Here is a 144,179-nt window from a genome sequence, read left to right as displayed (position 1 = left end):
CAGGTTTTTTTCTATTCATTTATGCATTTTCTCCCAGTTTAGTGTAGTCAATTTGTCTTCCGCTGCGGGGGGATCACTGAGGTGGTGCGGTCGAGGTGGGTACACTGCTGCTCACGCCTCCTACGACCCGCGTGCAGCCCTCAGCGGAACCCTTTTTCACCCGTGCACTCTGTACAGGTGCCTCTCTATCTGTCAGTCAGGGTCCTTGCACAGCGTTTGAAGACCCCACCCACGTAGTCCGGTCATCCCACTCTAGCAGAAACGTGCCTGCTGCAGGCACTGCCAGTTATACCCGCTAGATGGCGCCCAGTTTCAACACGAGTTTCGAACCGAGGGGTTCAGAATCTGTGCTAGTGGAACGGAACACGGTTCTCTGGTGGCACAGCGGACTATTGTGCTAACCCATCACCACTGTGTCTGGGTTCAAATCTCAGTGGTCTTCTTGGCCGGCCGGGCATCTACACAGACATGATCGACTATGTCTGAAGAGGGGTGGCTGAAGCTCTGTGATAAATTGGAGCCCCGTCCAGGGTCTTCCTGTCTTGCACCAAGTGGTTCCTGGTAAAGATGCCAGCAGGGGTGTCTTGTAATCGTCAGGGGCCGCCAGATTGCATAGGAGAATTGTATGTTTACAAAAAATTGATGGGGGCAGAAAAAAGTTGGGGAAAAACCACTAAATTAAACATTGCCTGATTTTGTGTGAACACAGTAATAATTTATAATCGCCCCTTCAGTCAGCCTGTAGGATTGTGCAGCTTAGTCTGCAGTTTTCTGACTGATCACAGATCAGCATCTCACTCACTCACTTTCCTAACCGCTTATCCAATTAGGGTCTCGGGGGGTGCTGGAGCCTATCCCAGCTTTTCAATGGGCGCAAGGCACGCAGTAACACCCTGGATGGGGCGCCAGTCCATCGCAGGGCAGACACACATACACACACACATACCCATTCTCCTATAGGGCAATTCAGTGTCTCCAATTAGGAAACCCACGCAGACACTGGGAGACACGGGGAGAACATGCAAACTCCGCACAGATCGAACCCAGGACCTTCTTGCCGTGAGGCGACAGTGCTACCCAGCAAGCCGCTGCCGCCAGATCAGCATCTGTAAAACACGTAGTCATTTCAGGTCCCCATATAAACTAATCCAGTCCAATCGGAACATGGGTACAGAGATATTTTAGATAGGTTGGATAGTGTTTAAAAATAGAAGATGTTTCATTGCTGTAAGAATGTTTTTTTTTAATCTAATACACTGTAATGTTGCTCTTCTGCCAGGTATGATGATTAATACATATGTAGATTATTTAAATAACTAATAGCTTTAATCTATGCGCATTAACGTCCATTAACGTCTTTTAACTCGTGAGAGTATTTAAGATCATATGCAAACAATCAGTGTGGACGAAATATAAGTCTGATATAGGCGTATAACAACTGAATGTAAAATCGGAAAGTCCAAAACAACATGCACTAGTGTTTCACTGTTGTATTTATTACTAACATTTTGAAAGCAAACTGTTCTGTTATCTACTGTTGTGCTCAACAGGCACCGTTTTATTGGTATGTCCCAGATGTTTGGAAATCTGGAAATCTCTTATCTTCTTTGGTGTTCTACAACCTCCATCCTTTCTAGACTGCTTATGTGATGTGCTGTAAAGGGTTTAAAGAGACGTTCACTTTCACACCCCGCCCGCTATGAGGTAGCCTGTACTGATGCTGATGAGGAAGGAACAGGGTTTGTTTTCTTTTTCTGTCTAGAAATTTGCTATATGATGTATTGTATTGTATTGTATGCAGTTGGTAGCACAGTATAAAAGCACAAAACACATGTTCATCAAACGGTTTTACCCTTATTCCTTATTCCTAATGATCTTGCTGCTCTAGGCATTTAGAATCTTTGATTACATGTGTTAGACATGACACTATTAATAAACCTATATTTCCAAATCATCATGTGTGAAGTTTTATATAAAAAGATAAAGAAATACATTTATTTTTACCTCATTTTTGCCAGCCACCTTTTGATTATTGTTCATTACCTCCATTACCCATTGAGCTACCACAACCGTTCACCTCTTTGCCTCTGCATCAGCAACTCCTAGTTTGTGGTGAATTTCAAGGTGACTTCTCACATTATGGAGGAATCCATAGAGCATTATGTGATTCTCTGTACATGTTTGGGCTTTCTGTTAGAATTTGCCTTCACACGTGTCACGTGTCAGCGCTCGACCGGGAAGGATGTCTGGCAAGTTGCCAGTGCACACTTACGAGAACTGGATATATCCTAAAATTAGAAAAACAAGGGGGAATCATTTGCATATCTATCATATATACATTGACATTTTCAGCATTTACCAGATGACTTACAGTACTTTGACAGTACAGTATACTGTACATTGTTTAAGCAATTGAGGGTTAAGTGTTGCTCGAGGGCCCAACAGTGACAACCTGGCAGTGGTGGGGCTTGACCAGTGAGCGCAGTTCCTTAAACACTAGGCTACACCTGTCCTATCATATGCCTGAGCAAATTAATCTGAGAACTGGTCTAGTCTGGCTTGCTTACTCCTTTAATGCTTCCTAAAAAATGTAAACAAGGCAGACTTGTCAGAGTAAAACTGAATTCTGCTGCAATATTGGGAATGATTAGTAACACCAAAGTCCAACCCTACATACAGTATATGGTAATTTCTCATCTCTATCCAATTTATAATAAATCATGTTTTTGGCACATGGGAGGAGGTGAAGGTGAGGAACAAACCTGGGATTCCAGAGCTGTACAACAGCGCCAGTACACACCATCGCTGCTGGGGACCCCGATGACATCCAAGAAAGGGTGTATATTCACCTGACACACACTCCCTCTGACGTGTGCGCAGTCCACCAATCCCTTCTTATTCACCCATACTTGGTCGGCCTCGCGTATGAAAAGCCACGCCCCCATCACCGCGCTCCTTCACTTTCTGTACAGGTGCCCTGGGCAACAAAGGTCCTTACACAGCGTTGATGACCCCCTGTTGATTAGTCTGGTGTTTCCCACCCAGCAGACTGGAATCCAATTTTGTCTGCTGCAGGAGGGCGCCCAGACGATTGGTTGCAGAGCCGAGATTCGAACCCGGAAACTCAGAATCTCTGCACTGGTGTGCTAGTGGATCATGCCGCTGCGCCACCTGTGCGCCCACCATCGATTCAAGTTAAGCCAAATTTTCTCCTGACAAATTAATGGTATATTTACATTTACATTTTCAGCATTTAGCAGACACTTTTATCCAAAGCGACTTACAGTACTGTGACGCTATCACTATACAATCTAAGCAATTGAGGGTTAAGGGCCTTGCTCAAGGGCCCAACAGCAACTTGGCAGTGGTGAGGTTGGACAAGCACCTTAATCACTAGGCTACAGCTGCCCTATATATATATATATTTATTTATTTAAGGTTTATTGACTAAGAATTCCTGTTTATGGTCATGTGACATTAAAGGATCCATGACAAATGAAAGCCAGCTCAGCACTGCTGAGATTCAAACCTGGACCGTTGCGCCACTCTAGCGCTGCTGAATATTGATCCGTTCCCATTTCCTTGTTGCATGTAATAGATGTGCCAGTGTACAGATTTGAATCTTTGGCCAGCGACTGTACAGCGCAAGCTCTCATCATGGACGTGGGGTTGAATTCTTATTTAACATCTCTTCCTGTGTCAAAGCCAAGGGAGTCCTGGCAACTTCGCATGCATCGCTGTGTCCTGCTTTGATCCTGTAGGGGGATTATGGGTAAATGTTAAAGTATTGACTGCTTCATGACCTTCTGCCTGCCTTGGCAAGCAGAACGTTCGCGTTCTCTTCTTTCTTTTTTTCTTCCAGTATACACTTTATTCATTTATTCATCTTTAGTAAACACTTTATTCTGATTTGGGACGGGTAGGGTCTGGCGGCACACAGAAAAAGTCCAGGGCATTGCATTCATTCACACACCTCATCCCACTAAGGGGGCACTGTAGGGTACAGTAGCTAATCCAACATTCACTTACCAGATTCCTTAGAAATAGTCACTGAAGGCAAAGTTTGAACCAGATTAACATCAAGAGGGAAATTGGGCACTGCCATGCAATGCAATACACTTCAGATGCCAATCCTTCAGACATGATTGACTGAAGGGGGTATGGCAGAATCCCTGCGATGTTTGGCACCTTGTCCTGTGTATTCCTCCCATCTGCCTAATGTTTCCCAGTAAAACTGGTCCTGCCTAAACCCTGGCTATGATAAATTAATTGATAATAATGGTCAGAGTCATGGTTCCAGGGTCTACATGGAAAGACCTCTATGTAGGACAACACATGGTCACCCATGCACTTACTTATTTATATATTTAAGGGCAGTTAAGAGCAGCCAATAAACCTTGTGCATGTGTTTGAAAGGTTGAAGAGTACCCCACATGAACATAGAGAGAATATAAAAACTACAATCACTGGTCATCAAGGTATATTAAGGTAAGTGTACTGCATATACTAAAGTATTTAAACAGCAATTCAAGTGCTAGATGTATCATCTTTCTGCTTCCCATAATACAAATATGCAAGGCTACAGCGCAGGATGAGTACAAATTCACATTTAAGCCTATTCTTTCTTTATATTATTGAACATAATATAAGGCCACCCTGCAAGACTGGCCTTTTCATCTGTGCTCGCCTGGCCAGGCTTCCAATAGACACAGCTGGCTGTGTCTGAGGGAGGGAGATTGATGGGGTTCATCATTGCCGCTGCAATTGTAGCCTCTGCTGGCTGGTTGCCGTACCTGCACGACAGATGGACGATTAATTGACACCAATGCGTGACTTATGGTATGCGTCTGATCGTCTTTGGTCAGGGTGAGGGTCTGCCAATGAGGGCAAAGTTACACTTCATTCACTGGGAAGAACTGCATTACACTAAGGTGGCACAGAAGTAAATTAAGCTAGCCCATTATCATTGGGATCCAGGGATCCAGACATGATTAGCTATGTCTAGGTAAGGGGGGATGATGGATTGGTGTAGATGTTGCCCTAGAAGAAAGAATACCCTGTTTCTGAGTATCTATTTACTCAATAAACCTAAGTCAACCTTCAAGATGCCAACAGAGCAGGTGCTCTTCTCTTGCATAGATGTCTTTAAGCCTCAGTCTAAAGCTTGCTTGACTGCAAACAGTGTCAACCAAGTTAATCCAGTGCAGATGGAATGCTTTTATTTGTCATATACACCGTCAAGGCATAACATTATGACCACTGACAGGTGAAGTGAATAGCACTGATCATCTCTTCATCATGGCACCTGTTAGTGGGTGGGATATATTCGGCAGCAAGTGAACATTTTATCCTCAGAGTTGGTGTGTTAGAAGCAGGAAAAATGGGCGAGCGTGAGGATCTGAGCGAGTTTGACAAGGGCCAAATTGTGATGACTAGACGTCTGGGTCAGTATCTATAAAAAGTGGTCCAAGAAAGATGTGGTAAACCGGTAACAGGGTAACGGGAGGCCAGGGCTCAGTGATGCACGTTGGGAGCGAAGGCTGGCCCGTGTGGTCCGATCCAACAGACGAGCTCCTGCAGCTCAAATTGCTGAAGAGGTTAATGCTGGTTCTGATAGACAGGTGTCAGAATACACAGTGCATCACAGGTTGTTGGGTATTGGGCAAGAAAAAGGGGACCAATACAAGGTGGTCATAATGTTATGCCTTATCGGTGTATACATTCACACGTGTACAGAAATTCTTTCCCCACATATCCTGTCTTCTTTAGAAGTAAGGATAAGCCATTGTACAGGCACCTGGAGCCGGGAGTGTTAAGGGCTTTGCTCAATGGCCGGGATTCAAACCCTCAACTTTCTTGTTGGTAACTCACAGTTCTACACATTTTCCCACCAAATATTCATGCTTTTTATAAGGATTCATGAACTTTTACAGCACCAAGTTAATGTAAACGACTGTGTAAATATTTTAAACCCAACAGATTGTCAGTTTTTGTACAAAGAAGTATTAAAAAACAAGACTGCAGTAGACTGCACATCCCTTACCAGTGTATGTAAACCTTCGACTTCAGCAGCAGCGTCTGGATTCATTACAACTGTACTGTATCGACACAGCAGTACCGCGGTAATACCGTGGAGAGCCACTAGAGAGCAGTGTTCCCTGGCTCGGTTGCTGCTCGGCTGTTTTACCTAGTAACAGATACAGGTCATAGGTCTCTGCAGGTCCACTCATCAGCAGAGCTTCTCTCAACTTAAAGGAACCAGAACTCAATGTGTTTCAGCAAAATCTGATCAGATATTCAGATAGAACACGTTATAGAGGACATTATGTGCACATGATGAAAGTGTGGTGTGTTAGATGGTGGAAAAAATGAAGTAAATTAATGTGCATAGTGGTTCGAGCTGTTTTGCAGTCTGTGTGTTTGCTAATCCTTATGCATTGCAACACTAAAAGAATGAACATTAGTTAATTAAACATTTTTAATGAATCTAAAATCACATATGTGCATCTTTGCAGAATGCCACAGCATGTGGAGACAGGGTTTCTTGGTCAGTGTTCCACAGTAGTCGTATTTTGTGCCTGTATGTGCAAATGTATGTGCACTAGGTTTGCATATTTGAAAGGTCTAATGTAAGTTATATTGCTTTTTTATATTTTAGTCTGAATGCTGCCTATTTTAAAGGGTGTAATGACTATAAAATACAGGTGGCACAATTGCAATGACAATGTTTTTTACAGACATACTGGCAGATGGCTGTCTTTAAACCTAATGTATATGGGCTAAATGAACACATAAAATGCTCACACATGATCAGCCATTGTATGGCGCCCCTGGAGCAGAGAGGGTTAAGGTCCTTGCTCAAGGGCCCAACAGTGGCTGCATGGCAGAGCTAGGATTCAAACTCTCAACCTTTTAGTTGATAGCCCAAAGCTCTACCTACTAGGCTACCACCGTCCCATTACTATTACCATGGTAGTTTATTTGAAAACTGCTACTAAATTTACGGATATAACATAACTATATATTCTTGTACCTACAAGTTACAGACATTTATAGGTGCATGGAGCAGATTCTTGTAATATATATTTGTTAAGGGGGCCCCCAATTTTTTTTTGCACTGGGCTCCTAGTTATGCCACTGCCCAGTCCATAGCAACCATGCTGCTGTTGTAGACTGGCGGTCAAGGAACTGGACCAGTCGGTGGCTAAGTGGGTAGCACACTGTCGCCTCACAGCAAGAAGGTCCTGGGTTCGATCCCCGGGTGGGGCGGTCCGGGTGCTTTCTGTGTGGAGTTTGCATGTTCTCCGGGTGCTCCGGGTTTCCTCCCACAGTCCAAAGACATGCAAGTGAGGTGAACTGGGGACGCTGAATTGTCCATGACTGTGTTTGATATAACCTTGTGTAATGAGTACCTACCGTTTCCTGTTCCTGTCATGAATGTAACCAAAGTGTAAAACATGACGTTAAAATCCTAATAAATAAACAAACAAACTGGACCAGTAATCAAAGGGTCGCTGGTTCAAGCCCCACCACTGCCAGGTTACCACTGGTTGGGCCCTTGAGCAAGGCCCTTAAGGCTCAATTGCTTAGACAGTATACTGTCACAGTACTGTTGGATAAAAGCGTCTGCTAAATGCCATAAATGTAAACGATGTGCGGCACCCACTCCACACATCATCCACACATTATGTGTTTTAATTATGCATAAACAAAGATAGGGGTACAATTTGCGTATTAAAGGAGCACTGTTTTGGTTGCCAGTTATTTTAGAATTTCAGAATATATATCTCTGTATCTTTAATACAGTAAATGGACTCTGCATACATGCATACTCACATGAACGCTGTGTAGTTATTTTAGCTGCAGAGGCAATAACTCTTAAGTGAAGAGTATGTAACTATCTTACTTTACTGGCTGGGACTCTGAGTGAATCAGGCTTAGTGGATTCAGTGGTGTCAGCGCTTCTTATTAGCCCAGTCCCATCCATGCCAGCCACGCTTTCCTCAAGCCACACCAGCACTAACGAGTCAACTTTGTGGATCTGTCATGTAGGAGCCAAGAACTAACCCAGGACTTCGAGTTGTTTCCTAATTTGCACGTTTTTTGTGCGTGTGTGGACGGGTGTGTATATGTGGATGTGTGTGTGCATGTGTGTATGTGTGTGCGTGTGTGTTTTCGCACTGTAAGGAGCGCAGTGGAGGAGAGCCCCGCTTGTCGGGCGCGCCGCTCCCCCGGCCGGTTTGCTGGAAATGCGGAGCTCTGATCCGCCTCAGATGATGGGCGAGCGAAGCACCAGACCAGGTATGCGCTTTACATGCATCGCAAAAAAATGGAAATGCGTTAGGATGCTGAGCTCTGGTTGAGAGATTGTGTGTGTTTTTTTTCTTGATGTGTTTTTTTTTTTTTTTCTTTTTTGCATGGGAGCGGTAGTGCGTTTTCAGCGATAAACACGCACATGCACTAGCGCGCACACGCACACGCACGTCCGTCCAGCCATAGGCGCATCTGCAAAAAAAAAAAAGAAAAAAGAAAAAAAGAAATCGTGTCAGAACGGTGGTGAGGAGCAAGAGGGAAAGCAAGTCGGGAGAAGGGAGGAACGCTGGGGGTTAGGTGGAGCAAGATCGGCTGTGCGTGTGCGCGGTGCGGCTGATGGAGACGCGCTCCTGCTCCTAGGCCGGACGCGTGTTTATTCCGCGCTGCCGCGGACCAGCCACCAGTATGCGCGATCGCCATCTGGAATTGGGACTGGCCGGAGCCCAGCTCAAAATGTCTTTCCCCTTTCATCACATCCAGACTGCCTTATTAGGTAGGTGTGAGTTTTTTCCATAGATAGATAGCGGCCTATTTTCTGTACAACCCAGCATACTGCGGTACGCCTGCCTGGCAGCCCAGTGCGCTCCTTCAGCTACTGTAGGTCACATGCGCACCTTTGCAGCGCGCTATTGCCGGAAAAGGGACCGCGTGTTTCCCCATGCAGCGCTGCGGGTAACGCAGGCAGGGTTTTGCACATTTCAAGTCAATCGTGGTGGCTGTGATCTGCATAGGAGGATGCTTTGCAAAGTTGCTCCCCGATGCTGCCATGGTGACAGTCGATCCATCGCCCTTATGGCTTGCTTTCTCAAATCTACCTGTCATGATCTGCTCCTGACATGTTGTGTATTCATATTCATCTGACGTGTACCGGGTTTTACCTATGTGCACCTTTGCGTGTGTCAAAATGACTGCCCGGGTAGCTGTTGCCATGCTGCCAAGTAGACTTTTGCATATTAAAGGTATAGAGCTATTTCTAGAACCATCAGGTGATCAGTGTAAAGTTGCACATTACCATATTTCACGTTTCCCCACCCTGTCGCATTTTTTAAACTTCATGGCAGGTCTGGTGTATTTGCAGTTAGCTAGGCAGGTGTTTTTTAAATCGTTATTCAGTTCCTGGAGTACCCCTGTTTTGCACGTTTTGGTGCATTCCCTGTTATCAGATTATCAGCACACCTGATTCAACCAGGCAGCTAATAAACAAACTGAAGAAAACAACCATACACTTTATGAAAATATGGACACTACTGAGATGCAAAGTGATTATTAATGATATTTACATCAGTGCCCTAGAACCGCCACATCAGGTTGCATACGGATCCCTGAGGTAGTGATGTTTTATGGTGGGTCCTGAACAGGGCTGGTCGAAATATCATATGGCTCCATGCCTTTACTTGCCACTGGGGTTGGATCTTTAGCTATACACTTACCCATTTAGTTTGTATCTTTCTATGTATGAAGGTACATCTCACGGTTGGACTACTGCAACTCCCTCCTGGCAGGTGCTCCAATGTCCAACACTAAACCCTTGCAGCTCATTCAAAATGCAGCTGCTCTGCCTGGTTTATAACCAACCTAAACACTGCAACATCACCCCACTGCTGCGTTCTCTCCACTGGCTTCCTGTAGCGGCACGCATTCAGTTTAAAACACTGATGCTCGCCTACAAAGCCAAAAATGGACCAGCCCCAAGGTACCTTCGTGGTCTAATCAAACCCCGCTCTGTACCACGCAACCTCCGAGCCACTAGTCTCACTCGACTTGATCCTCCACCCAGGACTAGAGGAAGACGAGCATCAAGGTTCTTCTCTGTACTGGCACCCAAATGGTGGAACGAACTTCCTCTGTCTGTCCGAACATCTGAGTCTCTCGCTATCTTTAAAAAACGATTAAAAACCTTCATCACCTTTTTACTAAGCACTTAAGCTGACTTGTACTTACTTACTAACACACTTTTCCATTAAAAAAAACAAACAAACAAAAAAACAAACACTTTGGTTCTAACAGGTTTTAGCAGATGTGTTCTTGGACTGTTGTCTACTGAAACTAGAGTAATGAAATGTTTACTATGGAAGCACTACTGAAAGTCGCTCTGGATAAGAGCGTCTGCCAAATGCCGGAAATGTAAATGTAAATGTAATGTATGAAGGTACATATATATCATATAACACACAACAGTGCATTATGCACCCCACACTGTTTATAATTCTTGACCAGTGCATCATTAAAACTTTGTTGGTTCCTTGATCCAGTATCAGACATGATATATTAACCATTACATATTTACACAAAAAATACACAGAAAACCAGTTGTTTGCTTAATTTTCATGTTTTATTACTGCTTTATCACATAAAGATAAAAAGAGACTGTATATCTGGCAGTCTAGTGTGGAGCGCTATAGGGAAAAGAGGTGAAGAGGTGTGTGTGAATACATTATAAGCTTAAATAATTCATCGTCTTTTAACATATATATTGACATGAGTTGATAAAAAGGAAACAATCCTGATCCTGAGAGAGGGATAGAGGGAGTGTCAATGGCGTCATTGGGTCATTCGGTTAAAACTAGGCAAAGTTGACCTTCATGGCAAAAATTTTAATATTTTTGTTCCCTGGAATCACTGGGCGTGATGCAGTAACACACCCCAGACAAGACATCAATCCATCCCCTCCCTCAGACATAGCCAATTATGTTTGTATATAGACGCCTGACCTGGCAAAAGCACCATTGGGAATTTGAACCCTGGATCTCAGCAGTAGTGGACTGGCATGATTTACTGCTGTCATCTAAAGCCAACTGTGTTAACTAATGTTGTCTGTTTTATTGATGTAAAAAATATATTGGCAACATAATACCTCTGGGTACATGCATGAGTTGGAATTGCAGCTCTATACATATACATTTGGTGTGAGTGATGCTATGAATTTGGCCCCCTATTCTGGGTGTATTCCTGCCTTGTGCAGGCACTGGACTGTATGCATTTAAATGATGTGAATTTAAGGTATTGCCTTTAGTGCAGTTAATGACACTTACAACCAATACAAATGAACATAAAGATAAAAAGCCTCCAAAAAGCCCATTTTGGTGAGAGACTGTACATCTGGCAATCTAGTGTGGAGCGCTATAGGGAAAAGAGTGGTTGAAAGAGGTGAAGAGGTGTGTGTGAATACATTATAAGATTAAATAATTCATCTTAAGAATATTGAAGGATATTTCCTCAGGGTAGACCAATTTCTGTCTCCTAAAACATGCCAGTAGGTACACTAGCTGCTTTTAATGCGGTAACACACCCCAGACAAGACGCCAATCCATCCCGGGGCCCCTGCCATCCCCTCCCTCAGACATAGCCAATTATGTCTGTATGTATGTATGCATATAAGGAGAGTCAATGGCGTCGTTGGGTCATTGGGTTAAAAATTTGACCTTTACGGCAAAAATTTTAATACTTTTGTTACCTGGCATTGCTGTAAATCACATTCTAAGCAGTTGGCAGTGTTAATGCCACACAGCTCCAAGGCCCTTGATTCAAGTTGCTGCACAGCTTCGGCACCCCAGGGTCTTTCCTCAGGGTAGACCAATTTCTGTCTCCTAAAACATGCCTGTAGGTACACTAGCTGCTTTTAATTGCCCCTGTGTGTGAGTGCCCTGAGTGCCCTCCTTGTTCATGATGTATTTTCACCCTGCACCCGGTGTTATCAGGACAGAATAAGGATAAAGCAGCTACAGAAGATGACTGATATGATATATATGAATGTACATACACACTTTTAGATAATTCAGCTGTGTATGACTGATAATAATAGTAAAATGAAGTCGTTCAGTAAAGTTAACTAAGCTTGGGTTGTGCTTTGGATTAGTTTCATCCATAAAACCATGGGGGTTATACTGTTTTATTTCAGTGTACTGCTGTTGCACTCTTATACTCCGTTGAAACGAGGCAGCAGCACCCCCTTTTCTACCTAGCAACACCAATGTGATATCATTGACAGCTGCTGTCATGGTCATATCACACTTAGGCTATAGCTGTCTCTCCCCTCAGACTGTTAGCATTAAAGAGAAAACACTCCAACCAGGATGGGGTCCCGTCAGCCTGCTGTAGCATCTCATCAAGCACCGAGGCTAAACGTTCAGGCATCGCTGTGCAGCGAAATTTTTTTGTTCACTGCATTTTTGACACTGAAATGCATAACGTAGGTCATGCACCCGTTATCGGAATTGGCTGATCGTTTAATGTGCCACTAAAATGATGCATATTGATTCATTTTTTCAAAAGTAGGAGCTGCTTTTTTTCTGGTCAGAATCCTGGTGCATCCAGTGTCCAGAAACAAACTTAATGTAATGCCCCAGCTTTTATTCTTATCAAAAATAATTTGTTTTATTTGGTTTACAAATAACTGCCTGTTAAAATGCACATTGACTACGAAAGTCCTGACTATGACCTTTAAAGCTCCTTGGTTTTGGCTGTGCATGTCTTGCTGATCTCCTAAAACAATGTAGCCCATCAGCTGTTGCGTCCTTCAGTTCACGCCCAGAATTATATTCACGCCAGAGAATATTTGAAAAGCAGGGTCTATTATTTAACATAAGTCTAGACCTCTTATATTGTATTTCCAGTCTAGCCGTATCCAATTACCCACTTACCTCCAGTGCTGCAGATCCCTACCCTGACCTAGTAGGGCTGTACCTAACACACGGCCGATTCAAAATGTGCACATTTCCCACATAAATCACTAGCATATAGGGAGAGTCACGCACTGCTCTATATTATTCATCATCTCAGTGCAGGTGCCTTTAATCAACCAGCAGAGGCCGATATTGCAGCAATAATGAGGAATCCCTTTGACCCTCCCTCCCGACAGACACAGTGGCTATCGTGTTTATGTATCCACCCAGCCGGTCGATAGAACAGCAGAGATTGACCCACATGCCATAAAATTTCTTGTCAAAATATACACCATTTACTTTCATATTATTAATATTGTTAATTTATTTTAATGCATATTTAATTAGTGTTGTGTATTCTTTTATTTTAAAATAGGTTTGCTTCAAATTGGTTACTTATAGCGCAAAATAATAGGTGCTAAAATGAAAAATAATTTTATTTCAGTTCATTTTTATCACTTCATCTTGCTTAGGGTTGCGACTGATCTGTTTCCGCCGGGAAACACTGGGCACAAGGCAGGACTCGGTCATTTCTTGACCCACTCCCCTACCCTCAAACAAAGCCAATCAGTCTGTGTAAATGCTCAGCCAGCATTTACTAGCTGTGAGCTAGTATAATAGACAGCTGCACCACCCGACCTTCTCCAATGGGAAAGCGCCCAGTCCATCACAGTGCAAAATTGATGCATATGTTTGACTTAGTTGTTGATTATGTGAACTTTAGATTAGCATTTGCCAGAATGCACATAACTCATACATATATACTTGTAGTTTGGTCTGGCATTCAGATTACGGTTGTATTGTCTTTATTCTTGTCACTTCATACTGTATATAACCTGCAATATAACAGCTGCAGTATGTAACTTTTGGGGAGATTTGAATTTGGGAGACATTCCTGGTCAAAACAGTGACTTACTAATTTAAGTAAGTTGTATGGAGCAGATTTATCCGATGTAGAAATGTAATACACATTCAAGTAGTGCCTAATCTGGAGCTGGAGCTTTAATCTGTGATGACCTTTTAATTTCTTTTAATTAAAGTGGCAAATTAATAAGGTTTTGGGCCACTACGAACCACCAGAACCGCTTCAATACACATCGGTGTATTAAAGTATCAGGAAATGCAGGGATGCTAATTTACATTTACATTTTTAGAGCGTCCAATTTTTACCCGATTGCGTTATGCCTCCTCTGTACTGGTGCTGACCCCTGCCCCGATTGAGGAGAGCGAACTGACACGTGAGCAGTAGCCGACTGCATCTTTTCACCTGCACGAGGCGAGTTCATATGTGGATCAGCTTCGTGTACGGAGAGCCACACCCTGATCACATTAAACGCCATCAGTCAGCCAGCAGAGGTCGTAATTGAATCAGTTATGAGGTCACAGCTCCGGCTTACCCACCCTGTATGAACAACAAGCCAGTCGTTGTTCATATAGCCGCCCACCCAGGTAGCCTAGTGGTAGCCTAGTGGGTAGGGCTTTGGCCTAGCAACTGAAAGGTTGACAGTTTGATTCCCAGCTCTGCCATGCAGCCACTGTTGGGCCCTTGAGCAAACCCTTAACCCTCTGCTGCTGGGGCGCCGCACAGATGTACTGCACATCTGTATATGTATACATTACAAATAAAGGCATTCTAGTAGTGTGTAAATGGGGCATCGTTTTGGAAGAGACCACTCCCATCAGAATAAAAATGTTCCATTATATCGATCGGGTGATCAGTCAAAATAACTGTATTGATTCGTGGTAACCCTTCGCTCCACCCTGCCAGTGAATTGCCCCTCCTTACTATAGGGCTTTAGGGATAAGCACTGTTCTGTTCATTCTCATCAGATATATCTTCAGTTTCAGAGTCTTACAATCTCCAAAAATCTCCAAAATCAAGGTCGAATAAGCTGTTCGGCATCACTATAGGTGCTGTACATTATTCTACAATTACTGACTGTAGTCCATCTGTTTCTCTACATACTTTTTTAGCCTGCTTTCACCCTGTTCTTTAATGGTCAGGACGCCCACAGGACCACCACAGAGCAGGTATTATTTAGGTGGTGGATCATTCTCAGCACTGCACTGACACTGACATGGTGGTGGTGTGTTAGTGTGTGTTGTGCTGGTATGAGTGGATCAGGCACAGCAGCGCTGCTGGAGTTTTTAAATACCGTGTCCACTCACTGTCCACTCTATTAGACACTCCTACCTATTTGGTCCACCTTGTAGATGTAAAGTCAGAGACGAGACGATCCCTCATCAATTGCTGCTGTTTGAGTTGGTCATCATCTAGACCTTCATCGGTGGTCACAGGATGCTGCCCACGGGGCGCTGTTGGCTGGATATTTTTGGATGGTGGACTATTCTCAGTCCAGCAGGGAGAGTGAGGTGTTTAAAAACTCTTATCCACTCATACCAGAACAACACACACTAACACACCACCACCGTGTCAGTGTCAGTGCAGTGCTGAGAATGATCCACCACCTAAATAATGTGGTGGTCCATTGAAGAACAGGGTGAAAAGGGGGCTAACAAAACATGCAGAGAAACAGATGGACTACAGTCAGTAATTGTAGAACTACTGTACAAAGTGCTTCTATATGGTAAGTGGAGCTGATAAAATGGACAGTGGTTTTAATGTTATGGCTGTAAATTCCGTACCGAAAACCCTTCTATTTCCTTAAAAACACCTCCAGTAAACCAGAGAACAGAAAATGAACAGAGGTCAAACAGAGGTCATGTGCGTAGGCTTGCGTGTGTGTGTGTGTATGCGCAATGTGCAGACATTATGCTGGTAAGTCCTAGCTGAAGCTCCCAGCATAGCTTCCGGTATTTCACTCCACACTGCAATTTCAGCCTCGCTGCACAACAGTCATCAAATCATCTAGGAGGATAGCTCGGGAAAAAAAGGCAACACACAGTCCGATAAAGACCCATAAACACACACACACACACACACACACACACACACACACACACATGGAAAGTGAACGTACAAAGCAAGGTCATTGTAATTAGCAGTGTACCGATAGAGTTCAAGGTTATCCTAAGGTCATTGCTGGGATCAAAAGTTAAACCTGGTGTAAACAGGATTCGGGTGGGGTCTTGTTATCAGAGGAAACCATGGAAACAGCCAGGACCGAATCCGAGTCCAAATTTGCAAATGACCTGTTGTTTTGCTTTGCTGGGTGTCGAAGACTACTGATGCTAACATTGCTGAGCACTTGGGTGCACTTTTTAATATGTTCTTTTTTTATTTTTATGCTTTAGTCCTGTACCGAGAGGTGATTTTTCTCTCCTATTTACTTATTTGTCAGTGTCTAAGAGCATAGCTAACAATTTCACATCCAGGTTAGGTGCTTTTTGCTCAATTCTGTGACCTTTGAAGATGCGTCATTTGCTCTTTAGAGTCGGCTAGGACTTGGAAATGGATTTATATGGTTTTATCGGTTTGTTTACATTTCATCGCAGACAGGAAACTGAGATATTTCATGTTTCATTCCATTTATTAAAAAACATCCGTTCCCGCATTTTACACCTGCAACATTGCTATTCCTTTTCACCACACTTAAAAGACGTTTTGGCACCGAAGATACCAAGTGATCGGGGGGCGTAACTACTGGGAGGGGGCCGGGGGGGCAGGTGCACTGGGGCCCATGGTGTGGGGTGGCCCTCCACGACATAAACTCAATCCCCCGATGCACTGCCCCCCCATTGGCTGCACTATAATATTGTAGCGGAGATATGTGAGTGACATTCGGCTCAGCCAATCAGAATGCAGCACCCGGTTTATACTTGTGCGTTCGGATGTTCTGAATTTAGTTTTGTATATGAGACTCGCAGTTTGGCCCCAGCATTGAACCCAATAGGTGTGTATATACTGTATATATATATATTAGGGCTGTCGAAGTTAACGCGATAATAACGCATTAACGCGATTTCAATTTAACGCGATTAAAAATAATAGTGCCGTTAACGCAAATTCTAGTTAATGTTGAGACTTGACTGGTAGAACTACAACGCTCGGTTACATTATGTTAACATTATGTTAAAACAAACGTTTTAATGTCGGACTTGCAACCGTTTTTCATTTGCGGTTTGTTAACATAATGTAACCGAGCGTTGTAGTGATGCACTTATAAAGAAATAAATACCACTAATCTACAATGTTTGCTGATGGAGAAATTCTAAACTACAATCTGACATTTACTGCCTAGTATGTGAGTGAATAAAACTCCCTTACAGTTTTCTCTTGTCCCAGCAGTTTTTAACATCAGTACATTTAGCATAAAATGTGTTCACCATTTTAATTGTAACATTTCACATAAAAATCCTTGTTTTCTATAACATTTACACAGATTTTTTTTAATGCGATTAATCGCGATTAACTATATGAAATTCTGAGATTAATCGCGATTAAAAATTGTAATAGTTTGACAGCCCTAATATATATATATATATATATATACACCTATTGGGTTCAATGCTTGGGCCAAACGGCGAGGGGAGCCCCGTCAAATTTCATATATATATGAAATTTGAGGGGGCCCAAAACATTTTTTTTGCACTGGGGCCCATGAGCTCCTAGTTACCCCACTGCAAGTGATTTAGTGTTTCAGCTTTTATTTTGTCCCATTCTTCCTGTAAACACGTCTTAAGATGTGTAACAGTACGGGTCGTCGTTGTTGCATTTTCCGTTTTAGAATTCTCCACACATTCTATATTGGGGACAGGTCAGGACTGCAGGCAGGCCAGTCCAGTACCTGTACCCTGTGTGTAGCATGTGGTTTTGCATCGTCTTGTTGAAAAATGAATGGACGTCCTTGGAAAAGATGACGTCTTGAAGGCAGCATGTTGCTCTAAGATCTTCGTGTACTTTTCTGCATTAATGCTGCATCACAGAAGTGTAAATGACCTTTGCCAAGGGCACTGACACAGCCCCATACCGTGACAGACCCTGGCTTTTGGACTTGTTACTGATAACAGTGTGGAAAATGCTGATTCATCTGACCACAATACACATTTCCACTGTGTGATGGTCCATCCTAGATGCCTCCGAGCCCAGAGAAGTCGACGCCGCTTCTGGACATGGTTAACATAAGGCTTCTTTTTTGCACTGTAGAGTTTTAAGTGGCATTTGTGCATGTAACTCTGTATTGTAGTGCTTGACAAAGGTTTGCCAAAGTAATCCCTCACCCATGGGGTTATATCAGCTAATGTTGAGTGGCGGTTCTTGATGCAGTGCCGTCAGACCCAAACTGATCAGTGTCATGGTGAGTCTGTTGTCCCTGAAACAGTAGACACAAGTCAGAAATGCACTCCAGAGGGGGCACAAATTAATATCAGGGGATTGCACACTCGTAGGGACACTTAGGGACAGTGGTAGTCTAGTGGGTAGAGCCATAAATAAGAAAGCAAATGATTTTGGGTATTCCAGATGTTTTAATGATAATTGGTGATATTATTGTGATTTTATACATAGTGCTATTATTCTATTGTTTTTCTTTCTTTTTTCAGTGATGGCCCCTGCTGAGCAGACGTGTTCCCGCCTACACCTGCACTGCTCCTAGGCCACACGCTCACACACACAAGCAAACATACAGGCACACACCTGTATCAGGTTAACCTCCATACACACATACACGAGTCTGCGCTATGTACAGCGTGGAGGATCTGCTGATCTCTCATGGATACAAACTACCCAGGAGCGGCCCTGCCTCGTCCTCCACCGCACCCTTCGACAATCGCAACAATGAATGTCGGCGCGACAACGTGGAGAACCGTCAGCCGGGTGCTGGCGGGGCCCTGAACGGTTTCGGGACAGCCGAGGGAGGAGGGGAGGGGCGGACAGAACCGGGCACGGGCGCATACAGACTGGGTCAGGGGGTAAAAGCCTATCCTGAGAACAACAACAACTACAACGAGGGACATGAACGGATCCACAGGAGGCTGGAAGTTCCTGTTGGGTTTTTGGGGGACCTGCAGCCTCTGGGAGACTCACTTGCTACTGATAGTGGGTGAGTAGGGCAGGATGATGTCTAGTAATGACGACTAGGGTTGACCAGGGGGTTGTTTTTTTGTGAAATGAGAGGGGCAAAACTTTGACCATTAATCATTTTGCAGCCATGTTGTCTAAAAGGTCCATAAAACACTACCCCAAAATCATTACCACTTAGAAATAGCTATTACAGGCTGGTCTCTTATAGGGAGATTGACTACAGTGTCAGGTTTCCTGCATTTAGAGATGATAATGATTCAGAATGTGGTTTGGTCCAGCCATGGTGCTTTAGAAATGAATTTATAAACCTTTTACAGTTGATATGGCTGGACAGTTGACTATTAGCTTGAGCATTAGTATGGAGTTGTTTCCTTCTTTGCAGTTATAACAGCCATTATTCTTGCAGGAAGTTTTAAAAGTGTCAGGCACTGATGTTGGACCTGGCTACAAATCATGGGGTCAGTTGTTCCAAGGGGGTTCAGAGAGGGTGAGGTCAGGGCTCTGTGTAGTCCTTTCATAATACATTTTATACACACGTTAGAAATGTGTGTAGCACCGCTCAGGTGGCGCAGCGGTAAAAACACACGCTGGAACCAGAGCTGGACCTCGAATACATCGTATCGAATCTCAGCTCTGCCTTGCCGGCCGAGGCTGAGCGGCCACATGAACAACGATTGGCCTGTTGTTCAGATGGGCGGGACTAAGCCGGATATGGGGTCTCTCTCTGTCAGACTGGTGCGGTTGCGACCTCTGCTGGCTGATTAGGAAAGAGTGCTCTTAGGGTGTGTCTCTCCGTACACAACGCTAGGTGGCACAACACTCGTCAATGTGTGGGTGATAAGATGCACACGGCTTGCTGCCTACTAGTCGGAGGGGGCGTGGGTTAGCTTGATCTCCTCGGTCAGAGCAGGGATCGGCATAGGCGGAGAGGAAGCATGATGCAATTGGGCAATTGGACACGCTAAAAGGGAGAAAAAAAAAGAAAAAAAGAAATGGGTGTGGCTAAACACCTAATCGAAGAAATATGAGGGATACCCAAATACCCTTGGCTACATAGTGTATTTTAATAATCCCTTGTGATAGTGAGCTCCTCCTAGACAGTAAAAAAGGGGGTACTTACTTTTTACAACACATATGTCAAACTCAAGGCCCGCGAGAGCTTTAAAGACGTATGATTGTCTTAAAATACACTGTAAAATCGTACATAAACTGCATCTCCCACAATGCATGCCGATTTTGTGACCCGCAAAGTGACCGCATCCCGCCACTAGACGGCAGTGTTTCCACATCAGTGTTTAACTGGGGCGGTTTTCCAACAAGTGAGGTTGAGAAATATTTACAAAAAATCCCAAAATGTACAAAAACCGGTACGTCTCTTTCGTTATGAGGCCGTGTCTGTGGTAAAGGAGTATGATATAAATGTAGTCATAAATATACAGTATAAATTTGGCATTTTGACACCAAACATAGAATTTAGCCTCCAAGAAAAACAACAAATTGTCCAAGACTTAAAAGGCAGACTGCAATCACAGCAGGATACGTTACAATCAGGCCTTTGAGGGCCACCATAATGCAGATGACACTCTGTGACACTCCTGTTTTATAAGATTAATATGACAAATATGCAATAACAAAAACAAAACAAGCCAGTTACTTTCAAATTAAGGTGAGCAACACCTTGAAATTGGACAATGCATCAAAGTATACTCAATTGACACTAATGGAGGCTAATGCTCCCTGGTTCTTTTAATACCAATGCCTTAAACCTGCTAATATGTTTGTTGTTGTTTGTTGTTATCTGCAGTTAGTGTTTAGCAGAAGAAAAAATCATATACACCAATCAGGAATAACATCATGACCACCTTCTTAATATTGTGTTGGTCCCCCTATTGCTGCCAAAACAGCCCTGACCCATCGAAGCGTGGAGTCTGACACCTTTCTATCAGAACCAGCATGAACTTCTTCAGCAATTTGAGCTACAGGAGCTCGTCTGTTAGATCGGACCACACGGGCCAGCCTTCGCTCCCTACGTGCATCAATGAGCCCTGGCACTCTTTTATTTTAGTGTCACAATATTAATGCATTATTTTTATTCTCAGGTTTTACGACGCCCCCAGTCTGACCTTTTCGGAACACCCGGATGAGCGAGAGTTGTCCTTCTGGAGAAGAAGAGGACAAGACTTCAGTGCCCTGTTGGATTTCGGTGACCCTAGGGAGCTCCGCTTGTCCGGGGGTCCTTGGAGAGGCCCTGTGCTGGCTGCTGAGGACTTAAGGACCGAAAGACCGTTGACACGATGGGAGGAAGCACCATGGATACGAGAGCCCTTAGACTCTGGCCCAGAGACTTTACGAGTAACAGGGGAAAGGAAGTGCCAAAGCCTAGGCACAGAGGAATGGCGTCCCGCGGTGGGTCTGGGTCGCCAGTTGTCCGACGGGGAATCTGAACGCTGGTCTCAGGAACAGCAGCACCGACAACGGCCAGCAGAGGGCAACGTCCCGGCAGCGGTCAGGATGAAATCTCAGTCACTGCCCCGTGTTCTCTCTCCAGAGGATCCGCAGTACGGAGAACTTCCCCAAGCAGGAGCCTCGAGCCAGGCTTCTAATCAGAGAACGAGCTCTGTCCCGTATGGTCGATATCAGAGCGAATGGCCAGTAGGGGAAAGATGGAGTGGTCAGAATCAAGGTTCTGTTGCACTTGTTCCAAAGCCACGTTTTAGTCGTCCCATAAAGCCCCCATCTTATGAGACTCACCAGCAGAACAGAGGGAGTTGGGAAACCCTTTCCTCTGAACCAGTGTCCAAACCCAGAGACCGTTCGATTTGCTATTCTCAGAGCTTTGAACCATTACAAGACAGGTCCGGGTGTTATTCTCAGAGCGCAGAACCCTTACGAGATCGCTCCATATGCTTTTCACAGAGTGCAGATCCAATCAGAGATCGAATGGTGAGCCATTCCCAAAGTGCCGAACCACTAAGAGATCGATTTATCAGTCATTCGCAGAGTGCAGACCTGTTAAGAGATCGCTTTTTAAGCCACTCTTACAGCGCCGACCTGTTGAGGGACAGATCACTTTGTTATAGCTCGGAACTACTCAGAGACAGGTCTATATGTTACTCGCAGAGCGCAGAACTACTGAGACCAGAGGCATACAGGGCAGATCTGTTTTATCAAGAACTGACTGGTACAGAGCCCCCAGGTTACATTCCACCTCCCTCTTATAGGAGATTTCTGCCTCCCAGGAGTGGACAGATATACCGCGCTGACTCGGCCCTTGTCCGGTGGAAAAGAGAACCAGTCAGTGCTGAGATGGGTGAGTGGTTTTCCAGAACGGCAGGAATGTCATGGTCAGAACGTCAGGAAGACAGGAGCATGGCGGTTGTCCCAAGAAGACCGGGGCATTTTGGTACAATTTTACCAAATCGTCCAGTGCAGTATGTCCCATTGGAAGATGCACGCATCAGGCACATCTCAGGGGGGCCCAGTGGAAACTCGCTTACGGACGCGGACAAGATCCGACACGTGAACAAAGAGCTTCCCTGCACTGCAGCTTTAGGACAATCCACACATGACAGTGCCTTCTTCCTAACGCAAATGCCGACCACTGACACTCAGAAACCAGCTCCTGGCGAGCATGAGAACACTATCCGATGGAACAAGGCGATAAATAAAGGCAGTGAATGTGTAGCACCCGATCAGAGCTTCTCCAAGTTTCCTACGACTCTTCAGACAAGACCCTTACAACCAGGTTTCAAAGCTGACCGCGGTTCAGACCAGCCGGGTAGGGTAGAAAGAATTCCAGACCCAAGCCAAGTTAAGGTAGAGAAGGTAACAGAGCAGGTTAAGGTGGACAGAAGTGCAGAACAGCTTAAAGCAGACAAAACGACAGACCTAGTGAAGCCAGATCGAATTGCTGAGCAAGTCAAAGTGGAGCGACTTACAGAAGTTAAACCAGATAGATTCACAGACAGACAGATTAAGACAGACAGAATTTTAGACCAAACAAAAATAGATAAAGTTCCAGACCAGAGTAAAATAGATCGATATTCTGAAAAACAAATCAAATTAGAGATTAAACCAGAGAAGAATCAAGATAAGACCTTCAAATCTGATAAAATTCTGGACAAGCTTAGCAAATCAGACAAAGTATCTGAGAAGCCAGTGAAGGTGGACAAAATTCCAGAAAAGCTGAAGGCAGACAAGATGTCAGAAAAACCGAGTAAATCTGAGAAGTTCACCGACAAACTAATCAAGTCAGAAAAGCAGACAAAAGCAGAAATAAGTATAGAGCAGATCAAGTCTGAGAAAGTCACTGACAAGCAGACGAAATCAGACAAATGCATTGAAAAAGGTTCCTCAGAGAGTGTTTCCACAGCGAAGCCAGAACAAGCACATGAGCCTGAGAAAAAGAGTGTGAAAAAGAAATTAAGTGAGACTATTTTCTGCCTGGTGTCTGTCCCTCTTTCACAATCTAGCGGAAAGTTGAGAGATCAAAACAACAATGAAGAAAACGAACCAGAATCCCCTCGAATTCCACCTCCTCCACCTCCGAGCTCCTCAAGCGAAAACAGCAACACCCTGGGTTCCCTGCCAAACCAAAGCCTCAAAAGCACATCCACCACTTCCACTGATTTGGAGCTACAGGCGCTCACGCTCGGCAGTGCGTCCAGTAGCATAGTCAGTCGAAGAGCTCATCGCAGAAGAAACTCTCGCACTAAAATAATTAAGCCAAACCCCCACGATGAGCTGAGACGATACTCCGGGGCTTGGCCAGGAGACCAGTATCGTGACCAAGAAACCCAAACTAGCCCTGAACTAGCAAAGAGTGCTCAACATCCAGGTCCTGATAGAATCGAAGCACAAATCCTACCTGCTGTCCCAGAAGTAGAGGCCTCTGTGGAAAGTGGGTCAGGAGCTTCAGGTGTTGTTGGGCCTACAGGATCTACAGGAGGTACGGGTGCTCCAGCAGCCACTGGAGGTTCAGGGGCTACGGAAAAACCAGGGCCTACAGCAACTCCAGCTGCTTCGGCGGCCGCTGGAGCATCCGATCCTGGTACTCCCTATGGGTATCCCATGAAAGGTCAGAAAAGCCTAAAACCATCCAGCAACAGCGCCTTTTCACGGACAGGCACCTTCAAGAGCACAGGTTCACACAGACCTCCGTTACACCCTCCTCCACACCCACCACCCCCGCCTCCAAACCAGCCACCGTCGCAACCTCCGCCTCCACCCCCCACACAGCCCTTACCTAAGTCTCCTCCTTCAGACCAGACCGAGGATGCAATGCCAGCTGGAGGCCCAAACCCTGAGACATTCAGTCAGTTCCTGTTGAAGCCAGTTGCCAAAAGGTCATGGGATGCTATTGAGGAACTGGAGTCTATTAATAAGGAATTGCAGGAGCAGGCAAATAAGCGGCCTAGTGTGGACCAGTGTATTGAAGATCTCAATGAGGCTTATAAAGATATAATGGAACTCAGCACTGCCAGCAATAACCTCTCCCAACTCCCCAACCGCTCCTCCATGCAAATCCCTGACCGAATTAAAGCTAGAATGTCCAGCGATCCACTGGGGATGCCTGCGACGACACTTCGGCCCAGCCTGGTGCCAGGCAGTGACCCGGAATACAGGGAGGTTAAGAGTGCCTTTTCCCGACCATCAACTGGGAAGAGTGTTAGCTTCAGTAAACAGCTAAGGGAGGAAATTTGTCCTGCACCACCTCCATCAGAAACAGGATTTAGAGATTACAAAACAGTAATGGCGCAGATAAATCAGCGTAAGGCCTGCAGATCAGTTAAACTCGAATTCATGGCTCCTAGGGAAAGTCTACTAAAAAACGATAGTTTTAATATACTTACAGCTTCCACATCCTCCATGCCAGCTGAACTTCCCTGGGCAGACAGACAGCCCATGCAGGATGCCTCAACCCTAACAAGCCCCCCGGACTATGAGCACATCTGTCAAACTCTTCAAATGTCCCGTGATTCCGGAGCCATCAGTCGAGGCGCTTCTGGAAAATCTAAACCAGGTAGTGCGATCAGCATTGATAATCTACAGCACGTGGCCAAACCCAGTGGGTCCGCAGTCGATTCAGAGCAGCCGTGTTGCTCCTCATCGCTGGATGATGAAAGCCAGGTCAAGCCGGAGCCAATGCCTTTATTCAAGGATGACAGAAGCTCTGGTTTTAGAAGGGTAACAAGTCAAAGTAGCAAAATCCTTGCAAACAGGAGTGGGCTATGTGGCATTGCAAGTGGCAAGGCAATCGGAGACAAAGCAGGCATAGAGATAAACCCTGAGGTACCAGCTGACTGGCAGATGCAGCTGTCATTAGCCGAGAAGCACATTGCTACACTCATTACGGCGGACGGGTCCAAAGATGGGTCAGCTGAGGATGAAATTAACATCATGAGAACGAAAGAAGCCCTCGATGCTGAGACAGAAAATCAACCAAACGAGACACTGGAGGAAGACAATCCTGTGTCTGTTAAGGAAAAGGTAGCGCAGAAGCAAGAAGCTGAACCAGCACAAGTGCGCCAACTGTCAACTGTAGATGTATCTGATACACAGTCAGAGCTGGAAAACATTCAGCAAGACTCTGAGCTGAAGGAAAAAGACGTACAAGAGGTACAAATTAATGAAAGTGAGGAAACACAGGAGACTAAGAAGGAACCGGTTGTAATTTTAAGGTCCAGCAAGGCTGCAATTTGGACACATTCAGGCCTAGATTCAGGGCTTCTACCAGAATTTCCTCCAGATCACCTACCCCTGTCTGTGTTAGCTTATCCAAATCGTAGGTTATCTTTAGAGTTAGACAGCAACAAAAATATCTGGGAAGGAGCAAGCTGGAGTCTAGGAAGGGGTCTGTCAAGAGAGAGGCGATCTCTTGACGCCGAAAGGCAAGACTTAGGTGAAGATCGGTGGAGCTTAGATAGCGACAGACAACAATCCAGTGGTGAAAAGAGGGGGCTGGGCGGTTGGCGTGGGTGTGGGATCGATCGACGGGGTTCGGATGATTCAGATTGGGACATAGACAACCAAGACGTTAGTGAGAAAGGAAGTAACCAAGGACGTGATCAAAGTGATGATCAATGCAGCAATGCTTCTAACAAAGACTTCCAGAGGGACAAACATAACATTGTACTTAAGGAACATATTCAGGGTGCCGAAGGGAGTCCGGGAATGACGGAGGTGCAGGGCTCGGAGAGAAGGAGTCGTGCACTTCCTCAGCTTATTGACGTCCTGCACGATCGGTTCATAGCCCCACCCGGACACGGTTCAGAAGAGAGACTTGCCCGTATGAGGGAGGTGGACACTGTTTCTCGTATGAGACGCCTTAGCCTCCGTAGCACAGACTCATGGGACGGACTATATGGGGTGGCCTTCGTCTCTACAGCCGAAGAACTGGTAAGGGATGATAAACCGTCCCTTCCTTCATCCCTGGAACTTCCAAACACGTCGGAGAAGGTGAAGACAGAAAGCAGAGAGACGTGTACAGATAGCAGTAAACCTAGTGAGACAAAAGATGACCAGATGATCCTCACAGGTACTTTTTAAAAAAATGTATCATACTATACACTGATCAGCCATAACATTTTACTACTACTTCCCATATAGGAGCACTTTGTGGTTCTACAAGTACTGACTGTAGTCCATCTATTTCTCTACATACTTTTTTAGCTTGCTTTCACCCTGTGCTTCAATAGTCAGGATCCCCACAGGACCACCACAGAGCAGGTATTATTTGGGTGGTGGATCATTCTCAGCACTGCACTGACACTGACATGGTGGTGGTGTGTTAGTGTGGGTTGTGCTGGTATGAGTGGATCACACAGCAGTGCTCCTGGAGTTTTTAAATACGTGTCCACTCCTACCTAGTTGGTCCACCTTGTAGATGTAAAGTCAGAGACGATCGCTCATCTATTGCTGCTGTTTGAGTCGGTCATCTTCTAGACCTTCATCGGTGGTCACAGGACGCTGCCCACGGGGCGCTCTTGGCTGGATATACTTTTGCTTGGTGGACTATTCTCAGTCCAGCAGTGACGGTGACCAGCACAACACACACTAACACACCACCATGTCAGTGTCACTGCAGTGCTGAGAATGATCCACCAAATAAATAATACCTGCTCTGTAGTGGTCCTGGGAGAGTCCTGACCATTAAAGAACAGCATGAAAGGGGGCTAACAAAGCATGCAGAGTAACAGATGGACTACAGTCAGTGATAGTAGAACTACAAATTGATTCTATATGGTAAGTGGAGCTGATAAAATGGAAAGTGAGTGTAGAAACAAGGAGGTGGTTTTTAAAATGCTTTAATGCTGTAACAGTGGGTAAAAAATTATGAATTAAGTAGAGCCTAATTTGTCGGGCGTGGGGCAGTGCCATGGACCTTATCCGTTGATTTTTTTGGGAAGATAGATACATAAAAAACCCTGTGTTCTTAAACAGGAAGAGCATCTAAAACACCTTACAGTGAATAAAAGAACCCGTGTTACTGTGTAGCACTGGGTTACCCAGCTTTGCCAATAGGTTGCCTTAAGTTGCAATTGATTGTAACAGTAAAAAAGTAATATTTAAACAATAGAAGACAAATAATCTCCCTAACAGCAGTCTTCTTGTATTTCAGAGTCGCAGGAGCCCAGCCAGGTGGAGAAGTCGTAGCTGAACCCCAGAAATCAAACGTCAAGGGGTCTAAGGGACATCCATCGCTACTAAGAGCCAGCTTCCAACACTGTGACCTGGCTGTCTGCTAAATAAATGCCTTCATTTCATATACCACTCACAAAAATACTGACACACACACACACAGTAATGACATAATGCATATGCAGACCAGACATATTAACATGTAACCAAACCTACATGCATTCATCCTCATGTATGCACATTCTGACATGCATTCACGCACTCCTGCATCAAATACAAATGCACACACACGCATACACATAAAAAAATGGCCTTCTCCGACAAGAGCATTGTGTATCAACTCCACCCCACCTGCTGGATTTCTTAATGTTGCTGCTCCACTGCCAGAAGGAGGCAAGTCCCAACCGCTCCTGTGTACCCAATTTTACAATTTCAAGAGTTTTCAAGAGAGAGTCTGTGCACTTCTGTGGCCCAATCTTCCCAAAAGATAAATGTAATATATATATTACAATACAATCGATTTTTATTTTGTAATATAACAGCGTATTGCTATATATCTCATTTTCAAATGGGCTAAAAGGGTATAATTCAACCAAAATAAATTCATTATAACTTTTAACGATAGCTTTTATTTAATCTTAGCCACTTTAGTATTTGGTTGAAGTATCCCTTTCTATGATTCAACGATCAGCTTTATTCTAGTTTATCCCAAACATAATTCACCCTGTATTCATTTATGTCCCATGTTTTTATCTAGTCCAAGCAATTCTTTCAAATGTAGGCCTTGTCCACTCTTTTGTATCCACTCTGGCATCTTTCAGAGTTTTAAAAACATTTCCAAAGTAAGACGATCCCAAACATCATCCCAAACTTCATACACACTACATAGTGTAACAAATTAGAACCCCATGTGTGTCCTGTATTATAGCTGTATGCAGTTTGGGATGCAGCGCAACTGTTTGTTTTTAGATAAATAACTAAGCTATCTAGGAAGAGCTGCTTTTAAATGCCAATTTAGCCGCTCAGGTAGCGCACCAGAGTTGGGGTCTGGAATACATCGTATCGAATCTCGGCTCTGCCTTTCCGACTGGGCTGGGCGGAAAGTCTGATCATAGGTCCTCATAACTGGTGCGACTGCGGCCCCTGCTGGCTGACTGATGGCGCCCGCACGGGGCTGAGGAATAATGCTGATGGGGGTGTGGCCCTCCGTACACAGTGCTCGTCAGTGTATGAACTCGACTCGTGCGGGTGAAAAATGCAGTCTGTACTGACTACGTGCCGGAGGGGGCGTATGTCAGTTGAGAGGCGTCCTCAGTCAGCGGTGAAGGGTCGAATCAGTATAGAGGACGCAATCAGGGTAATTGGACACGACTAGATTAGGGGGGGGGGAATAGAAAAAAAAGCCAATTTAAGTGTAGAACTCTTATTAGAAGACTAATTTAATAGTGTATATATGTGTATGAGACTGGAGAATGGACAAGGCCTTAGCAACCCCATAACACAAAAGCCTCCTTCTTTGCCCAACCTTAAATCCGTAAAAACTTACTATGGGCGTTAGTCGTAGCAGCGTGTTTCCTTTCCTCCCAGTACATGGTGAACCGTGTTCTCTGTTCTCTGTGGTCCGGTGTGATTCATCATGTCAGTCCAGAGATTAACGTTCGTCAGTGTTTCTACGTGATCAGTTTTAATTCTTAACAATTACGGCAGACTTTTATAGACTGTTTGCATTTGTAGTTTTAAGGATTGTCTGAGCTGTTCCAAATCAAGAGTTCTATCTCAGATGGGCATTTGTAGCAAATGAACGTCAGCGGCTAAATAACTGTTTTGCTTTACTAGTTAACCAATTGAATTTGTTTTTTTTTGCTTTTGATTTGAATTCCCTATTTTTTAGTTCCCTATTTACAGAATTTTTACAATACAATACATTGTATCATATTGTCTTTAAATGTACATGTTATAATGATAAACATTACATGTATTGTAGATGAAATAGAGGTCTGGCTAGGAGAGAATTTTGCTAAATATTTGATGAATCGACATTGCACCTTGTGAATAGGAAGCTCTAGGATTAACATTATTTTGTTCTATAGAAAGAGAGTAAAAGTGATGGTGTAGCCTTTTTGCCAACACCGATAATGGATAATGGCATGCCTATATGAAGAAAATATGTGGCCACAATCTTTATACGTCCACTTTAAATATATGAATGTAAACTCATTCGCTCAGATTTGAAAATATTCAGGCAATTTCGAATTTAAAACAGGGTCCAGATGTGAACACAATTAATCCGCTAATTTAACATGGTGTGTTTATGCCATTAGACAACAAGAGGAAGCAATAAATGCTAATGGTATTTGTGTTAAAAATAATCAAACGAACAAACGTATACAGATTTTAGTTAGCGAGTAGCTATCATGTTTCAGACATCAGCAAATATCCTAAAACCACTTGATTTTGCTAGTAGTGGTAGAAAAAACAGTTTAAAGGTGGAGTTACAGAATCGTATTTCTGATGGGCTGATATGGCTGCAGGTTTTCATACCAATCATGACCGAGCTACACCCGCCTTTACTTGTTTAACTAGTTAGTCCTGGTGCTGAAGCTGATAGTTAAGTTTATCATGCAGACATCCCAAGTCTCCCGGAAGTTCCGGGAGTCTCCCTCATACACATAGCGGCTCCCTGATGCCCGCAAGTCAGATAAAATCTCCCGGGATCTAGAACGAGCGGCCAAGAGCGACACAAACAAGTACTCAGGCGACACCGCGTATTAAATCCGTTATCTGATATACAATCTAGCGCACTGTGTAGGGAACATAAATCAATCGTCTAATATACTGTCTAGTGCACTAAGTAGGGAACATAAATTCATATCTAAAATACTATCTAGTGCACTATGTAAGGAACCTAAATCCGTTAACTAATACGCTACCTAAAGCATTATGTAAGAAACATAAGTCTATTATCTAGTACACTCTCTAGTGCACTAAGTAAGGAACATAAATTCTTTTCTAATATACAATCTAGTGCACTATGTAGGGAACATAAATCTATTATCTTTCACACTATCTAGTGCACTATGTAGTACACATTAATGTGTTTGTGACTCGAAGAGTTAGCTTAGTAGCTGAGTTAGCAGCTCCTAAAAGTTCTGTTATCACCCATACATATCCTTTGGTGTGTGCGAGAGGTTTTTTAGCTTTTTTTTTTTTTTGGGGGGGGGATGTCTGATCATGTGATGCTCCTGCCTGGTTAGTATCGAAAACTCTGAGCCATACCAGTCCTTTCTGAAAATGATGTATGGTTTATGGTATGGTGTGTTAGCTCAGGGTTGGGCAGTAAAAGAATAAAAACGTATCTAGAATACAAAATTCATGATACATTTTAAAAATGCAGTGGCAGTATTTAGAATATGTTATTATTTTAGAGCAGCTCTTTTCCCCACAGCACTCGAACAGGGTAGATATTTGAACAGTAGTACAATAGAGCTACTTCAGAACTGATTGTTTTGATTACAGGTTGGAGGTTTGATGTTTTATATGTAGGGATGTAACGATGCACCACAAGACAGTTAATAACCGATTCAAAAATTCCACGATTCAAATCGATTTGACATGTAAAATGAATCGATATTCACTTTAAACAGCAGAAGGCACAGGCGCTATACACCTCGCCTGGTTGACGTCACTGGCGCTATACGCCTGGTTGCCAGATTCGGGTTTTTTCCCCAGCCAAATTAGGCTTAATTCAAAATTGTTTTGCGTAGTCTGTACCTACCTCAGAAATAAAAGGGCATTCATTATTTAGATAAATAAATAAATAAAAGATTTTTTATTTTATTTTTTATAATTTTCCCCTCATTTTCTCCCCTAATCTAGTCGAGTCCAATTACCCTGATTGCGTCCTCTATACTGATTCGACCCTTCACCGCTGACTGAGGACGCCTCTCAACTGACATACGCCCCCTCCGGCACGTACAGTCAGTACAGACCGCATTTTTCACCCGCACGAGTCGAGTTTATACACCGACGGGCACTGTGCATGGAGGGCCGCACCCCCATCAGCATTATTCCTCAGCCCTGTGCAGGCGCCATCAGTCAGCCAGCAGGTGCCGCAGTCGCACCAGTTATGAGGACCTATGATCCGACTTTTTACCCTCTAACCCTGAACAACAGCCAATCGTTGTTCATGCAGCCGCCCAGCCCAGTCGGAAGGCAGAGCTGAGATTCGATACGATGTATTCGAGACCCCAACTCTGGTGCGCTAGCGTACTTTACCGCTGCGCCACCTGAGCAGCATTTATTTTCGTTTTAATAATAAAAGGAAACTGTCATAATTTGTCTTCAATTTCAGTTTTAAAAATCGGGAAAAAATCGTATGAACCCAGTATCGTGAATCGCATCGCATCGTGGGTAGAGTGTATCGTTACATTCCTATTTATATGTATTCCATTTATTTGGTAAAGCAGGTGGCCCAGTTTAACAAGTGTCTGCTTGGGTCGTCTTTAGGTCCTCTGGTTTTCTCTATTTCCCAAAAACAAGGGGTGGATTGGCTAATTACCCCTTGGTGTAATTTTGTAATTTGGTGTAATCCCTTTTTCTCCCAATCTAGTCATTTCCAATTTCTGTGATTGCACCACCTCTGTCCTGACCAAGGACTATCACACACTAGCACGCACTGCGACAGCGACATGCGTCTAGTCGTCTGCCGCTTCTTTTCACCTACCAGAGTTGGGAGAGATGAATTTCCATATTTCAGATAAAGAAGCGCACTTAGGTTCTTCACGCAGGCGCTTCGACCAGCCAGTAGAGGTCGCATGTGCAGCAGCAATAAGGAACCTAATTTCTTCAACAGCCAGATATGATTGAACCCCAGGCCTCAAGTGGTGCTGGGCTCGTGCATTAGACTGCTGTGCCACCCAAGTGTCCTGCATGTAGTGTTTCTGAGTGGAGACAGACCCACTGCAAACCTGATCAGCATAAAGTGGTGTTTCAGTAAATAATGCTGATTCTTTACCACTTACATTTTTAGGTGTTGAGTTGCAAAATGCATTAATTAATATATCTTTAGAGGAATGCAGGGGTCTCGTCTCACTTTTTCAAAATGTATTCTGAATATGTTAATTATTTTTTAAGTATACAAATCAATCATACAAAGTATACAAAATATTCTGCCCAACCCAGAGCATATAATAGCTAGAGCAATATAGTCCAACATGAAGCTCATGGTGGTTGTATAGTACGAACAGGATAAGGTCATGTGTAAAAGTTTCATCTGTCTAACAAGAAAGCGTTTCATAATTAGTGTGCATGTGTGCGTGCATGAATGTCCGCTTGCTTCCTCATCATCGCTCTCCGTGCCGTCCACGTGTATCGAAAAAAAGAGAAATCGCATTTCACGGAGTATTTATTTTTGCAACATTGAAATTGTTACCGGGCCGGATGATGTAGAAAATAATAAAAAAAAACAACTTATTTTTAAAATATTTTAACAGATATTTTGTATTTACCATATTTTATTCCTTTGCTCTTGGAGTAGTTGGCGGTTTCATATTGCTGTATAGTGCAGGATACGATGCATAATATCGTAGTGCTTTAAAAAGAGGATGGGGATCACTTAGCTGAGCTAAAGAAAATCTCTCTTGCTTTGATCTTAGGATTGACTTTGCTTTTCTTGATGTGGATTTCATCTGCTCCAAATATGTTATACATTGCTGCATTTAAGCGCACCTTAAAGATGACCAAAGTACTTCAAATGCTATACCTAAATACAGTTTTTAATGCATTTTCTCCCTTTTATTGCGTCATGCTTCCTCTCCACCAATGCCGAACCCCGCCCTGATTGAGGAGATCGAAGCTAACCTAAACCCCCTTCGACATGTGGGCAGCAGCCGTATGCATTTTGTCACCTACACTTTGACGAGTGCAGTGCAGATCAGCACTGTGTATGGAGAGACACAACCTTACAGCACTCTTTCCCCCGTCTCTGTGCAAGCAGAGGTCGTAATTGCATTAGTTATGAGAGAGTCCCTATCTGGCTTAATATCCCACCCCTATATGAACAACAGGCCAATCATTGTTCATGTGGCCGGCAGGCAGAGCTGAGACTCGATACGACGTATTCGAGATCCCAGCTCCGGTGTTCCAGCGTGTCTTTTTACCGCTGCACCACCTGAGCGGTCATAAATACAGTTTCAGACAAGCCTGGTCAAATCCTCAAAGTAAAAATAAGTTAATACATCCTCACAAATGACCTGTAGTGCATAATCTTTTATCTATTAGCAGTAATTTGTGTATATCTTTCTATTAAGTAAATTATTACTATGTTATTTATTGACAAATGAATCCTGGTCAGTCTGATGCTGCCCATTAACAATGTGCACAGGGCAGTAACACATCAGTAAGACATCAGCTGTCACAGAGCACTATACATTTAACCAATCACTAACTCTCACCTGGAGACAATTTAGAACAACCGATCCACCTCTTGTTATGCTTGTTAGTGGTGGAGAGCATGCAAAACTCCATACAACAGGTAACCAGTGGCGAGAATTAATCCAAGGTCTTTAGGACCCATGTTGCTTTGCCAGCTGCATTACTGTACCACCCTTTGATTACTTCCAAACGTAATGAATAATAAATGAGTGGCTTCGCCCTGGGACTTTGGTTCAATCTCGCCTCCAGTTACTGTCTGCTGGAGTTTTTAAATACCGTGTCCACTCACTGTCCACTCTATTAGACACTCCTACCTAGTTGGAAAACCTTGTTGATGCAAAGTCAGAGACGATCGCTCATCCATTGCTGCTGTTTGAGTCGGTCATCATCTAGACCTTCATCACTGGTCACAGGACACTGCCCACGGGGCGCTGTTGGCTGGATATATTTTTGGTTGGTGGACTATTCTCAGTCCAGCAGTGACAGTGAGGTGTTTAAAAATCTCATCAGCATTGCTGTGTCTGATCCTACTTTGAAGTGGTCCTGACCATTGAAGAACAGCATGAAAGAGGGCTAACAAAGCATGTAGAGAAACAGATGGACCACAGTCAGTAATTGTAGAACTACAAAGTGCTTCTATATGGTAAGTGGTTTTAATATTATGACTGATCAGTGTATTTATTCATTTATAGCATTGTGAGTACTTTGGTCCATCACAGCACATCTGCTCATACTTGCCAGTATTACAATTACATTCAGTGGATCGACCGTTTAGCAAAATCTTGCAACCTTGACACTCGGATGGACCAGTTATCCAGGCGCAGATACAACCTAGTCCTAGATCCTAATCCCACAGGGATATACATTTCGCCCGAGGCTAGATCAGTAGCCTACAGTGTACTGTACATAACATCTCTGCAGCATTACTCGCATTAGTTGAGTTTCTTATAAGCTTAATGTGGCCTTATTTTATTTCAGCATTTGTACATTTGATTCTGTATTATATATAATCTCTATGTCTATAGTTCATACCAATCTTTTGAAAACTACCTTGTCATGCAACCAAAATGTTTTTCTTTGCAAGTATTAGAAACTAAAGTCTAGCTAAAAGGAATACGTGTAGCACATGGACTGATACTGTTCTCACCCCTCATTCAGCAGGCCCATAACTGTTATTTTTTCATGACGTTTCATGAACGATGTAGCATAATCGCCATTGTAGCACTCGGAGAATGCGCATTGTGGGAAAAGTAGATGAAATTCATCTTTCTTATTTTCTTTTTTTTTGGAAACTTGTTTCTTGATGAAGTTCATAACAGTAATGCAGTGTATACCTTTAAAGCATAAACTGCTATTTACATTTTGCTACATGCTGTAGAGTGCCAGAAGTGATATGATTTACATTTTGATGCAAAGTTATCTTTGAGGTATACGAGTCATGATTCATTTATCAACACATAACTGAATTTTGGTTCCATGTTTGTAAATGGTTAGGCTTTGAAATGTAAATATGTTAAATAAGCTAAAAAATGAAATTTAATAAACATTTTCTACAATTTAACTGTCGTTAGATGTTTTCATTTGTTGAACTGTTGACTTGTTGAACATCTCATTTGAAAAGCATGGCCAATAATATGATGTTGACCCCACCTAGAATGTTTTTGTACAATATTTTGGAGTGTCTCAGCTATGAACTCAGCTCTGCCATCCCGCCGGGTTGGGCGGCTACGTGGACAGCGATTGCCTGTAGTTCATACAGGGTGGGCAGCCAGATACGGACCTCATACTGCATATACTGTTGCAATTACGACCTCTGCTGGCTGACTGATGGTGCCTGCACAGGGCTGAGGAGTAATGCTGATGGGGGTGTGGCCCTCCGTACACAGTGCCCGTCGGTGTATGAACTCGTGCAGGTGAAAAATGCAGTCTGACTGTACGTGCCGGAGGGGGCGTATGTCAGTTGAGAGGCGTCCTCAGTCAGCGGTGAAGGGTCGATTCAGTATAGAGGATGCAATCAGGGTAATTGGACACGACTAGATTAGGGGAGAAAATTGGGGAAAAAAATAAAAAAATAAAATAAAATATTTAATCTCACCTAAAATTGCATTTTTCTTAGCTGACTAAGGATATGATGTTGTTTTCATTTTTAATATTTAATTTAACTTTTTGACTAAACCGTACAAGTGTTAAAATTAGTAGTTTATTTATTTAGTTATTTATTAATTAATTAATTAATTAATTTAATTGTTTTCAGTACTAGTTTCATTATGGCCCATATTCAGTGTATTACGCAGAACGCACAGCTGAGAGCGCGCGAGCAGCAGGTGCTGGATTGTGATTGGTCAGGTGTCTGAGCGGAGGTTTTAAAAAGACCATTAAGCTCGTTAATTAGCAGCACTCGCTTTCTAACCGTCGTCGTGTCGTCTTCTCTCACTCTATTAACCTGAGGGGAAAAAACATTACAATTTAATAAACAATAATGTGGCTTTACATTACAACTTATTTAAAAATGTATTCAACACAGCATGACGTTTAAACTTGGAAGGTAAGTAATGTTATATATTAAAAAAACTGTATTACCTCTTTTACGTCAGTAGGCCGCACCACAGCCTGTTTATTTATTTGTTTATTTATTGAAATTATTTGTTTAGTTTCTTTAGTAATACGTATATGCAGATATAAAAGCATAGCAGGTTGTAGCAAATAAAAAGCATATTAAAAACTGGGAAGAAAAAGTAAATAAACAACACTCCTCAGGAAAAAACGACATGTTACATGTGCTCTTATTCGTTTTAAAGCTTTTATTAACATTACCAAGGCTTTATGTTTAAGTTATTTTATTTAGCTTTCAAGTCTTTTTTATTTGGTTTATTATCTAAATAAGGTAGACTAAATGTCGTGTTGAGGTTTAAACTTATTTAAAATGATGGCTCAGGTCCCCTTTTCCCCCTTATGGATAAATACATAGTAATTAATTGTCTATTTATTAACGTAATTATACATTAGAGATTTGTAACAAATGTATTTAGTTGAATACTGTGAATCCTGATGTGATCAGTTTTGACCACCAGGGGACGCAGTAGAGTAGCTTTTGTGTCATTCGAGGGAATTCTATACTGGGACAAAATCTGAAATATTATATATTTAAAACCATAAATGTCAGTCTTAGGTGCTTGTTTTATTAGTACATCAGTTGAAAGAAGACCCCCCCCCCCCCCAACATGTCATATCTGTCTATTACAACAAAACACATTTTAACAGAATGCCCCAAATACACCAAGGAAAGACAACAGGTACATGTCGAAAACCATAAAAGAAAACATATTTAATCTACCTTGCAGTCATAAAAATGAAAATGTAAAATAGACCAAAATATAAAGAAGATAAATTAAACAGAGAGTAACATAATAAATTTTTTTGCCATTAAAAGACATGGCGTAAACATGACAAAAAAATACAATAAAACAAATATTAGTACATGGGTAATTATGTAACATACAACAAGGCTTGTGTTAGGCAAACTGAAATTATTTGTACATTTACAAAATAAAAAAAAAGAAAGAAAACTAAGGGATACACAGTGGAAGCGTTTAAGGGTCTTTTATAAATCCTGTTTTTTTATTCTATAATAATAAAAGTTTATACAATAAAACTAATTGTTAAATCTTTTTTGGTAAACTTAAATAATCAAATCATCGAATGCATTTGTGTTTATTGATGATGTCTCTGCATTAATAATATACACCCAAAACATTGTAAGTAGCAAACATGGATAATAGTTTAATTCAACCACCCAAACACATATAAACAGCAATTTCTAGAAACCAGAGAAAGATTCCCTACATACACTCCTATATACACAGACGGCTCAAAAACAGACAGACATCAGCAGCAATGGTATCTGGTAAACAACTAAAAGGAATAACCCTCCTCAAACAAAGCTCAATGTTCACAGCAGAAGCCCAAGCACTACTCCTAGCATTAGAGTATACAGAATCAATTCAACAATGAAGAACACTCATACGCACAGACTCAAAATCCTGTCTACAGACACTCCAAGCTCTAGAAACCAACCACCCAACAATCACAGAAATTCTGCAGAAAGTATACACAGTTACAATATCATCTTATGCTGGATACCAGGACACTGCGGGCTCCTGGGCAACGAGAGAGCAGATCTTATCAGCAAAAACCGTAAAAGAACTCTTTACCAACACAAAAGCAACTACACTCCTAAAATTCCTGTCATTAACAAAACTGAAGCAACACACATAAATGAACATACATAGACAACAGACATAACTTCTCTAAGTCAAATGTAATAAATAAATAAAAGACAGATGAACATGCCATGAACATGGCCCAAAGGGCAGACATGGCGTTAAAAACTAAACACTAAACTAATAGTTTAATTCAACAAGTCACAGAATTAAAATAGCTATTTATAAAACCTGGAAAAAATCTGTTTATAATCTTAAATTGCTATGAAATTAATGTAGAACTGTAAGATGAACTTAAACACTAAGCAAAACTAGTTCGACATTTGTAAAGGAGTTGGAAGCTAGCAGTTCTAACTAAACATACTAAACATGAATTGTGATGGAGTAGGTATATTAAAACATAAAAAGATAAACAGTGGTTTGCCTGTATAGTGGCACGTGGGGGTGATTGTAATGCATAATAGTTCAACTAGAAATATTTAAAAAGAATGCATTAAACATGTATTAATGCCGGCACGGTGGCAAAGTGGATAGCACTTGTCGCCTCACAGCAGGAAGGTCCTGGGTTCGATCCCCAGGTGGGGCGGTCCGGGTCCTTTCTGTGTGGAGTTTGCATGTTCTCCCCGTGTCTGCGTGCGTTTACTCCGGGTGCTCCGGTTTCTTGCACATGCAAGGAGAAACAAAATTGCCCAAGACTGTGTTCGATATAACCTTGAGAACTGATGAACCTTGTGTAATGAGTAACTACCGTTTCCTGTCATGAATGTAATCAAAAAGTTTAAAACATGATGTGAAAATCCTAATAAACAAACTGAGCTTAATTTCTTCATTTTTTTTTACCAGAATATTAACTTATCTTGTCCAGCTTACTTAAATATTTAGAAACAATAGACAGAAAAAACAGTGTGCTCCTTTCTCTCTTCCCACTTATGTTATGATAAACATTTGTATTGGCGAGTGATTTTAGGGATATTTGTGGTTTTGTACTGTGCGCGCGCACGTGCATGTGCGTCTGTGAACGAGACCACAGTGATTTGGCTCACGTTCCAGCAAGAGATCCACAGCTGTCACAAAAACCCAGAGTCATATTCATCATGGCTGCCATTCAGCTTGGCCAGACTGACCCCGGCCGCTATGTGCTCTGAAACCTGATGCCAAAGCCAATTGCCCTGAGACAAAGCAGTATGTACTTCCAGAAGAATGAAAGTGTGAGATTGTAACACAAAGCCTCGAGTAGGACAAAGCCCGTGCGAAGTTGAACTCATTTAGTAAACATTATGAAGCTGTACGTCAGCAACTGTACACTTGTTTCCAATTTATTAGGAAACGTGTGTCCACCACTGTGATCATTCAGTTTGCTTAGTCATGTATCGGCACCACAGTGCATGTAATCCCATCGAGCTTTCGGAAGTGACTGACTGTGGCGTAGTTGCTGGTGACAGGTATGCCAGTAACTGCTGATCTGGAGTTGCAAATAATTGTGGTATGAAATACACAAAACATCTAGTGGGAAGCAGTCTTGCCAGCCAGGAAAACCTTCTGAATGAAAGAGGTTAGTGAAGAATGCCTGGACTGCTTGTACTGAAGGCAACTGTGATTAAAATAACCATTCCTTTACAACCACTGTATGCAGAAAAGCCTCTCAGAACACACAACAAACCATGGGCAGATGGCCTAACACAGCAGCCCACAAGAGGATTCACAGTTCAGGAATATGAGGGTCCAGTATGCAGTCTGATCAAAACTGGACATTTAGGGACCAAAAAGATCCCTGGTCTGATAAATCTCAATATTAATTAGGCCTAAAAAGCATAAATCCATAGGGCAGATGGGCCTTGTGTGTGTAAATAGTCAGTACCAGTCAAGCATAATTTGAATGCTACAGTGTTGTTGCTGACCATATGCATTCTATTATCACCATGATTTAATGTCAGGATGTAATGGCTACATCAGCATGAAAATGTGCCATGTCATCTTAACCTGGTTCCATTAACTCGGTTCCGTGTACCTTAGCGGCCAGATTTAAACCCAGTAGTACGGTTTTGGGACGTGGTAGAACAGGGCATTGACCATATGAACCTGAAGCTGACAAATTCACTGCAGTTTTGTGGCTTATCTGTATTTGTTGCTTATCTAGGGTGACCATATTTCGGTTTATAAAGAAAGAGGACGCCTGGTTCGGGGAAGGAAGGGGGGGAGGGGGGTGTTTCATGTCGTTGGTGACACCATGGCAATGTGTACGAGGTTTAAACAGTTGACAAATGAGTCAATAACCATCCAGCTGTGTTACTGAACTTTAATAAATGTGCAGCTGTTCTTTAACAAGGGCCCTTATGGTCAGATAATCGTATTCCTTCACATTCAGCGTTAAGCCCTAAACAATACTAACAACAAATTAAAAAACAGTTGGCACCTATAAATAAAAATCCTTTTATTTTTTAGTTTCTTTGATGTATTGCACAGTCGTATCAGTCGACTTATTAGGAGTGTTTTTAACTTTAATTTGATTCACTTTAATTACTTGCTCCCATCATTAGAAACCCAGCAGTAAGGTGTGTCTTCCACAAAATGCACCAACATCACGGTGTTGACAAGAGCCTCTGTGTTAGTACGTGCATGTGAAAATCAGACTTATTTTATCTAACCAGATGCACTCCTAAAAAGACCTAAAAACAAACCAGTGCAAAAACATACACACAGAATAGCGAGTGCAGACTAGAAAAGCCGAACCCCGGACATCTTTGGTGAAAAAAGAGGACGTGTCCGGAAGAAAAGAGGCTGTATGGTCACCCCAGCTTCCTAATTAAAGAATGAATTGATGGTTTCTGACTTTCTGTGCAACAATGTTAATGATCTGAGTAGGGCTGCACGATATTTAGTTTCAGCATCGTCATCGCAATGTGTGCATGCGCGATAGTCGCATCGCAGGACGTGCGATGTCACTTAATGCAAATGAAATCAAAAACGTCACGCTACAACTTTTTTGCTGCTCGACACAAAACGAAAATTCACACTGTTCTCATTTTCCATGACGTATCTGCCAGTGTGTTCAAAAACCTAGTGAGCTGCCTCGCTGTACTACCTACATATGCAGCTGCCTCAGTAGAGAGGATCCTAATAAGTCATAAACTTTTATGAGGCAGGTTATTGGAACGCGCTACTTAGGGATTCCATCGGGTTTCGCGTTTAGCATCCTGCCATTAAAACCAATGGAATGAGGTGGGACGGCGCTAACTTGTCAACATAACATCTCGATTCGTGTACAGAAAACTGTCACATTTGCTGACAAGCCCAAACTTGCAAATAAAAACACTCGCTAAAAATCAATAATTTATTTACGTTTGAAAATAACTTTGTCCGCACCGTCAGCCATGTTTATTTTTCTGTGAGAGCAGAGATGCCGCAATGAATTCTGGGATTGCCTTCATCACTAAGGACGCTTCCGATTCTCACTCGTTCTGCCTCAGTAGTGAGCTTAGTGTACAGGTGTATTAGCTGCTCTTTTGTTTGTATAGTTTTTTTTTAATAATGTTTACTACTTGAAGAGGTTTTGATCCTGTTAATTCCCTCATGTGATATTGAAGCTTTCTTAGTTTAATGCTCAGTTTCAACCGAGTACAAAGATGTAGCTTGTCATAATCTTTTGTATCCCTTGTAGGCAAGGACGGATTAAGGATAGTCTGGGCCCCTGGGCAATGAGTTGCCCAGGGCCCCCTCCAAAAACATAAATAGATTAATACATTAAACCAGTGTTTCTCAACCTTTGCTCAGTCACGGCACCCTTTAAAAGTGTTCAAAATATTGAGTTGCCCCAGTCTACAATGTATTGAAAGGCACTTAGTCTCTGCGTCCCTCCTCGCACCACGCCCCCCTCCCCTTGGTGAACCAGCTCTCGGTCGCATGTGATAGGTGCTGCCTCTGCCACACCCCCTCCCCCTCGGTGGAACAACGCTCATTCAGGCACACACCCCCTCCCCTTGTAGAGTCAGCGCATCCGGTAGCTTGCCTGCCAATTTATAGGTCCCTAGAATATCAAGGACCCATGGTGAACGACTTCTGTAGAAGTCTAGAGGCCCCAAAGGCATGGCTAGGGCCCCCTAACCTCGAGGGCCCCTGGGCACTGGCCCGGTCAGTAATCCAGCCATGCTTGTAGGCACCACCCTTTTTACAGATGAGCCCCTTATTTAGAGTAAGATACATGCATTATTAATATTATTAATAATGTGGTGAAAATTCCTGCATTTTTTTTATATCGCAATATATATCGCAGGAAAAAAAAAATCGCGATGTCAGTTTTTTCCAATATCGTGCAGCCCTAGACCCGAGTTGCTGCATGATCCATCACTTATCCTGAATCCCTGCAATAACCCCAATAATCCCTACAAATAACTCAAATGTATCAAATAGTTTTTGCTCATAGGAAAAAGCCAAAACTAAAGTATATACAGTACATTTATTATTTCAGCTGTGTGTTACTGGGAATTGAAATGACTTGTACCATTACTGAGGAATTTTGCTTTATTGCCCACCCTTGTCCCAACACTACAGCACGACCAGTGCTACTGGACAGCTGATTCAGTCTCCCTCTTTTCTCTGGCTATTTATGGCAGATTCCCCTTTCGCTGTGTTCCTCTCTCAGGCCCATACATGGAGTCTGCTGGATGAGGTTACCTCTCCCGTGTGTTGCATGCACACGGGACTCGATCTTCCCGGCCCATCACCCACCTCTGCCTCTCCGTAGTAGTTTGATGTGTCATTCTGGAACTCCAGCGCTGGTACCTTAGAGAGAAATTTAGAACATTTGCAGTTGCAGCTTCTCTTATATCAACAGAAATGTTTTTACTGGCACTGAACATTTGCGGAGCTTCATGACAGGATAATTTTGATGACCCCCCTGGGATATATATACATTTTTTTTACAGACAAATTTGTCACACATTTTCCTTTGTTAAATGCTTTTGACTTCAAGATTTAAAGCTTTTCTGTTTGCTGGACTGACATGAAGTCTGGATAGTTTGAAAAGCCGACCTGCACCGGCCTCCAGAATCAGATCATCAACACAGGTGCCTGTCGTCTTATATTCTAGATTTAACACTTGTTATTGGCTAGAATTAACTTATTTTATGAATGTGTAGAATGCAGCCTGTTTAGTCTGGCTCAGTCAGTACTTTTGAGGCATTTAACAGCTTTTCTGCCACATATGTGTCAGTGGGCTTTGACCTGACAGTGACCACTTTCTTTCTGCTAGTTCTGTTTGTCCATGTCCATGCTACTAAACATTTTCTTTATAAGTCTATATTCTTTTTAGCTTGCATAATAATTAATTGCCATCAATTTTTTTCTTCCTTACTTGTGGTTATACTGTTATTAGAGGCTGGATGGGCCACTTATCATTAGTTATTAACCAGTGGTCAGTGAAATGATACACGTATGGTGAAAATAATCAGATTGTTTGGTTGGAACTGCTTGTTATATGCGTGTTATAACTGTATATTATATTACTTAATATTTAGGGTGGCACGGTGGCCAAGTGGGTAGCACTGTCGCCTCACAGCAAGAAGGTCCTGGGTTCGATCCCCAGGTGGGGCGCTCCGGGTCCTTTCTGTGTGGAGTTTGCATGTTCTCCCGTGTCTGTGTGGGTTCACTCCGGGTGCTCTGGTTTCCTTTCACAGTCCAAAAACATGCAAGTGAGGTGAATTGGAGACACTAAATTGTCCAAGACTGTGTTTGGTATAACCTTGTGAACTGATGAACCTTGTGTGACTACTGTTTCCTGTAACCAAATGTGTAAAACATGACGTTAAAATCCTAATAAACAAACAAACAAACCCTTAATATTTAAACCTATTACTGTACAACATTGAAGAGTTCCCATTACTTGGTTAAACACTACAAACATTTAATTGGTGATGGCAATGCAATTTGATTACAATAATAAAGTCACTGATAATATAGCTGAGCTGGTGTTGGCCAATACAAAGCTGTAATTATGTAACTGTGACAGTCTGTTGTGAAATGTACTAGCAAACATAAGGTTCATTATTAATGCTTTTTCAGTATTACATTAAATATACCATAATACTTTATAATACTAAAGGTCTTTAAACTATGAACTATTTGCATCTGTTGTCTAATGATGTTTAACAAAGCTCCCATAGAAAGTTTATTGTGACCCTGCTTTGTATTTTAGTTCCTATCATGTTTTTGTATCATGTCCTGGACTTTTTATTAATTCTTAAAAGCAGATGGCAATTTTTACCCTCATCATTGTATATTTAATGTTTATTAATTGACTCAGTATTAAAAGAAATTGGGGGCTGCACGGTGTGGGTAGCACTGTCGGCTCACAGCAAGAAGGTCCTGGGTTCGATCCGCAAGTGGGGGCGGTCCAGGTCCTTTCTGTGTGGAGTTTGCATGTTCTCCCCATGTCCGCGTGGGTTCCCTCTGGGATCTCCGGTTTCCTCCCACAGTCCAAAGACATGCAAGTGAGGTGAATTGGACAAACTAAATTGTCCAAGACTGTGTTTGGTATAACCTTGTGAACTGATGAACCTTGTGTAACTACTGTTTCCTGTCATGAATGTAACCACAGTGTAAAAAATCCTAATAAACAAACAAACTTTAAAAGAAATTGTAGTTATTTTATATTTGTATGACCGACATTAGCACAGACTTCTTAATTTGAATGTGATCCCCATTCTAATGCTTGTCTGTGTTTGTTTTTGACATTTTGTGACATTTGTGTTTGGATGCATCATAAATACAAATGTTAGGACAGGCTGTTCCTCAAAGCTTGATCACAGCAGTGCAGCAGTGTAACTTGAGCTGGTTGGTGCCTTATTGCTGGCATGTCTATGCTTGGCAGCCTCAGTCTGTTTACGTTTGAGATTCCTCATGGTCGAAAGACTAACAGTGTCATCAGGTCAATAGACTAAATGCACAATAGACTAAATCTGAAGACGTGCTGGAGTAAATTTAATGTACATTTGTTTGAAGATTTGAATTTTAATCAGACAATAAGACTAGCCTTTATGTTGGGCTGTTGGTGTTTATTGTTGCCAACTAGTTCTAGTTTGACCTTTACTTCAAGGTTCAAGTGTTAAACCACTCCCATGACTGCTAATTCTGTCATCAGATCTCGCTAGAAACAGTTTGTTAATGAATGAATGGTGTGAGGTAAACTTCATGTGATGGTTTTAGCCATTACTTTAGCTATGCGTCTGAGTTTCTCCTCTGTGGTAACTGTTGGCCAGGCACCAGCATTGCAGCTGTTAAATTAGTTGCACCTGCCTGCTTTGTCAAAATAAACTGACAACGTCTTGTGTAGAACCTTATGGACCCGTGAGTAGTTCTTTCTACAGACATTACAACACAATCTGCAATGCAACTGAAGTGCTACATTTATTTATTTTAATAGCTTTATTTGTGTATAAAAGTTCGACCAACTTGAATAGTATGAATTAGAAAAGAATGTGGTAATTCTTTAGCCATTTGCTGTGTGCCTGACTTACTGATAGTACTCATACTCCTATGGTAGATGTGCTGGTATGACATTGGTCCAGTTGAGTTACTGCTAATAAGTATAAAGTTTTTCTAACCTGATCAATATAAACAAAACTGTCATGTGACCTTTGCTCGGCCGTTGCATGTACCAGCTACCAGCCTTATCAAACACCCATGAGAGTTTTTGGAAGATTGTCACATACAAACAAATACACTTCGTTTTAGGTAATATCTTTGGAAAGACTAGGTTTCTACAGGGGTTGGACAAAATAACTGAAACACCTGGTTTTAGACCACAATAATTTATTAGTATGGTGTAGGGCCTCCTTTTGCGGCCAATACAGCGTCAATTCGTCTTGGAAATGACATATACAAGTCCTGCACAGTGGTCAGAGGGATTTTAAGCCATTCTTCTTGCAGGATAGTGGCCAGGTCACTACGTGATGCTGGTGGAGGAAAACGTTTCCTGACTCGCTTCTCCAAAACACCCCAAAGTGGCTCAATAATATTTAGATCTGGTGACTGTGCAGGCCATGGGAGATGTTCAACTTCACTTTCATGTTCATCAAACCAATCTTTCACCAGTCTTGCTGTGTGTATTGGTGCATTGTCATCCTGATACACGGCACCGCCATTGGATGCACATGGTCCTCCAGAATGGTTCGGTAGTCTCGGTAGTCCTTGGCAGTGACGCGCCCATCTAGCACAAGTATTGGGCCAAGGGAATGCCATGATATGGCAGCCCAAACCATCACTGATCCACCCCCATGCTTCACTCTGGGCATGCAACAGTCTGGGTGGTACGCTTCTTTGGGGCTTCTCCACACCGTAACTCTCCCGGATGTGGGGAAAACAGTAAAGGTGGACTCATCAGAGAACAATACATGTTTCACATTGTCCACAGCCCAAGATTTGCGCTCCTTGCACCATTGAAACCGACGTTTGGCATTGGCACGAGTGACCAAAGGTTTGGCTATAGCAGCCCGGCCGTGTATATTGACCCTGTGGAGCTCCCGACGGACAGTTCTGGTGGAAACAGGAGAGTTGAGGTGCACATTTAATTCTGCCGTGATTTGGGCAGCCGTGGTTTTATGTTTTTTGGATACAATCCGGGTTAGCACTCGAACATCCCTTTCAGACAGCTTCCTCTTGCGTCCACAGTTAATCCTGTTGGATGTGGTTTGTCCTTCTTGGTGGTATGCTGACATTACCCTGGATATCGTGGCTCTTGATACATCACAAAGACTTGCTGTCTTGGTCACAGATGCGCCAGCAAGACGTGCACCAACAATTTGTCCTCTTTTGAACTCTGGTATGTCACCCATAATGTTGTGTGCATTGCAATATTTTGAGCAAAACTGTGCTCTTACCCTGCTAATTGAACCTTCACACTCTGCTCTTACTGGTGCAATGTGCAATTAATGAAGATTGGCCACCAGACTGGTCCAATTTAGCCATGAAACCTCCCACACTAAAATGACAGGTGTTTCAGTTATTTTGTCCAACCCCTGTATCTATCCAGTGCTGTTTTAGATCTTCTATCTAGGCAAAGGTTCATTAACACTCTTGTGGTGGCCTTGTGGAATTGCACACACTTCCTGAGTGTGGGTTTCCTCTGGATACTTCCAGGTTCCAATCACACTTACAGTTGCCACCATGTGTGATGTAGTATGTAAGTGTATGAAAATGTTTTGCCTTTTGATGGATTCTCGTCCTGTGCAGGGTGTATTTTTGCACCTATTGTTTCTGGGCGGCACCAAACCCACCACAAACCTTATCAGGAGGAAAAGGCTAGTGGAAATAAATATGCGGTCACAATACCGAAATATTCAACCCCACACACCTTGAAAGGTATTGTGGTGATGTAGAGTTGAATAAAAATATACAAGATTTCTCATTTAACAAAGAGGAGGTGGCACGTTGGCTTAGTTGGTAGCACTGTTGCCTTACAGCAAGAAGGTCTTTGGTTCGATTCCCAGGCGGAGCGGTCCGGGTCCTGTCTGTGTTGGGTTTGCATGTTCTCCCCGTGTCTGCATGGCTTTCCTCCGGGAGTTCCGTTTTCCTCCCACAGTCTAAAAACATGCAAGTGAGGTGAACTGGAGATACTTGATTGTCCATGACTGTGTTTGACATTAAAGACTTGAACTGATGAATCTTGTGTAACAAGTAATAACCTGTAAAGTCATGAATGTAGTCAAAAGTGAGTAAATACTGATGTTAAAATCCTAATAAATAATATAATATAATAATATAATAAATAATATAAATAAATAACAAAGAGGACATTCATTAAAACAAATAAGCAATTTTTAATTTAAATGAAAAACATCTAGTTCTCTGAACAAATGTTCATATCCACTGTTTCAACCCCTGGGCCTTCCACTCTTTTGCCTTAATGACCTCTACTAAGCCTTTTTGGTGCCAACAAGCTTCTGATGCCTCTGTTTTCGCATCTTTTCATGCAAGCTCTCAGCTTATTGAGGTTTGATGGCTTTTGTAAGCACAGCACAGCTCTTTGAGACTGGACTGTCTCACTGTGGTGCCTGCAGTTCAGGACAAGTTAAACAGACTGTACTATGCCTTTTCTCTACACTGTGACCTAATAAAGGCAAAGAGAGGAGGCAGAGATCTGGAGTCTTCATGCTCAGTCGGAATGTAAAATAGCCTTCAGCAGTAAGCTGGGTGAATTTAGGATTTTGTTATGGGTAGCTGTATAAAAAATCAATGCCATATCGCACATATACGAAGCCCCAGGTTATCCATCTTTGAGGCTTTGGTTGCTGAAAAAAGTGGCGTCTCATCACAATTATTTTTTTCTCTTAAGGAGTATTTTTAAATGTTAAGTACTAGGCACATTTTATCTTTCTTTTAACTAATAACAGCCTCAGTTTATTGTATTAATGTTTTATTGAAGAAAAAGAATGGCAGTAGTGTGGAACAGCAGAACTAAACATTTACAAATGCTAACTAAACATTATAGTTCTACCTTTATGCTGGAACATGATGCAAATATAATATACATATAAAATATGTTGGGGTTTTGATATTCTTAGTTTACAAAGTGTAGCTGTGCACCAATTTTAATTGTATAGAAATTGTGTGCATATAAATAAGCTGTAATATGTGCTTCTAAATGCAGGCTAAGATTTGTTACCTTCTGGTATTTTGTTGTCCAAACAGAAACTTTCTAGCTTCATTTGGTCTTGTGTAAACAGCTTTGTTCCTTGGAAACCACATAAATCCTTATTGTACAGTACAGTGATGGACTATTTGTGCTATATATTAAGAGCTAAGTGTTTATGCATGCTTTAGATAGAAATAAGGTTTAAGACTAACAGTGTATGCCAAAATATTTAAGAAAACCAGTAATTTTGATTGGTTGACGGAACCAAACATGCTAATAGACCTCATAAAGAATCTCTGAGTGGGATCATTAGCAGCTTCAGGTTTATGAGGTTGTTTTGAACAGTAGGACTGTGTTAGAAATGATCGGCATGAATAATAGAATCATGCTTATTGGCGATGGCTGTGAAATGTCAAACGCTGTAGACTGTTCCTAAAAAATCAGTGGAGTAAATAAAGTCAACAGTGAAGCACATGGACAGTTCCACATTGTAAACAAGTCCCCCCACCCACGTACTATCCTTTTAGCCAATTGGAGCACACATTACCTTATAAAGGGTGTTTGAAGGTGGTAAAGGGGCAGGGAAAATGACTGTGTGTACAAAACTTGCATTCTGTTTTACAAATCTGACATTTTGTTTGAGATCTATCACAATATGGTGTTTATGCTGGAAATAAGAGTATTATTTTTGATTAACTCAGTGATTTGTTTATGATTTATCATAATATATGAAGCAGAATCATTAATGTAACTGTAATGACTTGTCTCTTTTTATATAAGCATTTGACTAAGGTGAAGAAGTCAGATGTCTTAAGTACACACAATTATTTATGTTGATTTTCCTGCATCAGAAATATTCTAGCATTATTCTTCTTCATCCTACATTGCTTTGCCCTCTAGTGACTTCTTGTAGAAATATTACCTTGTACACATACCTTGAGTTACTTGAGTTACAAAACAGCTCTTATATAACTTTTATTTTAGTGTTTTTACAAACATCGTTGTCCTATCCCCATTGGCGGCAGTGCCCGTTTACATTTTGTCCACCCCAAAATCAATACGGATGACCCCCCCCCCCTCTGCACCTAGAACGCTCTTAGTCTTTGCTTTGTATTCTCCAGTCTTATCAAGTCTCAGTGCTGTTATGTTGGCTAAGGCTGCACTGGGTTCTAAATGTAGGGCTTCCAAAAATATAGATACATTACATGGCCAGAAGTATGTGGGCACCTGACCATGAGTCTGTCGGACATCCAATCTCAAAATCGTGAACATGAATATGGTGTTGCCGGATGGATTTGCACCTATTACGGTCCCCACTTTATTCTAGAGAGTTTACGCAAGGTTCGAGTGCGTCTCTGTTTTTGTGACCGCTCTGAAAGCTGAAGGCTCATGATCAGTGTTCTAATTCATCCCAATGGCGTTAGATATGTGCAGGCCACTGGGGTTTCTGCACACCAAACTTATCAAACCATGTCTTTATGGACTGTGGTTTGTGAACAGGCACATAAGAAATTCAAGTTGAAGGCATATAATGTTCAGATCATCTGGATTTTATTCAGCTTTTTGCAATGACTAAAGCGCATTGACTTAAGGAACAATGGTGTCCTTACAGTATACTACACATACATACTGCCATAATGCTTGTCTAAAATATCTTTGTTCCCTTTAAATAATGGGTATTACATGTTATCCTCCTGTACTCAGCCACTAACCACACCAAGCTTTTCATTCTTACCTTTTAAATTGGCATTATTTAAACATTATGATCAAGCATCATGATATTGTATTGGCAGTTCTGTCATTTAAGAATCTTACCTTATAATCTAACACTGAGGACGCTTGTTATTGCTGTTTGTCAAAGAAAATTGAACTATATATTTTATATCAGCATGATGAGAAATTCTGTGGCTTCAGTTTTCATATGTACGTATTGGTTCTTGCCATGATGTAAAGCAGTGGTTAATGGACCATTTGCCGCTTGTGATATAGAGGTGTGGTGATACCCTGGGGCAGCACTTAGGAATTCACAGAGATCGAGAAACACGTGCTTTTAAAGCATTTGCTAAAAGATAAAAATGTAATGGTTTCTTTATATCGGAAACAAATCTCTAAATTACGCACCTGTCTGTGTTTATACATTCCATTTGTGGCGGCACAGTGGCGCTAAATGGGTAGCAAGAAGGTCCTGGGTTCGATCCCCAGGTGGGGCGGTCCGGGTCCTTTCTGTGTGGAGTTTGCATGTTCTCCCCGTGTCTGTGTGGGTTTCCTCCGGGTGCTCCGGTTTCCTCCCACAGTCCAAAGACATGCAAGTGAGGTGAATTAGAGACACTAAATTGTCCATGAGTGTGTTTGATATAACCTTGTGAACTGATGAACCTTGTGTAATGAGTAACTACCGTTCCTGTCATAAATAAACAAACAAACATTCCATTTGTTTATTACCTTCCAAAACCAAAATTTTTGCATTTTCTGCATTGCAGACCCTATCTGCCATCCTGTTTCGATTTGCAATGTTAGTTCCACTGGGATCAACCAGCTTTTTCATGACTGTTGTGGACATGATGCTTGTTTTACAGTGGGAACATACGCCAATAATTTTTTTTTGCTCATCCAATTTGTACCTGATTGCGTTATGCTTCCTCTCTACTGGTGCTGACCCCCGCCTCTGATTGAAGAGAGAGAACTGACACACGCCTCCTCCGACACGTGAGCAGTACCCGACTGCATCTTTTCATTTGCGCGAAAAGATGCCAATCAGCCTTGTGCACGGAGAGCCACACCCTCATCAGCAGAGGTCATAATTGCATCAGTTATGAGGTCCTTATCCGGCTCCCTCACCTGGATGAACAACAGCCAAACGTTGTTCATTTGATATGATGTATTAGAAATCCCAGCTCTGGTGTGCTAGCGTATTTTATCGCTGCGCCACGTGAGCGGCAATCATTTAAGCATCTCAGGGTGACTTGAATGTTTAGTGCATAAACAGTGTGATTAATCGCCCTGCCAATGTGGTACGGAATGGTTCACTGTCTCTACATTTATAAAAGGACTGGCATGTGTTTACTGTGAAATTATTTGATCAGTCGGGCATCATTCAAACAGAAACAGGAAAGCACACACTACTGAATAAATAACACCTTTAAACTTTTTTTGGCATGTGTTCGTGTCATAAGTCTGGGAATTCACCGTGCTCCAAGAGTCCACTTTTATCACCCAGGCTAATTTCTGCCTGCAATCAAATTACAGCCTGCGAGCAGCTTTAACATCTCTCGCTCCTGCCTTCTCTCCCTCTCTCTCTCTCTCTTTGGATCTCTTACCCTCAGCGATGTGTATTCGTTTGGCCGAACCCTCCAGGGTTGTGCTAGAGTCTGGGCTTCCTCCACGTCTCTCTATCTAGATCAAATTTTTAAAAAAGACTCATTTTTTCCTTCGGGTTTATTCTTGTACTTTTTCATTCGCACCATGATTCAGAACCCGTGGATTACTAACTATTTGAGTCATGTTGCTAAGTGCAGTCAAGGTAAGATTCTGCTCCCTGTTGCACTGCTGGTGCTGCAGGATTTATTGGTTTTTGTGGGATTTGTCTAACAAAGATGGAATTAATAACATGCAGAAAGGCTTATATTGTCTAGATTAGATATATATATATATATAAGATAAGATCCTTTATTTGTCATGTATACATATACAGGTGTACAGTACAATGAAATCTTTCTTCGCATATCCCAGCTTGTTTGGAAGCTGGGGTCAGAGCGCAGGGTCAGCCATCGTACGGCGCCCCTGGAGCAGACAGGGTTAAGGGCCTCGCTCAAGGACCCAACAGTGGCTGCATAGCAGAGCCTGGATTTGAACCGCCAACCTTCGGTTGATAGCTCAAAGCTCTACCCACTAGGCTACCACTGTCCCGAATTATTATAATTACGGCCAGAAAGCATGAATGAAGTAGTTCCAAACAAGCAAATGCCTCCAAGGCAGTAGTGATGAGTACCCACTGACGATGGTCTGAGGAGGGACAAGTCAAGAACCAACGTCAGGCTGATCGGCTGGCCAAGGCTTATTGATGCTTAAGGATATGAAGGCTATGCATCTGGCATAGACCACATGGGTTACCGTGGCTCAAAATGCAGATCGTTTTAATAATGGTCGACGTGTCACAACACGGGGCATTATACCCGTCTGTGTATTGGGCTGTATAGTCTCAGACCAGTTTAAAAAAAAAAAAAAAACAGCCAAACTGAAAGGACCTACAATGGGCATTCAGTATTGAGACTGGACATTGGAGAAAAGGAAGAAGCTTGACTGGTCTGATCAGACAATTCCTAAATTTGTCGATATGGATGCTTGCCTTATTATTTGGGCACAGAGAATTCATCAGCTGTCATTTACATTTTCATTGACATTTTCGGCATTTAGCAGACGCCTTTATCCAAAGCGACTCACATTACAGGTACAGTATACAGTCTAAGCAATTAAGGGTTAAGGGCCTTGCTCAAGGGCCCAACAGCAGCAACCTGTGAGGCTTGAACCAGCGACCTTCTGATTACTAGTCCAGTACCTTAACCACTAGGCTACGGCTTGTGGTAACTAAGGCCACGGCCGTCTTGATAACTAAAATATAATTATATAATAAAAACAACTAAAAAGAAATGAGCAATGCCTCAAAATGAAATGCTATTCTGGGGCGGCTCGGTTGGTTGCACTTACAGCAAGAAGGTCCTGGGTTCGATTCCCAAGTGGAGTGGTCTGGGTCCTTTCTGTGTGGAGTTTGCATGTTTTCCCCGTGTCTGCGGGGGTTTCCTCCCACAGTCCACAGACATGCAAGTGAGTTAAATTGGAGATACAAAATTGTCTGCGACTGTTTGACGTTAAAAGACTTGAACTAATAAATCTTGTGTAACCTGTAATGACCTGTCCTGTCATAAATGTAACCAAGTGTAAGTGTGTAAAACAAGACGTCAAACAGAAATGCTATTTTGGAACTTTGTACACCACCAAGTTAATCTTTGTTGCTACATGTTTGTTTTTTAACTTAATAAATTATTCAACAAAGTTTGTTCCAGTCATTTAGTCATGGAAAAGGTTGCAAAATTGATTCCTATAACACATCTGGACCTGGTTTAGTCTTGTTTTTAAAATATTGTACAATTGACTGTTTCCTTCCATCAGTAAAAGTTACGTACTGCAGAAATACTGTATTTAGAGCCATGATGGTACATGAAATAAACACCAATTAACCAATACTAACAAATTCACAATCAAACCATGTAGTAGCATTTGATAGTTCTGAGATGTGTATGCTTACAGAGAGAGGTTGCAGTTTTAAAACTGCAAGTGCTGTTATTTTTTACCTTGTCCTCCTCTTTCTGTATTTTTAGAAAGTCCACGGCTCAACTCGCACTGTGCGAGTGCTTGCACAGTGCACAACCCTGTCCACTTTATATTAGCCGTGTGTAGCTCTCATTACAGCTATACTTTATGCTTCTCAACACCTCTAGACTTTATATACTATATATACAGTCAAGGGACAGTGGTAGACTAGTGTGTAGAGCTTTGGGCTATCAACCGGAGAATTGGCGGTTCAAATCCAGGCTCTGCTATGCAGCCACTGTTGGGTCCTTGAGCGAGGCCCTTAACCCTGTCTGCTCCAGGGGCGCCGTACGATGGCTGACCCTGCGCTCTGACCCCAGCTTCTGATCCCAAACAAGCTGGGATGTGCGAAGAAAGAATTTAATTGTACTGTACATCTGTATATGTATATGTGACAAATAAAGTACATGGTCAAAAATATATATATGCATCTTTTTTATTAGGTAAAATTGCCTATTGTAGGTGAACTTATTGCAAACAGGTTTATAATATTAACACTCAGCCTATCACAGTGTGTGTATGGTTTCTCACGTCTCTAAGCCATCAACAAGCTCCTGGTATAACTCTTTAGATTCTTGAGCACTCACCTTAGTAGTAGGTGCAGTGTTGCTGTGTTTAAATGCCTCTCCTTTTGTTTACTTTATTATTATTATTATTATTTTTTAGGCTAGTTAGAACTTTAATTTAATTTAGTATAAATCCTATTCATTCAAATTATTCTCCAGGCCACCCAAGGAGATGGGTTCCGGATGAATCTGTTTTCTCTCAAGGTTTCTTCCTGTAATTTTAATATTTTGAGTTTTTCCTTGCTACTGCCCTGCTTGCTCAAGAGGGGTTTTTGGTCTGTTGGTCCTGGATTCTGTAAAGTTGCTTTGAGACAATGTCCATTGTAAAAAAACCTGTTCTGTTCTGGTCATTGTGGCCAAATAGCTTGTTTTTTTTTTGTTTATTGGGCCCCAAAATGCTCATCCAGATTGCTGTTTCTTTGTCATTGTGATCTGCAACGAATCTCATTTTATGGGGCCTTATTTTTATATTAAACATAGTGATGTAAAACGTGCTTGACTGGGGACAACAATACTTGTATTCCAGTTGTTTCTTATTCTTGGCAGACATGTTTTGGTAGTTTGTAGTTTGTTTCCCCAATTGTGAAAGGGTGATAGTTTAGGTTTTTGATGTGTTCTGATGTGTTCTTAAAATGGTTGTGTTTTAAATGACTAGTTGTGTATATTTTCTCATTGGTTCTAGGAATTTGCTTTTCAAACGTAACCCACCCCATACTACACCATCATTAAATGATATCTTCACAGGGATACAGGGATTTTTGCCTAGTACTTGCTGACAGCCAAATATAGACATTGTATGCTCTTCTCTGATGTTCTAGTGTGAGGAATGAGTGTTTCCTATCCAAGTATTTTTTTTTTCTTTTGCAGGGCTTGGAGTTGAGTCAAAAGCTGCAATCCTGCACAGCCACAGACAAAAGCACCAAGGTGTGTATTTGCTTCAGCTGTTGAAAATGATCAAGTCAACAATAATCAATTATTGGACAACAATTATTTATTCATAATAAAAAAAAACAGTAGCAGAAACCATTATGTAAATCTTAAAATACCATACAGACTAAAAGTAACGGCAGTTGCAGTCTGACAGGCAAACTGAATAATGTGTAGTTAGTCGCAGGGATGAAGCTTTTACAAAGCAGAGCTGCCTTTGTGGTGTTATCTGCTTCACCCTCATGTTGTGATTCAATATGTGTTTATTCTAGTCTAGCGTTTGCCTGTGTCTGTACAGATTAGGGAGAAACGTCCATCTGTTCTATTCTTTACCTAGCATGCTTTGGGTGTGTAAATAGGCATAGCAAATCTCAATACCTGATGGGTAATGTCAAAACACTATTAATATTGTAGGACATTAGAAGGAGTTGGTATTTCTACTTACTATAATGCCAAATTATTTTACTCACAGTAGAGGTATTGCATTTTATTATCTGGTTGCCGCCTGAGGGATCGAAGATCACAAGCGTTTAGTTTAAGCTTGCGCCCTTGGCCCTTACGCACTAAAATTTCTCCCGGTTCCTTGAATGATTTAATGATATTATGCACTGTAGAGGGAGAAATATGCAAATCCCTTCCAATCTTTCTTCGAAGTTCAATGTTTTTAAACATTTCAATCATTTTCTCACACATTTGTTGACAAACTGGAGATCCTCTGATCATCTTTGCTTATCAAAGACTCACCTGAACACTGCATTTCTATTTTATTTGCGATTTCCATACTGTTGCCGGGGTGGCACGGTGGCTAAGTGGGTAGCACTCCAACAGTCCAAAGACATGCAAGTGAGGTGAATTGGAGACACTAAATTATCCGTGACTGTGTTCGATATGACCTCGTGAACTGATGAATCCTGTGTATCGAGTAACTACCTCAAAACATGACGTTAAAATCCTAATAAACAAACAAACAAACCATACTGTTGCAGTTTTGTAAGTCCAATTTTTGCTGCCTATTGTTTGACACAAGACTTCTCAACAGTATATGGTCACCGTTTTCCTATTTATGGTACAGACAGCTCTGGACTGCAGGCAGGCCCATCAAGCACATACAACCAGTGTCAATCCTGTGACCTGCTGAAATAACCATTCATTTAGCATGAAAATGCTTTGAAGTATTAAACCTTTATGGACACTTTGTCTTTAGAATTGCATGAAGTATCAGCATGTGCCAACTGCAACTCATAGTAACTGGAGTGGCATGTTTAGTCTGTGCAGCCATGGTGCCATGGGGAAGCAAAACTCGACTGATGTAATATTAAAAGCTTAACTCTATACTAATTACTGTGACAGACCATGAGGGCATTCGGAGTCCTCAACACCCCTGTATCAGTTCATCTCTAAATGTCACACAGAAACATGGTACTGAAGCAGTTCTCTGAAATAGGTCTTTAAATTGCCCAAGCCCTTTTTAAATGGCTTTAAGTTGCTCAATACTATGGTGTATGTATTAATTGCTTAACTGTTACAAAATTGTAAAATTCTGTTTTTAGTATGTGATTGTAATAGTCACCAAAACAAAAAGGTGAAAATGTGCATTCATACAGTGTATCCTATGATTGAATACATGTTGCACTGATTGTAGATCATTAAACAAAAAATGTATCCACAATTTGTTCTGTTTTTGATCCTTTAAAAAATACATTACACACCCTGGTAAAATGTAGCTGTCCCTTTGTTTAACAACTAATTCACTAATTAGTTGCACCCTTTTTTAGCCAAAATGATTGCTACTAAATAAATTCTGTGGAGGACTTCTTGCTGTCCTTGATAGCTGCATGATAGCTTTAAAATCAGACACACTTAGGTTTTTTAAGCATGTCTCACTACATCATCTCCATGGATTTTTATTCTTTAACTAGGCTTCTGAAATAATTACAATCTTAAAACATTGCAAATGTTTTGTATGATTTCTGTAAATTATAGAACAGTAAATATACTGTAAATATACTGTTTCTACAGATTTACTGAAGACTTTTGCCTTGAAGAGAAGAAAACTGATGCTAGAATTCTTGCTTTGCTGCCCAACGGTGAGCCATACTTAGGCTTTATTCAATACACATTCAATAAAATTCAGTAATATAAAATAGTGTAAATAATAAATAAATGTATTATTATAATATTATGAATGTATTATTAGAATGTATTGTAATGTAATGTATTATTAAAATAATAAATACATGTGTTATGATTTTGTTGACTTCACTAACAAATTTCTATAGTTTCAGAGTTAAGGAAGCATTTTGAAACCTCAAACAACAGTAATCCAGAAATGAAGAGGTGAGTTGGGTCATTAACACTTGTAAATGGATTTTTTGAAGTTTGTATTAGGTCAAAATGAAAGCACTAAGATTAATTATTTATACATTTCTTGACTGACAACACATATGTAAGACACTGGAGAATAATCTTTGTACATGGGTATAAATCCCATCTCTTTGTAAGGCTGGTCAGTATGGTAGAAAATGTCCATAGAAAACATTAAAATGAATTCCCTGGAGCATTTAAAACAAGGCAGATCTAATGAGACACACCAGTTAGACAAAAGGGAACAGACCCTCTTAAAGGCAATTAATGTATCTAAATATACAGAGCATTATAAGGCTGGTGAAAATTCAAAAGTACATCAATGCTAGACAATCTAGAGGGGCAATGACACCATCTCTTTTTTGCCAACACTCTAGCAAAAGTCTTGTGGACTGATTATAAGTGGGAAGTGTCAGCCAGTTAATGCAATTATCACTGTAAAATATGCTAATGGTAACATGTTGATCTGGATGCTTTTCAGTAACAGGGTTATAAATCTGGTGGGATCTTAAGTAAGAAGTAAAGTTAATTGGACGCAGACCCAGAAACATGTTTTCAACTTCTGTTTTTAGTATGTGATTGTAATAGTCACCAAAACAAAACTGTGAAAATGTTCATTCATACAATGCTGTGAAAAAGTTAAATCCTCTGTGATTTAATATATTTTGCACTTAATGATTTTAGATCATTAAACATCTTATAAACAAGAAGTAAAGTTAATTGGACGCAGACCCAAAAACACAGATAAATCAACTCTGGGGTGGCTTAAATAAAGAACATTTATGGTTTTAGGTGGCTCAGTTCAGAAGGTGTTTTTCCTTCTGATACAATCCAAGCTTGTAATTCATTTGAACAGAAGATGGTTGGGTAATGACTTTTTAAGACACTATACATATGTGCTTGTTTGCAATAATAATACATTTATTAATCTAGGAAAGAGAGGATTGCGAGACGGCTAGAAGGTATAGACACCGATGTGCCAACCGCTCTGGCTACAAGCATGGAATACACACCTGGCTCAGTGACCAATCGACTGCTGGAGGAAGATATTCCACGATATACACGTGCTTCAGACTCTGTTGAACCAGGTGTGTAGTAATGTTTTTGTTTTACCTTGTAACTGGCACTCAGTCAAGGGTATATGGTCTAAATACTTGGCTGGGTAATGTTAGCTGACGCTGGACAATCCCTTGACCCGATTACTTGGGTACATTACACAATGTAATTGCGAACATTTGCTCAACTTTGGCCAAGCATTAGCAAAGTGGATTCAAATGTGGTTGGTGGACTGTTGGCCATGTCTTTAATTTGTGGTCCCAACAGTGACCCATTGCAAGTGCTGACATTGCCCAACATCTGTTATCATCATCTGTGTAATATCCTTTAATACTGTAATACTTGAACTGTGTCCCAAACCACATACTACTCTTTTTTTTTTCATTTTTCCACAGTAAGACACTACATTCAAGATGCGATGGAGGATTTAGAGAGACAAACAAGGCCGTCCAGTGCACAATTTACTATCCATACCGACTCAACTCCCAACCCTGGAGGGTCAGACGATGCCGGCCTCAGTTCCAAAGCCGAGCGCATCGCCCGCTACAAAGCCGAGCGTCGGCGACAGTTGTCGGAACGTTACGGAATCCTCCTCGACCAGGAATCGGACTTGGATTGCGCGCCGAGATACACGCGGGCACGCCGAGAGTCTGACCTTATGCCCAAACAAGCTAAAGATGGGCGTGGACAGAAACAGGAACCTCTTCGAGAGGAAGAGAGGAGGCGTGAACGAAGCACCCGGAGGCCGCAATACAGCAGCTCGGGCGTGGGCCGGGTTTCCATGTCCACAAATCCCGGACCTGATCCTGGTCCTCCTCCACCCAGGGAGCGAACAGGTTCTTTTACTTCATCTAGGAGCGTAGATGCAAGGCAAGAGAGTGAGAAGGCCATGAACTCGGAGAACTACCGGAGAACACCAGACAGGAGCCATAGGCCACGTACACAAGAAGCCCCACCCACTGAGGAGATGCCAGTTCAGCCAGTCAGAGGTGTAGCAGCGGTGTCCAGGTCACCACGCGTTGCCCGCCGGTCCTCTCTGCCGTCCACACGCCAGGGCATCTCTCCAGGAGATATGTTCTTTGAGCAACAGGCACAGAACATCCTCAGTCGACAAGGGTGAGTCCATAAGCTTCTGCTTTTTTTAAAGAGTAGTTATCACTGGGTGACCCTTAAAAACAATCATATAGACATATTAATGTATTTTATGTATGATTTTTAGGTGAAATATCCTGTTTTTGTCTTGTTGCCTCATACTAAGGCGATATTCTCACTACCACTCAGCTCATAAGGTTTATTAGTAACATCCCTATTCCAGCGACTCAAGTTTAGTCAAAGATGCCTAAAAAACTTTGACCATTGTTAACTAATCCTTTAGTCCAGTGGTTCTCAAACTGTGGTACGTGTACCACTGGTGGTACGTGAAGCAGCACGAGGTGGTACGCCAGATAATCTCGGAAAAGTAATTACATGCACCGAAAAAATAAATAATTTAATAATTATGAATTAAAAAAAATCATATGAAACAAATTGTGTAAATTACTAATAAAATCTGTTTCAAAGTTCTTATAATTCTGTTTTAATAAAATCAGTTTAATGAAAACAAATTGTATTAAAACTAATGTGTTTTTAAAAATATTCTGGGCTACGCAGCCACCGTACTTCATTACATCTATACTTCACGTTCGCGGTTTCCATCTCGGAATTTCCGAAACGTTATCAGTAAAGTTATCAGTAGGTCTCTCACTTTTATCAGAGACAGATCTGCATTTGAAGCTCACTGATCTCGTTCCTGACATCACAAGGCTACTCCGCTAAACAGGCGCACTCACTGAAATGGTCAGTGGTAACTGCATATATACTAGTGATGAGTCGTTCGCGAACGATCCGATTCTATTGAACAGATCTTTGAAATGAACGAAAGGAACCGAGTCTTTTATTTCTGAGCAGTTCTTATCGGCTGTAATCCACCCATTCAGCTTCGCATCAGTAGAGGGAATTAATCATAACTCGTAATAAGAGCTGTTTATTGTCGAAATTCAAATCCGAAATCACTTTCAGTATCGCGGAGAGCAAGCGAGACACACACACACACACACACACACACACACACACACACACAGAGAGCTAGTAGTATAATGACAAATAATTGAGAAATAAACTATAAACTTGTTTAATTGTGTTAAATACAAGAGAGGATTGTTCTGAAACTTAATGCAATGTAACCACAGTCTGTCTCTTCTCTGTAGTTTTATTCCTTTTAAAATAAATCTTTTTTTCTCATGTAAGTGTTGTTTGAATTAGGCCTACATTTAAGGCAAAGTAGCAAAATTTTATATTAATATCGGGGGTGTCTTATAGTTTACCCAGTAGCGCCTCCCGAAGAACGAAGAGCCATTTTTTTGAACGGCTCTTTAAAAGGAACCGAGCCAAAAGATCCGACTCCCTTCAAGAAGCCATAATTCCCATCACTAATATACAGGGGTTGGACAAAATAACTGAAACACCTGGTTTTAGACCACAATAATTTATTAGTATGGTGTAGGGCCTCCTTTTGCGGCCAATACAGCGTCAATTCGTCTTGGAAATGACATATACAAGTCCTGCACAGTGGTCAGAGGGATTTTAAGCCATTCTTCTTGCAGGATAGTGGCCAGGTCACTACGTGATGCTGGTGGAGGAAAACGTTTCCTGACTCGCTTCTCCAAAACACCCCAAAGTGGCTCAATAATATTTAGATCTGGTGACTGTGCAGGCCATGGGAGATGTTCAACTTCACTTTCATGTTCATCAAACCAATCTTTCACCAGTCTTGCTGTGTGTATTGGTGCATTGTCATCCTGATACACGGCACCGCCTTCAGGATACAATGTTTGAACCATTGGATGCACATGGTCCTCCAGAATGGTTCGGTAGTCCTTGGCAGTGACGCGCCCATCTAGCACAAGTATTGGGCCAAGGGAATGCCATGATATGGCAGCCCAAACCATCACTGATCCACCCCCATGCTTCACTCTGGGCATGCAACAGTCTGGGTGGTACGCTTCTTTGGGGCTTCTCCACACCGTAACTCTCACGGATGTGGGGAAAACAGTAAAGGTGGACTCATCAGAGAACAATACATGTTTCACATTGTCCACAGCCCAAGATTTGCACTCCTTGCACCATTGAAACCGACGTTTGGCATTGGCACGAGTGACCAAAGGTTTGGCTATAGCAGCCCGGCCGTGTATATTGACCCTGTGGAGCTCCCGACGGACAGTTCTGGTGGAAACAGGAGAGTTGAGGTGCACATTTAATTCTGCCGTGATTTGGGCAGCCGTGGTTTTATGTTTTTTGGATACAATCCGGGTTAGCACCCGAACATCCCTTTCAGACAGCTTCCTCTTGCGTCCACAGTTAATCCTGTTGGATGTGGTTTGTCCTTCTTGGTGGTATGCTGACATTACCCTGGATACCGTGGCTCTTGATACATCACAAAGACTTGCTGTCTTGGTCACAGATGCGCCAGCAAGACGTGCACCAACAATTTGTCCTCTTTTGAACTCTGGTATGTCACCCATAATGTTGTGTGCATTGCAATATTTTGAGCAAAACTGTGCTCTTACCCTGCTAATTGAACCTTCACACTCTGCTCTTACTGGTGCAATGTGCAATTAATGAAGATTGGCCACCAGACTGGTCCAATTTAGCCATGAAACCTCCCACACTAAAATGACAGGTGTTTCAGTTATTTTGTCCAACCCCTGTATATACACACACACCTAATTAATGTGTGCCATATGTGGTTCTGAGATGAGAAACATAGGTGGTACTTGGAAGTTTTGGTTTGATAATGGGTGGTACTTGGTCTAAAAAGTTTGAGAACCACTGCTTTAGTCAATTATTCCATGATATTGTTTTATAATGGTACACTTGTCCAAGCTAGATCATCTACATACATAAAAGAGCTAAATATCACACAAATTGTGCACAAGACCTGGACAGGTTGGAGTTTAATTGTTGATTTGGTTCATTGTGGTTCATTGTGGTCATCAAGTGGCAGCACCTACTGGTTCATGGCAGATCTGTTTTTGTGGTTCCTTCTTGTATATGATTAGTTTTCCTGACCTTTGCAGAAACCATTGCTTCATGTACATTAATGGGTGGTCAAACTGATCATTTTTAGATGGGTACAGAGTAGTGATCGACCGATTAATCGGGCCGATTTTTGGCATTTTTTAGATAATCGGCATCGGCCGATATATGTGCGCACAAGGCCGATATTTAAACATTGCCGCCGTCAGCTCAGTGACTGTATACAGTCATTGGTCTGGCTGTTGTTAGAGCGCCCCGTGTGTCCATTTTGCCACTCTCCAGGCAGACATCAGTGAATGCACAAGAACAAGGATTGTAATCCTCCAGCCTGGAGGTTTAAGCATGTTTGTTCATTCTTAAAAACAAAAAGATACTGCTATCTGCTTGTGTATGTTAAGTGCACTGAAACCTTTGAAAGAATTTTTATTTTATTTAAAGTTTTTATTTTTTTTATTTAATTTTTTGAACGGCCAAAAGAGCAAACAAGAATTTACAGTGATAAATAAATGTTTATTTAAGATCATTAATTCTGTTTTGTTGTATTATTATTATTATTATTATTATTGTATTTTTTAGTTGTAAAAAAATGGTATTATCGGCTTTATATATCGGCCATCGGCCACTTCTTTCGTCTAAATATCGGTATCGGCATCGGCCATTAAAAAACCCATATCGGTCGATCACTAGTACAGAGCTGTATCTCTTCTATATGACTACACAGCTGTAGTTCATCATGATCCATAGTGAGAAATCGGGTGTCGTTTACTCAGTGAAATTGAAGCCGCTATATGTGTGGTTTAAACTCAGGCATTTTTTTTTTTAGAAAAGCAGCAATAAACTTAAAATGTGACCGTATATAAGGGCCACTAATGAAACCATTTGCCCCTGGTGAATTGGTAACATAATTGTGTATAAAAGGTGAATCCACCTGAAGTTGTGTTAAGCACTCAGAAGGCATTGCACTAGAAGCCCTCATGCTACTGAGATATAGTTACGTGGGTGCTGGAGTTCTTCGGAAAACCATTGTCACTGTTGTCCTCTGCTGGATCAAGAAATCTTGAAACTTTGTATGCAAACCAAAAGCCATACATCAATTCCATGCAAAAATAGGCCTAAAGTTTAAAGAAAGAGGCCCAGTCCTATTCATTCGGACTGACAGCCTGCAGTCCAGATCTATTTTGTATTAAAAATATGGCACATCGATTGGCCTGTTGTTCAGATGGCCGGGAATAAGCCGGAAGGGGTCTCTCTCTCATGACTGGTGCAATTACGACCTCTGCTGGCTGATTGATGGCGCCTGCACAGAGATGAGAAGAGAGTGCTTTCAGGGTGTGTCTCTCCGTACGCAACGCTGAGCTGCACTGCACTCATCACAGTGTAGGTGATGAGATGCATACGGCATGCTGCCCATGTGTCAGAGGGGGCGTGGGTTAGCTTCGTTCTCCTCAATCGGAGCGGGGATCGGCATTGGTGGAGAGGAAGCGTGATGCAATAGGGCAATTGGACGCGCTAAAAAGGGGAGAAAAAGGGGAGAAAATGCATAAAGTAAAAATATATATATATTTTTTAAATATGGCACATGTTGAGAACAGTGACAATAGAATGTTGAGCAGCTGAACTCTCATATCAAGCAAAAATTCAACATTTAGTATCCTGTGTTTTGGGATTAAAACGTGTAATTAAAAGGAAAGGTGATGTAACAGTCGAGAGGGTGCTGCGGGCATTCTGATTCTTAAAGAAAACGTTGGAAATCTTGGCACTGTAAAAGGTTTTTAATAGGCCACTTTTAACTCTGTTACAATAAAAAAACGACATGGCCAAAGTAAAGAACAAAACAGCACTAACTAGACATATAATCCTGACAGTTAATGGTACATAAGTAGCATTACTCTTGATTTTGAATGCTTTAAAATTATGCCTTACACAGTTACCAGCTATTTTCATTTCATATCATTCTAAGATGCCCCCCTTTTGGCTGGTGTTCTTTAGTTTGGCAACTTTTTCTGAAAGCGAGTGGTCTCTGCAGAAAGACTGGGACGGTGAAACAAACTCGTATATCAACTGGCCCTCCAGGTACACGAGTGTTAGTGCCCCTGTAAACAGTACCCATGCTAACTACTACTACTGTATACAGTGCTGTGAAAGATTTCAGATAACTAAACACAAATTACACAACACATTTTGTAGAAGATCATTTCATTTACATGATGAATAAAGCTAATACCCATTTTAGCTCTTACCACCTAATAAATCATTGCATCTTGTTTCAGGAGCAGTGACTGTAAAGAAGTGTTTTTTTTCAGTAATTTAATAGCACCGTTTAATTCACTTCTGTACAATATTCCATTTGCTTTATGTAGTGAGGAATTTCTGTTGATGATATTTTTGTTCTGATTATAATTATTATTAATAATATATTTTAAATTCATTCTTTCTTTAGAATCACCACTGGTTGTATAACCCCAGAGGTTTAACTATTAAAATGATAGTTTTAAATCGGAACAAAACTCATCTTTTTGTTTTGTTCCTGCTTAAAGAATACGTGGAAGAGAGAGACGGAGAGAGAGGGAGGACAGCATAGGACGGGCATCTGATTCAGGATCAGACACATCCTCAATCAGGCATCACCCTGTAGACACGCCACCACCATATTCGGCCCCTCATTTCGATCACCCGAACCGGCCATTTGCGTGGACTGTCGAACCCCCAGTCCAGCACCTGCGTTCGAATACGCAGCCGTTACATTGCTACCAAGCACACACCGGTGAACACCAAAGATACAGACGCAGTACGAGCACAGAACCAACAGACCTTCATCACTTAGTCTCAGACGAACATCAGAATTACCAGCACATACCAAATACGAATTATTTAAACTATGATCGGGGACACCAGGGGATGCATCCTGTCACAGATAGTTTACAACCTTCACTCTGTTACAGGGGTATCCAACAACTCTCTCAAATGTATAGAATACCTCAACAGTCGCAAGTTGGAGAAAAGAGCTTTCAACAATCAATGCCTATGACTATGGATGCTTCACAACCTGAACTAAGATATATACACGCCCACCAACCTGCAGATATGGGCAGCGCCTATCACCAACCTGTTCAGCAACATCCACTTAAATATGAGCAGATCTTACATGCATCTCCATCATTTGCACAGCCTCAACAGTTTGTCACTGGGTATACTCCCAGTCAGCCTCCACCTTATGGTCGTATTGAAGAACTCCATCCTGCTTATGGCCAAGCTCCCCACCATGGCCTTTCCTCCCGACCTAGCCAGCCACCTCCTCCTTTGAAAGACAATATTGCCTGTTCTTCACCCGGACCTCCAAAATCGCATGAATCTTCAGACCGGGGCCATGCAGACATACCTAGATTGACACCCATCGGTAGGGAAGGCGTAGAGACCAGGCGAAGAGCCAGTAGCGATCAAATTCAGCTCGTCCAAAGGGAGGGCCGAACGGTATCCAGAACAGACCAGGCCTCGAGCCTTCTGCGAAGCAAAAAGGCTGTCCTGCCTTCTGAAATCCGACGCCGGGAGAGGAGTGTGGATGACACCATGCAAAGAGGCACTGAGGAATCTTCGGAGGGCAGAAGAAGCAGGAGGATCAGTGCATCAGACGAGGGTTCGGGAAGAGGAAAAGTCTGGGCAGGACAGTTGGATGAAGGGCATGGTAGAGGTAGAAGCAGGGTTAGAAATGTTGAACCAAGTGAAGGTCATGATGAAAGAAGGGTCAGTCCACTGGGTGAGGAAGGAGGTAAAGGAGAAAACAGAATGCAGAAAAAGGCAAGCCAAGAGAGTGAAAGAAATGACAAGAGGCATGATGGGAAGACAGGCATGATTAGTATAAGTGACCAGAGAAGGGTAGATTCGTTAAACGAGAGAGAGGGGTGGGATGGAAGTAAAACAGACATGTTAAAGGAAGTTCAGCAGCATAGTGTAAGGCAAGTTGATGTGAACATGGGTCAGTTTGAAAAACAATTACAAACAGATAGTAAGCAAATTAGACAAATTGATGACCAAGACAAGCAGGTTGAACGCTGGACAAGCAGATCAGATCTGCCAGTAAGCCGGACTGAAAAAAGGTCTAGTCAACTTGGACAGAGGATTGCACAGCCTGATAGGATGACCCCAAAAGAAGGCAGGATCATAAAACAGCTGGATGAGTTAGAAAGTGAAGAAGGTCAAAAATGTGTCCAAAAAGAGATGTCAGAATCACAAGGCAGGCGAAGGAGGTCCAGCCAGCCGGAGAATGACGAGGCGCATGTCAGGCGTAGAAGGCTGAGCCAGTCCGAAGATGAACCCAAAGGACGTCGGGTACGTAGAATCAGTCAGTCAGGTGGACAGGCAGAAGTAGAAGGAGACGATGGATTGGATCCAAACCTCTCAGAAGCCATGGACACCACACCCCCACAGCAGCAAAAGCCAGATGACCCATCTCCACATCACAGACTGGATGAAATCGGTGGCTACCTACAAAGAGGATCCTCCCTCCCTCAAGCGTGTCACAAAGGAAGCAGAGATGGGAATGATCTCAAGCCAAAATCTAGGAATCGCTCTATGTCCGATATCGGACTAGCTCAGCGCTCAGCCGCAATCCGGCGTCTCGATCGCGCCGTAAGTCGTGAATCTCTGACAGAACTGGGGTACAACACCAGGGAGACGGGTGCTGCCAGTGGCGAAGGTGGTGCCTTGGATACAAGAGTTTCTGTGGCAAAGCTCAGACATTCTTACCTGGAGAATGCCTCGGGACGCCAGCCTGAACTGTATGTTGATGGTTCTGGAATTGGGAAATGCTGATACTAATTTGTTTTTAAAGGCGATGTCTAATGATCATGCCCTTTGTAACTTTTAACACTGCCTGTGAAAACTCTAACTCTAACACACGCTGAGGTAGCCTTACAACGTAAACCAAAATAACACCTCCATATATACCCTCAGGTTCTGTTATTGTAGTGTGTTGTCTGAGTGTTGTTGTAATTATACAGATACTTGTTTGTATATTGTGAATCTATGTAGTGTGTACTTTTACTTTTGACTTTTTGATTAATGTAACTTGCTACTGAGGCCCTAATTTCCTTTAGGATTAATAAAGTATCTATCTATCTATCTATCTATCTATCTATCTATCTATCTATCTATCTATCTATCTATCTATCTATCTATCTATCTATCTATCTATCTTTCTATCTATCTATCTTATCTATCTTATCTATCTTATCTATCTTATCTTATCTTATCTTATCTTATCTATCTATCTATCTATCTATCTATCTATCTATCTATCTATCTATCTATCTATCTATCTATCTTTCTATCTATCTTATCTATCTTATCTATCTTATCTTATCTTATCTATCTATCTATCTATCTATCTATCTATCTATCTATCTATCTATCTATCTATCTATCTATCTATCTATCTATCTATCTTATCTATCTTATCTATCTTATCTATCTTATCTTATCTTATCTTATCTATCTATCTATCTATCTATCTATCTATCTATCTTATCTATCTTATCTATCTTATCTATCTTATCTTATCTTATCTTATCTATCTATCTATCTATCTATCTATCTATCTATCTATCTATCTATCTATCTATCTATCTTATCTATCTTATCTATTTTATCTTATCTTATCTTATCTTATCTTATCTTATCTTATCTATCTATCTATCTATCTATCTATCTATCTATCTATCTATCTATCTATCTATCTATCTATCTATCTATCTATCTATCTAACACTATGTTAAGAACACTAATAGTCTAATCTGGAAAGAGTTCTGATTTGTTTTTGGTTGTTTTAGCATCGTCACTGCCACACCAGAATCTTTCTGTATCCGTTGGTGTGCTAAATATGTGTTGTTAAGGAATAGCTTTCCTGCATATGCAGTTTGCTGTGAAATTCAAAATTTAAGCTGTGTTAATCTGCACTACAAGCTGGTCCTTGCAATCCTACAGCAATTCAGTTAGCAATTGCTTAGTCAAAACACGACTCTGGTAATTGAGTTTGGAAAACACATCCTTTTTTGGATGTTCTAATTAGGCTATGCTATGTACTGTAGTTACTATTCTTAATGATTCTATAATTCAATTTATGAGTGTTATTTAATGGTTATTTAAAATAAATTTGTGAAATCAAGCACATTTTCCCATAAATTTTGTAGGGCCCTAGCTATAGATATTGCCTAACAATGACAAACAAAGAAAAAATAGACATTTATTTTAGCATGCCATTGTACTTAAACCTGAAATTATATTAATGATCTATGTGAGCCCAAACAAAAAACCATGGCCTGCTAATGGAAGGTACATTTTCCTCCCCTATTTATTCAGATTGGGCCAGTTGATTCCCCCTCTTTTTTGCATGGTCTGTTTTATATATGTTTGATGCATGTATATGAATTAAATAGAAGAACTTGGTTCTTCTTTTGGTTGGTTCTTATTACTGCACGAACTTCGGCTTGTCTTTGTTTAACTAAAGGTTGTATAGACTTTACTAAAGTATACCTGTTTCTTTTGGTAATTTTTAAAGACATTTCAAATGCAGTGCTATTTTAATTATGCATGTCCCATGTTCTATATTATAATTTTGTTTGTTTAACCTTTTTAACACCCAGTGAGTCTAAGATAGACCAAACTTCTATGGAGACTGATCCAGAGGCGGTTGTCGACAATGAAAGAAGACAACGTCGACCTAAGAGGTATATCCAGCCTGGTGATGATCGGAAGTCATCTGAAAGGTTTAGAACACAGCCGGTGACATCGGCTGAAAGACTGCAATCTGATAGGTAAAGTATGAATAATGTCAGTGAAGGTTACAGCTTCAGGTCACAGCTTCCATGCCTCTTGGTATGCACTCCACCAGTTTTTCACAGTGTTGTTGGGTGACTTTATTCCACTCTTGGTAAAATAATGGCTTGTGATCATTCAACCTCACCTTGATCACATTCCAGATGTTCTTATGGGTTCTTGTCTGTAATTAGACTAGCTAAGTCCAGGCTCTGATGATCCTCCAGCCACACCTTGACTAACGTGGCTGTGTGGCACGAGGCATTGCCCTGTTGGAAAAACCAACCCTCAGTGTTGAGAAACATTAGGATCATAGTAAAAGAAAGGAACTTTTGTTCTAAGATAACCTTAAAAGTAACTTGAATAATGTGTCCTTCACAGACAAATCTGCCTGATTTTAGCCTTGACCACTGACCACAGTAGTGGTTTATATGCTTTTCCTCATTACATAAGATTTGGTTCATGTGATTTTATATCTTGTGTGTTAATCAGAATCTCATCAAGTAGAATATGATGTGCCAGTGTTGGAATTCAACAGAATGAAACGGCTATCACAATCACATACTTATTCTGTATTCACCACTGAACTTATGGTTGTATTTTATTACTTACTCTGTAACCACTTTTTTTAAATATTCTTTGTTTAGGTTGATTGAGCTACAGAGGGAAGATGGTAATTGTGTTTTAATACTTGCACTATATCAACTTAAGATAAACTTAAATCCAAGTACTAAATACAATCACCCACCTTTGTTTCTCAATAGTGGATGAAGAAAAGTTGGATGAGCGAGCAAAGATGAGTGTTGCAGCCAAGAGGTCCCTCTTCAGGGTATTTTGCATTCCAAGGACAAATACTTACATACTTATACAGTCTCTGGACAAAAAAAAGAATGACACCTCCCCCCCATGTTAACACTCATTTATCTTAATGCTGAAAACAGTTACACTTGTTTCTATTTACATTTAGGTCCAATAATTTTTAATGTTTTATTGTTTTGTCATGCTTTTTAAACCAATCAGACTCAATGCCCCAATCAATGTATTCATGACTGGGGAAAAAAACACCTTATTTTTTTTACCATACTTTTGTTTTCCAGCTATCCAGAGTCCAGTTTCTAAACCCCTATGCCTACAATTTTGTCTGCAGATGTTAACAAAGACCAGTTCTGAGCTGCATCGCACTGAATTTTTAGAGCCTGCAGTTTCCTTCACAAACTAAAACTAATTTTACATGACCTTATATATATATATATAATACATATACTATATAAGGCCATGTAAAATTAGTTTTATTGCCCGATTGCGTCATGCTTCCTCTCCACCGATGCCGACCCCGGCTCTGATTGAGGAGAACGAAGCTAACCCACGCACCCTCCGACACGAGGGCAGCAGCCGTATGCATTTTATCACCTACACTTTGACGAGTGCAATGCAGATCAGCACTGTGTACGGAGAGACGCACCTTGAGCAGATCACTCTTTTCCCGTCTCTGTGCAGGCGCCATCAATCAGCCAGCAGAGGTCGTAGCTGCATTAGTTATGAGAGAGTCCCTATCCTGCTTAATATCCCACCCCTATATGAGCAAAAGGCCAATCATTGTTCATGTGGCTGGTCAGCCCAGACTCGATACAATGTATTCGAGATCCCAGCTCTGGTTCTAGCGTGTGTTTTTACCACTGCGCCACCGGAGCGGCCTCTCTGCTATCCAATTTTGAACCCTTTTGCCCACAGTGCCTTGTTAATACTAATACGTACATGTTTAGCACACATTTCAGGCATTTGTTCAGTTGCTAAACCTAATAATTTAATTTTGTCCAGAGCTGCACTCATTTTTACATTCTTTGTCTGTGGATTTATATCGTTTCATTTCATTGCCATTGTGTTTTAGGATCTTGAGAAGGCTGGAGAAGGCGGCGTTCCCAAACCTCGCTCTCGTAATGCCGCCGTTGAGCGAAGACTTAGGCGTGCACAGGACCGCTCGAGAACTCAGCCCGTCACCCCAGAGGAGGTGGTCACTGCTGCAACGTAGGTCACTGTTATTACTACTAGTGGACAGCGTTGTATTAGGAAGAGGGCAATTACTGTTTCCACAGCAATGTATGTGCATGGTGAACAGTTGTGATTGTGATTTTTAATTCATGAGCAACATAAATGCTAATGATTGAGTTTCTTTCTTCATAATGTGTCCTTTTTTGTCCTAAAGTTCTACTGCTCCCTCCTCCCAAATGATTACTGTCCAAACTACAACCCCCAGATTCCCCAGCCCTACTGTAGTCAGCACCACAACAACTAACTTCAGGTATCTGTATATGTGTGCTATTAATGAGCCTAGTGCTTCGTAATCAGCATGTTCATTAGGTGTCAGTTATGTCTTCGTGTAGGGTTTGATTTCTCTTAAGCATGACTCTTCTGAGCTGATGTTTACCTCAGAAAAGACCTGTTAATGGGATGTCCTGACACAGCTAGTTTTTACTCAATGGTTTCTGAGAATCTGTGGACAGAAATAATATTTCCTTGAATGCTGTTTCAGTAGTATAGTGTGTATACAGTGCCCTCTGCTTGTGTGATCAGGCATTGCCACAGACTACATGCCATTTTAACTAGCCAATGATATTATTGTTCGCCTGGTCTTTTATAACAACCACATTTGATAGCCTCATGTTCAACAACCATTAGAGCTGATGATTTACATCAGATGGCTACCCATAGTATTATTGATGCCTCCTGGCAGCAGGCACTGAATTGAAGGCATCTGCCCAGATGTAAAATTCGTCCAGTCACTGTCCCCTCACCTACTTCATGAATCTTTGTGCATTTATTTACTTTTGATATGAAAAGGTTCTGAACTGCCACCCTGTCTCAAATTCCAGCATTGTAAAGTCTGCAATGTATGGTATATTTATTATTTATTTTAACTGGCTTTTAAAGCTGCCTTTTCAATGTCCTTTGTCCAATATCCTGACTTAAAACTGCAAAAAAGTGCATAATTGAATACAGTCAGGTTAGATTTAATCATATAGGACCTTACTACCAAAGCTAAGCCATCCACGCTAGAGAAATTCTGTCATGATTAAAGAGAACTCCAGAAGGGGAGGGCAAAAATGCTAAGATTTGCATCTGGAAAGCACTACAAGGTCACTATTTTAGGGCTCTCGGGCTCCACTGACCAAGAGCATGTGCCTGTTTATGACCAGATTATTAAAATACTTCTGGCAAATACATGCAGCTTTTAATAGAAGGGATCATAATAAACAGTCAAACATGGGGGTGGTTTGATGGGGAATGTTGCTGCAGCAAGACCTTGATGCTGAAAGTGGTGCAATCAACTATAAAGTTATGATTTTAAAATATATAAAATGTAAACCATATATAGACAGAAGGCCTTCTGGAAGAGTCTGGTTTGCACTTGACAATCCAAATTATCTCCAAAGGTGTTCAATGTGGTTGAGGTCAGGGGTCTGGATGTCCTTCAGAACGACCTCCTCAAAGCATGTCTTTATGGACCTCACTTTATAGATCACACAGGAGCACAGTCATTCTAAAATAGAAGAGGGTTTTCTCCCAAACTGTTGACACAGTATATATATCGGAAGGTTATTTTATTGAATAGACTTCATTTTTATACACTTGATAACAATAAATGATGATTTAACCCCTAAACTCATTAATTAGGAGGGTTGTCTGCATACTTTTGACTGCCATAGTTGCTGTGAGCCCCCCTTCCCCGAACTCTTGCATCTATTCAATTGTTCATTTTTCTTCCTTAGCGTGCAGCCGTCCTCGGCCCCTGACTCATCACGGGAGCAGGAGAAGGAGGTGCCACCCAGAGGAGTGCATTCAGAAGAAGGGGCTGAAAAAGAGGAGCAGGACCTATCGACTCTGAGCCTGTCTGAGAAAATGGCTCTGTTTAACCGCCTCTCCAAACCTCCTGCACAAAAAGAAGAGTCTACATGTACCGAACCACGCACGCGCAGGAGCAACGCCCGCTTCCAAACACAGCCCATCACTGTAGGAGAGGTGGCACAGGTGAATTTGTACCGTTTTGGCTAGTTGAATGAATACATTTTGACTTCTGTCGAAATGAACAGATAATTTAAATCATTACGACTAATGAGACAACTAAAGTGTCAGAACGTTGTCCCTTTTACAGGACCTAATGCAGGATATAGATTCATCAGGTCATACAGTCTCTGTACCAATACCTAATGGTTCCCACAGTGACCAAGTAAGAGGATATTTGTTTAGTGCTTGCTCAAATACCGGCTTCTGATTGGTCAGTTGCTAGATGCAGTTCTGCATCCCAGATGTGCGCAGTTCATAATTCTGCATTACGCTGCCTCTCTCATTCCCAAACACGCACACATACAAACTCACATAAATAAATTTGGCAGGAAAATTCCGAACCTGGCAACCCTGCAGTGACGTCAACCAGTGCCCTCTGCTGTTTAAAGTTAATATTGATTCATTATACATGTAAACCGATTTGAATGGTTACGCATGTGAATAGATTTTTTTTTTCTTTTAAATTTTTCCCCTTTTTCTCCCCCTTTAGCACATCCAATTGTTCAATTTGCATCGTGCTTTCTCTCTGTCTATGCCGAACCCTGCCCTGACCGAGGAGATCGAAGCTAACCCATATCCCCTCCGAAACATGCATGGGCAGCAGCCGGATGCATTTTTGCGACCTAGCGTTGCATGTGGAGAGACACACCCTAAGGGCACTCTACCTCATCTCTGTGCAGGCGCCTCTAATCAGCCGGCAGAGGTCGTAATCGCATTCTGACAGAGAACCCCCTCCAACTGAGCAACCGGCCAATCGTTGCTCATACAGCCGCCCAGCCTCGAACCGGGGAGGCAGAGCTGGATTCGATACGAGGTACTCAGAATCCAGCTCTGGTTGCAGCGTGTCTTTGTACCGCTGCGCCACCTGAGCGGCATGCGGATCGATTTTTAACTGTCTTGCGGTGCATCGTTACATCCCTACAACTGACAATACAATGTATTGCGATACGTTCGATAGAGTGGGGGTCAAGGCTCTGATCAGGCCAATGAAGTTCCTCCTCATGTATCTTTATGCACCTGTTATTTATCCTGTTGAAACCCCTGAACTTAATAATTAGGAGGGAGGTCCGTGTACAGTAGATTTGGCCTCGTGTGTGCCCTCTAAAGTGCTGGCAGCTACTGTAATCAAAATATATATGCATTTTTGCCCTAATTTTCCTCCCAATGTAGTCGAATCCAAATACCGGATGGCATTGTGTGCCTCCTTTGCTAATGACCTCCTTCTGGAGGTCATGAACAGCTTAGGTGTGCTAGTAGCATGTTTTACCGTTGTGCCCACCAAGCGCCCTTATAATATGCATTTTTGTAGCTAGGACTACAGACCAGTAGCTGAATCAGCAGTGTCTGCAGAGCATGTTGCAGGATTTTGTATGTGTTGAGAAAAAGGGACTGAAGACTTGCAGTTGCTGAAGAAGCTATTTTGTATGCTGTGCTTGTAGGCTAGGCTCTGTGCATCATGCTTCTTCCACTGAATGAATGTGTGTAAATTCTACAGGGTTAGGAATAAAAATGATGACTAATTGTGATTATATTCATGAGCTTTTGTGCATGTATGATATCCAAATTATTAAAGTAAATTTATTAATAGGGGTTTCAGCCCTATTAGTTTAAATCAATCAATATTCAATATCTTCTCTCCTCCCTCTTTAGCTGCAGGATAGAAGTCAGAAGTTGGAGCCCCTATCAGCAGCGTTGGTCCATTCCGTCGCCGCGGTCACCGCCCAGGCTTCTGTTGCCACGGTGACTAGCCCATCTCTGGCAAAGTCTGCAGACGTCCACTCACAGCCATACCCAGCCCAGTCTTTCCCCCCTCCTTCGGCCGTCCTGCCCGCTCGGGCCTCGCCCAACCAGCCGGCACAGGATAAGCTCCCAGCCTATGAGAGAGGAGTTCGTTATTTCAGCCTGACCGACAGCCAAGAGAACAACCCACCCATCACGGACTACCCACCCTCACCGGAGGTCCTGAGCCAACAAGCTCACGGCAAGGGCGTGGCCGCCGCACCGCCAGCCAACGAGCAGAGACGCGGGGAGGACGGTGGGCGGAGAATCGGGTTGCCGGAGAGAGGGGAACACGAGCCCCCTCATGCCGTCAATCAGCGCCAACATACACACGCAGCTACACACAGTCACTCTCTCAATGGTGGCAAGGGGGAGGTAGAGCTGAGCCACCGGCTAGAGAGGGAGCGTGATGAATCGAGGGAGCGAGACTGGGAGAGCAGCAAGGAGAAAGCACTCGTCTCGCAAGGTTACCTCACGCCCGATGCTTCACGGATCAGAGCCGGTATTTCAGGTAAGAAATTAGAAAAAAAAAACGTGTTAACGAATCAGAATCAGCATGACTGGGAATGAAATTCACTCAGTGTTGTTTTTTTTTTTTGTAAAACAGAATGCACACTGTCTCACTTGGCTGCCTGTCCATGTGCCGAACCTTTCCCTGATTGGGTTAAGTGGGCTGAATGGGATTAGCATAATTTCCCCATCCATGCGGCTCACAGCTTTCTTTGTCTGCGCCGGAGAATCACAAACTAACGATGCCGGCGTGAAGAAAGTGGGAGGCATTTTAATCAAGTGTTACTATCGTGATTTTTGTCATTTAGTGACAGCGCCAACCAGCTGCTTTCGAGATGGGAAATGAATGGCAAATTACAGCAGTTATAATAAGCACATGCACACATTAGGGCTTAATGAAAGCCTCGTCGGGTGGGTTACGCCTCTTTTCCTGGGTTGTTATGCAGTGCATTTGGGGGTCCGTTCAGGAGAGACTAAATGTGTCGTCCTACATCTTGAGTGTTTTCTCCAATATGTATGCTGTTGTGTTAGTGTTGGATGTTGTAGTACATCTACGGATCATATACTGTCATCAAATATTGTCATCGTCATCGAGAAGCTAATAGTAAGCACGACCACCTGTCCATTTGACAAAATGGATGGGGTGTTGGACCATTTCTTAAAAGAAGTGGTGTTTAAAAATCTTTCAGTATGGGGAGTGTGAAGGCCATGGAACGAATGTGACTATCATGGTGTTCTTTTCATTACTCAGAGTTATTCTGGAGTATGGGAACGTCATGAAAGACCTTTTCCTGTTAAACTGACCTATTTGATGGATGTTATGACCATACAAATCAATTATTTGCTGTCCATAATTTTATGGATTCCCTCTTGTACCTAACTGTAGGTGTACATGGTGTGTTGAAGGCATCCTTTGACTTTCTCCATACATAAAGTGCGGCACGGTGGCTCAGTGGGTAGCACTGTCACCTCAAAGCAAGAAGGTCCTGGGTTCGTTTCTCAGGCGGGGCGGTCCGGGTCCTTTCTGTGTGGCGTTTGTATGTTCTCCCCATGTCTGCGTGGGTTTCCTCCAGGAGCTCCGTTTTCACCATTTGCTGCACTTGCAGGTCGTTATTATTATATTACAATACGTTAAGTAAAATATTAAAATGGAGTATAAGGATAAGAGAGTATGACTTCAACTGATGAAATCTTGTGTAACAAGTAACTACTTGTCCTGTCATGCATGTAAACAAAGTGTGTAAAACATGACATTAAAATCCTAATAAGTAAATAATTAAATTCTCCATTCATATATCCACTTAGAAATCTGCGAGGAGAACTTATCAGAGCGCATTATTGTTTTTGTATTGGCCAGATGTCTGGTTTCTATCCCAGTGGCCCCCAACCACCGGGCCGCAGGTCATTTATTACCAGGCCGCACAGGCTGAATAAATAATTAGATATCGCTACAACAGCAATTACATTTCCAATACTCTTTGGGTGTTATTTTCTCCAGTCACCACTAGGTGGGAGCAGCGTGTTGTTGCATTTTCCATTCTGTAGTTATCCTATTTCAAATCCCTCCTTATATGAAACTGGTCCATAGTGCAAAAAGGTTGGGGACCGCTGTTCTATTTCTTACACAAACATTTAATAAGCATCCAATGTTTTTGTAATTACTGGTTTATTACAGGAGTAAATAAGCTTTTTGGTTATCTCGTCTGCTTCGCTTTTTAAAAGTCTAGCAACTATTTAGTAAAGGGTTTATTTATTTATTTCTAGAACTTTAGAACTATCTTTAGAACTGTTAGTTGCCTCATGTTGCTTTGAAGTCTTACAAATCAATGTTATAATGTTAGAGTAATCTTGCAAAGAGAAAGTCTGACGTGTCTACTATTTAAAACAATACAAGATGGTAAATAGAAAAGACTATAGAGGAAAAAATGTATCCCAAATGTGAGGTATGGTGCAGGATGCATATTGGTTTTGGAATAGTTGTTTTCTTCTGAGTAGTTAAGAAGACTAAATTCAACATTAAAGCAAGACAGTTTACAGGCCAGCAAGAAGTTCTGGTCTGTGATTCTGGCCAGAGCTTTTGCAGATGTGGTCAGCATTTACAGGAAACTTTCTGTAAATTTTTTGGTAGGGTGCACAAGGCAGTTTTTGTGGTGTATGATTATGATGTGAAGATCCTGGTCATTATAAAGGGGTTTGCAAACTTTTTCTAGTGTTCTAGTGACTTCTAGTGAAAGTAAGGAATGTCATTCTTAGCCTTATGTAACTTTATTCCTCTATTCTTTACATAGATGTTCCCAAGCCTGCTCTTCCAGCACATCCCGTGAGCACCGAAGCACCTTCCTATCAAAGCCCTTCATACACTTCATCACCTGACTACCTGCAGCACAGCTCTCCTTACACTTCACCTCAACCCCAACCAAAGCCAGTTCTGCAGCACTTCCAAACCTCCCCTCACACACACATCCGTCCTCAACCGGAGCCTCACATTTCCCCTCAAACGTCACCTCTTGCTCGTCCCAGACCCCCGCAAAACATCCAATCTCCTCCACCGCCTCCTCCTGCACCGCATATTTACACAGAATTTCCTGGACAGGTCCAAACCAGAGGATCCCCTCAGAACCAACCCAGGCCTCAAACCTTTAGCCCTACTCAGTGTTATTCTTATAGCTCTTCACAGATTAAAACCCCACCTCAGACACAGCCCAAACCCCAGTACGTTTCACCAGTTCAGACCCAGCATTCCCCTGTGGCTCAGGAGGAAGCAGAGACAATGACGTCCTTGTCCATCAAAGAAAGGTGAGTGATTGAAGTGGTGGAATTTGTAGGCCACCTACACAATAGTCAAAGGATGCTGGATGTTGTTACTAAATAACAATTACTAAATAATAAAGGTTTGCTGGAAGCAGTGCTGAAAATGACAGCAGGTTAGACAACCGGCTTTCTGGATCCATAATGTAAGCAAAACAACATCTCCAACTCTAGTACAGAACTTTTTTTTTTAATGCATTTTACCCCCCAGTTCACTGCTGGGGTCCCTGACACACACTCCCTCCAATTCGCCTGACACACACTCCCTCCAATCCCTTCTTATTCACCCATACTTTGGTGGATTTATATCCCACCCGGATCTCTGCACTCCTTCACTTTCTGTACAGGCATTTTGAGCAACCAGCATTGATAACCGCACCCCTTGGTCCGGTCTTTCCCACCCAGCAGACTGGAAACCAACTGTGTCTGCTGCAGGCATCAGCCAATTGTGCCTGTAGAGGGCGCACAGTAGCAGAACCAAGAATCGAATCCGGAGCTCAGAATCTCGGCGCTGGTGTGCTAGCGGATTATCCCGCTGTGCCACTTGGACTCCTGATCCTGAATCGAGGCAAAACTGAGGGATTAAATGCATTAATAATATTGCAGTTGTGTGAAGTGTCCAGTACAGGCCCAGTTCACATTCAGATTTGTCTGTATGCATATTTTATTTACAAGATGGGCGGCACGGTGGCTTCAATCCCCTGGTGGGTCGATCCGGGTCCTTTCCGTGTGGAGTTTGCATGTTCTCCCCGTGTCTGCATGGGTTTCCTCTGGGAGCCAGTCCAAAGACGTGCAAGTTAGGTGAATTGGAGATACAAAATTGTCCATGACTGTGTTTGACATTGAACTTGTGAACTGACGAGTCTTGTGTAACGAGTAACTACCATGTAAAACATGACGTTAAAATCCTAATAAATAAAATAACATAAATAAATTATTAAGATTTAATTATTTAAGTCTTTAGAACAATCAAGGATTTTGCACAAATAGGTTCTGGACAGTGCAGTTTGTTCTCAACAATATCTGGCCATAAAGATGGGCTGTGAATGCAGTGTATGCAGTAAAAAAAAACTGCCAGTGTTCTCCTTGTGTCTAGTTGATGAATGAATGTGGGTCAATCTCATTCGCTCGGCCCATCGAGATCGCTATTTTGGAATGCGCTGCTCTGATTTTTGCTCTTCATGTTTAGAAAGTAATGGGATAGTCATATTGCAGAGAAAGTACAAGAAGAAAAAAGTGAAAATCTGAGGAATTCAAATAGCTAAAGATTTAAAATTTCATTTACTAAGTAATAATGTTTTGAATAGCAGTGGTGGGAGCACAACCATGAAATTATGGAAAGCCCTATCAGAAGGTAATTGCTAGACGGCTCCTGGCAACCTCCTCCTGGCAGGTCTACCATGTCCACTATTAGGCCACTTAAGATTCAAAATAAAGCTGCATTGTGTTTATGATCCAAATACTGCTACATTGACCCACTATTGTGCTTCCTTCACTGGCATCCTGTAGCTACATGCATCAGATTTAAAAACAATGATATTCAGCAACAAAGCCAAACTGGACTGGTCCCCACCTAGCTGTAATTACTTGTTGAAGCCTGTTTGTATCCTTTAAGCCACAAGACCAGGACTAGAACTAGACTAATTCCTAGGACCAAATGAAGTTAAACATTTACATTTACATTTTTGGCATTTAGCAGACTCCTTTATCCAAGGCGACTTACATTACATTACAGTTACAGTATACAGTCTGAGCTCATGAGGGTTGCTCATGTCTCAAGGGCCCAACCATCAACCTTCTGATTACTAGTCCAGTACCCTAACCACTAGGCTACAGCTTGCCTTACGTCAATTCCCTCTTTACTGTCACTTGAACAGTAGAACACATTTCCCTTGGTTGCTTGGTGGCTCTTACTGTCTGGATAGTTCGGTTTTTGCATACAAGTGGCTAAATATGTATTTTTTGATCAACTGGTTTTGTGATTCCCAATGGTTTTGGGTAGGTTTGTGATGTCATTTTTCATCTCCCAGGTTGGCCATGTTGAAGAAGAGTGGTGAGGAAGATTGGAAGAACAGAATGAACAAGAAACAGGAGGTTGCTCAGGAAGTCACATCAATAAGCAGCCAACTATGGGAGGAGCAAGGATTGAAGGAGAAGGTATATATTTTGAATAGAAATCTTCAGTGACGATGTATTCCGTAGTAATGAGGTGACTAGATATAGACACAGTGGATCAGCTTAAAGGTAGATATAAGGAACTGTTCACTAGTCCTGATTCCCAAAACTTTAAAGATTAGATCAGGGGATGCTTAGCAAGGGAGATGGTCAAATAAATATAAGACATGACTTTCCAATGCTTGACCATCAGATTCACGATATTCACAATGCACACATTGTATAAACCTTTTAATTCTCTCACACACACATTCATCACTTGTGTATTTTAGGAAGAAAGGACTGTTATTGAGGAGTTTGCATCGTCTGAGCGGGTTTGGGTAAGCATACCACTATACATGCAGCTTCTGCATTTATTATGCAAAAGTTTGAAGATCCCAGATCAATTTTCCCCCACTAAGGTGAAGTAAGGTAACATATTTGCCACAGTAAGCAAAAAATGCTTACTTGGTACTGAGGATGCATAACTTGCAAGCACTTTCCATTCCTTTTCTGGTATGAATGTGCCCCTGTGCACAATGTGAGGTCTATAATGACTTTTTGACTATGTGCACAGACTATTATAGAACCAAATTGGAGTCAATAACTCCATAAATGCCTCGTGTCTAAAAGGTCAGGTGTACATACTTTTTGCCATTAGTATATCTACACTTAGAGTCAAGAATCAAGTCAGTGTTTGGGGGTGTTTAAACTTTTGCATATAAGTATTATAAGCCAGCTGCTTTCTGCTCTACACTACAGGGTGACTAACAGTTTTAGAAATCTCTATGTTGGATCGTTTATGCTTGTTTCCTGTTGCTTAAAAAAATGTTTACTGGGATGCAGACCTATCAGCTTTATGTTCAACCTTGTGTCTGTGGAACTAACAGCAGTAGCTTCTTTCTTTATTGCAGCACTTGGGTCATTAAGGTGGCTTCATTTCATTTTTAACAGCTGCTCTATTCATGTCAGGGTCACGGTGGGTTTAGTTCCATATGGACAGAGCGCTACTCCATCGGCATGGCCAATCATTTTGTGTATATGCCTGACTGGCCGATAGCACCACTGTGATTCAAATCCGTAAAGTACAAACCATCCCTTTCTGACCCTTGTTTGTGCCACAGTGTTTTGTTATATACTCCACAGATATAGTTTGATTTGGCTGTTTGTCCCATCATTGTTCCATCTTGGTTTACCTTTTTTTTTTTTTTTTTTGTTAAAAGTGGGATTTAAAACTCACTTTCACTTGATTTCTCTTTTCTTTTATTCTGCTTTGTTTTCCATGTCATCTCCTGTCTATAGGAGCCTGTTTTTGCCTCTACCTATTCTCCTCCTCCTTTCCATTCACCTCAAAAATGTCAGCCTATAGACCATCCACACAAGGTACGTGTGCGTGCTGCACATAGTGTTGAATTTTATTGTAATTTGTCCTTTATTTATGGGTATTCATGGGTAGTCCTGTTTTTCATGAATAATGTGTCCGTGTCCACTAGTAAGCAAGTATTATCCTATCAGAAGTCGCATTGGACACATAAAACTCACTCATAACTACCTGCCTAAGGGACACCAGACCCCCCACTTGAGCCCTCTGTGGAGCAAGAACTTCTGGTAAACACATTCTCTGTGCATGGTAAAAATAAATAACACCAGAAATCTCCACCTCAACTCAAACCCCCCCCCCCCCCCCCCCCATTCTTAGCAGCAATAGGACTTTGAAAACGGCGTATAAAACGCCTAATCCACATGTCAAGCTCAAATCGTACATAAACTGCATCTCCCACAATGCTTGCCGATTTTGTGACCCGCACAGTGACCCACATCCCTTTTATTCAGCCATGATAACAGCCATAGCAGCTGACATGGCTTTAAAAATCGCAGTTTCCAAGACTTTGTTTCTAACACCTGAAACTGATTTAGATTTTGAGTTGTCTGTTTACACAGAGCTTTCAAACTCATGTGTTGCATCACTTTACATGTAGAAACGTAAACCTTACGACAAATCAAATTTAATGTGATTTATAATTTTAATGTCCGTGTGTCTTCTGTCCGATCAGAGGCTGGATGAAGAGGGAGAAGGCCAGATGTCTGTCGAAGAGCGGAAACAGATGATCTGTACCCGAGACGAGGCGTGGCAAAGCACTGGAAAGGGAGTGGTGAATGATTCCGCCCAGTACACCGTGGCTGCCCGGATGGTGAAGAAAGGTCAGGATCTTTGCCTGCATGCGCACCCACATGCACATACACATCACACTGTGCAACACCGGGCGTGAGAATTCAAACACCCCTGATGATGGACGACTGTAAGAGGTTTGCATGTTCACTTTGTATTTGCTTAGATTCTCCTATTGTTCAAATGCATTCAAAAGGTAGATTGGCTGTTTTGGTGTATGACATTTGAAGGTACTGTTTGACCTTTTACTGTCCCAGGTTTGGCTGCTTCCTCTGCAGTGATCAGTCCCATTCTGTCTCCAGTTGCTGCTAAAATGAAGAACGGTGCATCAGCAATATCCAAACCACAGGAGGGTAAATCTCAAACACTCCATTCCATGAGTAAATATTTATTGTAGTAATATACAGACAAGGGGGATTTCTATATTTGCTAATATTCTTTTTTGTCACTGAATAATTAAAATGCATTTATTTACAAATGACTTAGATTAGATTTGGTCTTGTGTGCTAAACTATATCACATACAGGTTTTATATTTATCTAAAGCTAAAATTAATTCATACCTCTTTATAAGTAATAATTATATTAAGTTAATTATTATTATTATGAACATGTGGCTTTGTAACAAATTGGGCTGGACGAGACGAGTGGACGGACACACACAGAGATGTTTACAATAATTTTATAATAAGACAAGGTTACACAAGACAAGTTTGAACTAGACAGGACACACACATGAACTAAGCTAAATGCTAAGCTAACACTAATGCTAAACACATGAAACTAACCAAACCTAAACCCTAAGCTAAGAACTAACACTAAACATGGACAAGATCATGAATACCAAACAAACATGAGCATGGACAAGGGCATGGACAAGGGCTCGAGACAAAGCAAGAAAACCTGACAAACAGGGGCAGCACGGTGGCTAAGTGGCTAGCACTGTCGCCTCACAGCAAGAAGGTCCTGCGTTCGATCCCCAAGTGGGGCGGTCCGGGTCCTTTCTGTGTGGAGTCCAAAGACGTGCAATGATGTGAACTGGAGATACAAAATCGTCCATGACTGTGTTAGATATATCCTTGTGAACTAAAGAATCTTGTGTAATGAGTGACTACCGCTCCTGTCGTGATTGTAACGTAAGTGTAAAACATGACCTTAAAATCCTAATAAACAAACAAACAAAACCTGACAAACCAAACCAAAAATAGTCTCCACCGAATAATCCACAGCTGCACCCTTATATGCCATGAGCATTTTACCTGAGACAGGGTGCAGCTGTGGATAATTAGCAGATGACCAATCCTAGTGTCCTAGTGAGGGGTGTTGGCTTGCTACTGAAAACAAATACTCCAAACATGTGCTCCTGGAGAGAGGGGCGTGGCACATAAACAAACAAACTCCATGAGCATAGAGGCTTGATTCGTAACAGGCTTAATGATAAGAGCAAAATAAAATAATGCAGATCAGAGAATGGTTTGCTTTTGGTGACCCCTAACGGTGGCAGCCGAAAAGAGACATTAATAATTAACATTGTTTCACAAATTAGTATTTTTATTTGCTATTTTTTGTAGGTAATTTTTCAAAATTTCTCAATTTTGCCAAATCTTTCATATTACAGAAATTGAAGTTCGAGCCGATATGGAATCTGACAAGAAACTAGACAAGCTGGAGACGTTTTTGGGACGTTTAAACAATAAGGGTGAGTACAGTAGATGTGATGGTTCAGGTCATGTACTGCTTTCTCCTGGTTTTAATGCTAATAGCTCATGTCTCTCTGTATGACAGTGACGAACCTGCAGGAATCGACGCTCGCGGTCACAGACAAAGCGGTCAAAGAAGTGATGCGACTGGATGATGAAATCTTCTCCAAGTTTTACCGTCATGTAGCGGATATTCCATGCAGCATAACCAGGGTGCCGTTCGAGTATGACTTTGATGCCATCTTCGGCAAACATACGCCAAAGTTAGTATGAGCTGAAGAGTTGTTCTGTCTAAATTAACGAACGACAGTGTTAATGTGGAGATTCACACCTATTTAACCTCCAGGTTGGCATCAGCAATGGTGCAGCACAAGAGAGAAGTGCGTCCCTCGCGCAACGTTCAGGCTTCACGCAACCCGCTGAAGGTTCTGGCAGCGAGGCAGGACATCAGACACGAGTACACCGAAGAGAGACTCAACGTCGGTCTTCTGGAGAGCAAACGGATCAAAGAGACGAAGAGTGAGTGGGGAGACGTAGGATGTGTACAAAAGAGGGGAATGAATCACTGAAGACCAACTGAAAGAAACAAAGCCAGCATAATGAAATCTTTGTATTATCAGATAGTAGAAGACCTAAACCAGCGACCTTTTGATTACTAGTCCATTACCTTAACCGTTTTGCTACAACTGCCCTATGTCATTCCCATAGTAGTTCCAAAACCATCTTATTGTACTTTGGTTTTGCACAAGGTGTAACTAGTCACAGCTGTGGTGCCCTACCCTTCACCCCTCCCTTTTCTGGGTATAGCAAAGCTGTTTTACAAACGTTACATGGTAAAATGATGGCAAATCTCAGTGATGCCATCAGTCAATCATGCATCTTGTCACTAGTCAGTGCGCTCTTGGTGTCGGTCACGAATGGCAAAACGACTGGAACACACACCAGAATAATAAATTGTATGAAGCTAATCCCACTATTGGGGAAAAAATGAAGACCTACCTCGAAAACCATTGAGACCAGACAGTATACACAAAATGCCGTATTGGACACACTAGATTAACACACATGTACCTGATAAAAAGCGAAACCGCCCCATATTGCGCAACATGCCAAACACCGATTACAATTAAACATTTAATGCTGGAATGTATCATCTATAACCATAAAAGACAACAGATCTTATCAGCAAAAACCATAAAGGAACTCTTTACCAAGACAAAAGCAACAGCACTCCTAAAATTCCTGTCATTAACAAAACCGAAGCAATACATATAAATGAACATACATAGACAACAGACATAACTTCTCTAAGTCAAATGAAATAAATAAATAAAAGATCATAACCTGAACATGGCCCAAAGGGTAACTTAGTGTCGGTCCTAAGTCCTAAGGAAAGGCACCTGGCATCAAAACTGTGCCAAATCGGGTATATGGACCAGATTGATTTGCTGTGGTGACACCCACTGAGAGTGTTAATGTGAGGTCCCCTGCACCAAAAGAGCCCTCGGCATGGAACCTATATATTTTATACAGGTAGCACGGTGGGTAGCATTCTTGCCTCACAGCTTCTGTGAGGTCCTGGGTTCAAATCACAGGTGAAGTTTGGGTCCTTACTGTGTGGAGTTGGCATGTTGTCTCCGTGCCCGTGTTACAAAAATTATACATTTCACCCAGCCGTGGAAGATGTTGCAGGTTGAAGTGTATGTATTATGTTTTATAGTGAGCAAGAGCTCCAGTATATCCGACGCCGCTCTGGCTGGCTTGGCGAGTAAGGAGAACTACAGCAGTGTAAGTTTACGCAGCGTCAGCTTCTCAGAGCAGGTGTCCAACAACAGCGCTTCTCCATATAAAAAGCTTATGCTCATACAAGTCAAAGGTAAGTCCTAGACATACAATGTTATTGATACAGTGGTGTGTCGAAGTAATTGCTAATATTATTCCTCTGTTATTATATATTTAACACCTCTGCTTATATGTACATACTGTACATACACCTTACTAGACGATAACAGACCCTACTAGACCTTAACATATTTTAACAGACCCTACTCGACCTTAATAAACCTTAACAGACCAAAGTAGACCCAACAAGACCTTAAAAGACCATAATAGACCTTAAAAGACCCTACTAGACCTAATTAGACCCTAACAGACCCTTCTAGATCTTAATAAACCTCAACAGACCAAAGTAGACCCAACAAGACCTTAACAGACCATAATAGACAGACCATAATTGGTCACTGAATACTGTACATACATACATGCACACGTCCATAAATTTTTTCTATATATTGCCTGTATATAATCTTATAGTTTGTATATTTTTGTGTTTAATGTATACATTGCTTGTATACTGTATTTATTCTAGAGCGATACCATCGGCCGGAACCAAATTCCTTGTGTGTATCTACAGTACATACTTGGCCAATAAATCTGATTCTGATTTTGATTTTAGGTTATTAAACCAAACACAGAATTTGGGAGGTAAATATAGCTGAATAATGACAGCCAGACTTGGTCTTAGCTTGTAAAATATCACTAGTACTGTGAACCTCACCATTTAAGCCAAGCATTTATTTTAAAGTTTATACAGGAACACTATGCCATGCAGAGAAGAAAAAGTTTAAACCAGTATCTAAACCCGTGAAGTATTATGCTGTGTCCGATCCTAGGTGATCTGCGACCCATTTTTTAGCTTGCCTATGGGTCATGACCCAGGGTTTGAAAAAAACCCTGATATAATAGAGGTTCACCTCCCAGGAATACGCTACGCCCACGGCAAAGCATTCATCACTAGTGCAGGTGCCTTGAACAGACAGAAGAGGTCGCAGTTGTACAGTGCCCAGTTTTTACAACTTTTCTTAGTTATTATTAAAATAATTTAGTGTGGCAAGTATACAATAAAGCCATTTAGAAATAAAAAAAATACTTTTACTATCAGTGTCACTGTATAGGCATTTATTGTTATTGTAGTGTAAACCGTGTTCCTTGTTTATATGGCTTATATCTCCAGGAATATTGAGGTTTGACAGTTAAACGAGATATTTTCGTTGTCTAGGCCGCCGACACATCCAGACCAGACTCGTCGAGCCCAGAGTCTCGTCTCTGAACAGCGGCGACTGTTTTCTACTGGTTACGTCTGAGCACTGCTTTGTTTGGATAGGAGAGTTTTCAAACGTCATTGAGAGGGCAAAGGTACAACCTAGCCTTGCTTCTACTCATCATTGAAAAATGATATGAATTTATATGAATTTACATCATATTTGTTTGTATTAAATCAATCAGTCATCACACTAAACTTACATACAAACATATGTTTACCAAGTACTTTGTATTAAAACTGAAGCAGGTGAAATAAAGGTTACGGCACATTAACTGATGTTTTGTCTATAAGAATGTCTGTGCATTGTTCTCCCCTGTCTTTTTAGGCATCCGAGCTAGCCTCTTTCATCCAGTTAAACCATGACCTTGGTTGCCGGGCGACACAAGTAGAGACTGTCGAGGAGGGAATAAACTCGCAAAGCCCTGCAGCGGCCGAGTTTTGGAAAATTCTTGGAGGACCAGCCAGCTATCAGCGTACGCCTTTAACAATCGAACCTCCACACTGACAGATCAAGTTTACTTGTTCCTTTCATTGCCACCCCTCTTTATTTTTGTCATTATAATAGATGCTAAAAACCTCTGCAGTAAACTATTTAAAAAAGTCCAAGTTGTAAAGTCTCAGAACTTGATTAACTAATACCTAACTGAATTAACTTAGCTTTTCTAGGCAGCTGTAGAGAACATAAGATAAATCTTATTGATTGAGAGGCTGTTTACATGACAAGTTCCTGATGTGCTTTCTTTGTATGTTATTACTTTTGTCATGTTTTAAATTCTTTTATTGTCCTTAATTTGGATACTGACTACAAAATAGTCAGTTTATATTGGTGAGTTAATCTATATTGCTTAATAAAGGTGCGTGAAAAGAATAAATAAAATCAAAACGTATTAAGTGTTCAATTAAAAGGGGATTTTTCTGCACTTAGGAATATGTGCTAACTTGTCCTAAAACAGTATAGCCAATATTAATTTTACAACAAAATCAGTAATAACAATGATATATTTATCAATAATACAGAAATAATATATATTTTGTGTATTAATATTTATTGCAATCTTAGTCTGTCATTTAGTAAATTAAATTCTTTTGTAATACTGACGAAAAAATATTAAACAGATTTTTTTTGTATTATGTTTCATGCATTTTCTCCCGTTTTTTCTCCCGACTATTAGCGCGTCCAACTGTCCGATTGCATCGTGCTTCCTCTCCACTAATGTCGATCCCCGCTCCGATTTGAGGAGAACGAAGCCAACCCGTGCCTTCTTTGACACGTGGGCAGCAGCCGTATTCATCTTTTCACCTGCACTAGGCGAGTGCTAATGCGGATCAGCCCTGTGTATGGAGAGACACAACCTGTTCAACACACTCCTTCCCCGCCCCTGTGCAGGCTGCATCAATCAGCCAGTAGAGGTCGTAGTTGCATCAGTTATGAGAAGACCCTATCCGGCTTATTATCCCACCCCTATATGAACAACAGGCCAATCGTTGTTCATGTGGTCGCTCAGCCTAGCCGGGTGGCAGAGCTGAGATTCGATACGATGTATTCCAGATCCCAGCTCCGGTGTGCTATTACTATATATTATTATATAATATTACATTTTATATAAAACTAAATGTATTAATTTATATAAAAAATACAAATGTTACAGGGTTTTTTTTTTCCGCTCTGGCAGGTGCGCTAACATTTTTACTAATCTCCTAAAACAGTATAGCCCATAATATTATTTTTTTATTATCTGTATTATTATTATTAACATACAATTTTTGTGCCTGTATCACAACAGCGGCTGGTCCCCCAGAAGAGGACGAGTTTTTTGAGTGTGCCGTCGTGGAGACGAATTGCATCTTCCGTCTGGTGGACGATAAGCTTCTACCTGACGATGATTACTGGGGCAGGGTTCCTCGCAGCGCACTCCTAGGATCTAAGGAGGTTCGAAACATCATTATTACATTTTAAGGCATCAAATGTATCTTCTCAGGTGCTAAAACAGGTCGCTGCTCGTTTTTGTGTGCACAGGTGGTGGTTTTTGATTTCGGCAGCGAGGTGTACGTGTGGCATGGTAAAGAAGTCACTCTGGCGCAAAGGAAGGTGGCATTCCAGCTGGCCAAGCATCTGTGGAATGGCACCTTTGACTACTCCAACTGCGATATCAATCCACTAGACCCTGGAGGATGCAATTCACTCATACCTAGGTTTTAAAGCAGTAGCACATGGTAATATTTATCCAGCTGAATCAAATGTCTGTTCCTTATTCGTTTCCGTGTGTATATGTGTGTTTTCAGGAAGGGTCAAGGCAGACCAGACTGGGCTATTTTTGGCAGACTGACGGAACATAATGAGACCTGTTTGTTTAGAGAGAAATTTCTGGACTGGAGAGAGACTGCAGGTTCCCCACCAAAAAACGGCAATGAACAGTCCTTTGAGCAGAAGGTAGTGCTAGAGGTTTTATTGTCATATTTTAAGGGTTCAGTGTTTCGTTTAGTGTCAGTTCACCTATTCCATCCCTTTCACCCTTTATACCTAATCCACCCATTCCACTCTAAGCAAAATTAAACTGGCTTAAGGCTTCAGTGATGGGACAGGTGGATATGACTAGAACATGTAATGACTGTGCAAGCTAAAATATCCTAGTTGTTACCATAGTCTTGGACAGCATACTTGTTTGACTGGGTTCTTCTGTAACTTCCGGAATGAGTTCTTGATGAACACTTGGAGGAAGTTTGGTAAGAGCCATTTCTGTCTGTGTAGGCAGCTTCACATTTAAATTTAGCCAGTGGGTGGTTAATAGGGTTGAAGTCAGGGCTTTATGAAGGCCACTAAAGTTCCTCTACTTGAATCCTCTACACAAACACCGACATTTAATTATTATGGGAGGCACATGCATACTTTTGGCTATATGGTATATTTTGATACTAAAATATCTATCAAAAATATCTGTGTTCATGGTTAAATAAAGATATATACTGTATATATACTGTATATATATATATTTAGGTGCTGGATTATTCTCAGACACAGCAGCACTGCTGGAGTTTTTAAATACCGTGTCCACCCACTGTCCACTCTATTAGACACACCTACCTAGTTGGTCCACCTTGTAGATGTAAAGTCAGAGACGATCGCTCATCTATTGCTGCTGTTTGAGTCGGTCATCTTCTAGACCTTCATCAGTGGGCACAGGACGCTGCCCACTGGGCGCTGTTGGCTGGATGTTTTTGGTTGGTGGACTATTCTCAGTCCAGCAGAAACAATGGGGTGTTTAAAAACTCCAGCAGCGCTGCTGTGTCTTATCCGCATGGTCATGATCTTGTGGTCCTGGGAGATTCCTTACCATTGAAGAACAGGGTGAAAGGAGGCTAACAAAGCATGCAGAGAAACAGATGGACTACAGTCAGTAATTGTAGAACTACAAAGTGCTTCTATATGGTAAGTGGAGCTGATAAAATGGACAGTGAGTGTAGAAACAAGGAGGTGGTTTTAATGTTATGGCTGTTCGGTGTGTGTATACAGTATATATGTATATGTCAGATTTGTGGATCTTAAAGGACAACCACCTATAATAACCCTGCTATGTTTTTATTTCATACATTTTTGTCATCTCATCCTTACCAATTTTTTTCCTTTTTCTCTCCATCAATAACTCTTTGTCTCAGGGTCCAGCTTTTCATTCTGAGTTTGCAGCCTATGATGTGGCTCTGATGCTTCCGGTGCTCCAGTCCCCCATCAGCATGATTCTTGACGGCCAGGACGTAGGTCGAGGTCACGGCCCTGTGGACAGTGGATCTTTTGAGGACCGTCTGCGCTCTGTCGAGATCAGCACAATCTGTGTGGACGTCTGGCACGTCCTGGAATTCGACTACAGCCGTCTGCCCAAGCAGAGCATCGGTCAGTTCCATGAAGGAGACGCCTACGTGGTGAAATGGAAGTACATGGTCAGCGTGGCAGGTAGGTGTCAACAGCAAACGGGCGCTGTACGTGGGGTGTTTCTTATTTAAATAGACAGTGTCACAAGCTGAAACTAAGCTGAGCAATATTATAGTAGATTACGATATTATTTCTACATTTTTACCCCCTTTATGTCCCAATCTAGTCATTTTCAATTCCAGACCATTGATAAAGCTGACACTTCAGCATAGTGCTGTTTTTTATTTGTAGTTATTTATTTATTTTCAAAGCAGTGTCTTGTCAAAGGGCCTAAAATAGGCAAGCTTGGTATTTGTGCTGGGGCTTAAACCAGTGACCCTCTGATCACTAGTCCAGTACCCTAACCACAAAGCTACCACTGCTCTTATAACAAATGCCTTTGTAAATCAAAAATCAATTTAAAGTTTTACTTCTGAAATGGAGATCAGATCATGGATAAGTGACGTGGAGTGTGTTTGTGTGTCTAGTGGGCAACCGGCAGAAGCCAGAGCAGGTCCGCAGTGCCGGTCCAGGACGAGAAAAGTGCTGCTATTTCTTTTGGCAGGGCAGGAACTCTTCTGTCAGTGAAAAAGGAACGTCAGCACTGATGACGGTTGAGCTGGACGAGGAGAGAGGAGCACAGGTAGGTATCATGTGGTCAAATCCAATGACGGTCATTTAATAACCAATGCTTCATCTGCAAGATGAATCTCTGACTCCATCTAGTAGTGGGGCTTTAAAATTGCAAGTCATGGATCAGCCAATCCTCTGCTGTGTATATTCGCCTGACACACTCCCTCTGTTGTGTGCGAAGTCCACCAATCCCTTCTAACTCTCCCATACTTTGGTGGATTTGTGCATGTGGTCGGCTTTGTGGACGTGCCACGCCCCTATCTGCACTCCTCCACTTTCTGTACAGGCAACCCTGGGCAACCAAGGTCCTTACACAGCATCGATAACCCCACCCCCTTAGACTGGAAGCCAATTTTGTCTGATGCAGGCATTAGCCAATTGTATCTGCCATAGGGCGGGCGCCCAGCCTACCGGTAGCAGAGCCGAGATTCGAACCCGGCAGCTCAGAGTCTCCCGGCTGGTGTGCTAGAGAATTATAAAGTCAACTTAGAGCTGTGTGTTAATTCACAGGTGCAAGTGCAGCAGGGCAAAGAGCCGCCATGCTTCCTGCAGTGCTTCAATGGTGGCATGATAGTGCATTCTGGGAAAAGGGAGGAAGAGGAGGAGAACATTCATAGTAAAAGAACATTTTGATCTGTATTTAATATATTTTCATATTAAATTGTGCACATTTAGCTGTACTATATTGAGTGTGTGTTTTTTTTTATGCTCTTCTTAGATGAATGGCGTTTGTACTGCGTCCGTGGCGAGGTGCCAGTAGAGGGCCACCTGCTGGAGGTGGCGTGTCACTGCAGCAGTCTCCGTTCTCGCACCTCTATGATTTTGCTCAACATCAACAAAGCACTCATCTACCTCTGGCACGGCTGTAAGACTCAAACCCATACCAGAGAGGTTGCGTGTACCGGCGCCAACAAGATCAAAGAACAGTGAGTTAAAAATGTATTTTATATATATAATGCTATGACAGAAATACACACCTAATGATGGATTAAATGCAAATTGCCTAAACACTGTCACTTCAAGGCGACCGCTGGAAGCAGGGCTGCATAGCAGTTGCAACGTGACCATCTATGAGTGCGAAGAAGGGGCAGAGCCACTGGAATTCTGGGAAGCTTTAGGCAGGAAAGATCGTAAGGCGTATGACTGTATGCTTCAAGGTATGGCATCTGACACCCTGGATCATCCATCAATAATAAACCATTATCATTTATTAGTATTTATTGTCTAAAATTTTTGTCTCATATAATATGCTCAAGTTTCTTTGTCTGGCTTTCTGTCCTCTTCCTCTAGATCCTGGAAAATTCAACTTCACCCCACGTCTCTTTCAACTGAGTAGTTCGTCGGGCGATTTTGTGGCACAGGAGTTTTTCTATCCATCCAGAGCAGCAGACAGTGTCAGTGCTTTTCCTTTCCTACAGGAGGATTTGTACTCAGCACCACAGCCTGGTAAACATTACATGGATATTAAAATAAAATTGAAATATGTAAAAGCATAATTTTCCACTAAATAATTACATTAATTTAATATTATTTAGTATTGCCCCTTGGTAACTTTTGTCAAATGTAATTGGTAAGGCAACTAAACTCTGTGCTAACATCATCTGTGCCCCTCAATTAGCTTAATGTACTGGACTATTGGTAGGAAGATTGCTGGTTCAAGCTCGACCACCTCTAATTAACTGTGGTCCCTGAGCATGGTCCTTAACCCAAGTCAGTTGCTTGCAGTGACCGTTGTAGGTCACTTTGGATAAAATAGTCTGCTAAGTGCACTTTATTTCATACAGACCTGTATATAAACATTTCCCACTGCATGACCCACTGCATCACGGTGTAAGCCATTATCTTACTATCAGTGCCAGTGATACAAATACAAAGTTGGTCCATTTTTGTCTTTCTTCTTAAATTTTATTGACTTTAAAGGAAGGGGGGGGGGGGGGGGGGGTACTGGTGATGTGCAGCTGCATTTATCCCCCAATTTACCGACATTACACAGCCTATTTACAAACAGCCAACGGTGACTGTACCGTGACGTTCTTTCCTCTCTGTATTTATTTTTCTCTAGCTCTGTTTCTGGTTGATAACTACCACGAGGTTTACCTGTGGGAGGGCTGGTGGCCACAAGACACAGAAACCCCAGGTTCAGCTCGTATCCGCTGGGACGCCGACAGGAAGTGCGCAATGGAAACCGTGCTCCGCTACTGCCGAGGTTAGAAATCACTTTAAATACAGGAGTTTCCTCTCAAGTTTAAAATTATACTTCGAGGGCTTAATCACTTTCTTACTATCATATAAGGAAACATTTGAATACCTAAATAGACAGATGTTTTAACCCATATCCTTCGTTCATTCAGCTACTAAGTAAATTGAGAAAAGTATCTACAAACACCCATTTCCCACCTTCACCCACTAAAAAACTTGGGACATTTCATAAAATGCAATAAAATCAAGAGTCTGTGATTTGTTTCTTCTTTTAAACGTTCAAATGAGTGCATTTCTTGATGCACCAGTGGACTGTTAAAAAACAACAGTTTTCCGAAGCACTCTAAAGCCCATGTAGCTACTGTATATTTGTCACAGTAGCATAAAGGTTTCTTATGCAGTGATGCCTGAGGACTCGAAGGTCACACACATTCAGCAGTGGTTTTTGGTATTGCCCTACACAGACTGAGATTTCTTCAGGTTCCCTGAATCTTTTCATAGTTTTATGCATAGTAGATCTTGCTTTGAGAATTCTTTTTAAACCAATTGACTTTTTTGTTTTGCAAAGACTGAGTTTTTAACAATTATAAAAGACATATTTTACATAACATTTCAACTAACTGTAAATTAATATATACCATTGTTTGCATAATAGTGTCAGACTCTTTGCCTATTGTTTGAACTTGAATAAAGAGGGTAATAGGGTAATAATTGTTTGCTATACTTTTGTCTTGTCTCTTCAGAAAAGAATGAAAAGAATACACAGAAGTCATATTTGATTCATGCTGGACTAGAGCCTCTTACTTTTACCAACATGTTCCCCAGCTGGGAGCACCGTGAGGATATTGCCGAGGCCACCGAAGGGGTAAGACCGTGCACACGCATTCAAAACTGTGTACTTACATACAAACACCTGCCAAACTGCTCTGACCTGCTGAGGCATGGACATTAGAAGACATCTGGAGGTGTCCTGTGGTATCTTGTACCAAGATGTTACTAGCAGGTCCTTCAACTCCTACAACTTGCTTGTTTAGGAGGTGGTGGTTCAGCATCTCTTCATATACAGCAGCCTTTCTATTGTCCTTCCAAAAGACTGGAAACCAAATGTTTTGAGTGGGAATGGTTCAATTTTGGCTTTACTGTCAAAGGAATACAGTAAGCATCATCAATTGTGTCCATGCTTAAAATTTCAGAGAGCAAAAGGCTGCAGTTTATAACAACAATGTAAACCAGCAGACATTAGGGACAAAGAGGTTAACAGAGGTCAAAGACCGCCTTATTATTTAAATGCCTTTTACCACAATATGATGACAAAGTAAACAGTGAGGAAGGTTACTAGGGGCAACCTAAAGTTGTGTAAGTTCAAAAACACAAGAATTGGACTGTAGAGGACTGGTGTAAGGTCACCATGAGTCCAATTCAGTAATAATTAAATTAAAAGTACATTTAAAGGCCACGCTGCACTAAAAAGTAGTGTTTTTATATGTGTGTGTGTGTTTAGGAGGCAGAGATGCATAACCAGATCACTTTGGTGGAAGACGTCCTGTCTCGCCTTTGCCAAAGCACTTTTCCACTCGAGGCGCTGCGGCGCCGGCCCCTTCCGCACGGCGTCGACCCGCTGCGACTTGAAATCTACCTATCAGACGAGGACTTTGAGGTTAGACCACACCCATTCTCCAATCATATTACATCTACTTTAAAAAGAATCATTGACCGATCAAGCAAATGAATCATTGTGCCAAATCGAATTACCAATAATCCATTCCAACTACATGACTATTTATAATACTTTATTTATTTTTAACTGTTTTTATGCATTTACTGCATCAGAGGTTAATTGACTTATAAAAAGCTAGTCATTTAATTTATTTATTTATTTATTTAAAATAAATACAAATTTGACATTGCAAAATATGGCAGCTTTAAAACTAATACAATCACTGAAATGCTGCTGTTCATATATTTTGATGTCTAGTTATTGAAGTGTGTCTGTAAGAATAGAGTGGACAGGAACTGCACCATGAAAAGAACACTGTGCCCTAAATGTGGTCTTGTTGGTCTTGAGTTATGTATGTGTTGTCTTCCAACTCAATCATAACTCAATCAAGTGGTGCAGCACACCAGAGCTGACATCTCAAACTCGTCGGTTCAAATCTCAGCTCTGCTACCGGCAGGCTTGGCGCCCACACGAACAATGATTGGCTTGTTGTTCAGGGAGAGTCCCGAAGGGGATTCCTCATAACTGGTGCAATTATGACCTCTGATGACTGATCGATGCCGCCTGCACAGAGATGTGGGTAATGGGATCAGGGTTTGACTCTCAGTGCACAAAGCTGATGATTAACATATGAACTCACCTCGTGCAGGTGAAAAGATGCAGTCGGGTACTGCACACGTGTCGGAGGGGGCGTGTGTTAGTCATGGCTTAGTCACGGTTTTCAGCACAAGCTGAAACTAATAGCCAAGAGGTTAATGAGTGAAAATACAGTATCTAAGGGACATACATGCAAACCAGTTTTGTCTTTTTTCCGGATACTTACAATACAGTAGTAAATAAATATAATGAACCCCTAACAATCCCACCCACCAATCCCTAACCCCCTTTAGTGGGCCTATAAATCTAACATAGCTACAATCAATTAAGTTAACTGTTAATCGTCCCCCATGGTTTTGATAAGTCTAGGTATGGTCTTGGTCTCAACTGCGATGAGTAACACATAAAATAATATAAAAAAATATAACGTGTTTATGTAGTAACTCAAATTATATTATTTGTTTTTTAATACCTAAATAACTGATATTTTTTCAGCTAATAAAGGCTGAATTTAAAGCTGTGAAAGAAATGATGCTTTTAAAATATTATAGATTCAAATATGCATTTTACATTTATAATTATTGTAATTAAAAAGTCTATTTTTTAAACTACTGTACAAATGTGTGTTTGTTATTCATTCATATATAAAATAAAGACTGAGCTAGTATTTTTCTTGTACTATATTTAGAGTAACACTGTGCTTTTATACTTCAGTTATAGGAAACTGAGTAGGTGAGTTTGCTTTTAAATGACTGAACTTCCCACTATCACAGAATGTTCGGTAATGCACTACTTCTGTTTTTCTTTCTTCCTACAATAAGCCTGTTCTCTCACACTTCACTTTTCATAGGAACACCACTGTTTCAGAGCTTTAATGCACATGCACTATTAATTCAGGTGGAAGTTTAATAATGCTGAATAGGCATTAGTATTTTTAGCAAGCATGACCGCACCCTGCACTTTCTTTTCGCCTTTTAAGGTATTACAAAGCTTGTTATCAATGATGTTTGGATGTGTGAAAACGTATTTTGTATTATTTTAAACATATTACAGGTTGGGGGGGGGGTGCACGGTGGCTAAGAGTGTAGCTCTGTCGCCTCAGTCCAAAAACATGCAAGTGAGGTTAACTGGAGATACTAAATTGTCCATGATTGTCTGACAAGTAACTACCTGTAAGGTCATAAATGTAACCACAGTGTGTAACACATGACGTTAAAATCCTAATAAATAAATAATAATAAAAAAAAACTTATTACAGGTTAAGGAATTGGTTTTAATAAAATACTGGTTTTATTTATTAAATTGTATTTAAATTGTATGTTTTTTGTAAATATACACATTTATGTTTTGCCGCAGGCAGGCCAGTCTAGCAAATATACGATCAATATGCAGCCATGCTGCTGTAGCCTTCACAAGTGTGATTTTTTATTTAATTAGCATGAATAAAAATTGTATAACTACACTATATTGCCAAAAGTATTCGCTCATCTGCCTTCACACGCATATGTACTTGAGTGACGTCCTATTCTTAATCCATAGGGTTTAATATAATGTCGGCCCACCGTAGGCTTTCCACAATGTTTAGGAGCGTGTTTATGGGAATTTTTGACCATTCTTCCAGAAGCGCATTCATAAGGTCGGACACTGATGTTGGACGAGAAGGCCTGGCCTCGCAGATGCCATTTATCCCAAAGATGTTCTATCAGGTTGAGGTCAGGACTATGTGCAGGCCAGTCAAGTTCTTCCACACCAAACTCGCTCATCCACGTCCAGTCATGTTGGAACAGGAAGGGGCCATCCCCAAACTGTTCCCACAAAGTTGGGAGCATGAAATTGTCCAAAATCTCTTGGTATACTGAAGCATTGAGAGTTCCTTGTGGAACTAGTGGGGCCGAGCCCAGCCCAACTCCTGAAAAACATCCCCACAGCATAATCCCCCTCCATCAGATTGCCACAGAGAAGCGTGATTCGTCACTCCAGAGAACCACGTCTCCACTGCTCTAGATTCCTTAATACCACTGCATCTGACGCTTTGGTGATGTAAGGCTTGGATGCAGCTGCTCGGCCATGGAAACCCATTCCATGAAGCTCTCTACACACTGTTCTTAAGCTAATCTGAAGGGCACATGAAGTTTGGAGGTCTGTAGCGATTGACTCTGAGCATCCGCTGACCCCGCTCTGTCATTTTACGTGACAGTTGACTGTGGAATATTTAGTAGCGAGGAAATTTCACGACTGGACTTGTTGCACAGGTGGCATCCTATCACGGTACCACGCTGGCTTCACTGAGCTCCTGAGAGCGACCCATTCTTTCACTAATGTTTGTAGAAGCAGTCTGCATGCCTAGGTGCTTGGTTTTATACACCTGTGGCCATGGGAGTGATTAGAACACCTGAATTCAATGATCTGGATGGGTGAGTGAATACTTTTGGCAATATAGTGTATGTTTTAGCCCTAACCCTTTATTGATGAAATGAGTTTGCTTGATGTGCTTGCAAATCTTTTAGTCAAAGGTTTTAGCAAAGCAAATGTGCTGATTTGTGGGTGATAACTGCAGCTCACAGTAACACGAGCTGTACAATCAAAACAGGAAGCGCACTTGCACTGCACTGCATTGCATTGCCATTGCAATCCACATATTCATAAATATACATTATTTTTTATCCTCAGACGGCCCTGGAGATGACCAGGGAGGAGTATGAGGCTTTGCCGGGGTGGAAGCAAGTCAACCTTAAAAAAGCCAAAGGACTCTTTTAGGTTTTTTTTGTGTTGATCTGACTTTTTAATGCCATGGTCACTTGTTCTGTGTTTCTGTGGTTACAAGGCCACGAGGTACAAGGTTACAAGGTAATTCCCACACAGAACCAGATGACAATCATGCTATTAGTCACTCTACGTCCCTCACAAGTGTGCCACCCTGCTCCACTGTTCGTCTCTATTCAATCCTGAGGTCGGGAGGACGTGACTGATGTGTTTTTGTGTTTTTGCACTTTTAACTTCTCACCACTGTGTGTCACGTGTCTATGAAACTGCTGTAAAGTAAAGCTCTTTATTTTTACCCCACCTCTTTACAGTAATAGGATGGGGGGAAAAAAGCAGTTCTGTTTTTTGTCTTCCTGTCTTGTCTGAAGTCTTTTACAGTGCTGCTATGTGTGTGTGGGTGCTTAAAGAACACTTGGCTCATTTTAAAAAGTGTTTACAATAGTTATATACATTGTCTGATTATTTTCAGTTGCTTTTTACATGTCAAGTGTGAACATTTTCTCGCTGTGTGGATCATGTTTGTTCAAAATATTGAAGGAAGGGAAATAATAATGATTATAAAGAATAATTATTAAATGAAATACTGTAAATGTACAGCATAGTGCCTTGCTTTTGTGTACAGTTTATATACAGACTGGACTAGTCTGCATTTCAAACACTTTCTTTGTGATAAAGGTAACGGGTAATAAAGCATATTTACAATTCACTGCTTAAATCTGTGTGGGATTGTTTAATTAATATGAACAAAAGCCAGAGAAAATGGTTACAGATGTTGTCTAGCTTTTGTACCGGGAGACAGTTTCTTCAGTATGTATTCATGGTGCCAGACAGAACCAGGTTCTGAAGCAGATTTTCCTGTCTGGGGGTGTATATGTAAATAAGAGTAATATTTGGCATCCTGTTCTCTCACAATGTAATTTTAGATACTCAAGAACCATACAGTTCATTATTGGTAGATACAGTGCCTTGCAAAAGTATTCAGCCCCCTTGAACTTTTCAACCTTTTGCCACATTTCAGGCTTCAAACATAACGATATGAAATTGTAATTTTTTGTGAAGAATCAACAACAAGTGGGACACAATCGTGAAGTGGAACGAAATTTATTGGATATTTTGAACTTTTTTTAGAAATAAAAAACTAAAAAGTGGGGCGTGCAATATTATTCAGCCCCTTTACTTTCAGTGCAGCAAACTCACTCCAGAAGTTCAGTGAGGATCTCTGAATGATCCAATGTTGACCTAAATGACTGATGGTGATAAATAGAATCCACCTGTGTGTAATCAAGTCTCCGTATAAATGCACCTGCTCTGTGACAGTCTCAGAGCTCTGTTTAAAGCGCAGAGAGCATCATGAAGACCAAGGAACACACCAGGCAGGTCCGAGATACTGTTGTGGAGAAATTTAAAGCCGGATTTGGATACAAAAAGATTTCCAAAGCTTTAAACATCTCAAGGAGCACTGTGCAAGCGATCATATTGAAATGGAAGGAGTATCAGACCACTGCAAATCTACCAAGACCCGGCCGTCCCTCTAAACTTTCAGCTCAAACAAGGAGAAGACTGATCAGAGATGCAGCCAAGAGGCCCATGATCACTCTGAATGAACTGCAGAGATCTACAGCTGAGGTGGGAGACTCTGTCCATAGGACACAATCAGTCGTACACTGCACAAATCTGGCCTTTATGGAAGAGTGGCAAGAAGAAAGCCATTTCTCAAAGATATCTATAAAAAGTCACCTGGGAGACACACCAAACATGTGGAAGAAGGTGCTCTGGTCAGATGAGACCAAAATCGAACTTTTTGGCCACAATGCAAAATGTTATGTTTGGCGTAAAAGCAACACAGCTCATCACCCTGAACACACCATCCCCACTGTCAAACATGGTGGTGGCAGCATCATGGTTTGGGCCTGCTTTTCTTCAGCAGGGACAGGGAAGATGGTTAAAATTGATGGGAAGATGGATGGAGCCAAATACAGGACCATTCTGGAAGAAAACCTGTTGCAGTCTGCAAAAGACCTGAGACTGGGACGGAGATTTATCTTCCGACAAGACAATGATCCAAAACATAAAGCAAAATCTACAATGGAATGGTTAACAAATAAACGTATCCAGGTGTTAGAATGGCCAAGTCAAAGTCCAGACCTGAATCCCATCGAGAATCTGTGGAAAGAGCTGAAAACTGCTGTTCACAAACGCTCTCCATCCAACCTCACTGAGCTCGAGCTGTTTTGCGAGGAAGAATGGGCAAAAATTTCTGTCTCTCGATGTGCAAAACTGATAGAGACATACCCCAAGCGACTTGCAGCTGTAATCGCAGCAAAAGGTGGCGCTACAAAGTATTAACGCAAGGGGGCTGAATAATATTGCACGCCCCACTTTTCAGTTTTTTATTTCTAAAAAAAGTTTAAAATATCCAATAAATTTCGTTCCACTTCACGATTGTGTCCCGCTTGTTGTTGATTCTTCACAAAAAATTACAATTTCATATCGTTATGTTTGAAGCCTGAAATGTGGCAAAAGGTTGAGAAGTTCAAGGGGGCTGAATACTTTTGCAAGGCACTGTACATTTACCACATAGAAGCACTTTGTAGTTCTACAATTACTGACTGTAGTCTGCTCTGTTACCCCCCTTTCATGCTGTTCTTTAATGGTCAGGACCCCCACAGAGCAGGTATTATTTAGGTGGTGGATCATTCTCAGTACTGCACTGACACTTACATGGTGGTGGTGTGTTAGTGTGTGTTGTGCTGGTATGAGTGGAGTTTTTAAACACTGTGTCCACTCACTGTCCACTCTATTAGACACTCCTACCTAGTTCGTCCACCTTGTAGATGTGAAGTCAGAGACAATTACTCATCTATTGCTGCTGTTTGAGTCGGTCATCTTCTAGACCTTCATCAGTGATCACAGGACGCTGCCCACGGGATGCTGTAGGCTGGATATTTTTGGTTGGTGGACTATTCTCAGTCCAGCACTGACAGTGAGGTGTTTAAAAACTCCAGCAGCATTGCTGTGTCCTCTCTGTGGTAAGTGGAGCTGATAGAATGAACAGTGTGTGTATAGAAGCAAGGAGGTGGTTTTAATGTTATGACTGATCAGTGTATTAATTGAGTGACTTGCTGAGCTGCTGCATGCTTCCTTTGTAAAACCACAGACCATGTGACAGGAAGATGGTGTATATCTAACACCATCTGCCTTAGTAAACCTCTGGGTTAGAAGCTATATATAACGTGTGCACTGGGTGCCTCTGACTGCCTGCATGTATCATTTCATTATATATAACAGTAAAAATGTCAACCTCACCAAGCACACATAGTAACTGACCACTTTTTGTTTTTATTAATGATTATATGGTGGGTAGCACTGTCACCTGACAGCAAGAAGGTCCTGGGTTTGATTCCCAGGTGATTTGTAGTTACTAAATGCAGGGACATTTTACCACTTGTTCAGAAATTAGTGCTCTTAGTACTTTGCAACTTATTTAACCTGTTAATCTGCAGGCTTCTAGGATTGTGTAATTTTCTTTAGTAGTTTTTTGGGGCGGCACGGTGGCTCACAACAAGAAGGTCCCGGGTTCGATCCCTAGGTAGAGTGGTCAGTGTCCCTTCTGTGTGAAGTTTAGATAAAATCCTAATCAATAAATAAATTGGAATTTTTTTTGACTAACAGCATAATGTTAAAAAAAGTTTAGGCAAATATACATAACTAGTGAAGTAAAAAATAGCTTGGTGTTTTCCCACTTTCCACACTAGACTATACTGACTGGACAGTACCCGACAATACTGAGTGTATAAAAGGTCATTTTTTCTGCCAATTACTGACTGACTTCTCCTAACTCAAGGGAACTCGTGCAAGATATTCCAAGACATCTGTACGTGGTGTTCAAGGTGCTTAAAGTAAAAAAAAAACCAATACACTTTATTTGTGTTGTGTTTTTCACCGTTTTAATTGAATTTAAACACTCTGCAGTTTCATTAAGCAATACTTGAAATATAACATTGTACACACTCTGAATGCAGTATGCCATTGTGCAACGAGGACCTTGAAGGACTTAGAACCAAGCACATGCAGTTATGTATAATTGCAATACAATTACATTAACTAAATGCGAAAGTGTAATTGCCTCTGTGCAATACAATGCAGCCAAATTACCTTTATACCTGATTTGCTTGTTGTTGTAATGTACAGTATAGGCTAATGAGCATGACACTTATTTAATGCACGCCCCCATGCATACACAGTGATTGAAATAAAAGACCCAAAACACGAACTTTAATGGTAACACTGTATCAGTAATCTCATCTATTACCTGAAAACATTGGACACACACTGTGGCCTCAAAAAAATGTTAGTGCATTCTCAATTAACATTTCAGTCACTATCATAATCACTATGAACACTGATCTTCCATTAAACACTCAGTCTACTGTTTAAATAACACCGTTCTTTAATAAATATTTAGCTAAGTAATGAAATGTCTAGAACCTTCTTCATCGGGTTATGTATGCATCATGGAGCAGAGGAGAGAGGGCTGTGTGTCAATCCACAGTTTGTTTCCTCTCTTTGTTCTACGTAGCATACGTACAAAAACATGACACATATTTGACATTATATTTATACATATATACACAACCTCAAATCAGAAAAAGTTGGGACAGAATGGAAAATGAAATGTTGAAAGTTGAGCAGAAATACTGTGTGTGTTGTGCTGGTATGAGTGGATACAGCAGTGCTGCTGGAGTTTTTAAAAAATATCCAGTCAACAGCGCCCCGTGGGCAGCGTCCTGTGATGCACCACTGATGAAGGTCTAGAAGATGACCAACTCAAACAGCAGCAACATCTACAAGGTGGACCAACTAGGTAGGAGTGTCTAATAGAGTGGACACGGTATTTAAAAACTCCAGCAGTGCTGCTGTGTCTGATCCACTCATACCAGCACAACACACACTAACACATCACCACCATGTCAGTGTCACTGCAGTGCTGAGAATGATCCACCACCAAAATAATACCTGCTCTGTAGTGGTCCTGTGGGGTTCATGACCATTGAAGAACAGGGTGACGGCAGGCTAAAAAGTGTGTGGAGAAGTAGATGGACTACAGTCAGTAATTGTAGAACTACAAAGTGCTTCTATATGGTAAGTGGAGCTGATATATACTGTATATATATATATATATATAGTCAAAAGTTTATAATACAAAAAATAAATTAAGCCATGTTTATTCTAATAAAAAAGTTGTATTAATACTCACACAAAAATGACATTGAACACCTCTACAGATTTCTATAATAATAAAAAATAAACATTGATCTAGAAGTTAAGAGCATGACTGGCTTTGGTCTCTGCATGGATCAGATGATATTATTATTGCAGGACTAACCAATCTCATACAGTTTATGTATTAAAGTGTGCAGGCAACAGCTTTCAAAACCAACAGTGTTAATGTGCTGAACAACATTGTGAAGGATGCAGCACGACTTCACACTTCTCTGAAAAGCACATGCTAGCGCTGACTGTTCCAATTTAGTAAATATCTTGTGATATGAGTGACATGGTGGTTAAAATAGCCCATGACAAAACTGGAAAAACAACGAGGCAAAGAATAGCTTGAAATGATCGTCAGGTAATAGAAAAACCTTTTCGAATCTTTTTATATCATGCTAAAAACAGATTTGCTAAACGTATGTAACACTGTCCAGTACTGTGTTCACAAAGCTGGATGATATGGATATGGACCCATTTTGATGGCTCAAATGCAATGATGAAATATAACAAAATACAATTGGTTTATAAAAAAATGACTCAACTTTGCAATATAAACAACACTGATGGCGTATTTATCTTACTGCTGATGAGCTTTAGTCTTATTGTGCTTCTTTCTCTTGTCTACCATGCCTGTTTACAGTGGCATAAATGGTTTGGGGCATAGATGGTTTTGCACTTTCCAGTTCCACAGGATTGTAGTTCTAAATCATCATAGGGAGAAAAAATATATAGTTATTTTAACTAAAACAAGGCCATAGCCACAAAATATACTGGGGGGGGGGGGGGGGGGGGGGGGGGGATATGTCCCCCTTAATATTAAGATATGCTCAAAATGTTCCCACAATATATATTAGGATCAGTCAGTGTTCCAATCAGTTAATATAGCAGGGATGTACAGTATTAGAATAGCAAGAACACCTGAAGGTAGATTTGCCCAACCCCCCAATGTACAATTCATAGCCATGTCCTTGAACCAAAACTACGTTTTGTAATGTCACTTTTTTTTTGCTGTTTGTTATTGTTAGATATGTCCAAGTGTCCATGTACTTATGGTGCTGGACTATTTGAACGATGTCCATGCAGAAAACAGAATAAAATATAGAAATGATGTAGTTTCCTTCCTACTTCATATGTTCCATATTATCATTTATTGTTCATAACCCCCCTCCCCCCATCTATGTCTATAAAAGGGACGTCTGTGTATGGGTGGGTAGCACTGTCGCCTCACAGCAAGAAGGTCCTGGGTTCGATCCCCAGGTGGGGCGTTCCGGTTCCTTTCTGTGTGGAGTTTGCATGTTCTTCCCGTGTCCGTGTGGGTTTCCTCCGGGAGCTCCGGTTTCCTCCGACAGTCCAAAGACATGCAAGTGAGGTGAATTGGAGATACAAAATTGTCCAGGACTGTGTTCGATATAAGCTTGTGTAATGAGTAACTACCGTACCTGTCATGAATGTAACCAAAGTGTAAAACATGACGTTAAAATCCTAATAAACAAGCAAACTAAATTATAATTCTTTCAATTACAAACTAAATTAAAGGGAAGGGTAAAAGTATTTATTAATTCATACCTCAGCTGGAGTTTCGTCGTAGATGTTACTGATGTTCGCTGGGTTTGTTGCCTAAATATGTTTATAAAGTTATAAAAAAGTTTTAACACAATAGCATTTACAATTAGCACCCAGAAAAAACATTAATAATGCAGATAATGTGTTATTAATTTAAACAATATATTCCACTATATCAACACTATCATTCACTTTGAAAGCTGAGCTTGCTGGACCTGAACTCTCTCTAAAACTGCAGATTTGGACTTTCGGTAATAACACCTCCAGCACCTCCACACTGGAGCAGTGGGGCTCCTCAGGGCTGTGTGCTCAGTCCGTTGCTGCTTCATGACATCACATGATCATGTTTGCAGATCAGTGAATAGTTGTTGACTTCAAGATTTATTTATGATAAAATGATAAGACTTTATACGTATTAGGGCTATTGTTAAGGCTGTGCTCAGGTTTATTCCAAATGCTTTTTGAGTGCATGGTTTTACTGGGCAGCTTAATGCTGTTGGTGTTTATATCAATAAGAAGAGCTGGTCTGTAAGGGTTAGCTTGGTGTTAACAGTGCCATCGATTTCTGTCTCCTTACTATAAATACATATTTGTTTGTGTGCATTTTTACCTGGTTGTTGTTATTTGGAGTTCTGGAAGTTATTTGGAGTTGTCCTACAGTAACGTACAGAGTCTGAGGACCATCAGATTTCTTCAACCTCTCAGGTGGTATTTCAGCTGGTCTTGCTCCATTTGTGGTGTTATTCTGTGACAGTTCATTTTAACAAATAATACAATCATTATTCCAAGGCTATTATTATTATTATTATTATTTCCAATCTCAGCTGTGTTATCAGCTAGTCGGGCTGTGTAGATAACTGGGGTCAGAGCGCAGTGTCAACCATTGACGCCCCAGGAGCAGACTGGGGTAAGGGCCTTTCTCAAATTCCTAACAGTGGCTGCATGACAGAGCCAGGATGCAAACCCTCAATCTTCTGATTGATAGCCCAAATCTCTACCCACTAGGCTATCACTATATGAGGTGCGCCTGGCAGTAGGTTCTTAATGCCGGTCCCAAGCCCAGATAAAAATATATCTATATTTTCTTACAATAGCTCTGTATGGCGCCCAAAGGTTTTGCAAGTTGAAATTGGGCCTGAAAAGGTTGGCTTAGTGTTGACAGTGCTGTGCAGTTTACAATTGTTCTATATAAAGCTTTCTTCTCCTTACTCTTTACAAGAACAGTAGTTTTCAAGTCAGGACCATGCATACTGTTGTTTTGCATCAGTGATACTCTATGTATATTTGTTTGTTTGAATTTTCACCTGGTTGTTATGATTTGGAGTTCTGGAAGCCCGGGTCGGATCCTCTACTGTAGCGTACAGAGTATTAGAACCTTCAAGTAGCTCCATCTCATGTGGTTTTCCAGGCGGTTTTGTTTGATTTGTGGGCTGCAGACATGGTTTAACCAAATTGTTATACACTCCTTATTACTCTGTATTAATTCATGTTTAACAAATAATAGAACTCTATTACAGACGTGTTACCTGAACTTCTTGATAGACTGTGTTGTCATGGTTTGACTCTAAAGTAAAGAAAGATTTGACAAAAATATATCTTTATATTAAAAATTACTCTTAATGTTTAAACACAATGTTATACTTTTGAACTTTTCAGCCTTGTTTACAGACATGTGCACTGGCATTAAATGGGCTGTCACAACTGAAACACTGTTAAAACTATTTTTAATGTTTTTAACATTTATTATAAATAATAGTAATACCTGCTGCTGTTTTGCCCTGCTGTGGTTTCCAACAACGACGATGACGACCCCCCCAGATAAAAATGATGATAATGATGACGATGATGACGATGATGACGATGATTACGACGATGACAATGATAACCCAATGAAGTTTTTTTAACTGTGATGGTTCAGCTTTTTGAGATAGAAAATGTTAATGAGCATGTAATTTGCATATAATAACTTCTAGAGAAAGAAAACATGCAAAAACATGAGTGGCAACAAAGGGCGAAAGGGAAGAAAATTTTCTATCACATTCAACCAATGTTGCTGGCTGTGACTGTTCTGTACAGTCTGTCTTGCCTCTGAATATCGTCGTCCAATCAGCGTCGAGTTGTGTTCTGTACAGTACCGCCCCTTTTGGGCGAGTTCAGTCTGATTATAAATCGCTCGGATCACTCTGATAGACTCTCATATTAAGGCACTTTTTATCGACCTGTAGGCACTGCAGTACAATCTGTATGGGTTCCAGGAGGGCTAGAACTTACATGCTTGTGTCACACATAACCTGGTGTAGCGATAACTGGAGCAGCAAGCGATCTCAGTCAACATGACTACCATTACCTCAGTTCAGAGCAACTCTATCGTGTCATTAAGGGAAATGCCATTCAGTCATTGTAGTAATCAGGATAAATTAGCAACTATAGAATTAGGGCCACCCAGACCAAATTTAAACATCAAGCAAGTATCTACAAATGGGGGAAATCATACAAGTTACAAGTAAATTACAAGTAATGTAAGTTTTAAATTGTGAATTGTTATTGCACTCATTGTATCTCCCCAATTGTTTAATTGTACTTCTTTATTCATTGCACATCAGCCCTTATGTTAATCTTTATTCTGGATCTGCTGCACCTAAAATAAAATGCTTTCTGATGAAGACTGAATGAAATTGTTTTATGATAATTTTATGATTAATGGTAAAGCTGGTCTCTCTCCATGTTTAAAGTTATTTGTAAGGGCAAGGGCAATTATTTAAGCTTTAAATAAGAAAATAAGAGCGATTTGGCAGGAGCCACCACTGATCATTGCTAATTTTTTTTTTTTTCTGTTTTTAGGTTCTTGAGATATAAAATAACTGTGTATTGCCAAGCATGTATTTTATACAGTTTGCTGTAGACATTGGTGTAATGATGGCCTAGACCAAAATAGTCTCCAATGAGTGATTCACTTGCCTCCTTAAATGCCCTGAGCATTTTTCCTAAACAGGGTGCAGCTGTGGATCATTAACCGGAGACCAATCACAAAAGGCTTTAGACTGAGAGCAAAACACACTCCTCTAACATGAAGGAGCACAGAAAGGCTGTATTCGTGACAATTGGTTTTATTTGACCAACCCCAAAAATCATCAGAATATGACATTTAGTCAGGTGTACCCAAACTCTGCATTTTATGTGTACTGTATGTACGTACTTACATGGAATGGATTTAGGCTCACGAGGGCAGAATTGATTTAACTCCTTTGAAGTCACTTTTAAGCTGGCTAGGTTGCTATGATTACAGATGACATGGCTGCCATTAACACAGAGAGAAAGTGTATAGGAGACATTTTCAGTTAATGTCTCACTCTCCTCACAGGTTTTCTTGTCAAAGCTTGAGTTGATTAAGAGTGTGAGACCTAAACAGGTCACATTACAGGAGTCACTGCTGTTCTGGTAAAATAAAGTAAGTTCTGGTTCCTTCACTGGATCTGCAGTACACAAATACACATGTATTACTGTACAGCTAGTCTGGCAGGACCAGATGTTTTCTCTAATATGATTAATGTCTTATATAAAATCTTATTAGGACAGAAATAACTTCACCAGCACACAAGCACTGGAATTCTGAACTTTCTGAGTTTGAATCTCAGCTTTGCTACTAGTCCAGGGCTTTTCAAAACCTGGGTTGCGACCCTTGAGTGGGTTGTGAGCAAAAAAAGGTATAATAATAATAATAAAAATAATATTAAATACTAATAATTTTAACAGGCACATAAACATGAAATGAACTTGTACACGAATGCCCCCTTGTGGAGGCTTTACGTTACACCTGGTAAACCCCAGTGGGACCAGACTGCCACCAATATTATTCATTATTAAATTGTATAATTAATTGTTTGTGTTGTCTGGTTCACAGTAAAAATCATGAACAAAATGTGGGTCACTTAAAAAAAACCTGTATTAGTTGGCTGCCCCCCCCTGGCAGGAACAATTGTCAGTGCCTGCAGCAGACAAAGATGGCCACTAGTTTGTTGGGTGGGAAAAGACCAGACTAATGGGGGGGGGGGGGGGGGGGGGGGGGGGGGGGTCATCAACACTGTCTAGGGATCCTGGTTAGTAGCCTGAGGCACCTGTACAGAAGTGGGGGAACATGGAGATTCTCACTCTGTGACTGTGTGTGGGACTGGTCTCACACAAGAATCCACTGAGGTACGGGCGCACGACTGAGGGAGCGTGTGTCATGTAAAAATACCCCCTTCAGATGTGATTGGGGTCTCCAGCAGTGGAGGACTAACTGGCTACACTAAATTGGGGAAAAAAGGGAGAAAATTCATTTATTTTAACTACATGCTTTATCCTGGCCAGGATCAAAGTGGGTCCAGTAACACCTAACACTGAGGCACAAAGCATAAGTACACCATGGACAGGTCACCAATCAATTAAAGCATTCATACATTCCATACATTCATACATTCACTTCATCTGATGATGACATCATTATGTTAGAATTGCGTTATATCTGTAAAACTCACCCAAAACATGCAGTATGTAACGAGCCACAACTTTCTCCTTGTTACTTTCAGCTTTTGCTTCATACAGTCCACTATCATTCTTCTGTAAGTTCTTCAGTGTTAATCTCAGTGTTTTAGTATTGAACTTCACCCGGTCTTTATAAGGATCATATTCCTTTATGACTTTAGTGTCACTGTCGTATTTTAAAATATTGTTCTCCTGCTTAAACATCCACTTGAATTGCTCAAACTGATCGTTTTTATTTTGTGTGTCCAGTTGAACAGAACTGTTAACCAGCTTATACACATCACTGGATGCTGTAAAAAAGAACAAGAAGCCATTTAGTTATATTATGGTGATATTTTTATGTATTTTATGTTATAATAATCTATCAAATAATTAAATAAAATGTATAAGTAAAATAAATTCACTAAGTAGTAACAAGACTATTAAATAATATGTAAAGTGTTTAAAAAAAGAAATCACTCTCTTCAATAACCTCCATTATTGTTGCATTAAAGATCACAGATCATTAAACATAACATATCACACAAAGCAAACTTATGTAGAAACACGTTTTTGTCTAATATTTTTGTTTAGCATGGAAACAAATTGATGCAACACAAATATATGAACTTAAATTAATCATTTAATGTCACAAACGATCCTGGTGGTTCACCTCCGCGCCTGAGGAGGTCGCTCTCACCTCAGTATTGACTTGCGCACACACCTGTTTTGCTGACACACCCTGAGAGCACTCTTTTCTAATCTCTGTGCATGCGCCATCAATCAGCCAGCAGAGGTCGTACTTGCACCAGTCATGAGAGAGACCCCATCCGGCTTAGTCCCGCCCATATAAACAACAGACCAATCGTTGTTCATGTGGCCGCTCAGCCTTAGACGGCAGACAGAACTGAGATTCGGTAGGATGTATTCAAGATCTCAGCTCTGGTTCCAGTGTGTGTTTTTACCGCTGCACCACCTGAGTAGCACAAGTGACGTTTCTGACTTGTAAAAGTCTATAATTAATTTCTTAACTCTGTGTGTATGTGTCTGTATTATATTCCAAGTTGTGATTTTTGTTTGTTTAACCAGGGTAAAACTTGGTTGTTTAGTTGTTTGAAACAATTGCTTTTTGAGGGTTACTCAAAAACTCGATATGAGCAGCTCGCCAAGCACTCGAATCGAGATTTCTAGCATGTCAGATATCTGATCTGAGTTGGCCAACAAGTTGGCAATGAGTGCTATGTTGAACAGCCAATGAGAACACAAGATACGATGTGAGGGGAAACGCAGGGGAGGAGTGTAAAAGGTGGTACAGGGGCTTAATATAATTTATAACGGAATACATCAGCACACACACAAGTTTTACAGTATTTCTGACGTGATTGTTCTCTACAAAACACCAACGCTGCATTGCACTGCATTTTCTTCTTTGTTTTTACGCTGCACATCAGCGTACAAATTTTGATCGCTCGCTACTTGTTGATGTGCATTTTCGGACGTGGTATCATTAAACCCCTCGTCACTACTCACATTTGTTTTTGTGACAAAACATAGTTTGGGAGACCAGAGAAGCTCTCCTGCGATTCCAGTTGGTGATAGATCATGAAGTGTGAAATACACACCGACTTGAATGACTCCCGATTACAAGAGATCCAGTCGTGTAGTGTAAACTCGCTTTGTAGTCGCTTTGGATAAAAAGCATCTGCTAAATACTAAAAATGTAAATGTTAAAATGTAAAATAATCAACCATAAACTGCAGGACGATGTTAAGTGTGACTGCTTTATCCTAAATGTGTGAAGTGAAACTAAATTATGATGGTTTGAGTGTATTTTTGATTTTCCGGTAAGCCTTGAAAAAAAAAAGTACTATAATGCCACAGCATCAGATAATAAGTAAAAACACATTCTAACATTCAAATCTTATTTTAAATCACTACACAGTGGGGGTCAAAATGTCTTCACACTTCACACAACAAAATAAAAACCTGTATGAAAGACAATTTTTCCTGAAGCAGCACCAGTGTAGCTGGTATTCTACGATACACTGCATAGGTAGAAGTCCAGGGGTGTTAAATCAATAGAATGTAGAGGTTTATCTATCACAGTGTGTATACATTCTTTGGCCCCCTCCAAAAAATACGACGATTATTTAGGCTGTTTTAAAATACAGTCTATACAAAACAAAAAGTGCACTCTTACAACTCATTGTTGGGCAGCAGGAGTATCATTTATCATTTAACATTTACAAAACAATCAGTCTGTCCTGTCAGCGATTTGATAAGATAAATCAATCTTTGATTGTGTTTCTAAAAATCATAAAATGAAATATATTTTATACTTTAGCAGTATAAATGTTCAGATAAACATATAACAGTATATGTTTCAGCATATTTTAAGTTTTAATAAAAATAATAAAAAATAAGAGACTGAATTTACCCATAACTGAGACCAAAACGGAGAAAAGAATTAGCTGCTTTACAGCCACCATCATGCCCCTGCACTTCCTCTTTTTACAGAAAACGGAAGTCTATAGAAAAGGGTAAAAGAAGGCGTGTGCCTTCTTTTTATTTAGATACCTCAGTATCTGCTGCATCAAGCAATGCAACCTAAAACTGTATTAAACAAGGGAAAAGCCAGACATTAATTCTATACAGAAACGCTGATCTCAGATGGTCCAAAAGACAGTGGGCAGTGACTTGTCACATGGCATGTGACTTGCATATGTGTGAAGGTACCATTGATGTGATGATTATTTCAGCAAGACGATTACATGCGCTTGACTGGCCTGCCTGCAGTCCAGATATGTCTCCGATTAAAAAGGTATCATTATGAAGTGATAACTCCGTCTACAGACTTTTGAGCTGAAGTTGCGTATCAAGCAAGAACGGAGAAAAATTTCACTTGCAAAATTCTATTTACAAAATAAAATGAAGCTGATCAGTGAAAACAACAGACGTTTGTCAGTTATATAAGATAAAGACACCATGAAAACCAGAGCCACAGAATACAGCATATCAGCAGGCAAACAGATCCACCTGGACTGGTCAAAAATCATCTGGAACACATAAGATCAGTTATCAAGTGTAACATGTTGATAAAATCTACTATATTGTTCTGTACATGATTGTATAACATCTGGCATGAGAAGGTCATTACAAAAGGTTTTCTGCAGAATTTACAGGGTCAGTGTTAATGATAGCTATTATAGAGGCACTTTGTGTGTAGCCTATTTGTTGCTATGTGCATTTCGTCTTTGACGTATTTACAGACCATCTGCAGTCTAATCCACAACACAAGTGATATTGTTTATTGGCTGATAAATGATTTATATTAAAATAGTCTTGGTTTTCTTAAGTTTAATAATTCATAATAATAATAATAATAATAATAATAGTAATAGTAATAGTAATAATAATAATATAGTAATAATAATAATAATAGTAATAATAATTGTAATAATAATAGTAATAACAATAGTAACAATAATAATAATATAATAGTAATAATAATAATAATTGTAATAATAATAATAATTGTAATAATAATAATAGTAGTAGTAGTAATAATAATAATAGTAATATATAATAGTAATAATAATAATAGTAATAATAATAATATTAATAGTAATGATAATTATAATAATAATAATAGTAATGATAATTATAATAATAATAATAGCAACAATAGTAATAATAGTAATAATAACAATAATATAGTAATAATAATAATAATAATTGTAATAATAATAATATAATAGTAATAATAATAATAACAGTAATAATAATTGTAATAATAATAATAATAATAATAATAATAATAAATCATAAAAATGATAAAATCGTTGACTATTATTATAGGATTTAATTATGTACTGGCTAAACACAAGTTGAGTTCGTAACCAAACTATTCTAGCGCCATCTAGCGGTTTTATGTGTCAGTAACAGCATCACTGTTAAACAGGTATGAACAGGTCACATTACAGTCACTGCTCTGCTGGGAAAACAGAGAAAATGTTTAACTGCTTCACAGTTGCCATCGTGTATCAAACACTTCCAATGTACAGCAAACAGAAGCTAAAGAACTGCAGAGGGTAAAAAAGGTGTTCACCTTCTTTTATGTCCTTATTTTACAACTATTTTAGATTCCTCAGCATGTTCTAATTGTTTTACTTTCTGTACATCAGATTATATAGACATACAGCAGATGTAAATGAAAAGTTAAACAACAATAATAACCAAAAAAGAAAATGGCCGAAAAATAGACAGAGACATAAATCTTCAAATAGAAACTGAAAACACTCTTACAAAAATGCAAATAAAATAATATGCAGTGTTCCTTACAATTACTTTGACAATATACAGGTACTGGTCATAAAATTAGAATATCATGAAAAAGTTGATTTATTTCAGTAATTCCATTCAAAAAGTGAAACTTGTATATTATATTCATTCATTACACACAGACTGATATATTTCAAATGTTTATTTCTTTTAATGTTGATGATTATAACTGACAACTAATGAAAACCCCAAATTCAGTATCTCAGAAAATTAGAATATTGTGACAAGGTACAATATTGAAGACACCTGGTGCCACACTCTAATCAGCTAATTAACTCAAAACACCTGCAAAGGCCTTTAAATGGTCTCTCAGTCTAGTTCTGTAGGCTACACAATCATGGGGAAGACTGCTGACTTGACAGTTGTCCAAAAGACGACCATTGACACCTTGCACAAGGAGGGCAAGACACAAAAGGTCATTGCTAAAGAGGCTGGCTGTTCACAGAGCTCTGTGTCCAAGCACATTAATAGAGAGGCGAAGGGAAGGAAAAGATGTGGTAGAAAAAAGTGTACAAGCAATAGGGATAACCGCACCCTGGAGAGGATTGTGAAACAAAACCCATTCAAAAATGTGGGGGAGATTCACAAAGAGTGGACTGCAGCTGGAGTGGAGTCAGTGCTTCAAGAACCACCACGCACAGATGTATGCAAGATCCATAAACAAACTCCAGTTAGTTCAAAATGCAGCAGCTCGAGTGCTAACTGGAACTAAAAAATTTGATCATATTACTCCTGTTCTATCATCTCTACACGGGCTGCCAGTTAAATACCGCATTGATTACAAAATACTTTTACTAACCTATAAAGCGCTACATGGTCTGGCTCCACAGTATCTGAGTGAGCTTATTAATCACTACAACCCAGCGCGTCCACTTCGTTCACAAGATGCAGGGTTACTTATAGTTCCTAAAATTAAAAAGACCACAGCTGGTGGAAGAGCATTTCCTTACAAAGCTCCACAACTTTGGAATAATCTTCCTGCCTCTGTTCGGGATTTGGACACAGTCTCAATGTTTAAGTCTAGACTGAAAACATATTTATTTTCTCAGGCTTTTGATTAGTATAGACAAAGGAGCAGAGCTTGGGGGTTCTTGGTCATAGAAACTTGTGGTGATCAGGGATGTTGGGTTGCTGTCGTTCTGCCTCTCTTGTCTGATCACTCTGGTTTGGGTAGGAGAGGTGGGCGCTGATGTCCTGTGAAAGCCTTCATGACCTTGTTACCTGCTTGCTCTCCCTTTTAGTTATGCTGTAATATTTAGGGCTGCCGGAGTCTAAAACTCTCTGTAAAACTGTTTTACTCAACTAGCATTGTACATTATTAACTACATTCTTTGTTGTTTTACTCCAAAGGCATTCTGATGGAAACCTGTTTACTATATTAAACATATATTAACGAGGTTAAGGATTAAAGTCGAGACTGCCGGGACAACGATGCTGCTCCTGTCAGATGTGACGGGTCTGGAGAAATTGCACCAAGAATGACAAGAAATCACTACAGACTTTATTGAAGACTAGAGCGAATAACAACTCTATTATTATTTATCTATTTATTACCAGTTATAACTTTTAGATCATTTAATTCTGTGTTTGAATGCTTTGTGTAAATCTTACATTTATTTAAAGTATCCTCCAGACCACCCAAGAAGGATGGGCCCTGCTGAGTCTGGTTCCTCTCAAGGTTTCTTCCTGTTTTTTTTTTTAGGGAGTTTTTCCTTGCCACAGTCGCCCTCGGCTTGCTCAACAGGGATTTTTGTATCTGTTGGTCCTGGATTTTGTAAAGTTGCTTTGAGACAATGTCTGTTGTAAAAAGCGCTATATAAATAAAGTTGACTTGACTTGACTTTCAGCTGTCGCATTCCTTGTGTCAAGCCACTCTTGAACAAGAGACAGCGTCAGAAGCGTCTCGCCTGGGCTAAAGACAAAAAGGACTGCTGAGTGGTCCAAAGTTATGTTCTCTGATGAAAGTAAATTTTGCATTACCTTTGGAAATCAAGGTCCCAGAGTCTGGAGGAAGAGAGGAGAGGCACAGAATCCACGTTGCTTGAGGTCCAGTGTAAAGTTTCCACAGTCAGTGATGGTTTGGAGTGCCATGTCATCTGCTGGTGTTGGTCCACTTTGTTTTCTGAGGTCCAAGGTCAACGCAGCCGTCTACCAGGAAGTTTTAGAGCACTTCATGCTTCCTGCTGCTGACCAACTTTATGGAAATGCAGATTTCATTTTCCAACAAGACTTGGCACCTGCACACAGTGCCAAAGCTACCAGTACCTGGTTTAAGGACCATGGTATCCCTGTTCTTAATTGGCCAGCAAACTCGCCTGACCTTAACCCCATAGAAAATCTATGTGGTATTGTGAAGAGGAAGATGCAATACGCCAGACCCAACAATTCAGAAGAGCTGAAGGCCACTATCAGAGCAACCTGGGCTTTCATAACACCTGAGCAGGGCCACAGACTGATCGACTCCATGCCACGCCGCATTGCTGCAGTAATCCAGGCAAAAGGAGCCCCAACTAAGTATTGAGTGCTATACATGCTCATACTTTTCATGTTCATACTTTTCAGTTGGCCAACATTTCTAAAAATCCTTTTTTGTATTGGTCTTAAGTAATATTCTAATTTTCTGAGATACTGAATTTGGGGTTTTCATTAGTTGTCAGTTATAATCAACAACATTAAAAGAAATAAACATTTGAAATATATCAGTCTGTGTGTAATGAATGAATATAATACACAAGTTTCACTTTTTGAATGGAATTACTGAAATAAATCAACTTTTTCATGATATTCTAATTATGACCAGCACCTGTATTTTATGTTTTGTCTCTTCAGCTTAATTTCATATGTTAATATACCTCCATTCCTGCATTTCAGGCCTGCAACACATTCCAAACAAAGTTGGGACAGGGAAAATTTAGGGATAGTAATGAGGTAAAAAAAACTAAATAATGATTTGATTCCAAACAGGTGATTGTAATCATGGTTTGGTACAAAAGCAACATCCAGGAAAGTTTTTGATGAGCAAGGATGATCAGAGGATCTCCAGTTTATCAACAAATGTGTGAGAAAATGATTGAAATGTTAAAAAACAATGAACCTCAAATAAAGATCGAAAGGGATTTGCATATTTCTCCCTCTACAGTGCATAATATCATTACACGATTAAAGGAATTGGGAGGAATCAGTGCGTGAAGGCCAAGGGCTCAAGCTTAACCTGAACGCCTGTGATCTTCCATCCCTCAGACGGCACTGCATCAAGAACCACCACTCAACAATAGCTGATATAACCACATGGGTGAGGGATTACTTTATTAAACTTTTGTCAAGCTCTACAATACAGAGTTATTGTTATGTGGGAGAAGGTAGGACTCAAACGCAGATTTTAAATAAAAAGAATAATTTTATTTATTTATCTTTTAAAGCAAAATACAAAAGAAAGGTAAAAACTGGAACAACCAAAAACAATCGGAAACTCCGATAATGTCGCTGACACTGCGGACAATGGAAACTGAGAAAGAGAAGAAAAATATAAATATGAGGTGAGACGCGAACCAGGGTGGTGCCGGTGCACGCCGGGTGCGTTACCACCGCGCTATTCGAGCGCGGGTTTTTAATTAAACAGGAAGCGCTGCTAAGCGCTGCGGTAGGACCGCAATAGGAGAAGAACGCTCGCCGTAGACCAACCCAGGAAGCGGTGGTCAAGGCGGAGCACAATCGGCGAACACTCTAACTGGCTTCTCCAAGAGAAAAGCACGCCGATCTGAAAAAGAGAGAAATATAATCAGTGACGACAGACACAGTTATGGTCGGGATTCGAACCGGGGAAGTAGGCTCGCCAGCCGAGTGCTTAACGGCGTCGCCACCCAGCGGTTATGAGATCGGGACACAATAACGGTAATGTGTTTAATAGAAAAGGGCTTTCACCGGTGTCTGATGCTAGCGGTTAGCAAAGCCGCTAGCGCAAACCCGGCACGATAAAAACAAAAGCAGTTCGCGGACTGCACGGCGTCGCACCACACTGGCCCTAGAGGAAATAAAACAAGCTATTTACCTCGACCTTTCAGTCTACACACCCGACTGGCCTAGCTGCCACCCGGGGATACCTGCTGACCCTAAAAAGGAGCATGGACGAACTGCCACTGAGAGAGAAAAGAACAAAAGGTGCAACACCCACTGCTGCGCAGAGCTGGCTTAAATAAGCCAGCTCCCAGCTGCGGGCAATCAGCCCTAATTAGAAGGCTTTCTATTTACAGCCTTTGTTTCCTGAGCTCTGTAACGCCTGCTTCGCCGGGAACCCGGGAGTCGTTCACCAGCTACCGCAGGCATCCTAATAGTTATATGCACAGATGCCACTTAAAATTTTACTGTGAAAAAAGAAGCCTTATGTTAACCATGTCCAGAAGCAGCGTTGACTTCTCTGGGCTGGGAGGCATCTAGGATGGACCATCACACAGTGGAAACATGTATTGTGGTCAGATTATTCAGTATTCCAGGTCTTTTTTTGGAGAAAATGCAGATAAGTAGTAGGATGGCGCCGCAGATGGCTGCCTTGGTGAGAGCTCTCTATGTTTTGTGTTGGTTTTTGTTTGTTAATGTAATTTATTGTGCGTCAAACTTGGTCAGTTGGAGCAAAGAACAGTTACTGACCTTCAGAGTTTTTGGAAATCCTCGCAACAGGTACGCTGGCTCTACTCAACCTGGCAAGAAAGCGGCGGAGAGGCAGATGAGCCGGAGCGCTCGTAAAGATGAGGCGACGTGGAGTCCGAACACCGTTACCGTCTTTGTTCCTCTCTAATCTGCGATCTCTGTACAACAAACTGGAAGAACTACTCCTGCTTAACCAAACTAACAGGGATTTTTCAAACACATCTGCGCTGTGCTTTACGGAGACCTGGCTTTCGGAGCTGACCCCGGATAGCGCGCTGCATCTCCCCGGCTTTCAGCTGCACCGAGCGGACAGGGACGCGGAGCTTAGCGGCAAAACAAGAGGAGGAGGACTGTGCTTTTACATCAATGAACGCTGGTGTAAAGACGCAACGGTACTGTTAAAATCATGCACTCCCCATCTAGAATCACTTTTCATTAACTGTAGACCGTACTACTCTCCCAGAGAGTTTTCTTCATTCATTCTGGTCGCTGTTTACATTCCGCCGGATGCGCGCACGAGAGATGCGCAGAAACTGCTGGCCGATCAGATAATGAAAGCAGAAAGGGAGAACCCGGACTCACTGCTCATCATCCTGGGAGACTTTAACAGCGCAAATCTTACCAAAGAAATGCCGAAATACAAACAAAATGTCACCTGTGCCACAAGAGAAGGAAACATTCTGGATCATTGCTACACCTCTGTTAAAAATGCCTATCGCTCCGTCACGCGTGCGGCTCTCGGACATTCCGACCACAATCTCGTTCAACTCATTCCCACATACAGGCAGAGACTCAAAACTAACAAGCCTGTCATTACAACAGTGAAGAAGTGGACCAGTGAAGACATTGAAATGCTACAGGACTGCTTTGAATCCACAAACTGGTCTGTCTTTGAGGAGGCAACGGACAGCTTGGATGAATATACAGACACTAGCATCATACATCAGTTTCTGTGAGGACAGCTGTATTTCTACTACAACACGGGTAAAATACAGCAACAATAAAGCATGGTTCTCGGCTGAACTCAGACAGCTTCGGAGGGAAAAGGAGTCAGCATTCAGAAGTGGAGATAGAGTTCTCTACAAAGAGGCCAAATACAAGCTGGAGAAATGAATATTCAGAAAAACTGAAAAGCCAGATTGCTGCTAACTACCCAACTTCAGTCTGGAGAGGCCTCGAAGAGATCACTAACTACAAGGTGCGAAAGACCCCTCTTCTTCTGAATGACCGTCAACTCACCAACGACCTGAACGAGTTCTACTGCAGATTTGAGTACAATAAGGACAATTCTCAGCCTTTCTCAGCCAATTCTTCATTCTCCTCCTCCACCCTGGCTCTCTCACCTCTGTCCCCGGCTCCTTTAACCATCAACGAGCGGGACGTTAACAGACTGTTTAAGAAACAAAAGGTGAGAAAAGCTCCTGAGCCAGACGGAATCTCTCCATCCACCCTTAAGCACTGCAGCAATCAACTGGCGCCCACCTTCACTCACATTTTTAACAGATCATTAGAACTTTGCTTTGTTCCTTCATACCTCAAAACATCTACCATCATACCAGTCCCCAAAAAAACAAACATTTCTGGACTGAATGATTACAGACTTGTAGCCCTGACATCTGTAGTCATGAAGGTCTTCGAACGCTTGATCCTAGCCTACCTTAAGACCATCACAAATTCTTTACTGGATCCCCTGCAGTTTGCATACAGAGCAAATAGATCTGTCGATGATGCAGTCAACGTGGCCCTGCACTTCATGCTACAGCACCTCGACAGTCCTGGAACCTACGTTCGAGTTCTGTTTGTGGACTTCAGCTCGGCTTTTAACACCATAGTGCCAGAGCTGCTGCAGGTCAAACTGTCCCAGCTGTCAGTGCCGGATGTCATCTGCCGGTGGATCATGGACTTTCTGACAAATAGGACACAGCAGGTACGGCTAGGAAAACACATTTCAGACCAGCGGAACCTAAGTAGTGGTGTACCACAAGGCTGTGTGCTTTCACCCCTTCTCTTCAGTCTTTATACCAATGACTGTGTTTCTAAGGAACCAGCTGTAAAGATCCTTAAGTTTGCTGATGACACCACTGTAGTGGGCCTCATAACCGATGGTGACGAGTCTGCCTACAAAAAGGAAGTCGAGCAGTTGGTCTCCTGGTGCAGCGACAACCACCTGCTGATCAACACACAAAAGACTGTAGAGATGGTGGTGGATTTCAGGCGCAACGTGCCCTCCTTACTCCCCCTCACAATTAATGGCTCTACGGTCTTAGTGGTGGAGTTACTTAAGTTCCTGGGCACCACCTTATCCAGGGACCTAAAGTGGGAAAAGAACACGCTCTCCATCGCCAAGAGGGCTCAGCAGAGAATGTTCTTCCTGAGACAGCTGAAGAAATTTAACCTGCCACATAGTCTGCTGATCCAGTTCTGCACAGCAATAATAGAGTTCATCCTTACATCGTCCATCACCATCTGGTTTGGTTCCTCAACATCACATGAACGAGCCAAACTCCAGCATATAATCAGAACAGCGGAGAGGATCATTGGATGTAGTCTGCCAACGCTTCAGGACATTTACAACAGCAGAGTGCTGAAGCGTGCCGGCAAAATTACAGCAGACCCCTCTCATCCTGGACATCATCTTTTTTAGACTCTTCCATCTGGCAGAAGACTCAGGACAATAAAAACAAACACATCAAGACACGCTAACAGCTTTTTCCCCAGAGCTGTAACACTTTTTAACCAAAGTTGTTCTCTTGGGCAAATGTTGGTAAATACTGGTTAACAGTCCGTGTGCTGTCGTGTTTGTTAAATATGTTCTATGTTACATGTCGTACATGTGTAATTATCTGTACTATTATGTGTATTGTTTGTACTACTATGTGGACTATTGTGTGTATGATTGTGTGTATCACCAAAGCAAATTCCTCGTATGTGTAACATACCTGGTGAAATAAAGTGATTCTGATTCTGATAAGTAATACAGAAAAGTACATTAAGATCTTAGAGCAACATGTGCTGCCTTCAAGTCATCTATTCCAGGGACGTCCAGCATTTTTTAACAAGACGATGCAAAACCACATGCTGCACACATTACAAAGGCATGGCTGCAGAGGAAGAGGGTACGGGTACTGGACTGGCCTGTCTGCAGTCCTGACCTGTCCCCAATAGAGAATGTGTGGAGAATTTACAGGAAACAACCACACAGACGCACAAACGGCAATTTTCAGTAGCTTCGGTGGCCAACATGGACACTGAGAGAACCCACAAACTCCACACAGAAATGAAATTTGTATAGCACTTACAATAAACATTTCCAGATCCATGCCCACCCAACCCCTTCCCCCACAAATGGGCAAAGGTCAAAACTGAAAGTCCTTGATTGTGTTTAGATTGAAAAGCAGTTTTATTCTCTGTGTTGCTCTATCTTTGGTTTGATGAGTCTCCCTCTAATGTGGACGGTGATCACTGCAGACATCATGAGAATCAGACCCACAGAATACAGCACTATCTTCAGCAGACAAACAGATCCACCTGTAGTAGTGATAGCATCACCTGAAACACACAAGATCAATTGTTGATAAAGTGTGGTTAAAAATCTACTGTATTGTACTCTACATCAGTTGTTTCTCAACCGTATTTTTAAATTTTAACCAATTAAAATACAAACATAAGTGTGCTTCATTATATTACTATATATTGTTTTATGTTAGATGTTAGATGTCTAATTGATGGCAAATATTTTTTCACAGCAATAAACAATTAGCGGTCTAAAAAAATGATTAAAGGGGATGTTAGTAAGATTAAATAAGACGTCTAAGGTTTTGCACAACACAATTTCTAATTAGTATTTTATGAACTAGTTTATGTGTACTGTATGTACTGTACTTACTTATGGATTCAGGCTCACAAGGGCAGAGTTGATTTATCTCCACCGAAGTCACTTTTGAGCTGGCAGGGTTGCTATGATTACAGATGATATGGCTGCCATTAACACAGAGAGAAAGTGTATAGGAGACACCTTCAGTTAATGTCTCACTCTCCTCACAGGTTTTCTTGTCAAAGCTTGAGTTGATTGAGAGTGTGAGACCTAAACAGGTCACATTACAGGAGTCACTGTTCTGCTGGTAAACAGAAGTAAGTTCTGGTTCTTTCACTGGATCTGCAGTACACAAATACACATGTATTACTGTACAGCTAGTCTGGCAGGACCAGATGTTTACTCTAACAAGATTAATGAGTCTCATATAAAGTCTTATTAGGACAGAAATAACTCCGCTAGCACACCAGTGCTGGAATTCTGGACTTTCTGAGTTTGAATCTCAGCTTTGCTACTAGTCCAGGGCTTTTCAAAACCTGGGTTGCGAACCTTGTGTGGGCAGTGAGCAATAAAAAAGATATAATAATAAAAAATATATAAAATAAATTTTAACAGGCACATAAACACGAAATGAACTTGTACATGACCGCCCCCTTGTGGAGGCTTTGCGTTACACTTTATAAACCCCAGTGGGACCAGACTGCAATCATTTTCATTCATTATTAAATTGTATAATTAATTGTTTGTGTTGTATGGTTCACAGTAAAAATTATGGGCAAAATGTGGGTCACTTAAAAAAAGTAAAAAAAAAAAAAAAACCTGCATTAGTTGGCTGGGCTCCCCTGGCAGAAACAATTAGCAGTGCCTGCAGCAGACAAAAAGGGCCACTAGTCCCGTGTTGGAAAAGACCGGACTAATAAGAAAGTGGGGTCTTCAACGCTGTCTAAGGACCGTGGTTAGTAGCCTCTCTGTGTAGTGACTCTGTGTAGTGACTGTGTGTGGGACTGGTCTCACCCAAGAATCCACTGAAGTATGGGCGCATGACTGAGGGAGCATGTGTCATGTAAAAATACCCTCTTCAGATGTGATTGGGGTCTTCAGCATTGGAGGACTAACTGGCTACTGTTATGAGGTGGGGACAAAGGACCCAAGGATGCAGAGGATTAACAAAAAGGGGTCTATTTAACAAATAATTAAACACAAAATACAATAAAAACAAGGAATAACAAGAACAAAAAACACTTCGGGAAATCCCGAAGGCAGCCGATGACGTCAAAGCTGGAAAAGAACAGAAAAAAACGCACATAAGGAAAAAACGGGAAGCGCGAGGCGCGAACCCAGGACTCTTGCCTCCAGACCGCGAGCTCTAGCGACCTGCCACAGCAGCGCTAATGGCATCATGGAGGAGTGGAAGAGGATTCCAGATGGAACACCTCGCGCTGATGGCCGGAGAGGGAGGGTGACACCGGCGATAGTTAACTGGCATGGCACGGTCGCCAGCACTAACTGCTGGAGAGCGTCGTGCCATCTACCGGGTGTGAATTATTTATGAACGCAAAAGAATAAACGTAACGGCGCTGTCACCAGCCAGCATGGCTGGGAAGTGGCCGTTTAAAACAGCGCCCCAGAGGGGGAAACACGACGCTGTCACCAGCGCGTCGTGCTGGGAAGGGGTCGCGTCCCTCTGGGCGCGTGAACAGGACTCACGGTGGCGACGGCACGGTGGCGGCGGCGGCACAGTGGCGACGGCACAGCACGGAGTTAAATAAAAACATCAAAAAGACACCGTAGTGCGTGGGCTGTCCGGAATCGCACCAAAACAAAGAACCTCTAACCTACTTTACCTCGGGCCTCCCGACCCTACACCTCCAACCGCTTACAGCGCCTGGAGGTTCTGAGTAAACCCTATGAAAGTAAAGTGGCTGGTGCGATGCAGCCCAACAGAAAATAAACAAACATAAAAGGGCACCGCAGTGCCAAACAAACTGAACGAAAGAAAAAGGAAACAGCCATAGAAAACAGAAGGTGCAACGCCTGCAGCTTAGCGCCATCCCCTTAAATAAGGGGAGGTGCAGCTGCAGCGCGTTCGCCCTAACGAGCTGGCCAGGTATTTAAAGCCATCTCGTTTCTGCTCTGTAAGGCCTGTGGCGTCAGGGAGAGATGTATTCCCCTGACGCCACAGAGCCTAACAGCTACCCTATAAATTGGGAGAAAATTCATTTATTTTCACTACATGCTTCATCCTGGTCAGGGTCATAGTGGGTCCAGTAACACCCAACACTGAGGCACAAAGCATAAGTACATCATGGACAGGTCACCAATCAATTAAAGGTCACCTTACATTCATACATTCACTTCATCTGATGATGATATCATTGTTACGTTAGAATTGCATTATTCCTGTAAAACTCACCTAAAACATGCAGTTTGTAACGAGCCACAACTTTCTCCTGGTTACTTTCAGTTTTTGCTTCATACAGTCCACTATCAGTCTTCTGTAAGTTCTTCAGTGTTAATCTCAGTGTTTCAGTATTGAACTTCACCCGGTCTTTATAAGGATCATATTCCTTTATGACTTTAGTGTCACGGTCGTATTTCAAAATAGTGTTTTTCTGCTTAAACATCCACTTAAATAGCTCAAACTGATCGTTTTTATCTTGTGTGTCGAGTTGAACAGAACTGTTAACCAGCTTATACACATCACTGGATGCTGTAAAAAAATAACAAAAAGACATTTAGTTATATTATGGTGATATTTTTCTGTATTTTTTCATTCACTAAGTAGTAACAGAACATTGTAAAATAATATGTAAAGTGAGATAAACTCTCACTCTCTTCAATAGCCTCCATTATTGTTGCATTAAAGATTACAGATCATTAAACATAACATGATATCACACAAAGCAAACTTATGTAGAAACACGTTTTTGTCAAATATTTTTGTGTAGCATGAAAACAAACTGAAGCAACACAAATATATGAACTTAAATTAATAATGTAACCAGTGTACTAAAATGAATTGCTATGCTAATTTAGTGATACAGGCTTGGTTTTAAACACACTGTACTTTTGGTTGTTGAGACCAAATAACTCAACTTTCTATTTGTGTAAAAAATATCACTCTCTCACAGCATTCTTTTCTGATTAGCAATAAACTGAAGTGGGGTTTTGTTCTGGCCTGGCAACCTCCAAAGCTAAGTTAATGTGAAGCACAACTGACTGTGGACAGTGACACGTTTTCCGGCAATGTTTGTACAGACCTTATGACCTAAATTTGTCTACAAGTGACATTTCTTTTATATTTATATATATATATATATATATATATATATATATATATATATATATATATATACAGTGTATCACAAAAGTGAGTACACCCCTCACATTTCTGCAAATATTTCATTATATCTTTTCATGGGACAACACTATAGAAATAAAACTTGGATATAACTTAGAGTAGTCAGTGTACAACTTGTATAGCAGTGTAGATTTACTGTCTTCTGAAAATAACTCAACACACAGCCATTAATGTCTAAATGGCTGGCAACATAAGTAAGTACACCCCACAGTGAACAACCAAATTGTGCCCAAAGTGTCAATATTTTGTGTGACCACCATTATTATCCAACACTGCCTTAACCCTCCTGGGCATGGAATTCACCAGAGCTGCACAGGTTGCTACTGGAATCCTCTTCCACTCCTCCATGATGACATCACGGAGCTGGTGGATGTTAGACACCTTGAACTCCTCCACCTTCCACTTGAGGATGCGCCACAGGTGCTCAATTGGGTTTAGTCCATCACCTTTACCTTCAGCTTCCTCAGCAAGGCAGTTGTCATCTTGGAGGTTGTGTTTGGGGTCGTTATCCTGTTGGAAAACTGCCATGAGGCAGGGGATCATGCTCTGTTTCAGAATGTCACAGTACATGTTGGAATTCATGTTTCCCTGAATGAACTAATAATAATAATAATAATAATACATCATATTTATATAGCGCTTTTCAGCAACCCAAAGACGCTTACAAGAACAATTAGTAATACAAGGAACAATGAATGACAAACAAGCAGATAACAATTATACAAGAAGTCAAAATGAAAGTGACAACAGACAACAGATAAAAGAGACTTACAGAGTACAACTGGTAATACAAGGAACAAATAAACAGTGACGAACAGGAGTACAATAATACAAAGGAAAAACAATGTATAAGAGGGGGTTCACTGCAGCAGGTTAAGATGGCGAAAGACTATAAGCAAGACAGAAAAGGTGGGTTTTTAGGTTGAGTTTAAATGAGGATAGTGAGTCTGATTGCTGAATATGCGAAGGTAGAGAATTCCACAGGCGTGGAGCAAGTCTGGAGAATGCTCGATCACCAAAGCTATGGAGATAAGAGGAGGGAACGGTGAGCAGACCAGCGGTGGAGGAACGAAGAGCACGCACAGGCTTGTAGACGCAGATGAGGTCAGAGAGATAGGACGGGGCGAGATTATTGAGAGCTTTATATGTGAGTAGAAGGATCTTAAACTGAATACGATATTTTATGGGAAGCCAATGTAGGTTTTGGAGAACCGGTGTGATATGGTGGTGGGACCGAGTGTAGGTGAGGAGGCGGGCAGCTGAGTTCTGAACCATCTGGAGTTTTTGAATCTGAGAAGAACTAATGCCTGCAAGAAGGGAGTTACAATAATCTAAACGACTAGAGATGAAAGCATGGATTAGTGCTTCAGCAGCAGTCTGGGAAAGACATGGGCGGATTTTTGCTATATTGCGCAGGTGGAAGAAGGAGGTTTTAACGATGGAGCTAACATGGGATTCAAGTTTGAGTGATGAATCAAGGAGAACACCCAAATTCCGGACCACAGAGGAGGAAGACAGAACAACATTATCAAATAACAAAGTTGTGGGCCCAGCTTTATTAAGAGCAGTTTTTGAGCCAATAAGAATGAGTTCAGTCTTATCACTGTTTAACATTAGGGAATTGCATTGCATCCAGTTCTTAATTTCCAGAAGACACGATTCTAGCTTACCAAGTGACGGGTTACAAAGGGAGTCCAGCCTTAGATAAATCTGTACGTCATCCGCATAACAATGAAAGTCAAGATTAAAATGGCGGATAATCTTGCCTAGTGGGAGAATGTAGATAATAAATAATAGGGGTCCGAGGACTGAGCCTTGTGGGACACCTTGAGTGAGAGATGAGGTGGATGACCTGTGCCCAGAGAGGGTAACAAATTGCTTGCGATCAGTTAGGTAGGAGGTGAGCCAGTCAAGAGCAGAACCACCAATGCCCAGCTCACTCAGTCTAGTCAGGAGGATGGAATGGTTCACTGTATCAAATGCAGCACTTAGGTCTAGTAGAACAAGAATGCTAGCGGCACCGGCATCGGCAGACACAAGCAGGTCATTAACTACCTTAACCAGGGCAGTTTCTGTGCTGTGCTGAGACCGAAAACCAGACTGGAAGGGATCAAGTAAGTTATGGGAGTCCAGGAATGCTTTGAGCTGGATTGCAACAACGCGCTCCAGGACTTTAGAAAAGAATGGAAGATTTGAAATCGGCCGAAAATTATTCAAATTGGATTTATCCAGATTGGGTTTTTTAAGAACTGGAGTAACTGCAGCTATCTTGAACAGAGAGGGAACGTGACCTGAGGACAATGACTCGTTAATGATGGAAGTGAGATGGGGAATCAAAGCAGACATACAAGCTTTGACTAGAGGTGTAGGAAGGGGATCAAGGCAACTAGTTGTACTTTTGGAATTTGTTATGATTTCATTGATAAGAGAATCCGGAACAGGGCTGAAAGTAGGAAAACAGGGTAAGTTCAATGGCTGAGTAGTCAAGGGAAAACAAAGGGGATTTGTAGGCAATGAAGCCATAAGAGAGCTATTGATTTTGGATATTTTACTAGCAAAAAATTGCAGGAATGAGTTACAGAGTTCAGGAGAAGGTACTGAAACAGTGACTGGTGGTTTAAAAAGCTTTGCTATGGATGAAAATAAGTGCCTAGTATTAGTGCTTGGCCTGTTCAGAATGGTGGAAAGATGGCTGCATTTAGCAGCACGTAGTGCGTCTCTGTAAGCACAAATGTGTTCTTTATAGGCATCAGCGTGAACCACAAGTTTTGATTTCTTATAAAGCCTTTCAAGTCTGCGACAGGCCTGTTTCATTGTGCGGAGTGCAGGTGTATACCAGGGGGCCGAGGTCTTGAAGGAAACAGCTTTAGTTTTCAGGGGTGCTACTGCATTAAGTGTCTGAGAGAGAATTAAGTTAAGCTTAGTAGCATGTTCCTCGGGGGCGAGAGGGGCAGAATGAAGCGGGAAATCCCTGGTGATAGACTGAGTAAGAGTGCTAACATCAAGAGATTTAATATTACGAAAGGAGATAACACGTTTAACTGATTGCTGCGTAACTGTTAAGGGGGCAGTGAACAAAATGAGCCTATGATCAGATAAGGTGAATGGGAGAGACTGGAGATTATCAATCTGTACAGAGGAGGAACAGACTAGATCAAGAGTGTGGCCCTTATCATGAGTGGGGAAGTCAATATGCTGTGAGAAGAGAAAGGAATCGAGTAAGGACAGAAAATCAGTCACATATTTGTTACCCGGAATATTAACATGGATATTGAAGTCACCGAGCAGCAATAAGCGGGTGGATGATGAGCTAGCAAGAGTAAGTAGCTCAGATAATTCTGTAAAGAAGGACCCATTAGGCTTGGGAGGGCGGTAAATTAGCAAAGCAATGATAGACCCAGGTAGTTTGATGGCGAGATATTCAAAGGATGTAGGAGAGGTAAACCTCAATTCAGTAATCATTAGTTTGCTACTATAAATTACAGCTAGGCCACCCCCGCGTCCAGTTTGACGAGCCTTACAAACAAAATTAAAGTTTACCGGGGTGGCTTGGTTTAGTGCATAATACTCACCAGCTTGTTGCCACGTTTCGGTTAAGAAAAACAAATCAATAGCATTATCCAATACTAGATCTTGTAACACACATGATTTATTAGACAGGGATCTTACATTTAGGAGAGCAAATGAGACAGAAGGAGAAGCAGGAGCCAGAGAACGCAAATTATTCGTATTAGAGGAACGGAAGGATTGGTGGACCGGTCGGCGATGGGAGGACCAGAGGGAACAAATATTGGTACCATCAGAGCAATGCACAGACCTAAAACGATTCAATCTTAAACCACGATGTACATACCGTCGTCTACGGAGTATACCAGCTCTACTGGCAGCTATTGCACTGCTTTTGGGAAGACAACTGTAGTAACTATATTTATACAGTTCAGTAGCAGTGTAAGACCAGACTGGATAAGCCAAGCCAAGAAAAATTGGAGTAGCCAGCAACGACACCAGGACATTTGACAGATGCATAGTCAAAGCACCTGGTTCAGCCAATTTAGAGCAAGTGAGCCACAGTGCATAATGCAGATGTGATAGATGGCGGAAACCCGGAAGGTACTTTCGACAACGCCACCCCCGGGGGGTATAGGCCCCCGAGGGGAAAAGAGTTTATAATTACAAACGCCCCAAATTGATCACGGTTTCCAAAGTTCACAAGATACCCGCCCAATAGCAAACAAGTCCGTGCAATCAAGACAGAGACAGGGTTCTATTTCTAATCGTATACATATTTATTTACTTTCAAGCGTATTCACAATATATTCTTAAATCTTTTGTTAAAATGGTTACACCCAAACACACACACATATACTCACTTATTTTCACACTACTGCGGGTATGGTTAGAGGTAAGCCCACCAGAATAACACGTCAACATACCAAACATACAGAACAAACACCAATACTAGAAAATCAAAATAATAAAAGAAGAAAGGCAAGAGAGGGCTTACCAGCAGGAGGACCGTACTTACGGAGTGGGTTGAAAGGACCACACGTGATCTACACTGCACTGTACACCCAAGTGACGCTACACTACCATAAAGGTGAACTCTGGATACCCACCACCACTGGGTTGGCCCCCACTACTGATCGTCCCCAATCCTGCCAAAGAGAAAGAGAAAAGAAAACAGAAAATATGATTAACACTATACAGTACCCGCCGGGAATAGCTGAGCCCACGGGACCAGCAGTAGAGCAATTTACAAAACAGTGACAGCACACACACACGGTAAGCTATACACCCCAAGCAAATATCACATCCCCAAGAGGGCACAGCAAGGCACCAGTACCAACCCAGCAAGTCGTGAGGAACAAAGGTGAGGCCCACACAGGCCCTGAAAACCCAACCACTGCCCCACAGAATGTATATAGAAATCAAAAAGAAAATCAACCAAAGAAATCATAACCCAGAAAATAACTAAATAAATCAATCATCAAACGAAAAATAAAATAAACCAAATCACAAAAACAACATACTCGATAACGAGTGGTTAATACCCACTTACCACCCCACACACCCTCACACATACACTAATTAAAGTTAACCCACACACGCTGCTGTTTGAAATGGCGGCACACGGCCCCTCCCAGTGGGATGCCGCCACAATCCAAAATAAGCAACAGCGTGGAAATATACTATAATAAAAGCACAATGAAAGCAGAACAACAGCCGGAGTGGAGCCCGACGATGCAAAGCTGGTTATAAATCCAATAGAGGAAAGATGAGAGCACCTGGCAGCCTAAAGTCCAATATTAATGTACACCAAACCCCAATACCCAGCTGGTCTCGGAGACAAAAGTCACGAGTATGGATCCAGAACGCGGGGAGAAAGCGAACTGAATAAACCACTGCAAAACACAGATAGAGCCCAAAGGAGCCACTTCAGAACGCAGGCCACCGAACGAAATTCCCTCCAGAGAGAAACGTGAAAATACCAACCGTTGCCTCCACAAAAGGATCGCTCGCGAACGAGCAATAACAGCAAAACCAATCCTGATGGCCAGGCGGAACTGCGTGAAACAGCCCGAGCTTGCTCCACTGGTCGTGTCCGCACCGTGAATTTAAAGACTATCGCTAACGCCGAACAACGAGCCAGCGTAATGACGTAACCAACGATGCGACACGGCTGCAGCACACTTAAAGGTACCGGAGCACCACCACAATCTACCCCCCACATCTTTTATCGTCGGCCCGACGATACCACATATACGTCCCCATATCCAAATTGAGGTAACCTCAAAAATGTATAGTCGCCCCGCAAGGCAACCGATGCGGGTTGGAATGTTGCCCCGCAGTGGCCCGGGTGGTACGCCGTGGCAATTGCTCACCCCGACAAGGGCTGCGACCTGGCGGCCGAATGGCCGACGGGCCCGCAGCCGAGCTACCAAAAGGGACATCCTGACTATTCTGACCCAGCCCCTCGCCTCCCCCTGGAGCACAACCTTGGGGGGCGTAAGGCCCAGCAGGAACATATGGGCCGGTGTTACCTACCGGCTCCCCAAGGAGAACGTCTTCCTCACTAGACAGCTCCCCTGAGTCAGTGGGAGTTGATTCTCCAGGTTGGGTCAACCCCAGGTGATTATCAGGGGCATGAGGCCCCACCAGTCCTTTCAGCATACTGCGATGCACGTGCTTCAGTTTTGTCGGGTCACCGACAGGGGCGATGGTATACACGGCCCCAGCTTCCAAAGGAGCACGCACAACCGTGTGTACCAAGGAGCTCCACCGGTCTTGGATTTTATTTCGACCCCGCACACTGAAGTCACGTACGTACACCAGCTGTCCTACTTTTAAAGCCGGGCTCCGCACCCGTGCATCATGCTTGTCTTTGCGGTATTCCGCCGTCGCTGCCAGACGTTCCCTAGCCCCATCGAATGCCACTTGAAGCCGAGTCTGATGTTCCTGTATCCAATCACACACTCTCCCCTGAGCCGGCGGCCGAACTCGGCCTAGCAGAAAGTCCACTGGCAGTTGCGGCTCCTGTCCAAACATTAGGAAGTGTGGCGATTCTCCTGTGGACTGATGCGGAGTGGTGTTATAGCAGAATAGTACGTGTGGCAAGCAAGTAGCCCAGTCGCGCTTACGAGAGACCGGCAGGGTACGCAGCAGATTGTGCAACGTACGGTTGAACCGTTCGCATTGCCCGTTCCCAGCCGGGTGGTACGGGGTTGTTCGCGACTTCTGGATCCCATACATACTACAAAGTTGTTGGATTAATATGCCCTCGAAACAGCGCCCCTGGTCGGAATGAAGCCGACCAGGGATACCAAACCTATAGAACCACTCCGTGATCAAGACCTGGGCAACGGTCGGGGCCCGCTGATCCCGTGTTGGAACTGCAATGGAGTACTTACTAAAGACGTCGGTGATTACCAAGACGTTCTCCACCCCACCCGTCGTAGGCTCCAGGACTGTAAAATCAACGGCTACTGTTTCATTAGGCCGAGATGCCAACAAATGGCCCATGAATGTGGAGGCTGGCGGAGCCGTCTCCTTAGCCACCTGGCACCTAGGGCACTCCTCACACCACTGGCGCACCTCTGCAAACATTCGTGGCCAGTAACACCGCTGCCGGACCAACTCAAGGGTCCGATTAGCCCCTTGGTGGCCATGCTGTTGATGGAGTTGTTGCAGGACCTCTGACCGCAAAACAGCTGGCAGAAGCAGCTGACGGCACTCCTCGCGACCACTGTGGTGCAGAACACATCGATAAAGCACCCCTTCATTTTCGACTAACCGATCCCACTGGCGCAACAGGACGAGAGCCAAGGGCGAAAGGGTTTCCCTTTCTTCACGATTTGGCCGCCTACGATCCTTCCAAAAGACCAGGACCGACTGAATAATAGGGTCACTTGCCTGTAAAGCGCGCAAATCTGGGGAAGCATGGGATGGCAATACCGAGACCACCAACTGGGAAGCTGTAACGCGGTCTCCCCAAGCCGCTACCTGTTGCAGCAACCTGGGGACCGCCGTCCCTGAGGCCAGGTCACCTGCCCCCTCTCCATCAGGTTGGTATTGCCGCGAAAGCGCGTCGGCATTACGGTTGGACTTTCCTGATCGATATTTAAGTTCAAAATCGAACGAGGCTAACTGTGCAGCCCATCGATGTTCTACGGCCCCTAGCTTCGCAGAGGTGAGATGGCTCAAAGGGTTATTATCTGTGTAAACTAAGCACTTCTGCCCCAGGAGATACTCCCGGAATTTCTCTGTAATCGCCCACTTTAGGGCGAGAAACTCGAGTTTCATGGAGCTATAATTGCTCATGTTTCGCTCCGTCGGTCTCAAGGTCCTACTGGCGTACGCAACAGGCCGAACCTTGCCATCCACCTCCTGAGAAAGTACCGCACCTAAGCCCCTATAGCTTGCGTCTACTTCCAGGATGAATGGCCGGCTAAAGTCCGCATACGCCAGTACTGGTGCAGCGACGAGCTTATTTTTAAGCCCGTCGAAACTTACCTCACACTCCCCCGACCAGGCGTCCTGAAACTGCTGCCCTGAGGCCCGCCTGGATCGGCTCCCGCTTAATCCAGCTACCAACCGATGTAATGGGGCCGCCAATTTTGCAAAACCTTCGACGAAACGTCGATAATAGCTGGCAAAGCCAAGAAATGAGCGAAGCTCAGACACGTTGGTAGGTCGCCGCCATTTTAAAACTGCTTCCACCTTATCAGGGTCGGTGGAGACCCCCTGCTGGGAAATCACATGCCCCAAGTAACGAACCTCAGGTTTGAAAAACGCACACTTCCCCAGCTTGGCCTTCAGTCCCTCTGCCTGCAACCGGGTCAAAACCATCTCCAGGCGTTGTAGGTGTTGTGCTACGGTAGACGAAAAGATCACGATATCGTCAAGATACAGCAGAACAGACTGACACTGTTGGTCGCCGAACATACGTTGCATCAATCTTTGAAACGTGCCCGGCGCGTTGCAAAGCCCAAACGGCATTCTGTTCCATTCGAACAACCCGAACGGTGTACAAAATGCCGTCTTGGCCCGATCGCCCTCCGACACGGGGACTTGGTTGTACCCACTGGCCAAATCCATTGTGGAAAACCAGCGGGCACCCCCCAACATGTCCAACGTCTCCTCAATTCGAGGAAGAGGGAAGGCATCCTTCCGAGTCCTCGCATTTAACAAGCGATAATCCACGCAAAGCCGTAAGCTTCCATCCTTTTTCCTAACTAGAACCAGGGGAGAAGCAAATGGACTACTGCTCTCTCTTATGACCTTCGCCTGGAGAAGCTGGTTGATGTGAGTTTTCACAGCCTCGTAGTCGGAAGGAGCAAGGCGCCTATAGCGCTGTCGGACCGGGGTCTGATCTAACAGTGGGATATCATGGGAAATTAAGGTAGTACACCCCAAATCTCCCTCATGGGCAGAGAAGACTGAGGAATACCTCAAAAGCAGTGCACGAACCTCTGCCTGTTCCTCGGCAGACAGGGGCGACAAATCCACAGCCCCAATTTGTTCCTCCACTGACAACGGGGCAGGCGACTGGGAACAAATAGTGGCAGTAACCGAATGAACCTCCACCACATCTCGTGGCAAACTAACAATGGACACAGTGCTCAGAAGTCCAAGCCTAGTACGGGGGTAGAGCAAAATGTCCGTACAACCAACGTTGACTACAGGGACCTGCACGGAACCACGCGTCACTTGCACAAGGGCTGGAGAAACCAGCAACCCCCCTGGCAATCCCCAATCTGCGGGCTCGAAAAGCGTGCCGAATCCAGAATGACACTCGGGACAGGTAGCCGGGATCAACTTCATAGTCCCCCCCGGAACCCGCCACGGCCTTCGACCCCCAACGTTCACAGTGCCACTGGTCCTGATCATAGGCTGGACTTCAGCCTGATGGCAGTGCTGCAACGCTCTCACCACCGGCTGTGGGGCTGTAGACACAGATGGAAGATCGAAAAGCGTGGGACCATGTTGCCCGAACAATTCCTGATAACACCTACTAATCACATTCATGCCAAGAACCCCTGGAATTTTAGCGGCCATGCCCCCCAAGGGGTCACGAACAACCAGAACACCGCAGTCACGCATACTTTTTCCACAGAGCTCGACATCTAGTTCCAAATAGCCCAAATATGGAATCTCTAGACCATTAGCGGCTCGAAGTTGTAACCAATGACATGATTGTAAACGCTCCTGCCCCAGAGGTTCAAAATGGGCCGAGAAGAAACTTTCAGTGATGGTCGACACCATAGACCCTGTGTCAATAAGACATGGAACATGAACCCCACCCATCAAGACAAGCAAATGTGGACAGTTGGAAAGTAAAGCATTAGCAACAGTAAGGGGATCAAACGCAGTGCCTGAGCCAAGAAAAGCCCCCTCCGGACTGTGACTCTTCAGTCCGGCGGGCATCAGTTTTCCGATGGCTGATTCAGGTGGGGAGGCCGATGCTCAAGAGGCCTAAGGCCTCTATTAGGAGGGACTAGTGGGGGCCCCACCACTCGCTCCCCATCACAGTCCCCAGCATAGTGGCCTGATTGACGGCAGCGTCTGCAGATGATAGGTCCTTCCCGGGGAGATCGACCACGCCTCTGTGGCTCCCCCCGTGCAGCCGCACCGTGAGAAAGACTCTGAAGCTGAGCCTGTTGTTGTTGCACCAACTCCATAAGCTTTGCCACGTCAGCCTGTAATTTTTCCATATCGGACCTTGTCGGGGGCCCACCGCGAGAATCACTACTCACGGAACAAGATGTACCAGGGACCCCGAAGACTCGATCGCTGGAGGGTAAAGAGCAACTACGCGGCCGTAGGGGTTCAGCCGAGCCCTCCCGTTCCCAACGAATTGCTTCCTTACGAACCTCAATCAACGTGGCCAACGGTTTAGTCCGGATGAAGCTTTTCAAGTCACGACGCAGAGCACCCTCGCTAACATGTTCCACAAACTGATCACGCAGAATAACATCTACATTAAGAATCCCCTCGGGCGCGCTCCGTCTAACCTTATCCATTAGGGTCATCAAGGCGATAGAAAACTCAAGAAGCGACTCCCCCTCTTGCTGTTTCCGAGAAAAGAATGCCTCCTGCAAGGCAACGTATGACTGTGGACAACCGTAAAGCTCCTGCAAGATGCCAAAAATGGTCTCCGGGTTTTCTTTTTCCTCCCTGGACCTATATCGAATCTCTTCCCGCGCCTCGCCCTCCAAATTATCAAAAAGAAAATAGGCTCTATCAATGGTAGACAAGCAACGAGCCCGCATACAGGCCTCCGCTTCCTCCTTCCACGCCTCGATACTTATGCCTACATTTCCCCTAAACACTGGGCACTTCTTTTCCCTAGGGATAAAGACTAAACGTTCGGTAGTGGATACCGTTGGAGCACTAGCCCTGGACGTACTCGCATCTATAGCTTGGTCAGAGCGAGCCGCCTTTAAGCGCTCATGTTCAGCTCTCAACTGGGCCAACTGGTCCCTAAGTTGTTGCGTTTCCTCCGACATGTTATACGAAGGCACCAAACAAATTTTTACGTATTCAAAAACTCACAAAAAAATAACTGGGCAGAGCTCCACGGGACTACAGGCTCCCAGCACCGGCTGCTGTTCTGCTTCTAAAAGAAAAACTCACGCCACTCGTTCAGCGATACTCATTCATTCAACCATATAACAACTTTATATTACAAACATGAAACAACAGATAACAGAACCAATGTCTCTGCTTTCATGCATATCCTGCCGACCAACGCCAACTTGTGATAGATGGCGGAAACCCGGAAGGTACTTTCGACAACGCCACCCCCGGGGGGTATAGGCCCCCGAGGGGAAAAGAGTTTATAATTACAAACGCCCCAAATTGATCACGGTTTCCAAAGTTCACAAGATACCCGCCCAATAGCAAACAAGTCCGTGCAATCAAGACAGAGACAGGGTTCTATTTCTAATCGTATACATATTTATTTACTTTCAAGCGTATTCACAATATATTCTTAAATCTTTTGTTAAAATGGTTACACCCAAACACACACACATATACTCACTTATTTTCACACTACTGCGGGTATGGTTAGAGGTAAGCCCACCAGAATAACACGTCAACATACCAAACATACAGAACAAACACCAATACTAGAAAATCAAAATAATAAAAGAAGAAAGGCAAGAGAGGGCTTACCAGCAGGAGGACCGTACTTACGGAGTGGGTTGAAAGGACCACACGTGATCTACACTGCACTGTACACCCAAGTGACGCTACACTACCATAAAGGTGAACTCTGGATACCCACCACCACTGGGTTGGCCCCCACTACTGATCGTCCCCAATCCTGCCAAAGAGAAAGAGAAAAGAAAACAGAAAATATGATTAACACTATACAGTACCCGCCGGGAATAGCTGAGCCCACGGGACCAGCAGTAGAGCAATTTACAAAACAGTGACAGCACACACACACGGTAAGCTATACACCCCAAGCAAATATCACATCCCCAAGAGGGCACAGCAAGGCACCAGTACCAACCCAGCAAGTCGTGAGGAACAAAGGTGAGGCCCACACAGGCCCTGAAAACCCAACCACTGCCCCACAGAATGTATATAGAAATCAAAAAGAAAATCAACCAAAGAAATCATAACCCAGAAAATAACTAAATAAATCAATCATCAAACGAAAAATAAAATAAACCAAATCACAAAAACAACATACTCGATAACGAGTGGTTAATACCCACTTACCACCCCACACACCCTCACACATACACTAATTAAAGTTAACCCACACACGCTGCTGTTTGAAATGGCGGCACACGGCCCCTCCCAGTGGGATGCCGCCACAATCCAAAATAAGCAACAGCGTGGAAATATACTATAATAAAAGCACAATGAAAGCAGAACAACAGCCGGAGTGGAGCCCGACGATGCAAAGCTGGTTATAAATCCAATAGAGGAAAGATGAGAGCACCTGGCAGCCTAAAGTCCAATATTAATGTACACCAAACCCCAATACCCAGCTGGTCTCGGAGACAAAAGTCACGAGTATGGATCCAGAACGCGGGGAGAAAGCGAACTGAATAAACCACTGCAAAACACAGATAGAGCCCAAAGGAGCCACTTCAGAACGCAGGCCACCGAACGAAATTCCCTCCAGAGAGAAACGTGAAAATACCAACCGTTGCCTCCACAAAAGGATCGCTCGCGAACGAGCAATAACAGCAAAACCAATCCTGATGGCCAGGCGGAACTGCGTGAAACAGCCCGAGCTTGCTCCACTGGTCGTGTCCGCACCGTGAATTTAAAGACTATCGCTAACGCCGAACAACGAGCCAGCGTAATGACGTAACCAACGATGCGACACGGCTGCAGCACACTTAAAGGTACCGGAGCACCACCACACAGAGATGAAACGACAAAGCAGGAGCCCACTAACCAGGTTCAGTAGTGCTGAGTAGAGCAGAGTAGAGTAACCGCGGTGCTAACAGCCGGTACAGCAGAGTAGAGTAGCCGCGGTGCTAACAGCCGGTATAGCATAGCAGAGTAGCCGCGGTGCTAACAGCCGGTACAGCAGAGTAGAGTAGCCGCGGTGCTAACAGCCGGTACAGCATAGCAGAGTAGCCGCGGTGCTAACAGCCGGTACAGGCAGAGCAGAGTAGCCGAGGTGCCAACAGCCGGTACAGCAGAGCAGAGTAGCCGCGGTGCTAACAGCCGGTACAGGCAGAGTAGCCGCGGTGCTAACAGCCGGTACAGCAGAGCAGAGTAGCCGCGGTGCTAACAGCCGGTACAGCAGAGCAGAGTAGCCGTGGCGCTAACAGCCGGTACAGCAGAGCAGAGTAGCCGCAGTGCTAACAGCCGGAACAACCGAGCAGAGTAGCCGCGGTGCTAACAGCTGGTACAGCAGAGCAGAGTAGCCGCGGTGCTAACAGCCGGTACAGCAGAGCAGAGTAGCCGCGGTGCTAACAGCCGGTACAGCAGAGCAGCCACGGTGCTAACAGCCGGTACAGCAGAGCAGAGTAGCCGCGGTGCTAACAGCCGGTACAACCGAGCAGAGTAGCCGCGGTGCTAACAGCCGGTACAGCAGAGATGAGACGACCAAGCAGGAGCCCACTAACCAGGTTCAGTAGAGCTGAATAGAGCAGAGTAGAGTAGCCACGGTGCTAACAGCCGGTACAGCAGAGCAGAGTAGCCGCGGTGCTAACAGCCGGTACAGCAGAGCAGAGTAGCCGTGGTGCTAACAGCCGGTACAGCAGAGCAGAGTAGCCGCAGTGCTAACAGCCGGAACAACCGAGCAGAGTAGCCGCGGTGCTAACAGCTGGTACAGCAGAGCAGAGTAGCCGCGGTGCTAACAGCCGGTACAGCAGAGCAGAGTAGCCGCGGTGCTAACAGCCGGTACAGCAGAGCAGCCACGGTGCTAACAGCCGGTACAGCAGAGCAGAGTAGCCGCGGTACTAACAGCCGGTACAACCGAGCAGAGTAGCCGCGGTGCTAACAGCCGGTACAGCAGAGATGAGACGACCAAGCAGGAGCCCACTAACCAGGTTCAGTAGAGCTGAGTAGAGCAGAGTAGAGTAGCCACGGTGCTAACAGCCGGTACAGCAGAGTAGAGTAGCCGCGGTGCTCACAGCCGGTACAGCAGAGCAGAGTAGCCGCGGTGCTAACAGCCGGTACAGCAGAGTAGAGTAGCCGCGGTGCTAACAACCGGTACAACCGAGCAGAGTAGCCGCGGTGCTAACAGCCGGTACAGCAGAGCAGAGTAGCCGCGGTGCTAACAGCCGGTACAACCGAGCAGAGTAGCCGCGGTGCTAACAGCCGGTACAGCAGAGTAGAGTAGCCGCGGTGCTAACAACCGGTACAGCAGAGCAGAGTAGCCGCGGTGCTAACAGCCGGTACAACCGAGCAGAGTAGCCGCGGTGCTAACAGCCGGTACAGCAGAGATGAGACGACCAAGCAGAAGCCCACTAACCAGGTTCAGTAGAGCTGAGTAGAGCAGAGTAGAGTAGCCACGGTGCTAACAGCCGGTACAGCAGAGTAGAGTAGCCGCGGTGCTAACAGCCGGTACAGCAGAGCAGAGTAGCCGCGGTGCTAACAGCCGGTACAGCAGAGTAGAGTAGCCGCGGTGCTAACAACCGGTACAACCGAGCATAGTAGCCGCGGTGCTAACAGCCGGTACAGCAGAGCAGAGTAGCCGCGGTGCTAACAGCCGGTACAACCGAGCAGAGTAGCCGCGGTGCTAACAGCCGGTACAGCAGAGATGAGACGACCAAGCAGGACTGCAGTTCCCCAGTGCCAGCAACACTCATGCAGCCCAAGACCATGATGCTACCACCACCATGCTTGACTGTAGGCAAGATACAGTTGTCTTGGTACTTCTCACCAGGGCGCCGCCACACATGCTGGACACCATCTGAGCCAAACAAGTTTATCTTGGTCTCGTCAGACCACAGGGCATTCCAGTAATCCATGTTCTTGGACTGCTTGTCTTCAGCAAACTGTTTGCAGGCTTTCTTGTGCGTCAGCTTCCTTCTGGGATGACGACCATGCAGACCGAGTTGATGCAGTGTGCGGCGTATGGTCTGAGCACTGACAGGCTGACCTCCCACGTCTTCAACCTCTGCAGCAATGCTGGCAGCACTCATGTGTCTATTTTTTAAAGCCGACCTCTGGATATGACGCCGAACACGTGGACTCAACTTCTTTGGTCGACCCTGGCGAAGCCTGTTCCGAGTGGAACCTGTCCTGGAAAACCGCTGTATGACCTTGGCCACCATGCTGTAGCTCAGTTTCAGGGTGATAGCAATCTTCTTATAGCCCAGGCCATCTTTGTGGAGAGCAACAATTCTATTTCTCACATCCTCAGAGAGTTCTTTGCCATGAGGTGCCATGTTGAATATCCAGTGGCCAGTATGAGAGAATTGTACCCAAAACACCAAATTTAACAGCCCTGCTCCCCATTTACACCTGGGACCTTGACACATGACACCAGGGAGGGACAACGACACATTTGGGCACAATTTGGACATGTTCACTGTGGGGTGTACTCACTTATGTTGCCAGCTATTTAGACATTAATGGCTGTGTGTTGAGTTATTTTCAGAAGACAGTAAATCTACACTGCTATACAAGCTGTACACTGACTACTCTAAGTTATATCCAAGTTTCATGTCTATAGTAATGTCCCATGAAAAGATATAATGAAATATTTGTAGAAATGTGTGGGGTGTACTCACTTTTGTGATACACTGTATATATATATATATATATATATATTTTTTTTTTTTTATATATATATATATATATATTTTTTTTTTTCTTTATGCATTTTCTCCCCCTTTTAGCATGTCCAATTGCCCATTTGCATCATGCTTCCTCTCCACCAATGCCGATCTCTGCTCTGTTTGAGGAGAACAAAGCTAACCCAGGCCCCCTCCGACATGTGGGCAGCATGCCGTATGCATCTTATCACCCACATTTTGACGAGTGCAGTGCAGCTTAGCTGCGTGTACGGAGGGACACACCCTAAGAGCACTCTTTTTTCATCTTTTTGCACAGGCGCCATCAATCAGCCAGCAGAGGTTGTAATTGCACCAGTCATGAGAGAGAGACCCCATCCAGCTTACCCCCACCCATATGAACAGCAGACCAATCGTTGTTCATGTGGCCACTCAGCCTTAGCCGGCATTCGATAAGATGTGTTTGAGATCCCAGCTCTGGTTTCAGTGTGTGTTTTTACCGCTGCACCACCTGAGCGGCACAAGAGACATTTCTGACTTGTAAAATTCTATAATTTCATTTCTTAACTCTGTGTGTATGTGTCTGTATTATATTCCAAGTTGTGATTTTTGTTTGTTTAACCAGGGTAAAACCAGTTGTTACCAACATCATTCTACATGTTGAATATATGTTGTTTGATGTTAGATTTTGAATGATTAGATCCAAAATTTAGAATGTAAGCTAACCTGCACTTTAAGTCGTAGCCTAGCGGTTAAGGTACTGGACTAGTAATCATAAAGTCGCTGGTTCAAGCCCCACCACTGCCAGGTTGCCACTGCTGAGCT

At 42.2% G+C, this 144,179-nt stretch overlaps 2 protein-coding genes and 1 long non-coding RNA gene across 3 annotated transcripts; 2 read left to right on the top strand and 1 right to left on the bottom strand.

The window, feature by feature from the left end:
* The first annotated feature begins 43,194 nt into the window (after positions 1-43,194).
* Positions 43,195-57,769, top strand: LOC134302836 (uncharacterized). The gene is made up of 3 exons (XR_010007589.1): positions 43,195-43,312; positions 55,677-55,733; positions 57,756-57,769. It is a non-coding gene; the product is annotated as an uncharacterized LOC134302836 (long non-coding RNA).
* A 33-nt stretch (positions 57,770-57,802) lies between these two features.
* On the top strand, positions 57,803-100,732 carry svilb (supervillin b). The gene is made up of 38 exons (XM_062988048.1): positions 57,803-57,823; positions 58,016-58,073; positions 59,034-59,188; positions 59,552-60,272; positions 66,173-68,005; positions 69,869-70,039; positions 70,688-70,713; positions 70,805-70,869; positions 71,929-72,065; positions 72,244-72,339; positions 73,808-74,066; positions 74,191-74,265; positions 75,753-76,392; positions 78,680-79,187; positions 81,230-81,356; positions 81,647-81,694; positions 82,656-82,736; positions 83,408-83,555; positions 83,781-83,876; positions 85,141-85,221; positions 85,308-85,485; positions 85,569-85,741; positions 86,943-87,098; positions 88,281-88,417; positions 88,651-88,798; positions 90,110-90,255; positions 90,343-90,518; positions 90,609-90,756; positions 91,980-92,271; positions 92,718-92,872; positions 93,373-93,478; positions 93,581-93,788; positions 93,886-94,019; positions 94,153-94,308; positions 94,925-95,068; positions 95,805-95,926; positions 96,563-96,718; positions 100,046-100,732. The coding sequence occupies exons 2-38, from the start codon at positions 58,066-58,068 to the stop codon at positions 100,130-100,132; spliced, it is 8,097 nt and encodes a 2,698-aa protein (XP_062844118.1). The 5' UTR covers positions 57,803-57,823; positions 58,016-58,065; the 3' UTR covers positions 100,133-100,732.
* A 23,128-nt stretch (positions 100,733-123,860) lies between these two features.
* LOC134302224 (uncharacterized) lies at positions 123,861-127,124 on the bottom strand. Its single transcript, XM_062987259.1, has 4 exons — positions 127,106-127,124; positions 126,688-126,984; positions 124,347-124,616; positions 123,861-124,009 (listed from the first exon to the last, which is right to left on the bottom strand). Exons 1-4 carry the CDS (start codon positions 127,122-127,124, stop codon positions 123,861-123,863), a joined length of 735 nt encoding a protein of 244 aa, XP_062843329.1.
* Positions 127,125-144,179: the final 17,055 nt, after the last annotated feature.

This window comes from Trichomycterus rosablanca, chromosome 25, assembly GCF_030014385.1.
Source record: "Trichomycterus rosablanca isolate fTriRos1 chromosome 25, fTriRos1.hap1, whole genome shotgun sequence".
In the NCBI taxonomy this organism is placed as follows: Eukaryota; Metazoa; Chordata; class Actinopteri; order Siluriformes; family Trichomycteridae; genus Trichomycterus; species Trichomycterus rosablanca.
The sequence above is the reverse complement of the archived record's forward strand: the minus strand, read 5'-3'. Positions and strand labels throughout refer to the sequence as shown.

Excerpts from the sequence above, each read along its gene's own strand:
- svilb (XM_062988048.1), top strand. Across the intron at positions 60,273-66,172 it reads AACATCCTCAGTCGACAAGG|GGGTATCCAACAACTCTCTC; the intron begins GTGAGTCCATAA and ends ACTCTGTTACAG. Across the intron at positions 93,479-93,580 it reads AGAGGAGGAGAACATTCATA|ATGAATGGCGTTTGTACTGC; the intron begins GTAAAAGAACAT and ends TGCTCTTCTTAG.
- LOC134302224 (XM_062987259.1), bottom strand. Across the intron at positions 124,617-126,687 it reads TTACAAACTGCATGTTTTAG|ATCCAGTGAAAGAACCAGAA; the intron begins GTGAGTTTTACA and ends TGTGTACTGCAG. Across the intron at positions 124,010-124,346 it reads TTGTGAGCCTGAATCCATAA|GTGATGCTATCACTACTACA; the intron begins GTAAGTACAGTA and ends TGTGTGTTTCAG.